This window comes from Spinacia oleracea, chromosome 6 (assembly GCF_020520425.1).
Source record: "Spinacia oleracea cultivar Varoflay chromosome 6, BTI_SOV_V1, whole genome shotgun sequence".
NCBI classification, from domain to species: Eukaryota; Viridiplantae; Streptophyta; class Magnoliopsida; order Caryophyllales; family Amaranthaceae; genus Spinacia; species Spinacia oleracea.
In genome coordinates, this window is record NC_079492.1 from 146,957,941 (window position 1) to 147,098,381 (window position 140,441).

At 35.9% G+C, this 140,441-nt stretch overlaps 18 protein-coding genes, 2 long non-coding RNA genes and 1 other non-coding gene across 28 annotated transcripts in view; 10 read left to right on the plus strand and 11 right to left on the minus strand.

Moving 5' to 3' along the window:
- The window catches only part of LOC110781778 (ATP-dependent Clp protease proteolytic subunit-related protein 4, chloroplastic), a 9,439-nt gene extending 4,785 nt beyond the window's left edge, over positions 1-4,654 (minus strand). Inside the window, exons 1-5 of the mRNA XM_021985831.2 lie at positions 4,261-4,654; positions 2,033-2,236; positions 1,108-1,163; positions 784-910; positions 562-639 (exon numbers count right to left, since the gene is read on the minus strand). Coding sequence (XP_021841523.2) covers positions 562-639; positions 784-910; positions 1,108-1,163; positions 2,033-2,236; positions 4,261-4,545 — 750 coding nt within the window. The 5' untranslated portion in view covers positions 4,546-4,654. The remainder of the gene's footprint in view (positions 1-561; positions 640-783; positions 911-1,107; positions 1,164-2,032; positions 2,237-4,260) is intronic.
- A 2,104-nt stretch (positions 4,655-6,758) lies between these two features.
- LOC110781331 (ankyrin repeat-containing protein BDA1-like) lies at positions 6,759-8,232 on the minus strand. The gene is made up of 2 exons (XM_021985540.2): positions 7,567-8,232; positions 6,759-7,131 (listed from the first exon to the last, which is right to left on the minus strand). Exons 1-2 carry the CDS (start codon positions 8,155-8,157, stop codon positions 7,042-7,044), a joined length of 681 nt encoding a protein of 226 aa, XP_021841232.1. The 5' UTR covers positions 8,158-8,232; the 3' UTR covers positions 6,759-7,041.
- A 1,693-nt stretch (positions 8,233-9,925) lies between these two features.
- LOC130464236 (uncharacterized) lies at positions 9,926-16,627 on the plus strand. 5 transcript variants are annotated; one of them, XR_008924607.1, is made up of 4 exons: positions 9,936-11,772; positions 11,865-12,099; positions 12,716-12,779; positions 13,764-14,311. XR_008924607.1 is itself a non-coding variant. In XM_056833703.1 (4 exons), exon 4 carries the CDS (start codon positions 14,874-14,876, stop codon positions 15,516-15,518), a length of 645 nt encoding a protein of 214 aa, XP_056689681.1. In that variant the 5' UTR covers positions 9,958-11,772; positions 11,842-12,099; positions 12,716-12,779; positions 14,867-14,873; the 3' UTR covers positions 15,519-16,627. The 5 variants fall into 5 exon arrangements, 3 of the variants coding, with proteins under 3 accessions (XP_056689681.1, XP_056689680.1, XP_056689682.1); XM_056833703.1 differs by lacking the exon at positions 13,764-14,311 and adding an exon at positions 14,867-16,627 and having other exon boundaries at positions 9,958-11,772; positions 11,842-12,099; XM_056833702.1 differs by lacking the exon at positions 13,764-14,311 and adding an exon at positions 14,867-16,627 and having other exon boundaries at positions 9,958-11,772.
- Positions 16,628-19,295: 2,668 nt separating this feature from the next.
- LOC130464433 (uncharacterized) lies at positions 19,296-21,989 on the plus strand. The gene is made up of 4 exons (XR_008924849.1): positions 19,296-19,803; positions 19,896-20,130; positions 20,747-20,810; positions 21,795-21,989. It is a non-coding gene; the product is annotated as an uncharacterized lncRNA (long non-coding RNA).
- Positions 21,990-22,686: 697 nt separating this feature from the next.
- LOC130463831 (uncharacterized) lies at positions 22,687-23,499 on the minus strand. The gene has a single exon (XM_056833092.1). The coding sequence runs from the start codon at positions 23,379-23,381 to the stop codon at positions 22,890-22,892; it is 492 nt and encodes a 163-aa protein (XP_056689070.1). The 5' UTR covers positions 23,382-23,499; the 3' UTR covers positions 22,687-22,889.
- A 718-nt stretch (positions 23,500-24,217) lies between these two features.
- On the minus strand, positions 24,218-25,135 carry LOC130463688 (uncharacterized). The gene has a single exon (XM_056832897.1). The coding sequence runs from the start codon at positions 25,133-25,135 to the stop codon at positions 24,218-24,220; it is 918 nt and encodes a 305-aa protein (XP_056688875.1).
- A 4,235-nt stretch (positions 25,136-29,370) lies between these two features.
- Positions 29,371-31,177, minus strand: LOC110781482 (uncharacterized). The gene is made up of 3 exons (XR_002531721.2): positions 31,056-31,177; positions 30,382-30,423; positions 29,371-29,729 (listed from the first exon to the last, which is right to left on the minus strand). It is a non-coding gene; the product is annotated as an uncharacterized lncRNA (long non-coding RNA).
- Positions 31,178-33,319: 2,142 nt separating this feature from the next.
- On the plus strand, positions 33,320-35,787 carry LOC110781777 (light-harvesting complex-like protein 3 isotype 2, chloroplastic). The gene is made up of 3 exons (XM_021985830.2): positions 33,320-33,934; positions 34,914-35,051; positions 35,348-35,787. The coding sequence occupies exons 1-3, from the start codon at positions 33,505-33,507 to the stop codon at positions 35,587-35,589; spliced, it is 810 nt and encodes a 269-aa protein (XP_021841522.1). The 5' UTR covers positions 33,320-33,504; the 3' UTR covers positions 35,590-35,787.
- Positions 35,788-36,631: 844 nt separating this feature from the next.
- On the plus strand, positions 36,632-38,606 carry LOC130462751 (CASP-like protein 1F2). Its single transcript, XM_056831637.1, has 3 exons — positions 36,632-36,936; positions 37,462-37,588; positions 38,143-38,606. The coding sequence occupies exons 1-3, from the start codon at positions 36,731-36,733 to the stop codon at positions 38,356-38,358; spliced, it is 549 nt and encodes a 182-aa protein (XP_056687615.1). The 5' UTR covers positions 36,632-36,730; the 3' UTR covers positions 38,359-38,606.
- Positions 38,607-38,697: 91 nt separating this feature from the next.
- On the minus strand, positions 38,698-45,041 carry LOC110781776 (subtilisin-like protease SBT2.5). Of its 2 annotated transcripts, none has more exons than XM_021985828.2 (9): positions 43,702-45,041; positions 43,430-43,580; positions 42,830-43,242; positions 42,545-42,640; positions 42,305-42,374; positions 41,856-42,138; positions 41,420-41,748; positions 40,473-40,740; positions 38,698-39,555 (listed from the first exon to the last, which is right to left on the minus strand). In XM_021985828.2, exons 1-9 carry the CDS (start codon positions 43,875-43,877, stop codon positions 38,867-38,869), a joined length of 2,475 nt encoding a protein of 824 aa, XP_021841520.2. In that variant the 5' UTR covers positions 43,878-45,041; the 3' UTR covers positions 38,698-38,866. The 2 variants fall into 2 exon arrangements, with proteins under 2 accessions (XP_021841520.2, XP_056687614.1); XM_056831636.1 differs by having other exon boundaries at positions 41,871-42,138; positions 43,702-44,410.
- Positions 44,555-76,502, minus strand: LOC110781775 (uncharacterized). The gene is made up of 35 exons (XM_021985827.2): positions 76,170-76,502; positions 75,952-76,045; positions 74,694-74,788; positions 74,106-74,599; positions 73,808-74,015; positions 73,323-73,634; positions 71,652-71,796; positions 71,392-71,529; positions 68,471-68,552; positions 66,660-66,958; positions 66,445-66,558; positions 64,582-64,844; positions 64,255-64,491; positions 64,002-64,154; positions 62,568-62,705; positions 60,752-60,976; positions 59,841-59,968; positions 59,562-59,679; positions 59,148-59,309; positions 58,891-59,038; positions 58,686-58,786; positions 58,005-58,166; positions 57,233-57,280; positions 56,907-57,014; positions 51,927-52,001; positions 51,179-51,229; positions 49,646-49,789; positions 49,413-49,540; positions 48,298-48,385; positions 48,097-48,156; positions 47,819-48,023; positions 46,959-47,110; positions 46,703-46,773; positions 45,293-45,449; positions 44,555-45,052 (listed from the first exon to the last, which is right to left on the minus strand). Exons 1-35 carry the CDS (start codon positions 76,323-76,325, stop codon positions 44,888-44,890), a joined length of 5,424 nt encoding a protein of 1,807 aa, XP_021841519.2. The 5' UTR covers positions 76,326-76,502; the 3' UTR covers positions 44,555-44,887.
- Positions 76,503-79,693: 3,191 nt separating this feature from the next.
- Positions 79,694-81,569, plus strand: LOC130463689 (shikimate O-hydroxycinnamoyltransferase-like). The gene has a single exon (XM_056832898.1). It carries the CDS (start codon positions 79,694-79,696, stop codon positions 80,399-80,401), a length of 708 nt encoding a protein of 235 aa, XP_056688876.1. The 3' UTR covers positions 80,402-81,569.
- A 2,371-nt stretch (positions 81,570-83,940) lies between these two features.
- Positions 83,941-90,344, minus strand: LOC110781773 (phosphoribosylglycinamide formyltransferase, chloroplastic). 2 transcript variants are annotated; one of them, XM_021985825.2, is made up of 6 exons: positions 89,965-90,344; positions 86,194-86,632; positions 85,815-85,923; positions 85,486-85,662; positions 84,477-84,603; positions 83,941-84,391 (listed from the first exon to the last, which is right to left on the minus strand). In XM_021985825.2, the coding sequence occupies exons 2-6, from the start codon at positions 86,570-86,572 to the stop codon at positions 84,278-84,280; spliced, it is 906 nt and encodes a 301-aa protein (XP_021841517.2). In that variant the 5' UTR covers positions 86,573-86,632; positions 89,965-90,344; the 3' UTR covers positions 83,941-84,277. The 2 variants fall into 2 exon arrangements, with proteins under 2 accessions (XP_021841517.2, XP_021841518.2); XM_021985826.2 differs by having other exon boundaries at positions 86,194-86,635.
- A 170-nt stretch (positions 90,345-90,514) lies between these two features.
- LOC110781772 ((S)-ureidoglycine aminohydrolase) lies at positions 90,515-98,357 on the plus strand. Its single transcript, XM_021985824.2, has 13 exons — positions 90,515-90,719; positions 90,819-90,947; positions 91,515-91,602; positions 91,686-91,762; positions 91,976-92,015; positions 92,150-92,216; positions 93,037-93,122; positions 94,196-94,277; positions 94,933-94,989; positions 95,806-95,844; positions 96,461-96,531; positions 97,964-98,017; positions 98,103-98,357. The coding sequence occupies exons 1-13, from the start codon at positions 90,662-90,664 to the stop codon at positions 98,170-98,172; spliced, it is 918 nt and encodes a 305-aa protein (XP_021841516.1). The 5' UTR covers positions 90,515-90,661; the 3' UTR covers positions 98,173-98,357.
- Positions 98,358-107,705: 9,348 nt separating this feature from the next.
- Positions 107,706-111,834, plus strand: LOC110781474 (cationic amino acid transporter 6, chloroplastic). The gene is made up of 5 exons (XM_021985640.2): positions 107,706-108,289; positions 108,466-108,688; positions 108,852-109,185; positions 109,999-110,227; positions 111,123-111,834. Exons 1-5 carry the CDS (start codon positions 107,902-107,904, stop codon positions 111,695-111,697), a joined length of 1,749 nt encoding a protein of 582 aa, XP_021841332.1. The 5' UTR covers positions 107,706-107,901; the 3' UTR covers positions 111,698-111,834.
- Positions 111,835-115,978: 4,144 nt separating this feature from the next.
- LOC110781320 (trihelix transcription factor ASIL2) lies at positions 115,979-117,109 on the plus strand. Its single transcript, XM_021985533.2, has one exon. The coding sequence runs from the start codon at positions 115,979-115,981 to the stop codon at positions 117,107-117,109; it is 1,131 nt and encodes a 376-aa protein (XP_021841225.2).
- A 2,932-nt stretch (positions 117,110-120,041) lies between these two features.
- Positions 120,042-121,445, plus strand: LOC110781465 (uncharacterized). Its single transcript, XM_021985635.2, has 2 exons — positions 120,042-120,218; positions 120,669-121,445. The coding sequence occupies exons 1-2, from the start codon at positions 120,164-120,166 to the stop codon at positions 120,950-120,952; spliced, it is 339 nt and encodes a 112-aa protein (XP_021841327.1). The 5' UTR covers positions 120,042-120,163; the 3' UTR covers positions 120,953-121,445.
- Positions 121,446-124,847: 3,402 nt separating this feature from the next.
- On the plus strand, positions 124,848-126,112 carry LOC110781458 (uncharacterized). Its single transcript, XM_056831396.1, has 2 exons — positions 124,848-125,015; positions 125,554-126,112. Exons 1-2 carry the CDS (start codon positions 124,961-124,963, stop codon positions 125,832-125,834), a joined length of 336 nt encoding a protein of 111 aa, XP_056687374.1. The 5' UTR covers positions 124,848-124,960; the 3' UTR covers positions 125,835-126,112.
- Positions 126,113-127,404: 1,292 nt separating this feature from the next.
- On the minus strand, positions 127,405-127,476 carry TRNAW-CCA (transfer RNA tryptophan (anticodon CCA)). The gene has a single exon. It is a non-coding gene; the product is annotated as a tRNA-Trp (tRNA).
- A 1,397-nt stretch (positions 127,477-128,873) lies between these two features.
- Positions 128,874-135,067, minus strand: LOC110781771 (F-box protein CPR1). Of its 2 annotated transcripts, none has more exons than XM_021985823.2 (3): positions 132,021-135,067; positions 129,746-130,917; positions 128,874-129,320 (listed from the first exon to the last, which is right to left on the minus strand). In XM_021985823.2, exons 2-3 carry the CDS (start codon positions 130,884-130,886, stop codon positions 129,304-129,306), a joined length of 1,158 nt encoding a protein of 385 aa, XP_021841515.2. In that variant the 5' UTR covers positions 130,887-130,917; positions 132,021-135,067; the 3' UTR covers positions 128,874-129,303. The 2 variants fall into 2 exon arrangements, with proteins under 2 accessions (XP_021841515.2, XP_056688992.1); XM_056833014.1 differs by having other exon boundaries at positions 129,746-130,931.
- Positions 135,068-137,078: 2,011 nt separating this feature from the next.
- LOC110781770 (DNA repair endonuclease UVH1) overlaps positions 137,079-140,441 on the minus strand; it is a 7,009-nt gene continuing 3,646 nt past the window's right edge. Inside the window, exons 5-9 of the mRNA XM_021985822.2 lie at positions 140,309-140,441; positions 138,774-138,884; positions 138,409-138,669; positions 137,955-138,178; positions 137,079-137,622 (exon numbers count right to left, since the gene is read on the minus strand). The exon at positions 140,309-140,441 is cut by the window's right edge and continues 692 nt beyond it. Of these exons, the coding sequence (XP_021841514.2) occupies positions 137,412-137,622; positions 137,955-138,178; positions 138,409-138,669; positions 138,774-138,884; positions 140,309-140,441 (940 nt within the window). The 3' untranslated portion in view covers positions 137,079-137,411. The remainder of the gene's footprint in view (positions 137,623-137,954; positions 138,179-138,408; positions 138,670-138,773; positions 138,885-140,308) is intronic.

The window sequence follows — 140,441 nt, forward strand, 5'->3', positions numbered from 1 at the left end:
GAAATGAGAATTGGGTAAAAAAGGGCTACAGCATGGAAAACATGAATTCACAAAAGCAATCATAAAAGGATCTGGATGTGTTTGAAGGTCTTTTCTTGCCGTGTAATACCCTTTTTCTGCGTTAAACATTTAGCTAATATGCAGGCAAGTGAATGGTACTTTAGTTTGCTTTATGAAGGTAAGAAAATAGCTTATACCTATATCAAAAAACTACTCCTGGGAAAAAAAAATTGTGCAGCAAGCTTTATGTTGGAAAAGAATCCAATCACCATGGAGACTTTAGCACTTTTGAAGATGTGAATGAACTAAGCAATTAACCATATCAAGTTATGTAAAAATGAGAAGACCTTTACACAACTTAATTGCTCCTTTCATGAAATACCATCTCCATGAAGTGTAATTCACTGTCCAGAAAATAATGAACAATGACAAGATATTTTCATGACATCTATTTCGGTTATCCAAAAAATTCATATCTTGTCAATCGTCACTAAGATTACATCAATTTCAGTAATGCAAACAATAAACAGAGATTAAATGGCATAATTTCCAGCACATTACCAATTCTGTCTTCACGTTTGTTACTTCTTTCCTAGCTAGCTCAACATCAGTTGCTTGACCTTGGAACCTTGCAATTGGCTGCAGAAATTGAACAAAAGGGTTTTTGAAACTGTCAGAAGAAACCATGCATGCACCCAAAGTTTATAACCATCTTGAGAGCCTAAGACAACATTGCAGAAGGTATTGAGAAGCAAAACCACCAATGACAAGTTAAATAATGACCTGTTTCATCATAATGGTAGAGGATGGCAGGGCAGCACGATTTCCCTTTGCACCAGCAGCTAAAAGCAAGGCTGCCTCTCCCCAGGCATTGCCAACACAGAGAGTAAAAATAGGTGGCTTGACATACCTGAGAGAGTACAAAGAGCTTAAAGTTCAGAAAGATAATTCTGAAACACTATTGCTCATTTTGAGAACGACCCGGGGAATAAATTGCAAGGGATCAACAGATTAACGAGCAAAAAACAGATAGCGCTTAATAAATATTGGAATGGAATTTCATATAACCAGCAGCAACAGATGAATAAGAAACACATAACGCATAACCTCATAACATCGTATATAGCAAATGCCTCTGTTTCATAACCCAGCTTCTCACCACCCTAAATAAGAAAAGGTGAGATAAATGTCAATATCAGCACAGAAGACCAAATACCAGGTAACAACTCGGAAAAGGATGGCACTAACAGAATTCAACAGACAACATTAACAAGTGCTATAGGAAATCCGCAACAGATTCACAAGTTTTTGTACATTTATTTAGCTTCCAGAAGTATCACAATAGGGACTAATTTTCTATATTCACAACCAAGATATTAAAAACTGTTGAGTATCAGCATCACCATCAGCAAAGGGATTTGTCAATTGAGCACAATCACACAATAGGACCACCCCAGTAATGATCTCGCCGCTGTCAGAGCAGATTATAACTGGAGTTTTTCCCTTTTATCTCAAGTGACAGGTTTCACAAAAACAACAGACTACAAAATAACATATTTATGCCCCTCGTCTCAAAGGTGTACTTTGTCAGTCCAAGAATCATAGTGATCATTACCATTTTAAATCACAGGGATCAATTATCACCAGTAAATGTATAAAACTCTTATTGCATTCAATTTCACAAGTAAATGCATAAGACATATGGTTAAAAGCCTATCTTCTCAATAAGGCCAATGGCTGATAAACACCAATGACATTTTTGGGGTAACCCTGCCAAAGATTGGTGAACAGGTGGTAAAACAAGGATCCCTTCCTCAGTTTCAGCACAGGTGTAAAGGAAGAGAGGACTTAATTTCGATCTGTGGTAATAAAATTCTACTTGACTTAGTCCACATGTACATAACTACATAAAACAATCTTAATAAATTTGACAAACAACTTATAGAAGAAACTTTTTGAATCAACATGGACAATATAGGGAATCAATCAAATAATCAAATTAACATACAAACAGGCAGCAGCTAAGACTCACCTTTGTTGTTCCTGTAGAATTGATGTAAAGATATATTGGCTTCTCCTCATCCTCATATTGAAGATAAAGGAACTCTGCAAGTATTAGCTCAGTCACAGAAGGCACAAGAGACATGCCTAAGTAAACTATTCGGTTCTTATACAAGTAGGAAGCCAAATCTGGCGGCGGCTGTTCCCAAGCACTTCCTCTAGAGAAAGGTATGACCTGTGATTTTGCAATATAAATACATCAATCAACTACAGAAAACCCTCCAAACAATTCATTATCGTACAGAGAATATAAATTAATAACATGAGTCAAATGAACAATATTATGTCAAGGATATAAATTAATAAGCCCTTTAGGGATAATTACTATAAGCGCATCCTTTAAAAGTTTAATTTCCTAATATCTCCGGGGTGGCTTCATTAGTTCATTTATGGAAGCAATATAAAAAATACTTTTGAAGTTAAAGAGATTGTTTTATTAGACTACTGATTTTAATGGTTTATAGCATATTTATATTTGATAGTTACGCTGCAACTTCTTACAGAAATGGTAGTTGATACTCTGATTTCTCAACTCAAGTATTTGAGTATATCAGTCCCACCTCTCAACACTCCTTCTTAAGCTTATTTCTTTAATTTGGTGGCTGATGACAGGAAGAAACCTATATCGATGGCTAAGGCGAAGAAATTTTTCCTGCATGCTTAAGATCTCTCCCAATTCTTTAACCTTAAGAGTTCTATCCTTGAAAAGTTTGTTTCATGTTTGTTGGTTTATGGCCTGAAGAAGTGCAAAAAGGCTGAAACCATGATATATAGATGTTGAAACCATCGCCATTTTGATGGTGCATACTGCCTAAAAAGGAAAGGGATGGTGGGTTACAGAGATTTTCTTTACTTGCATTAGGAATTCAAATTCTCTTTCTTAAGCTACTGTGTAATTGAAGCTAGGCACTTCATTATAAACATCGTCCATCTTTTCTTTGTTTTGAGGATGATATCATCCATAATTCACGAGCTTGTCAGGCTTCAGCCTCAATGGCAAGATGGCATTTGTAACTTCCCCTCCTATTGTTTTCACTTTAAAATTGGAATTTCCACAAGACTCCACCTCCACTGCACCTATTAATAGGGGCGAAACCCCTTTCTAGTTCTTCAAATACTATTGTCTCTTGGATTGAAAGAAGTTAATAATGTCAGCCTTGCCATTAACAACTCGTGTTTACTTTATCCTTTTCTTGATTATTCAAATTTTATTAGTGGTCAAGGCCTCCAAATCTCTATTTAGATCAAGAAACTGCTTCTTGAATGACAAATCACAAATCCCTCACATCCTTTTCACATGATACACCAGTAATGTCCATGCTATGAATTGAAAACTCAATCAGCTAGAGAGACCATCAATACAAATAAGTATCCCTCATCAAGTAAATAACTCTCCAAAGCATCCACCTCACCCTTCTTCTCTTGTCAAGTATTTCACAGAAAATTAGAAACTAACTAAGTTTCCAGCCCTTCCAATGACCCAACCCATAGAAAAAGCTGCATCAGATGCAACAAGGTAATCATAATGATAATTACTAGGTTAATAATCTCCTATTACCTAAATAACTAAAACAACAAGAAAGTAGAAGACAACACAGCCACATCCTTGGCTACCCACAGGAAGAATAACATCACTTAAATACATCTAGCGTCAAATTACTAAAGTTTTTACTGAACACTCATCATATATGGGATGAAGTGAAAGGGAAAACCATCCCACTGTCCATCCACACTTCACTTTGCCACTCACATTTTGAAAACTATAAGTAGAACCAACAACTTAGGGCCTGTTGTTACCACTGCCAAAGTCATAAATGTTCCAAAAACAAGGAACCAGCCACCACAATTACATTAAAACCCTGTAAGCTGAAGGCTCCTCAATTCAACTAGTCCCCTTGTTGCACTAAATCAATTTCTCCAAATATACATCATCTCCTATGATCCAATCACATATAAATTTGACCTTAATTACGCTCACACCCTAAAATGTAGCCTTCCTAATCAAAACATGATTAGTATAATTCTAAGTTAATAAATAACAACCTGGGAAACAATCAAATTGCAATTACACAAGCGCCCATTACAACCCAAATAAACCATTCAAAACGCAATGTCGAATTAAATTATAGGAAAACCCTAAAAAATTCCAGACATGGAGAAAATGAAGCGACAAATGAGATAGATATGTTAAAATCATACCATGGTGACGACGCCGCGCTTAGGGCGAGAATTCGATGAGGTTAGAGAGTGATTCCTTCGGAGTTTATGGCCGGAGAAGTCAGCAGAGACGCTGCCGCCGACGAAAGGAGAGAGAAAATTCATGGAAAGAGAAGCTTTGAGAGTGGGGGCAGATGAGGCGCGAAATGAGGTGGCGGCGGAGGAACAGGCGGTGGTACTGGTGGTCGGTTTGGATTGAGTTGGAGGAGATGATGAATATAATCGGGTGGTGAGGAAAGAGTGCGATGACGCCATTGCTGCTGCCATCGTTGCGAGAAAGAGGAAGAAGATAGAGATTAGAGAGAGACAGAAAAATGAGAGAGAAAGCTTTTGTTAAAAGATCCGACCCACCATTTTCGGAGCTAAAGGCTAACCCAAGTTACCGCTTTTTATTGTTTTACACTTTTATTTATAAGTTTGTTCTGGGTTTGCAATTTGGGCTTAGCTTGACAAACAAAGGGTTAATGGATTGTCAAAAACTAACTTCAACAGTTGAACTGATAACGTCATAACGATATCTAAGGCAGTCAAATTAGGTCATCGGATCGGTTAAAACGGCTCGGGTCACTTCGAAATCGGTTACTATCGGATTGATATTTCTATTTGGGTCGATTCGGATCGGTTCAGTTAACTTCGGTTGATAAATTGTTTCTGATTGAACTCGGTTTCGGATCGGTTAACTTCGGCTAGGGTCAATCTCGGATTCGATTGGAACTGGTTTGGGTTTATAACGGTTTCTTATCGGTTTGATTTGGTTCGTATTGAGTTCGTTTCGGGTGTATTTCAGATTCGAGTAAAATTTGACCGGTTTACTTCAGGTACGGGTCATGTCCGGATCGCCTAAATCTCGGATTTGGGTCAAGTATGGGTTGGTGAGGCTCAGGTTCCGGTCAAGTTCGGATAAGATATATCTCGGATTCGGGTCAATTACAGTTTGAGTTTGAGGTTCTAGTTTAGATAAAGTTAAGTTTGTAATCTTGTGTTCTATTAATCGAGTGACACTCGAATTTGCGATAAAGTCAGATCACTTTATTATTCTATTACCTCATGCCAAATAAGGATTTTTTGTACTTTTATTACTTTGTCTCCAAATTATTTAATATAAATAGATCATAGAATAAATCTTCATGTGTCGAGTTGGATTTACATATATAGTCATAGTTCAATTCGGTTTACTTGTATTAGATTAACGATGAGTAATTGAATAGGAGGTTAAATCATGTAATTTTTTTAACTAGGCCGAACTTTCGTTTATCGGGTTAACTCAAGTCGGTTTATTTCGGATATCAGTTGAATTCGGATTCGAGTAGACCCGGTTCGTGTTTTATCAGGTCGGGTTGAAAGCGATTGTTCGATTTTCGGATTGTTATCGGATCGAGTGTGGGTTCGGTTCGGTTAAAAGTTAGCGGATGCAAATCGGGTTACGATCTCCTCGGGTTGCTAGCGGTTTGGGTACAGATCTTCAATTCATGGGTTAAATCGGATTTCGGGTCAACATCGGATCGATATACGATACGGGTCAGTTTTGGCATGACTATTTCTCGGATATATTCGGTTCCGATGTTAGTTGGTTCAGGTAGGTTTTTCGGGTCGGATCACTTTTTGACAGCCCTAAGCATATGACAAAATTTATGATCCAAATAGATTCAAAGCAGCTATGTATTACGAAGTACTTCCTCCATCCCTAAAAGATCGCCTCATTTGACTTTTTACGGTCTCTAACACACGACTTAAAATGTAAATATCTCTGATTCTACACGCGTAAAATTATATAAATTTTTTTTGATATTCTAAAAATATATATTGAAACGAATCTAACATGACCTCACATGACCGGGGGCGGAATTAGGGGGGTTGGGGGCCCTATAATATGTTTAAATATTAAATATGTACGGGAATAACACATGTCTCATATAGCTCAAGTGGTTATTTTACCTTAAAAAATACAAGGTTACCTTGTTGGAAGTACAAGGTTCGAATTTTATTTCCCTCACTTTTATACTTGTTTTTTACTTTATTTTTGTTTTTCATTGTTAAAAGAATTATAAGTTAAGTTTCGGCCCCCCTATATATAAAGTTTCTGGTTCCACCCCTGCACATGACTATATTATTTCTTATAAACTAATTAGAATGGTTAAAGTTTTCAAAATTTGACCCAAAATATTACAAGGGTTAATCTTTTAGGGACGGAGGGAGTAATTCGTACAAGACTCGAAGCCTTAGAGCATCAATACTCACAGCCCATGCATCATCTGCAATATGTTTAAGAGTGGCTCAAGAATTGACATACGTAAACAAAACATAGTAAAATACTTTAACATCTCACAACATAAATTGGCGGGGAACTCACGGGCTCACTAGCCCATCAGTTGCAATATACTTGAGACTTAAGAGTGACTCAAACGTTAACATACATAGCTTAACTGACTAATAAGTACTAGTTTATTAGAATTTTTTTCCTACCTAGTAAAAAAATAATATAGTATGAAAGTGAATAAGTGATACAATATCAATTGGCTTTGCTTGAACAAATACAACTTATATGATTATGCACGTTTATGACAAGTCATCGACCTCCTTAATACAATACTTATTACTTTCCTAGACATGCAATCTGACCAAATTGATAACTAGGGAATATTTGCTAACGGTCAAAAGTCAATCATTTCATACTGTTAGATAGTTGACTATCAATATTCATGATCACTAAAGATGAATAGGTTGTTACATTATTGTTTGATTTATTTCTTGGAGTTGAGTAATTTAATTTGCACGATTATAAGCAGAGGGTAGGGCAAGTACTCCAAGGATTCCAGCTGAATTGGTGCAACTGCTCAGCAATGCTTCAACCATCTACAAGTTCAAATAGTAGTTAGTACTTCACTTAGTAGAATTGAGTACTATTCAGAATTTCCAAAGAAATTTTATGATCAAGCAATTCTTAGAATTATTTTTCAGGAAAATGATATATGCATTAATCCATCGTAATAACACCAATCGACATGTGATTTTATTATAAATTTCTTAACTAATTCGAAGCTAAGTATCATTATTTTAGGAAATATATTTAATGCTTATAGTTAGCCTGCACGTATCAGAATTAATATTTTATTTGTCTAAAGAGAGCATAGCATGACATTTCATCATCATTCCTTATCTAATCCAAAGTATACCATCTTAATTAGGAAATATATTTGATTATCATAGTTAACCCTTAAGATTTCGCATATAAAAACGACCCGTTCTCTTACATGATGAAAGATAACAAAACATAAATTAACACTTTACCTGTTGCTGTTTCATAATGGTTGCTAAGTCGAATACAGTGTTGCCTTCTTCATCCTTACAATTCAACAAATCATTAAAAACAACATCACTAACCACCAATTTGAGGTGTTTAAGCAACACCAAGAAAACACCCAACTGTTTGTTCTTCACAGCAAGGTGAAGAACAGTTTCGTGTCGTGTTGTCGTGTCCATGATACAATCTGGGTAACACTTTACAAGAAATTTAACAACATCAATCTTACCAGAAATAACTGCAAAATGCAGGGGTGTTCTGTTTTCTTTACCCTTACTGATCTCTTTTCCTGGGCCTAATTTTTCCAGTAAACTTCTTACCATCTCTAATTCACCATTTTCTGCAGCTAAGTGAACAGGATTATACCCAAACCGATCTATTTTGGTGATAAAAGACGGTCTTAATACCGCGATTTCCTTAGCAAATACAGGTTTTTGAGCTAATACGGCTAAGTGTAAAGGAGTTCTAGTAAATGGGATATCATCTATGAAGTTAAGGATGTTTGGCTCATCATCAAGTAATGCATAAAGTGCTTCAATATTTCCTGCTTGACATACATCTACTAATCTTCTATCCATTTTTAAATTATTTTTTTTGAATTTTTGAAATTTTGCTTGAATTTGGTAGAGATTAAGAGGTAACTAAATATATAGAGCTAGGTATATATAATTAAGGTTGAATTTGATTATGGAGGTATAAATTAATGAGTAATTATTCATGTAGAATAAATGGTTGCTTGTTTGTAGTATGTCCTGCATTTAAGTTCACATGAAATCAATGAGTAAAAATGTAACAAGAAAAGTGGGCGATATTGCAGCCTAATTATATTGATGGACAACATGTAACACATGTAATTAGTTTATGATTAACTCTTTGTTGCGTGATTGTGTCATTTAACTGATATTACTAGATCAAATATTTTGTACAGATTTGATCAATAGGTCAAGTTAACGAGTTTCTTGTGATTCAAGTAATTGCATGCGATATTAATCGCATATTCCGTGGTACGTTCTCTTTACGTTAAAACAAAATAAAAAGTTGTAAGTGTAATGAGTTTAGATAAGTTTGTATAAGGCCCCTATTAGGTCAATCATATCCATTCCACTTAGGTCAAGTTGACTCTCTTAATCAGTTCCAATACTTTTAGATAAGTTTATTTCAAATACGTTCATGTTTTATCCGGCAGAGAGAACACCCATATTAGTTGTCATAAATGACTCTAAATGGGAAAATGGGCGTTTAACTAATTAGTTCTAGTACTTATCTAATTAGTTCAATTTCTTAATTAATTAGTTTTAATGCTTAACTAATTAATTTCATTGTTTAACTTATATGCCACCAATGTGGTCTTTTGTGTAAGTCCGCATTATATAAAAGTTTTTATTTAAAAATTTACCAACTAAGTTCCCTAAATTTGATGGAACACTTTATTTAAGAAAAGTTTTTGGGTGGAGCCATAGATTTATTGTACCAATTCTTAAATAGACTTGGTGTTAGAATCCAACCTTCCTTTACTTGTATTTCTCCTTTCTATTGCTTTCTAGGATCTTTCTAATAGTTTTCTAGGCTTTAGGAAGAATTATTATGTTACTGTAATTCCAGTGTTCACTGGGACAATTTAGCTAATTCAAAATAAACCTCTATGAGGGGTATGAACCAATACCTCTCATCAGAAGTTGCCTTTGCTTAATTCATGTGTTGTTGCTAGCCTTTATAGATATTGTGCTGTCGCATGCTTTTAAGCTTTCCAAGACCCATCAAAATCCCTTGCAAAACAGATACACTCTCGTCGTCGGTCCCGCTTGTGCCTGCTGTGCGCACACAAGCGCCCCGATCGACCCTCGACCCTCGCTCTTTTCGCCAATAGGCAAGAGTGCCCATTCTAAAGCAGACATCCGCTCGTGCCCCAAGCCTTGAGATTCACTTTCCGCACAAGGCTTGCGCCCTTGCCGTCCCATAGGCAAGAGCGCGCCGCACGGATCCGGTGTCAAAACACTCGGACCGTGACACTTGGTCCACACTAAATTTATTGTGAACCATGCCTAAAAGAAGGTAAATAAGGTTAATACCTTGTTCCTAATTTATTTTGGCATATTTATTATGATTATTATGAAAAAAATTATATCAAATTGGTGTCGTTGATACATGTTGTGCTTGAATATACTAATTTTTAAATGGATTTGGTCCACACTAAATTTATTGTGAACCATGCCTAAAAGAAGGTAAAGAAGGTTAAAGAAGGTAACTTGGGCTTCAAGCATACACAATTCAACCGCTTATGGGAGCTAGTACTCTTATTTGAGGAATACTACGTATAAATTAATAAGGCTTCGTTCAATTCATTACATATAATCATCAATTCTTTCGACCTTTTCTCCACCCACCCAAACCCCTGACCAGGCTCTGAGACTTGCGAAGAAGTTTGATATTAATTGGTTCATGTTTGTCGATAGTTTTCTAAATGCAACAAATAAAACCAAAATTGAATCATGATTAAAAGTGAAAAATTACGTACGCAAATGTAAATCTGAAGTTTTTTTTAAAAACAACATATGCGAGCAGTACGTTTTACATTCAAGTTGTTGCAATTTTGGTTGGGCATGGAAGTGGGGCATAGGGGAACAATTGAATTCCACTATTCCAGATCCAGATGATAAATCAGGGTCCTCGAAATCGAAAAGTAATTCAACCTTGTTAGTTCTCAAGTTGACGGCGAATAGACGATTAAGAGTTAAACCATACGTAGTATATGACATCTCCATCACAACGATTGAATCCTTTGATAATCATCTCGTAATAACGATAGATGATGGCCAGACATGAGAGCAGCCATAACAATTCAGGTTAAAGAAGGTAACTTGGGCTTCAAGCATACACAATTCAACGGCTTATGGGACCTAGTACGTACTCTTATTTGAGGAATACAAATTAATAAGGCTTCCTTCATTACATAATCATCAATTCTTTCGACCTTTTCCCCCTCACCAAAATCGCACCCCTTCCAAAACAATGGCCACACATAAGAGCAGCCATAACAAAGGAGAAAGAAAGAGAACGATTTCTGAAGAAGATTTAAAGAATTACGCCGTGAAAAAGGCTCTGAAATTGGCAAAGAAGTTGAAGACTCGTATTGTTTCAGGCGATTCGAGGTTCGTATGGGTGAAAAAGATCGAAAGAGATGTGACAGAACAAGGAGTTGCCAAGATGTTGGATCAACTCAGTGTTAAATCTGAATTGAAGAGCCGCCAGAAATTGATGACTGAGTTTGAAAAGGGGAAGAAGAACAGAGAAAAGAGAGCGCTAAGAATTACTTTTACTGCAAAGAGAACGAACTAGTGATGAAACCGATGTCTTAGAGAAGAAAGAGACAGAGTTCCGATGTAGAGAAGAAGAATTACTTTTATTGCAAAGAGAACGCTCTATGACCCAAGCCGATGTCTTAGAGAAGAAAGAGACAGAGTTTGGCTTTGAACAGTATACGGTTAGGGAAGAAGAATTGCTTTTTTTGCAAAGAGAACGCGCTATGGATGAAGCCGATGACTTAGAGAAGAAAGAGGTAGAGTTTCGCTTAGAACAGGTTAAGTCTAGGATTCGGTTTCTATCCATGGAAGAAGGTGACGTGGTATTAGGTTCTGGTTCTGAAGTTAATCTGGATTCACAGGTATATTGTAATCCCCCGTAATTCTATACATTTCATTTATATATTTTAACGTATATTTAATATATTTAAATAAGAATTTATGAATTTTGGAAATAAATATATAATTAACGTGCATTTATTTATTACATTTTAATATTTTCAACGATTTACGAAATCGAAAATGATTTTAGAATTTTAAGTTGAAAAGAATTTGAATTACGAAAATTGATTGAATTTAGAAAACGATCCTATTCAGTTTTGGACTCGAATCATAAAAGCTAAATCCTACTCCTAGCCCAATTGGGGAAAGCCCAAACCAATAAAACCCAAACCAATACTCCCTTCCCTTTTCTAATTCACGTGAGACCAAAGGAAACAACAAAAAAAAAAAAAAGAAAAAAAAAAACCCTCTCCCTCCTTCAACCTCACGTACAACACCAAACACTCATCCCTCTCAGCCGTTCTCTCTCCTCCCTTCACGTCCGCCGCTTCTGCCAAGCCGTCGGACCGCCGTTGCTTCACCACCGTCGACGTGCTCCTCTCCCCTTTGCCGGTACTCTCTCCTCCTTCCTCTTCTATTTTGTTTTCTCTTTCTTTAGTTTTATCCTCCCCTTAATCGCAGGTTCTGTTTTCTTGAACCACCAGCCAGCCGCCGCGTGCGCAGCCGCGACCCCCAGGCCAACCACCACCTGCATCTTCGTCGCAGCCCTGCCCAGCCGACACCCTCTTCGATCTCTCTCCTCCTTCGCGTAGAAACCATCTCCTCCCCTGCTTGTTTCTTGCGCAAGCCAGCCGGCCGCCGCCATAACATTGTCGTTGCCGTGCCGCCGCGCCACAGCACCACCTCCGGCCAACCACTCTCCCTTCCCTCTCTCTTTTGGTTAATTCCTTACCCTTTTATTTCATTAATGTAATATTTATGTTCTAATGATTTAATTAAGGTTTTCATAATTTAAATTATTAGTTTTGATAATTTAATTTAGAATTCAGATTATATGTTGATATTACAAACTAATTAATTTTCAGATTTTTGTTAATTATGTTTAAGTTAGAGTTTTAATTATGTTTATTAATTTAATTCATGTTTTCTTGGATTAGATTTATATTTTTATGGTTTAATTATAATTTTCAGATTTTATATGTTTTATATAATTAAGTTGGTAATTTTCAGATTATATAATTTGATTAAAATAGGAGTTTCAATTATTAAAGCATGGTAGGATGATTATAAATTATTAAAGTTATTGTTTTTATGATTTCAAAGTTTTGGGAGTAGTTTGAAATTAGTTATATTGCTGAAAATTTAAAATATGGTGTTTGCAAAGAGTTTTCAACGAATTTCAATCACTAATTCAATAATTGTTATGCTAGGAAATCAAATATTCAAGTTTTGTTATTGGAGAAAAGTTCTAAATATGTTTAGGATGTAGTTAGAATGTGTTATTATAGCTGTGAGCGATTAGAAGTTGATTGGGAATCCTTGTTGGTTGTTTTAGGCGGAGAATTCTCTGTAGGCGACTTTTGAATTATTAAAGTGGTCTTGCAGTTTGTTTACACAAGGTACGTACATACCTGCGTGCTTGGAATGTGTGCTAATTGTTGAAACCATGTGTATTATTGATGAACTTGGTTATGTTAATGTTGTTGATGAACTTAGTCAGGTTGAAATTGCATGTTTGATACTGTTGGATGAACATATTAAACCTTTATTGCATTTTGAGGATTATAACATGTTAGTATGGAAGATTGATGCAAACATGTTTGATTGGGAACACTAGAGTATTTAGTATATAATTCAGATCAGTTAATTGTTGTTCCCTTTTTAGCTTTTCACTACTTTATGAGGGCGGAGGACCTCATTTAGTAAGTTGAAACCTTATACCCATATTCAGGGGTTGATCAGTATTAAAGAAAAGATTGGAGTTAATTGGAATGAATCCTGTTTGATGCCTTGTGATCACTTACTCAATTCCAAGATAAAAACAGTTATAAATAAATGTGAGTTGCATGCCTTATGTGATTGTCGAGTCATAACAGGGTGTTAATTTGTAAATCATGTAAAGTGAAACTGAGTAGCAATAGCTTTAGACTGTGCACGTCTAAAGTGACGGACAAACAGGAGTTGGGGTTCATGGTGGTAGCCCATGGCCTTTCATTCGGACCGGATTGATCACCGCGTCCTATTTTCAGTCAAACGTTCCTCGATATCGCAGGTCACTGAGGTTACGGAGTCGCGCCCGTACCTCGTCTAGCTAGAAAACTCGGTCCATTGCCTATTTCAATTAAAATAATATTATTGTTATAAAAGTCTAGTCCAGTCTAGCCTAGTCTAGTTAAGTATGGTCTTCAGATTATCATGATTTGTCTGCCCTTATTTATGTTCATTAGTGTCATGTTAGGATTGATCGTTTAATAGTATCATGTTAGGATTATTATTGATTTAGTATGTAGTACTCAGCTTTGCTGATTACGTGCTTTTGCTTGTGCATGTTGATCATGGCTATGCCTTATTGATCCTGTGATGACCCAATCTTTGGTGAGCAGTCTCTAAGGATCAATAAGCATTGTCCATCTGCAGGTTTGAAGATGTTGCATCATTGGGATCGGGAATAGAGAGCTTGTATTTAGTTTTGATTTGCTAAGTTAACTTGGGTTTGTTAATTGGGACTTTAAACTTGTCGTACTATTTATATTTCCTTATTTTCGTTGGTTGATTTTTGGGGACTAAATCTGTAATCGATTATTTATAAACCTAAAGCTAGTTTTATGTTTTCCGCTGCAAAATTCTGAATAAGCCGTTACGTTTTCACACGGGCGATAATGCCTTGATAATTCTCTACGTTTTATATTAAAAGATTATTTTAGAAAAGAGAGAATTGTCGGGGTGTTACAAAGTGGTATCTAGAAGCTAAGGTTTTACTTTAATAAATTTTTAGGCGCCTAACTATCTAGTTATTTAAAATAAATTTCTTAAAAATCGAGATTCTACGTATTATAGACTTATAGTGTTCAAAAATTGGTACTTTTTTTTGGGGGGCCGATTTCCTTTTATCTTGTTTGAAAGTATATAATATTTCTTATTTAAGTTCGAAATCAAATTATTTATTCAAATTAAAGTGACTTTCGAAATTTTTATTCTTTTCTTATTATTTATTATTCAAAAATGAGTACAATTTTTTTTAAAAAAGTTCAAAACTTTTTTTTTAAAAGTTGTTTCAAGAGTTAGAATTCGTTATTTAGGAAATATAAATCTTTTTCGAATTAATAATTTTATTTTCGAATTTATTCGCTACGCATTTCCTTAATTTATTTTACTTTATTTATTTATATTTTATTTATGTTATTATTCTATGTTATAATTTTATTATAACTTCGTTCTTTTATTTCGTTATATAAATGATTCTAATGCTTTAGTTTATGAGAGATGGGTAGTATAAGAAGGGCATATAAGATAGAATTATATGTGCATTAGTAGCTAGTCAATGATAAGAAATTGATTGTTATGTATGTGCATGTGCTAATTGTTTAAGTGTTACATTTACATGTGCATAAAGAATTGTTTGATTCCACCAAACTTATTGATTATTGAACCTTGTTTATGTTTTGGCTGGAAAATCGTTAGTGAGACTTTGAATTGTTTATTTCAGGAATAAAATGTTTCTTTCCAAGTATACTAACATAGGATCCTTCGAGAAACTTGATATAGAAACCCCTGATATTTACGTGAAGAAAATTGTGTTTGGATGTGAATATTATGCTAAAGTTCAAGGGCAACCTATCTTAATGAGAAAGGATATCATAGCAGCCACAATCATTAATTGCTTACCTAACAAATTTCCATACCTAGAACTCAAGGAAAAGTTTAAAGACATGCATTCTGATAATGGGACTCCAAACTTGACTAAGTATGGAACTTGGGATGGTAGATGGAAATATGATTCAGAAATTCTGACCACCATTATTGAAGCGGCAGAAAGTGGGTTTAGAGACGGTAAAATCGTAGGGAGTCATGTTGGGGATTCAGTTACAGAAGAACCTATGGGAATTAGTGTAAATAATGACCTAGAGGAAAATGATGTAGCTGTGGAGAATGAGAATGTAGGTGTTGAGGCAGAGTATCCTAACCCAGCGGCTCATGAGCCAACCATTGAGATCTCTAGTGATTCGGATGCAGAGCTCGAAAGTGAACAGGAGATGGCAAGTGAGCCTAATCAAGATGAAGACATGGGTGAAGATGCAAACCCTGAGGAAGACCCCGATGAAGACCCTGAAGAAGAGTTCGATAATCTTGAGATCTAAATTTCACTTCGCAAGTTTCAGGAGCAATGGATAGGCAAGAGGCCACAAATATTTTGAAGTCATAAATAGTTAATTTAACTCTTTTATGTTTTAGAGAATAAGTAGCGAAGCTACAATAGTTTAAAGTTAAAGTTTATTGAAGTTTGAAATGTTCTTTATTATTTTGAAGGATGTAATAAATATTTATGGAGTTAGCAATAAAAGTTAAAGTTTTCAAGGAATTGTTCTTTATTCTATTTTGAGGATTCCATAATACCCCAACCTTTAGGTAACACGTCATGGATTAATTTTCCATTGGTTGCATACTCAGTGTGAATTGTGGATCAATTTAATTGCCACAATAATATTAAATGATTTGAGTACATAAAGAAAGTGAGGGCCAATCTAGACCCTCATGACCAATATGATTCAAAAGGTTATGCCCTATGTGCAGTGTGTGAATGTCTTTCGTGAATTATCGAGGATGATTATTTTTCAATGATTATTGCATCTTGTAGACGATCGTTGCACCTTCATAAACGATTGTCGTGCCTTCATAAATGATGTGTATTAATGTGAACATTGTTGGTTGAGGCGAACTTTATGGTCAATTCAAGTATTAAATTGTATGGGATAACGTATAGGTGATGTTTCAAACCTAAAGTAGAGTATACTAATTGCAGGCCGCGTTCTAGAATGGCCAACAATAATGACTTAGTTGTTGCTATTCGCCTCTTGGCGGAAAAGATGACCCCACCTTTTTAGAAAACCAGATTGGAGAGTTTGAGAAATTGTTTGGGGATTTGAATTGTCTTGAGAATATGAGAGTGGGTCAAGTTGTCATGTATTTGAAAGATGAAGCCGATTTACAGTGGAGAGAAATAGAGTTAGGCTTAGCGCTGCTGAAAGATTCAATTAGGATTCAATTGTTACTGCCTTAAGGGAAAGGTTTACCCTACCTTTTATGAGAAAGCAGAAAGTTTAGGAATTCATAAACATTAGTATGGGGAGCATGACCATCGATGAATACTATTGCAGATTTATAGCATGACCACCTTAGGATTAGGTGGGGAAACCTCTACATCTTTGGATTTTGTGTATGGGGGAGATGCTCATATTTATGGGTTGCAGTCTAGAATGGACAAGAAAAATATTATCGTTGGGGAGAAAAGAAAAGAGTTTAATGCTGGGGAAAACCAAGGAAATTTCAAGAGAAATATGAATGAAAATGGTAATGGGAGTGGTAACCAGGTAAAGTAGGGATTTAACCAGTCAGGAAATTAGGGTCGAAGCCTTTAGGGGCGTAGAACAACTAAGAGAACTTCCATAAGTCTGCTAATGAGAATAACAACCAGGATAAGGCTCCGGATAAACTATTCGTTATGAGTAGAAGTGAAGCTGAACGTTTTGCAGATGTAGTTTATGGTACTTTTCTATTAACTCCGTGCCAGTTAAAACATTGTTTGATTCAGGGGCAACTTGCTCTTTTATTTCGTGCTCTATTGTTAAAAGTTGAAGTTAGTAGATTTTGAGGCGATTGATTTACCTGTTAGTCTACCTACTGGTGTAACCATAAAGTGTACCAAGTTGTTTAAGAACTTGCCTTTGAAGACAAAAGATTGTGTTTTTCCTTCTGATTTGATAAAGTTTAGTCTGAGGGACCTAGATGTAATTTCGGGGATGGACTAGCTAAGTGTGTACAAGGCTAAGGTAGATTGTGAAGTTCAGAAAGTAAGTTTAAGGAACCTTATTGGAAAATTGACCTCATATAGATGTTTTGAAAAGTCCAAGAACCTTTACTTATTTCCGTAATGCAAGTGAGGAAATTGATGAATAGGGAGTACGAACTATTTTCTGTAGTGTGTCAGAGGTGATTAAAGAAGTTAGTGACAATCGAGGATGTTGCCATTGTGAGTGGATTCATTGATGTGTTTCCGAGTGAAATTACAAGTATGTTACCTGTTAGAGCTTTTGAGTTCACTATAGACTTAGATCCTGAAACGACACCTATATCCAAAGCACCTTATAGCATGACACCTCCTGAAATGAGCGAATTAAGACACAATTGCAAGAGTTGTTTGTTAAGGAGAAAGATAAGAGTATGGAACCATGCATCGATTTTAGGGAGCTAAACACCATCAAGAACGAGTATCCTTTGCCTAGGATAGATGACATATTTGATCAATTGAATTGGGCGAGTGTGTTCTCAAAGTCTGATTTGTGTTGAAGTACCACCAATTGAGGATAGATGATAAGGGCCTAGACCTCATTAGGACTCGTTATTGTCATTATGGGTTTAGAGTAATGTCTTTTGGGTTAACCAATGCACCTGCCATAAATATGGAATTGATGAATGAGATTTCCCACGAATTCCGAATTAAGTTTGTTATTATATTACTGATGGTATCCTGATTTATTCAAAGAATGCAAAAAGAGCATAATGAAATCTTGAGGATTACTTTGGAAACGCTTAGAAAGAATCTAGTTTTTTTTTCTTAAATGAAGTATACAAATCTTGAAGTCATGTGTGTATAAGTGACACCAGTGGAAAAGTGAAGGACTAACTTGATTGAGAACTATGTTACGTAAGGGAATAAATCTAAGAGACGATTTGAGTGGTCCAGGATCGTTAGAAATCATTGTTGTCTGGAAAAGATGTAAAGAAATACATGAATTGGCGCAAGAGCTAAGAGAAAAGCCCAAAAGTTATACACCCATGAAAAGCGTAATGAGGTTCGGTAACAAGGAAAAGTTGAACAGAAGGAATTTCTGTAGATCCTGCTAAGATTCAAGCTGTGAGTGAGCGACCTACTCCAAAGAACGTGTCCGATACTTGAAGTTTTCTAAGCCTAGATGACCATTATAGGAGTTGTGAAACACTTTCCGAAGAGAGCAAAACCATTGACCAACTTGTTGAAAGAGGAATCAAAATTCGAGTGGAGTGAGAAATGGGAGAAAGCTTTCTAAATTTTGAAAGAGCGTTTGACTTCCGCACCTGTTGTCGCGTCAATTGAAACTTTATGAAGCCAATTACCCAACCCATGACCTAAAGCTAGCTGCTAGTGCGTTGCTTTGAATGATTTGGAGACATTATCTTTATGGGACAACATTTGAGATCCTTACCGACTATAAAGTCTGAAATTTTGGCAAAAAGGCCTAGTGAATCTTGTGAACAACATTGAAATGAGTATTTCTTTCCACCCTGCAACCGATAGACAGACTGAGATTACTATGAAATATATGTTGAGATTCTGTGTTAATTGACTTTAAGGGTAATTGGGAAGACCAACTAGAGTGATTGAATTTCTTGCACCAATAGTTACCATGCGAGCATTACGATGTCACATGTTGAGGCATTGTGAGGGAAAAGTGTAGAAGTCCATTGCTAGAATGATTTGAGTGAAAATATTGTATTGAGGACATAATTCGTTGAGGAAGAAATACCCAAAGTTATTCCGTGAGATGAGTTACGAGGGCGTAACTCGTTTTCTTTAAGAGGGGTAGAATGCGATATAAATTCGCGCTTTTTACCTAATTTTATGGTGTTTTCATGCATTTCTATGCTTATTTTAGCAAATTATACATGTCGATGCAAGTAAATAGATTCTTCGCGTAAGAAATAGGTGTTCATGAGTAATTCAAGAAACTTTAAGTTGGCAAAAGAGTGTACATAAATGCCACAAGTACTTCTACAATAAGAATAAGTTCAAAAGTTTGGAAAGATATGTGAATTTTCGTGTCAAGTTTCGGGACGAAACTTCTTTTAAGAGGGGTAGATTGTAATCCCCCGTAATTCTATACATTTCATTTATATATTTTAACGTATATTTAATATATTTAAATAAGAATTTATGAATTTTGGAAATAAATATATAATTAACGTGCATTTATTTATTACATTTTAATATTTTCAACGATTTACGAAATCGAAAATGATTTTAGAATTTTAAGTTGAAAAGAATTTGAATTACGAAAATTGATTGAATTTAGAAAACGATCCTATTCAATTTTGGACTCGAATCATAAAAGCTAAATCCTACTCCTAGCCCAATTGGGGAAAGCCCAAACCAATAAAACCCAAACCAATACTCCCTTCCCTTTTCTAATTCACGTGAGACCAAAGGAAACAACAAAAAAAAAAAAAAGAAAAAAAAAAAAACCCTCTCCCTCCTTCAACCTCACGTACAACACCAAACACTCATCCCTCTCAGCCGTTCTCTCTCCTCCCTTCACGTCCGCCGCTTCTGCCAAGCCGTCGGACCGCCGTTGCTTCACCACCGTCGACGTGCTCCTCTCCCCTTTGCCGGTACTCTCTCCTCCTTCCTATTCTATTTTGTTTTCTCTTTCTTTAGTTTTATCCTCCCCTTAATCGCAGGTTCTGTTTTCTTGAACCACCAGCCAGCCGCCGCGTGCGCAGCCGCGACCCCCAGGCCAACCACCACCTGCATCTTCGTCGCAGCCCTGCCCAGCCGACACCCTCTTCGATCTCTCTCCTCCTTCGCGTAGAAACCATCTCCTCCCCTGCTTGTTTCTTGCGCAAGCCAGCCGGCCGCCGCCATAACATTGTCGTTGCCGTGCCGCCGCGCCACAGCACCACCTCCGGCCAACCACTCTCCCTTCCCTCTCTCTTTTGGTTAATTCCTTACCCTTTTATTTCATTAATGTAATATTTATGTTCTAATGATTTAATTAAGGTTTTCATAATTTAAATTATTAGTTTTGATAATTTAATTTAGAATTCAGATTATATGTTGATATTACAAACTAATTAATTTTCAGATTTTTGTTAATTATGTTTAAGTTAGAGTTTTAATTATGTTTATTAATTTAATTCATGTTTTCTTGGATTAGATTTATATTTTTATGGTTTAATTATAATTTTCAGATTTTATATGTTTTATATAATTAAGTTGGTAATTTTCAGATTATATAATTTGATTAAAATAGGAGTTTTAATTATTAAAGCATGGTAGGATGATTATAAATTATTAAAGTTATTGTTTTTATGATTTCAAAGTTTTGGGAGTAGTTTGAAATTAGTTATATTGCTGAAAATTTAAAGTATGGAGTTTGCAAAGAGTTTTCAACGAATTTCAATCACTAATTCAATAATTGTTATGCTAGGAAATCAAATATTCAAGTTTTGTTATTGGAGAAAAGTTCTAAATATGTTTAGGATGTAGTTAGAATGTGTTATTATAGCTGTGAGCGATTAGAAGTTGATTGGGAATCCTTGTTGGTTGTTTTAGGCGGAGAATTCTCTGTAGGCGACTTTTGAATTATTAAAGTGGTCTTGCAGTTTGTTTACACAAGGTACGTACATACCTGCGTGCTTGGAATGTGTGCTAATTGTTGAAACCATGTGTATTATTGATGAACTTGGTTATGTTAATGTTGTTGATGAACTTAGTCAGGTTGAAATTGCATGTTTGATACTGTTGGATGAACATATTAAACCTTTATTGCATTTTGAGGATTATAACATGTTAGTATGGAAGATTGATGCAAACATGTTTGATTGGGAACACTAGAGTATTTAGTATATAATTCAGATCAGTTAATTGTTGTTCCCTTTTTAACTTTTCACTACTTTATGAGGGCGGAGGACCTCATTTAGTAAGTTGAAACCTTATACCCATATTCAGGGGTTGATCAGTATTAAAGAAAAGATTGGAGTTAATTGGAATGAATCCTGTTTGATGCCTTGTGATCACTTACTCAATTCCAAGATAAAAACAGTTATAAATAAATGTGAGTTGCATGCCTTATGTGATTGTCGAGTCATAACAGGGTGTTAATTTGTAAATCATGTAAAGGGAAACTGAGTAGCAATAGCTTTAGACTGTGCACGTCTAAAGTGACGGACAAACAGGAGTTGGGGTTCATGGTGGTAGCCCATGGCCTTTCATTCGGACCGGATTGATCACCGCGTCCTATTTTCAGTCAAACGTTCCTCGATATCGCAGGTCACTGAGGTTACGGAGTCGCGCCCGTACCTCGTCTAGCTAGAAAACTCGGTCCATTGCCTATTTCAATTAAAATAATATTATTGTTATAAAAGTCTAGTCCAGTCTAGCCTAGTCTAGTTAAGTATGGTCTTCAGATTATCATGATTTGTCTGCCCTTATTTATGTTCATTAGTGTCATGTTAGGATTGATCGTTTAATAGTATCATGTTAGGATTATTATTGATTTAGTATGTAGTACTCAGCTTTGCTGATTACGTGCTTTTGCTTGTGCATGTTGATCATGGCTATGCCTTATTGATCCTGTGATGACCCAATCTTTGGTGAGCAGTCTCTAAGGATCAATAAGCATTGTCCATCTGCAGGTTTGAAGATGTTGCATCATTGGGATCGGGAATAGAGAGCTTGTATTTAGTTTTGATTTGCTAAGTTAACTTGGGTTTGTTAATTGGGACTTTAAACTTGTCGTACTATTTATATTTCCTTATTTTCGTTGGTTGATTTTTGGGGACTAAATCTGTAATCGATTATTTTATAAACCTAAAGTTAGTTTTATGTTTTCCGCTGCAAAATTCTGAATAAGCCGTTACGTTTTCACACGGGCGATAATGCCTTGATAATTCTCTACGTTTTATATTAAAAGATTATTTTAGAAAAGAGAGAATTGTCGGGGTGTTACATATATGGCCTAAGAAAACCGAAGTTCTTGAACCGTTTTCATACAGGTTATGAATGGAACAAGTATAACAGAACACATTATGATTATGATAACCCACCTCCCAAATATGTATTAGGGTACAAATTCATCATCTTTTACCCTGATCTTATTGATAAATCCAAGATTCCAAGGCATGTTTTTGAGAAAGATGGGGATTCTACCGATACTTGTATTATTAGGTTTGAAGCTGGCCCTCCTTATCAAGACATTGGTTTTCGGATTGTGCTTAAAGATTTGGAGGTTTCACATAAGAAAGGTTTCAGATGCACCTTTGAAGGTGGCATATTACGTTTGTATTTTAACTTTAAGAGGTATGGTTATCGCCGATGAACATTCAGACTAACTTCACCAAGATGATCCTTGGAGTTACATAGAGAGATTGTTTAACAAAATTTGTAATTTGTTTACCTGTTAAGAACAAGTTACTGTTTTATCTTTTTTTTTACTGAAATTGTGCAATATATAAGCTAGGTTGCACCGATACGGGTACGGGGACGGAAAACGGCAAAATAAAAAATGCAAAAAACGGGTACGGCATGGATTCGGCAAAAAAAAAAAAAAAAAACAAGAATTTAGCTAAATTAAACATCCATACATAAAAATAGTTCAAAATAACAAAAACACAATAAATAGTTCAAAGTTCAAAATAACAAAAACACAATAACTAAATTTAATGTCTTATAATAGATAAAACTTAGACAAAGCACATCAATCTTCAACGAGCAACACATTTTCTAAATCCGGCTCATCTAGTGAGAGTTCCGCAAACTCTAGAAACCCAACATCCTCCAAGGAATCAAATGCATCTCCACCAACATCCCACATCTTTGTATAAAGCTCCGCATATTCTTCGGAATTCCTTGATAAAAGGCGAAGATTGTTGTGAATGAAAACCAAATCTTGGGCACGACTTGGATTTAGCTTATTCCTCCTAAGTGAGTGAATGAAGGCATATGTACTCCAATTTCGTTCACTACAAGATGATGAAGTAGGTTGCCCAAGCACTTTAAATGCCAAAGATTGGAGGAGAGGAGTTTGAGCTCCAATGTTTACCCACCAACTCTTAGGATCCATAGAATGCATCCTTGCGATACAAGTTAAATCCTCAAAAGGTCCACTCTTCATAGAGAATTGAGCATATTCTTCCATCACTTTACCAACATCATCGTTAAGTGCAAATAATCTACGAAAGCACTTCATTCTCTCTCGAGATACTTCACCATCTCTATGAGGAGCAATTCTAGATTGATCACCAAGTAGCCATTCATCACTATAGAACCTTCAATATTTTTTTTTAAAAAAGAGTTATAGATTTGTGTATAAGTATGTATAATAAGATAAAGAAAATGTCAAATAATAATAGAATATATACCTCGGGTTCAAGGAGTGAGCTAGACAATGGAGAGGAGTGTTGCTTTTTGCCCAACGAGCTACCAAGATTTCATAAACCACATGATAAAAGGGACTAAACTCCGAATTGGGACGACCTTCTTTCTTGTAAATCTCAAGCTTCACTTGTTCAATCATAGAATCCCACATCTCATACACTAAGTGAAGGCATGGTTTATCGGTGTCACAAAGCCTAATCATGTCATAGATAGGCTTTGTGAAATCAACAATGTAAGCTAGTTTGTCCCACCAATCATCATTCACAATTTTGTCTTTCACAAAGTTTGCCTTCCCCATGTCTTCTTCTCTATAAGAAGTCCACTCATCACTTATAACCATGGCTTGAAGACCTCGTTTAATAAGCTTAAATCTCTTAAGCATCACAATAATGGAGGAAAAGCGAATATCGGCCACGGAAAGCAACTTAAGAGGAGAAAACTTTTGGAAGATAGCCAATCTCATGTTGTGGTTCATGATGAAATTTTTAATTACCATTGCATCCCCATGGATATCAGTGATCCAACTACATTCTTCATAAGTTTCAGAATTGTTACTCACATTCCTTGCCGCACAAATATTCTTCAAAGCAAGATTAAGGGTATGAACAACACATGGTGTCCAATAAATGTGAGGAAACTCACTCTCAATTAGCTCCCAGCCCCTTTGCAATTTGCTGCATTATCAGTTATGACTTGCACTACATTTTGGTGACCCACTTCTTGAATAACTTCTTTCATGAGATTAGCAATGAAATATTTATCTTTTATTTCACCAAAACAATTCACAACTTTAAGAAATATTGGACCATTACCAGAAGTAGCCATGAAATTAATGAGAGGTTTTCTTGTTGGATCACTCCATCCATCAATCACAATTGTCACCCCTTTTTCTCTCCAAGTTGACTTTAGTGGAATCATTAGGTTCTCTACATTAGCTTTTTCTTGCACAAGTAATGTAGTTCTAAGCTTATTGTAACCAGGAGGTTTGTAACCTGCTATATTATGAGTGGCAGCAAAAGTATAGGACCTCATATAGTGTGGATTCCTAGCAAGATTAAATGGCAACCCTCCTGTGTAAAACATCATTGCAATCTCTTGATCCAATTGATCCCTAGTTTCAATACCAAAACATCTAGTAATTGGTGATTTTTCAGACTTCCTTTTCTTGAACATAGCATCGGAGTCCAAATGAGAAAGAGATTCACTAGGCAAAGGAACTTCTCTAGGGCCCGAATCAAGTTTCTTATTCTCAAATTCATCATCAAGTTTTTGCATTTCAAGTTTATCAGCACGAGACACTTTCTTACAACATGCAATGCCTTGACCCTTAATTTGAAGCAAATGGGCCCTAACTCTTGAATAACTAGATGTTCGGTTTTCATTACAAAAATTACATCGATATTTCCATGTTCCACCAACCGCCCCTTGTTTTTCAATTCTTGTTACAAACCTCCACAATGGAGGAGAACCCTCACTAGACAATGATTCCGCACCAATTGACCCACTACCCGTGCTACTACCAATATTAGTACTTTGTTGTTGAGGTTGAGATTGAGATGAATCCATATTGATCCTAATCAAATGAAAAATAAACAAATTCATTCAACACAACCATTCAACAATTCAACACTCAACTAATTAATTAAGATTTTAAACATTAAGTTTCCTAATTAATTATTTAATTCATTCAACTAATTAATTAAGATTTTAAACATTAAGTTACCTAAATCACAATATCACATTATCATTTATCACAAAACATAACAACATTTAATTATATAAAAACGAAAATAAAATTTTAAAAAAAAAAACGTCCAAAAAAATTAAAAAAATAACAGAAGAATATAAGATAATTAAACACTTCATATTCCAAATTTCCAACACTAAAAAATAAATCATTCAAACACAAAAGTACAAAACAAATAGAGAAACAAAAAAAGGAAAAAAGAAAAGAAAAAGAGAAGTGAAGTGACTCACCGAGTCACCGGCGGCGAGGAGAGAAGGAGAGACGGCGGCGGTGGACGAGCATCCGGTACCCGACGATTTGCGAATGCGAGCCTGCGACGCTGCGATTTGCGAATTGAATTGCGAAGCTGCGACTGCGATTTGCGAATGCGAGCCTGCGACGCTGCCTCGCTGGTGGCCGGCGGCAAGGAGCCAAGGAAGAACACCGGCGAAGAAGAGTCGAAGAGACGAAGAGCCAAAGAGACCAAGAGTCGAACCAGGTGAGAGAGAATTTAGGGATTTCAGATTTGGAAAAAACCCTAAAAATTCGAATTTGGGTCTTAATGGGTGTTGGGTACTTGGTTTTTGTCCAAATACGTACCCACCCGCGTACCCACCCCGTGCCCAGCCGTACCCATTTTCGGCCCACGTACCCAGATTTCAGATTCGTTTTGGGGACGAATCCGGGAAGTACCCGTCCCGTACCCGACCCGTACCCGTCCCCGGTACGGGAAACGGATGTCCAGTGCCGTCCCCGTGCTTCATAGTATATAAGTATCTACTTTGTCGTATTATACCAACTTACCAAGTGCTTATCGAGTTTAGGTAGTGTTAATGCCGGGGTGAAGAAGCTAACACAAGATTATAAACAATAAAACAGGGTTTTGATCCAATTTGACTAATTAAATTTGTAGAGAAAAAACATTCGCTTGTGGACGGTGTTCTTGATTTAATTAGAGTTTTGTGGTTATTTATCCTTCAATCTGATCGATGTTCTAAAAGTCACCAACAAAACTTGTGTCGGAGTTTGGGGTCAAAGAGTTGCGGACACTTATTTGGTAATTAATCAACAATGTTAGGCGGCAAAGACAACTTGCGTCAAATAATTAGTACAAACTTTTATATAAGGCGGTCTTACACATAAAAGATCACCTACCTTGATGTCATATAAGCTAAAGAATGAAATCAATTAGTTAAGCACTAAATATAATTAGTTAAACTCTGAAACCAATTAGTTAAATAATGAAACTAACTAGTTAAGAAATTGAACCAATTAGTTAAGCAAATAAAGTGATTTTTCCGGTAAGGCGGTCTGACACAAAAATTACCGAATAATTAGAGCTTCGTCAATAACAAGTTCAGCTTTAGGATTGTTAGAATGCTATTTAGTTTCCTAGTTTAATTAGAATTGTATTAGGTAGACGTGGGTTTTTAGTTTAGCCTATAAAAGGGTTTAGGCATAGCTAGAAAATAAGAGGGAAAATACATTGGAACTTAGTAATACGATCACAAACACTTGTATATTTTAGTATTGTTTTTGCTATTTGGTCTATATTGTATTGTAAGGTTCGTTCCTAATCGTTTGTGGCACGCATTTGGTTATAACAGTTTTAGTATGTGAAATTGTCTTTTTGTTTGTTTTTATTGAAACTAGCTTTTGAGCCCGTTCAATGAACAGACACTTATATAGTGGTTTTGCTAATTTTATTAAGGGTTTAATTTGCGATTTAGTGCGAATATATGATTTATATAGAGGTGAAATTTGAAAAAATAAACTCCGTATAAATTAGATGGTGAATTATGAGTGTTAAAACGGAAAATGGAATGGAAGAGGTTGAATGATCGAATGTATAAATTAAATGGTGAATTGATGTTGAATGAGCAAGATAGAGTGAAAGATGTGTTGAAGCTGTAAAATAAGTACTTTCTATAACACACCAGAAAAGGAAAAATTGAAAAAAAATATATGGATGAAAGATGGAGGTGACATTTGTCAAATAATAATCAATAAGATAGATGTGACATTTGTCATATAATAATCAATGGTTATCTTTTTAAATACTAGATATAGATTATGTTTTTGTTGTTGTTGTCGTCGTTGTCATGAAGAAATGTGACCTTAAGGGAAGGTTGACACTCACACAAGGGCCAGGGCCTTGGATGCTTGATACTTCCTCCGTTTTTTAATACTCGCAACGTTTGGACTTTTTACACTATTCATATAATTTACTTTGACTATTCTTGGTGTTTTTTATATAAGATAAAACATAGTCATGTGAGATCTTGTTAGATTCGCCTCAATGTGTATTTTCAAAATATCAACTTTTTATAATTTTTACATAAAGAGAATTTAAGATATAAATGACAAAAGTTGTGCATTGGCATGCGTGAATGTAACAAACGTTGCGAGTATTAAAAAACGGAGGAAGTATGATGATACTACCTCCCCATAAGGAAGTGAATGCTAATATGAGTGTGGAGATCGAAGTGAAGTAGTAAGACAACAAGAAGAGCTAGCTAATTATGGCTCTTGGATGATGGTCAAGAAGCCACCGGCCACCACGGAATAGACCTCCTGGACTGGAAAAATAACCGGCCACCAGTAAGACGGCGGCGAAAAATCCTAACCAGATACAAACCGGAGGTGGTCAGAGTCAAAGGAGGAAATTAAGTTGGCTCAAGATTTGCAATATTAGGGGAGGGAAATCAATCTCGACTACCCTTGAAACGACTGACTTTGGAAAATCTTTGAAACAACCCTTTCATTTCACCAAAAATAATCCTACTACGTAATTTGACACCCTACTCGTTCTTACTCGACTTTCATTGCCACTAATTCCTCTCACATAATATAAAGTTACTACGTGATTTTTAACTCGTGGGGATACATGTTTTAATTTGTTTCAATCAAGTTTAATGGTTTCGGTAGGAAATGCATGTTTAATGGACTAACAAAATGATCAAATTAATAGGTATCAAGTATGGAGTATATTATTAGACTCGATCATCTTGAGCTCAACTTATTGGAAAAGATGATTGTGGGCTGGGTCGGCTAATGATCCGAAAAATACATGGCCCAACATCGACACAAGAAAAGCACGCCCGACACGGGCACGAATCGTGGGCAGGATCTGAGCCAACTTTTTTTTGGAAAAAACAAGACAAGGCACGACATGACAATATACACTAAATTTAGTAAAATTAGGCTTAAGCACGACAAACCGTTGGCCTGGGCCTTTTTTTTTGAAATTTTGGGCACGACCCCATCGGATACAAATGGGCTTGCGTGGCCCTGGCCGGTTCAGGCCCACGACCAGTAGCTCGCCCCCGAAGCTCGACCCGACCCACATCCTCCTTTACCCGTGTCCTAGCTCGAAAATGATGGCCAAGCAATTTTTTGGCCTGGTCCAGTCTAACTTAATTTGTTTGGCACGGATTTTGGACAACTCAAAACTAAAATTTTATTTTAATAAAATTGAACGGCCCCAAAAGCCCGCTATTTTAACCCAAAGCAGTGACTTTGAGCACAAAAAACTGACCCAAATTTTAGCCGGCTAGATAGACTGGGCTGAAATTTTTAGTTGTGAGCAAAGTCAGCCCGACTTTTGATCTGGTCTAATCTAAATAGATTTTAAGCGGGTATAAACATCACCCGAGCAAAACAAAAATGAGACACAAGGTAGAAAAATTGAGCAAGTAATAAAAACAAACAACTTAAACAAAAGATTGAAGGTGAGCCTCCCCTTATAACCCAAAACTGTGTTGTCTTTCTCTCTCTTACCCATCAGTTCATCACCATGCTTCCATGCTCCAACCATGAAACCATCAAATTAACATTGAAAAGAATAGGAAAAAAAATACATTTCCTTTTCTTTTAGCTAATCAAATGTGGTTTTTTCCTTCAAAATGTATTTGTAATTCAATACAACTCAATACACAATTGTAACTTAAGAAAATTCTTACAAGTCATAAGTAAAGTAGGTACAGAAATAAATAAAGTACACAAACAATGCCAAATTACTCAAAAGTTAGTTTACCAGTTGTTACTTGTTAGTTAACCAATTTTACTCTTAAACTGCATAAGTAATGTAATTCATATTATTGTCAAACTGCGTATACAAAGAAATTTACAAGTGAATTTGAAACAACTAAAAAAAACTCGAACTATATACAACACATCCGGGGCCACTAATTAACTAGTTACGCGTAATCTATAAAACCCTACTTATAAAAACTGACCTTTTTGAGCCAAGTTCTTGTATGTTCAAATACTAAGGTATGTAAGCAAGAAGCATCGCCATAGGTCTTTCCATCTGTGAGAAAGAATACTAGTTCTTGCAGCTTCTTTCATTGTAAAGGAAGATAAAATTAACAACAAGATATCATCAGACAACTGACTCAGACGATCATTCACTTCATGGTCGCTGTTACAGACCTGAAATTATTGACATGTTACCATAAGGTGTACATGATCAAGATGAGCCCGGCCAGCCCCGGCCCAAAATTTTACGGATCTGGGCAGAATTTTCCGTCCCGGCCCGAAAATTTAAATTTTTTGGGCGGGTTTGAGAAACATAAAACTACACCTTTTGATTATAAATTTTGCCCGCCCCGACCATTACCCAAAAGCCCGGTATTTTAGGCCCGAATAGCAGGTTTGGGCACAATTTTTTGGCCTGAATTTTGGCCCGGCCTGACATAACGGGCTGATTTTTATAACCGAACTCGGCCAAGCCCGTCATTTGACCAGGTCTACCATAAGGTAAACCTCACTTTAGAACGTACTAGTTTGTAGCAAATTCCAAGACCTGATCAAAAGGCGGGCCGGGCCAAAATCCAAGCCAGTTTTTGTGCCCGACACTGTTATTTTGGGCATAAAATGTCGGATTTTTTGGACCGAGCCAAAGTTATCACTAAAAGTATAGTTTTTACGTTGCCCAAGAGCCCGTAAATTTTTTTCCCGGGTCGGGCCCGAAAATTGGGCTAAAACATTCTGTCCAAACCCGCCAAATTTCGGGTCAGGTTCATATTGATCGGGTCTACAAATTCCACTAGAGAAAGCTGAGAAATCAAAATAACACCGCTACCTTGCAGGCTTTTAATGCAGGCCACATCGATCTGTTTGCTTGCTATCATAAATAAGATCAAGAAAACAAAAAAGGAAATATGTCAGCTAATTGCGCAATTTTATTTAATCGATTTTCTACAAATATCAGTGATCACTTAGTGCCAGTTAATAGTTTGTTAATACCATAATGGAAGCAAGAGATCGATGGCGAATTTTTTCCTAAAAAAAAAAAGAGGGGAAAGGGCAAATTCTGGTGCAAAATCAACCATATTCAGCAAATATGAAGTAATAGCGAACCCAGATTGGGGAAAAAGAAAAGTTAGCAACTTTCAGGAGCAATTCAACAAGCAAAGTTCCAGAAATTAACAGACTATAATTTATTTATTTATTAAAGCTAGCAATTTTAGGAGCAATTCAATAAGCAAAATTCCAGAAATTAACATATAATTATAAATAAAAAAAAGCTAGCAATTTTCAGGAGCACTTCAACAAGGAAAAGTCCAGAACTTACATAGAAGTATAAAATAATAGAAAAAAATACCAACTTTCAGGAGAAATTCAACAAGGAAAAAATCCATAACTTAACATATTCAAAGTACAAAAACAATAATAATAAAAAAATATAGCAACTATCAGGAGCAATTCAACAAGTGAATTCCAGAAATTAACATATAAAATTGGGAGAGGGCTTACATGACAGAAGGTAGAGATCGAGCAAGATGAGAAACGAGAAAGTGAAATTCAAGTCTGTTGAGTCTGATGCATTGCAGAAGGGAGTTCGGGTTCGGGTGGTGTAACTGTTTGATTGGGCTGGGAAAGTCCAAAGCCCAATTCAATTGGACTGGATCCAACTTGAAGAAGTTTAGATCAAACTCATACTCCGATATAACCTTTTTTTTTTTTTTTTTTTAATACTAAAATTGGACCTAACTTCTTGAAGTATACTCCTTATAATTTTTATCCAGAGGCCCATTACAAGACTTACCACCTCCCAACCCCCTCCCCCCTTAAGTCCCAAACAAATGCTTGGGGTAGGAATTGAACCCTAGACTATGCTAGGGAAAAAGGAAAAGCTCACCATTTGAGTTAATTGTACTTCGTATGTGATAATTTGGTTCTGGCTTTTCGAGCCGAAATAGGTTTTTTTGGGCCTTTTCGGACCGGGTTCGGATTTTGGTTTAAAATGCATATTTGAGGTTGCCCAAACCTGTATTTTTCGGACCAGGCTATAGATGATCATGTCTAATACTTCCTCTGTTCCGGAAATATCGCATCATGGTTGACTTTTACTCCTCTAACCATTACTTTGACTCTTAATATATCAAATCGTGTGCAAGTAAAAAAAATTACGGAGTAATATTTAGAAAATATACATCGATATGAATTTAACATGACCCCACGTGACTAAAATTTCCTTACGTACAAATCACAAAAGGTGGCCAAAGTCATAGTGTGAATAGTGTAAAAAACAAATGGTGCACTATTTCCGGAACGGAGAAAGTATATCTATTTTATATAGAGTTTTTTACTTCATCATTATTAAGCGCATTTGGGCTTTTAAGAGTCAATCTTGCTACTAATGTGCTCCTTTGAGTACTTCAATCTCGTGCTTGTTTTGACAGGAAATGGATTTTTGATACACTTATTTTTCGGCTATTTGGGCTACTACAAAAGAAATCTGTAAGTTTAGAGCACAGTTATGCCAACTCAAGAGGTTTATGAAGTCAAATTGGCCCCAAAGAGTTAGGCATAGGGCCTAATTCGACCAAAGAATCACAAATCTTATAACTGAGATGATCATCACCAAATCTCCATCTTCTAATGCTAACCTCAAACATTAAAAATAACTCAATGGAGATATCAACTTTGATTCCGGTCTAACTTAATTTGTCTGGCACGGTATTTGGAGTTTTGGACAACTCAAAACTGAACTTTTATTTATAAAATTGATTGGGTTCAAGAGACCCGCTATTTTAACCCAAAACATCGGGTTTAGGTACAAAAAACTGACCCAAATTTTAGCCCGTCCAGAGAGAGTGGGCTAAAACTTTTAGTTGCAAGTTAAGCCGGCCCGACTTTTGATCAGGTTTAATCTGTAGATTATAAGCAAAAATGAGCCACAAGTAGACTTGATCAACTATAACCCGACTCGGTGGCACGATCCAACCCGACCTGAAAAAGTGCGGGTTTAGGCACCATAAAATATGCATTTTTAGACCAAAACTCGAGCTGAATCCGAAAAATCTCGTTTTGGCCCACAAAACACGCATCACATTTAAGTATTTGGACTTAATTTTTGTATTAAAACCCGACCCTGACCCGAATTTTGATCACATCCAGCTAGGGATGGAAATGGGTGGGATTTGGATCGGGTGAAGCATCACCCGCATCCATCACCCGCTTCCATCCGCTCCACCCGGTCCATCCGTCACCCGCTCTACTCATCACCCTTATTCCGTCCATCCATCACCCGCGGATGAACCGGGTGGATCGGGTGATATTCGGGTGGAAATTATTAACTATTAAAAATTCACCATCTAAAAATATGCATAATAATTAACCAAAAGTAAAAGGTTATATACCTACATTTATTTTCGAAACATATAATTATTTCTTATCACGCATAACTTATAACCAAAAATAAAATAAAATAAGCACTAACTTTAATAAATAATGGATTTATCAACACATTTTATGTTTAAATATTAGTATAAATAATATAATTAAAATAAATGGGTGATAAACGGGTGATGGATCGGGTGATGGATAAAAAAACATCACCCGCATCCGACCCGCATCCATCACCCGCTTCACCCATCACCCGCTTTTCATCCATTTAATTCGAATTTTCACCCATTTAATTATAGCGGGTGATCGGATTAATGGATCATCCACTGGATATTTCCATCCCTACATCAAGCCACAAGCTACAAAAATTGAGCAAAAAACAAACAACTTAAACAAAAGATTGAAGGTGAGCCCCCCTAAAACCCAAAACTGTGTGTCTTTCTCTCTCTTACCCATCAGTTCATCACCACCATGCTCAGCCATGAATGAACCCATACTACTTTGAGAGCATCTTCACACTACAACACTCCAACTCTCATCATCTTCTTCTTCCCCCTCAAAATCATCACAAATAATGAAAATGGCTTTACTCTCTTTATCCTCATCTTCAACCCCTACTCTCTCTCCTCTTCCTTCTTCCAAACCCCACCACAACCTTACCCACAAGCCTTATCTTCTCCCTCTTCCCAGAAATACCCACCTCTCAATTTCCCCACTTAGAGTTTCAGCTTCTGACAATGGAGCTGGGGTTACTGCTGTTGTTACTGAGGAGAAGGTTCTAGAAACCCCATCTCAGGAAAAAGGAACTGGGTCTGATTCTGCAGATTCAGCTTCAACCCCTAAATCGGTGAAAAATGAGGAGGATGTTACACCCGTTAAAGCTGCTAATGAAGAGGTTGTGAAGAAATTTTCGGACCCCAGATGGGTTAAAGGGACTTGGGATTTGAAGCAGTTTCTGGGTAAAGATGGAATTACTACTGATTGGGATGCTGTTATTGATGCTGGTAATTTTTCTTTATTTTTGTTAATCCCTAATTTCAGTTTTTGTTAGTTTGCTCTAGTTTTGAGCTGTTTTTTTGGGTAATTTTATCCTTGACTTTGTATCTGGCATTGAATTCTGTTTGCTGATTTTGAAGGCATTATTAGTACAGTAGCTTAATGTATTTGTTAATCTCTTGATTGGAATTTTAAGGGGGGTTTTAGGTGGAATTTGATACTGTTTGTAGACTTGTAGTATGCACATTTGAATGAAATGTAATCTTTCATCAATGGAGTTGAGAAATGGAACCAAATTACTGCATCTTGTGATATGCTATTGTGCTCGGTTTGCATGTGTAGATGGATGTCTTTATTGTTATGTCTTATTACTGCAATAGCAATACAATGGTTGCTTATCAGCTGGTGAACTTGCTTTTAGGGATGAGAAGATTTGGTTACTTGATATTTAGATATAGGTGATGTTTGAATTGATGATGGAAATTTAGCTACAAGTGTTAATCTGAGAATGAACTCATGAAGATAAATGTATCTGTTACCTTTGCTATTCATGCATTGTTTTCGTGATCATTCGTTGTTACAGAAGAGAAATGCTTAGGAGATAACGAGTTTATCGAAAGTGTTGTCTTCTTCTATTTGGCTTTCCAAATCCGCGCTTGGTGATAGAAGGTTTTGTGTGTTGTGATTACATCCTTGGTAACAAATGCTTGGTTGAAGATGGCCTTTTTGCTGATTGTGAGCTAGTATTTGATTTTTGCAGTGTGCATTTTGTGATTTCTATTGTGGATTCAATGGTGTTCTGTCATCTTTCTGTAAGATGTTTCTTTTGTGCTATACTGGCAAGTGTTGATATCCTCTCAAATAGAAAGATTGTGCCGTGTGATTTGTGAAACTCGGTTTTCCTGTCGCATCAAATAAAAAATCAATTATCTTCTCAATCTTGACATTATTTGCAAATCAACTGTGTTGTTGGTTAATGTTTTGCAGAGGCGAGGAGGAGGAAGCGGCTCCAAACCACCCCGGAATCATCAACTAATGATGAACTTGTTGTTTTTGATACCTCGATAATTCCATGGTGGGCATGGGTTAAAAGATTCCACCTTCCTGAAGCTGAGCTTCTTAATGGTTTGTCTCCACTCTTGATCCACACAAATCATGCCTGATATATACTTTCTCTGTTCTGTTCTTATGTACATGACACAATTTCATTTTAGGGAATTTCCTTTTTACTTGACACAATTCTATCATGAGAAAGTTCTGTATTGTGAATTGTCATATTTACCCTCACTCTTCTGGTGATGGTTGGTTGTTGTTAAGGGGCACTTTTGTGTGCCAAAATCAATAATGTAGGAAGTATTGTTCAATTACATTTGATTTATTTCTTTCCCTTTTTGGTGACATTTTTTCGTTTGGGTTTGCAGGGCGTGCTGCTATGATCGGTTTCTTCATGGCTTATTTCGTCGATAGCTTGACCGGTGTAGGACTTGTGGATCAAATGGGTAACTTCTTCTGTAAAACATTGTTATTTGTTGCTGTTGTTGGTGTGTTGTTCATTCGTAAGAACGAAGATCTAGATAACTTAAAGAAGCTTCTAGAAGAGACGACCTTGTATGACAAGCAATGGCAAGCAACATGGCAAGATGAGAGCACCAAGAAAGATTAGTTTATCAGGATTTTGAATCTGAATATGGTTTTGTTTGTATGTTAAGGGTAGGCTTCATCAAATATTGTAGCCACAAAAGACTTGGCACTTTATTACTGAGTAATATCGTTTCGTGCTATCGTTTCGTGTTGTATTTAGGAGCATTCACTTAATTGTAAGTTTGTAACTGCAAGAGGAAATGACAGTATGGTTTACCAATTGCCAGTACAATATTTCAATCTGGTTTTGAACATTGAACCACCCAAACAAAATAGAAAAAGATAATGTAAACATATTGGATCAAACCAACATCGGATCGGATTTTTTCGAGTGATCGGATTTTTTTATCCGGTTAGATCAAGTTTTTTTCAATTTCGATTAGTTATTTTCGGCTTTTAGGTTTTGATCAGATTATTTCGCTTTAGATTTAGTCGTCATTTATAAATTAAAATATTCAATTATTAGTATCATGTAACAATATTTCTTACAAATTAATTAAGGGTTAAGCGCATACGGTAATGAGTTTAGTGCTTTACGGTATGAGGTCTCATATTAACATGTTTTATAGGTAATACTAATATTAAAAGTTAAAAAATTTATTTATTTTTTATTAATAAATTTTAGTTGTTCTTCGGTTCAGATTGGTTTCGGGTCTTCGGTTCGGATGATTCGGGTAGATTCAAAATATAACAATTATTTTCGATTCGGGTTAGTTCGATGTCGGTTGAATATGGTTCAGGTTACTTCGGCCCGGGTCAATTCGAATATTGGGTCATTTCGGGCCAAATCTATTCCGATTCGGTTTCAATTTTTGGTCACATCAATCTGAGTTACATGTTGATTTCAAGTTGTTGTTTTGGATCAAAATCTGGTTACAAAATGGGATCAGTTTGCCAGGTAAGATATGTTTTATGGCAATTGGCAGAGTTTGTGTAGGATTAGGATATGTTTTTTTTGGTAAATCGTACGTTAATTAGAATCGGAGTTTGTTATTATGTTCCTAATTCTAAGCGGTCTTGTGTCACACTCTTTGTATAAATACACACATAAGTTTGACAGTCATGATATCTGTATTTTCGTTTACCAGATAAATTTTGTTTAAACATCCATACGTTTTTAAACAACGAGAAGAAAAAAAACACAAAAAACCAGCAACAAAAACATGGACAAAGTTGAGCAACAACCCAACTCGGAAGTAGCAGTGCAGAAATCTGTTTCACGTGGGTTCGTAATCGCCCAATTTGTGTTGCGGATTTTGATTATTGTTTTTACAGTAGTAGCGGTTGCTGTGATGGCTACTAGTGGTGTTACACTTTCGTTTTTTGGGGTCAAGTTTGGAGCGCATTATTATGACTCTTCTGCTTTCAAGTAAGTACTCAAATTCTTATAACATATTGTCTAGGTCAAATTAGAAGAAATAGCCATGGAAATATATTAAATTACAATTCTTTGCTAAAATATTGTGCATGTGTTATTTTTTTCCTAGGGTTTATCGTCGTTATTATTGTTAAAACACTAAAATTTAATAATTTTGTTTTGCACGTGACGTTGAGAGATAACATGAATAAAACTAGTATGGTGATAATTAAAACGGACAAAGAGAGTATATTATGTAAAAGTATTTAGTCACACCTTGCATTATTATGATTATGGTTATGGTTATGGTTATGGTTATGAGATTGCAAGCGTAACAACTAGACATCTATTGAAAGTTATTCACGTTACTGACCTGAATAGAACTAGTATGGTGACAATTAAATCTGACGGAGACAGTATATTATATAAAAGTATTTAATTAGATACACGACTTACACCTTGCATTATTATTATTATGGTTATGGTTATGATTATTATATGGTTGTGCTAATTAATGGTTATTTTCTTTGAAAATAGGTTCCTCATGGCCGCGGACATTATTGTTGGTGTTCTAGCTTTGTTCTCAATGCTCGTGTCTATTTATTTTGTGTATCGGAAACCATCCAATTCGACTCACCTGTATTGTTTGTTCTTGCACGATTTGGTAATATCATCGTTTTCTTTAAATTATTTACCTTTCTACCAAGAGCATGATAACATATTTAGATTTTAATCAATAATTAGTTGAAAAAGTATTAAAATTAATATTTGAGTAGATATTGAAAAATTTGATTTCGGGTAGAGTTTAGGTTTCGAATCAATATTTCAATTCTACTAATCAGGTACATGTCAAGCTATCGGGTTAACTTTTCCTATTTAGGTCAACTTTTTCTAGTCTTTAGTTAATCCGGTGTACGCAACATCTTTGATCCCGTAAAAATGGACACATGAGGTTGTATCAAAGTAACATTAGGCCAATAAGTTTAGATAATATAACTTCAGTAAAAATAAGTTCTTTTATAAGTTTAGAAAATAAGTCTAATAGAACGGAGACTTAGTGTACCTTAGTGTATCTTTATTAGGGTTGTAGTTCAAAGAAAAAGATATTGTCGATATCTTACTAATTACCGTTTTTATTTTATTAAGTTCTACTCACTAATTACTTTTTATAAAATTTTACTCACAATTTGTTTTTTTTTGTTTTTTTTGGGAGGACAGATTTTGACGATGTTGATGATATCTGCCTGTGGAGCAGCAACATCAATTGGGTATGTTGGGATGTACGGACAACCACAAAGTGCATGGTTCAAGATTTGCGATCGAGTGGGGAAGTTCTGCTTCAGAATGGGTGTTTCTGTTGGATTTTCATATGCTACTTTCCTTTGCCTCTTGGCTTTGACCGTCATGACTTCTTACAAGCTACGCAAGGCATAGTACCCAAGTGCGTACAAAGTGCGGATTCAGTTGTCACGTTGTTAATTAAGTTCGACATAGGTTGTCAACTTGTTAATTAAGTTCGGATTCAGTTGTCGCATTATTAATTAAGTTCGGATTCAATTGTCACGTTGTTAGTTAAGTTCGGTTTTAGTTGTCACATTGTTAATTAAGTTCGGTTTCAGTTGTAACATTGTTAATTCAAATTATATTTTTAATTTTAATGGAAAGAGAAATTTTTTTTGAAACATTGATTAATTAGTTGATTATTATACCCATATACCAGAGTCCATGAGTATATAATCGGAAATGTGTATACAAGAAATTTAAGATACAGAATTGAGCACCAAAACTACAATCATCTCTAGTAGTTTAATCAATGATCAGCTAAAAATTTAAACACTTTTCGACCAATCGAACTCTAGTTTTCTTATTCTAATTCTCTACGATTTAATAAAAACACGTATGCTTAACGCATTGATCACCATCGACGAAGAATTTAAAAACCCTAGTTACCTAGTACACTACTTACAAGGACTGTTATAGGAACCCTAGCAAGATGTCCCTTATTTCCTCGTAGTAAAAGCTCACCAAAGCTGTAATTATTGGTTGAATCTGTTGCTTCAAGCACAAGTTTCAGCTGCTTAGTAGCATTATGACTAACAGTAAAACTTTTTGGTGAAACCTTCACTCTCACACCCATTGGTGGCCTTACAGTAACACTGTAAGTCTCAGGTTCTTCACCTACATTAGTTACAACCCTAACTACTTTCCTCGAACCAACTAAATTCGAGATTGTTATAGTTGGGGAATTCAGATCCGAACACCAACCGCCTTTTTTAGTCGGGCACCCAACCCCGACGGCCCGCCTTACGGACTCATCATCAACCCCTGGTACAGCACAGAGAAACTGTACATAATGCTTGAATTTGGAAATGAAAACGAGTCCCGGGTCAACGGCCCGGGTCGGGTTGATGGATCCAGCTCCATAATCGAACGGGCTTGCTGGTGATATCTGGTTGGTTCTTTGTGCCATAATGGGATTGCCAGCTCTGTCTGATATATCTGTTGTTGTCATCATTGCTGAGACTATAGCAGAAGGTTTCCAGTTAGGGTGTCTGTGCTTGATTAATGCAGCAACACCGGCTACGTGAGGAGTTGCCATGCTTGTACCCGATACAAGTGCAAAGTTTTGACCTAGTTATATGAAACAGCCACACATTAGACAGTTTTTAGGGATTTTTTATGGATTGCAGAAAGTACTAAGTTCTTTTGATGAGGCAAGATCATGTCATGCATCAATGATGATATTAAAATACCCACAGACCTATTTGTCAAAAAAATAAAAAAATTATCCACAAACTCTCCAGGTATCATCTTTCAAATACTACAAGGTAACTCTAATAGTTTGGACATGCAAATAAATAAACTCAACATCAAAGTCTGTATCTAAGATTTTCGATACTAATGAAGTATTTTGTTTATTTATTGTCAACAAACATACAACATCCTTGCTTTGTTTGGTAGAAAGGAATTGGAAGGAAAAGAAGAGAAAGGAAAGAAAAATATGGGTTCCCATGTTTGGTTCCAAAAATTAAATTGGATTTGATGGGAAATGGAAGGAAAACATCATTAATAAATCTTTCCTTTCCTTTCCTTTCCTCCCAAAAGTGGGGGAATTCGAAAGGAAAGAGAAAATTAAAAACTGTAAAATGATTTTCCTTTCTGTTTCCCTCACTTCCTTCCATCAAACCAACGGAAAATAAATTAAGTTTTCTTTCTCTTCTTTTCTTTTTCTTCCCTTATTTTCCCTTCCCTTCCTTTACTAATGTTGTACCAAACAAAGCTTAAAGAGTATCTTAATAAATCCCGATTATTGCCGACCTACCCTCATTTCCATCTTGTAGCATTTAAATCAATCCCTCATAACCTCATCTTTTAATCATATAGACCGATCTAACTCCAGCGGGACATATATTATGTCGAGTAAATCACATAAAACCTTTACACCAAAGTTCCATTATGAACAGCAAACAAACAGGGGTGGTATTTTCATACATAACAATATAAAGTTGATAGACTAGGCTACAAAGTCCTTGGTAAGTACGGCGTACCTTTAACATAATGATCTCCCTCACTGTCTGGACTCCAGGCAGCCCAGATAGAAGAACCTGGAGCCATGACAGTTGGCTTAAGGACATCTGCTGTTTGTAGAAGTGCATTGTTCACATCAGGCCCTCTTGAAGAGTAGGATGCAACAACTGGTGGTTGGCCAGAGTATATTGCCTGCCTACCATCCAAAATCCTGGCTGTTGCACCGAAAGCAAGCACTCTTCCTGTTCTACCTCTAAACGTCCTTGAGTTATAGTACTGCCAAACAGCCTGCAGAAAAAAATTGAAAACAGAAAGATTCACATACATGAAGACTAGGTTGCACAGTTTACCAAGTCATAGAATCTCTCTATCGGGAAATGCACAAATTAGAAGGTGCACCCGGTTGTATGTAGTTCTACATGCAACCGAGTTAAAAAAACACATTTTTTTTACGGTTTAAAAGCACATTTTACCTATTTAAAAGCATATTTTCACGATTTAAAAGCACATTAATTATTTAAAAGCACATACTTATATATCTTCCACTTCTTTCACTTGAATTTTTTTTCTTTTCATCTGTAACAATGTACTTTAAAACTGTAAAAATGCTTTTAATTTGTAATTATGTGCTTTTCGAGGTTTTAAAAGTATAAAACGAACTGGTTACATGTAGTTCTACATGCAACCGGGTGTACCTTCTACCAATTGCGGGAAATGTGTAAAAAATAGATCAATTTGTCCTGAGGTCAAATGCAAAACAAAAGATCGAAGTGAAGAATTCATGACAACAACAATAATGTAACAAACAGCTGAATAAAGGGTGAATCATAACACATGTAAAGTAGCTCCAAGCCTGCAATAAACATTTCACTAAGCAGGTTCATTTCACAAATCAGTGAAGTGAAAAGGATATAAGAAAAAAATCTGATGCCTACTGCAAATTTTCACCCGTAACAGTAAACCATACCGTGGAAGCTTGCAAGTTGTTTAGGACAATTCCAGGCACTCCTAGGGTAACAGTGGTTCCTTTGATTTCCTCAGAACCCACATCAGGGTCCATTGTCATTATAAATCCAGCAGCCCCGGCACTGCGGATTGTTTCAGCAACCCTAATTATGCTTGCGGAGTCAAATTCAAAATCAAAGGTATATGTGCAGATGATAAGTTTCCCTCGAACCAGAGATGGGATAAAGGCATCGGGAGTTTGACAGCTTTCAAGGAGACCAATGCTAGCATTGTGCCGACTGACATCAGCTGCTGAAGCTATGGGATAAAGAGCTTCTCCTGGCGTTGGAGCTGTAAAGTATAAGAGGTTCTCAAAAATTTATAATCACAAAATGTATTCTAGCTAAAACCACAAGAAAATAAATAGTAGATGACATGAATTCGCGAGTCTTATTTACGTGCAAGGCCCATGCCAGATAAGCTGTGTCCATTGCCCAACACGATGGTGTTGTTGTACTTGCGATCAATGATGGAGGCAGCAACAGTCGTGATCCATGGGCTAAAAGAAAGGATTGAACTAGAAGAAGGACCACCATTACCAGCAGCTTGAATTACCACAACACCAGCTTTTGTAGCAAATAATAGCTCCATTTCTAAAACATTAAGGAATGCAGAAGGCCCAGGTGGAACACTAGATGGCCCAACAGAGAGGCTTAGTATATCAACTCCGTCTTCCACGGCCTGGAGAGGAAGCAAAGATCAGCTAAATATAACTGGCATCAAAGTTTAGATTAAAATATTCCAGAATTCACTTATATCTCTTTTCATCCCATCTTATGTTTAGACAAAGGAGGGGTGGGGGGGGGGGGGGGGGGGGGGGGGGGACTGAATCCATTTCGTGACAAACCTGATCAACAGCAGCCACAACATCAGACATATAGCCTCCAAATGTATAAAGAGCCTTGTAGACAGCAATGCTAATCAAAATAGGATAATAATGCATTAGCAAATACCAACAACTAAAGCAGTAAATCCTAAAATACAGTCTCCCCCACAAGAAAATTCCTCAATTTTAATAAAATTTATTCTTTTGGTAACTAGTACACGGATGAGTGAGTAAGTTCTTAATCATGTTTGAATGACTCACCTAGCTCCAGGAGCCATGCCACTTGCATTCCCATAATTGAAGCCATTGACAATAACTGGTGTTTCGAAGTTACCGGCAGCTGTTGATGCCGTATGGCTATCAGACATAGTCCCCAAAATAACAGAAATAGATTTAGATGGATTACAGAGTAAATTATAAGTATGTCACCAATTGTCATTAAGGCACTTGTTATAATACAATTTTATGATGATTTAAGGCCCAAATTAATGATAAATTACCACTCAAGCTCAAAAGATACTGGCATGTTCATGTAATGTGACTTGCCTTCCATGACCATCAGCATCATATGGGGAAGCATAATCACGGGTAGCATTAAAATCACCAGCGGCAATGGCAGCACGAGCAAAATACTGCGCCCCGACTATCTTGCCGTTGCATGCAGCAGGAGGGAATCTATCACCAGATGCACATTTCCCTTTAAATCTGGTACTATAATCATCCATGGAACCCTGAGTTCTCAAGGATAGTAGGTTGGAAAAACTCGGGTGGTTAGGATTAATTCCAGTGTCAATCATGCCTATCACCATGCCTTCACCAGAACTCCTTGCACCACCTAAAGATGGCCAAACACCAGTAGGAATTCCCAGATAATCAGGTGTATGAGTAGTCAGCTTTTCCATCTTCATATCTTCATGAATAGCCCTAATTCCGGTTGCATTGCGAAGAGACTCAACAGCCTACAAGTATAATACCAGTTGTTAGTTCAGCAAATAATTGATAACTTACAGAACAATAGACGGATAAAGGCGCAAAAAGGAATAATTAAGGCAATATTACTTGAGCATAGTGTCTGTAATTATAATCCCCATTCGGATTAAGACTATTAACCAAAGAAATCAAAACATTTTCCCTAAATGAAGTTACCTTTTTGGATGTGACATGGATGGCAAATCCATTGAGCAAATGACTGTAACTGTAGAGCTTGGTGTATGAGCCTGAATCCAACAGGGTCTCCAATAAAACATCATGCTGTCTATCTATCATTTCTTTGTGTACTTTAATGTCGTTGTAATTCCTGCGAAGAGTTTCATACGAAAAAACACAAACCAGAAAAACTAAGAGAATGAAGAAAGGTCTTTACAGCATGTCGTGAGGGGAAATGACACAAAATTTAAAAATCTTAAGTTTATTGTTACCTGGAGCTTCCCCGGTAACTATTCTTTGAGACAAAGGACTCACCCTCCACGAGAACCATGAAGACTTCGGCATGCACATTGAAGTGATTCAACATGTGACTGAAACTAATTAGAAAGAATACAGCTAGACTACATTGCATTTTAAGATCAACAAGTAATTGCAGATAATAGAGCATAATGGATGCTAAAAAGATGGAACTTTTTGTCAAAGTTCAAAGAGAAAGCACATTCACCGAAAGTAAGAATTGAGTGAAATCCACTATAGAGAAATCACAGCACCAGTATTTTATAGTTGGGTCAGGTGGATATAATGCCTTGATCAATTAGGTAAGCAGGGATTCACATGCTTGCCTGCAACTAAGTCATTTATTCCTGATGCAAGTAGTTACATGTATAAGCAAACATCCATGCATTCCTCATTCCTCACCCACCTTCTCTCTTCCCCCTTCCGCAACTCTAACCATATGTGTGAATGTATGTTCCGGGTAGCTGCCTGCACTCTTCTAGACATCCATGAGCGAGATTTTTCATGAAGAGAGGCAAATGGAAGCTAATGCAGCCTATCTCAAAGGACTGTAAAACAGCTACTGTAATATACTTGAAAAATCCCATCAACACCTTCCTCATTTCTTAACTGCTACCCTCCTGCCTGAAATTGTGACAAATTGTGGACTTGTGGTACACAAAAGTGAACCCCGTAAATAATGAGGAGCTAATCTTTGCCAAACAGCTGAACTCAGGTGCCCTTCTTTACAAATTAAGAAAAGCATGCATTAAAGCATCTTCAAACACATTCCATACAAGAAGCAACAATCTGAGTGCTAATGACCAATTACAATGGGACATTGGGACGTCAAAGAAAACCATTCAGTATGAATGAAAAGATAACATGAGAATTCATAAAAAGAAATAGGGGCATATGACTTATATCATCTGACCTGAATACTAAGAATGTCACATGACATTAGAGCGGATTTTAATACTTTTTGCCCTCTCTATAGTTAGAACAAACAGAAAGAAAACCAACCAAGGGGTGGCCTGGAGGGATATAACCTTGCTAAGACATTCTCACAAAGACATCATCTATATTTGAAGCATTAATGAGGACACAAGACATAAAAACAAACAACATGGAGATGAATATCCAATCTTGAAATTGATTTTGGTTAGATGCGAAGTGAGAGATTTATTTTGATCTCTGTTGACGAGTATATTCCCAGATGGCAATTGCGCCACTAACATGAACATTGAGAGATCGAACAACCCCTAATTGTGGGATCTCAATGCAAGCATCCAATAAGTGAATAATATCTGCAGGTATACCCTCTTTTTCACGGCCAAGAACAAGAACCTGAAAGGATAATAACCCTTATATCTTCAGCAAAAATATACATCATTTCAAACAACTAATTTGATGGTTCAATAAATCCAAAAAAAAAAAAGAACTGAAAAAAAACTTGACATTTTTCATCAAGGCACGTTTCTTGTTTATTTGATAAAAAAGTAAAAGCTGAAATCAGTAACTCTGGATAAAAATTAGGAAATTCCTGACATAATAAGTATAACAGTAGCTAGTCTACTTGATACTTACCGTTCGTTGAGGGAAGCTGTACTTGTCCAGGGGTATGCTATTAGCAGTTTGCTCCAATCCCAAAATTGCAAACCCTTCTCGCTTCTTTTTCTCCAAAAAGTGTTTGACGCTATTCACTGGAACCTCTACGACTGGTATCCACTTCTCCGCCGTGACACTGGCAACGTAACATAAAGTCATCAAAACAGTAACTAGACACAGGCCGGAACGCTAAATAATTTCAATACTAGCATAACTTCCCCCCAAATCATAAAAAATTGTCAAGGATTCCAAACTTTAAGAGGTCTTATTGAAAGATATTTGAAATAAGTTTGCCCAAGAAAAAAAAAACTAAAATATTGAATATACTTCCACCAGTTACTCTAAGAATTTGGGGAGCACATGCTTTAAGCTAATCCTACTCCTTCCTCAGGGAAGGGGTCTAATGCTCATCTTCCCATGACATTAGCTAGTAACTTCTTTGCTAAACAGATGTTGATGGGATTCTCACTACAATGCAAAAAGTTGGTTTCAGAAAAAGACCACTACAATGCAAAAACATGGAGCAGGCAGTTTCTCACCGTTTGAAAACACGGAGTATAAAAAGCATACACATTAGCCTACAGTCGTAAACTGGGTGTCTGAACTTGCAGTACATCATTAGCACTTAGTTTCTCAAGGACTAATGGAAAAACAAATACTATGCACTTCAACATTTTAGCAATCCAATTAAACATATGAAGGAAAAGCAGTATGTGGTTGTTGCCTCTCATAGATGTTTACAGAAAGATTTGCTGTAAAATACACCGCTGGCATCAACTAACCATCTCATACCAGAAGCTGTAAGAGTACCCTATTTAAGACTTCAGAATAATCAAAGGATTAGAAAGTCATCCAACTCTCCATCTAAGAAAATACTTCCAACTTCGCAAGCATCTGGATTTTTATCGATTTACATTGATTGTAATTGGAAATACAAAAAACCCAGCCTTTACCACATTGTAGGGATGCCTGGAGTGATGGGTTAATATTCTAAAATAGAAATTAGCCAAAGCAACCACATCGTCTAGATTTGCATTAGTTTCCTCCTCGAGTGTCTGTTTCCTCAATCAGGTTAGAATGGGACACGTTAGTGAATGCCCCATGAGCGTAAGCACATAGAGAAGCTAACTACAACACTCAATCCCATTAAGTACCCAAAGAAGACTCCCGAACAGGGGAAATCCCAAAAATCCTCCTCAACCAAGCACCTACATGATGGCGAGAATTTCCGCCATTTGTTTTATGTTCATAGACAACCCTCAGTACCATGCACATGGATGCTGCTGTTTTATACATCATCACATTGAGGATTCTAAATCTGATTTAAAGATAATAAGTTGAATCGCAAACCGGAATGCCAAATTGAAGGAAGAGAATTCTTAATAAAACCTTATCAACTGGAACTGTTTGTCTTGCAGCACATTAGCATCTGCTATTACCAAACTACTTGCTTTGAATACCTGCAAAAGAAAAACCAAACCCATTGATTGACAAACGAACAAGAACTTTTAGCATATGTGAAAATCAAGAGGGAATACAAGAAAGAATAAGGAACAGAAAATGAAGAAAATAGAAAATCAGACACAATTGTGCGAAAAGTATCTCTAGAAATCCATCAGAAAAAAAAGTATCTCTAGAAACACACCTCACAAGTTCTTGCCAACCCAGCGAGGTTTGGTATCCGATCAACTAGAGATGCAACAAGAATGAGTTGCTGTCGGTTCGCCTTGACCTTTTCCATAGATATAGTTCTTGACTGCAATATTTTCTCAAGAAGTTGGTCCTCCTTTTCCATTTCTGCAAAATAAAAGGAAGAGCTGAAAGAAAAAAAAAAGTTACAATGTTACATTTACTACAACTGGAGAGCTAGTAGTTGTCTCCGTGTTTGCCTCCATTTCCTCCCAGTCCCACCATTCCTCATGTGAAAGTTGGTTACAAATTTACAATTGTGAGAAAAGGTATAACAAATAAATAAGGAGTTGGTGGATTCTGATTCTACTGTAACATTGTTTGGTGGGAAAACAAAGTTAAGGCATGAAAAGGGAACTGCAGCACCACTGCATCAAAGAGACCAACATAAAGGAATTTCCCCCCCCCCCCTACACTGCTATGATTAAGGTCTGAATCATGCTGAACACTTCCTCCCACCTGGCTTAATTGTTTGTAAGAAGGTGAGGGTCCTCCACTTTGTGCTCATTTCTCCCTAAAGCCCCCCAGACACTAATGCCTTGAAGATTTTAAAATAGAGAACAAGCAGAGGTCCACTTTCCTAGAAGAAGGGGGTTACAAACTTCACACAAGCTCCCATCTAGAACAAGCCTGCTTAATGAGGCTATCTTCCTTTACTATAAGGTCGATAATACTCCGGCTCCTACGTAGAACCTAATTTAGCAGAAACCACGGCACTGAGTAATACTTTTTTCACATTCATATTAACCTCAGATCATCATGGATATTGGATAATATGCCAAAGTTAGAAACTACTAATCCTCTTTGTATTCTTACCATCATTAAGCAAATCGTGTTTAGACAATGTAAATTTCTTCTGAAAATCCAATGATATATTACTTGACGGCGCATCAAGCAATATTTCTTGCCCTTTTCTTGCTGAATGGAGCATACAATCTTGATCTTCTGCGATCATTAAACTCTCATTTTTGAGAGTAGAGTCATCCTTGGCCATTGAGCTTCTAAGTTCTTCTCTTACGCCCTAAGCATTGCCGCATGATTAGACAAGGCCAGAAAGCAGAAAGCGGCTGCAGGAAACAACAGGAACAACTTACATTTAAAAAATTCATCACTCGCTCTGTTAGGCACGTCGGAACACATTCAAACTCCAGATCCTACACAATATAAGAAATGGGATATCAACAGACAAGCTGGTCCAATAATAACAAAGACACATGTGAATAAAGTTTGGCTGCAGCTGAATAAAGTGAAAAGGTCTAATTAATGCTGTCCATCTTAATAGCGCCACATCTAACCTCAACACGGCTGGAAAAGATTCCCACAGGAGTTATAGATTCAATAGGACTAAAAGCGTCAAGGTATCCTTCCAATGAGACTCGCAATCTGTAAGCAGCGATGCTGACCATCAGAATGTCTCAAAGTACAACAGAAGATAATCGACAGAACTCATAATTAAAGATGAAAATAAATGAGAAAAAAAGACCAACATCCCATACTCTATACCTAAAATCCCCATGTCGAACAAATGATGGATAGTCAAATAATGGATAGTCAAATATCTTAGTAGACCCTGACAAAATGACAGCAAATGAGCAGTTAAAGAAAAGTGCTGAACATTACTAAAATAGGAGAGGTGCACAAGACCATATTGTTCTTGTTCAGTTCAATAAGGTCGTTGATTAAAAGTTAGTAAGGGGTACCATGTGGTTTTGCAATCTTATCATTTTAAGAGAAGATAGAATTCTGAGACCATGTCTCAGAAATGCAGAATGTCAGTAAATTTAAACAGGGAGTCCACGCTGAATAGAAAATCACTGAATTCTTATACTGAAAAGAATCTGCCGGACTGATGTTAAACTCCAGTGAAATTTTGACAAAGTAAAATAAAAAACAAGTGTAAAGAACACCAATTTAGTGACAGTGAAAAACAAGTATGTAGAAATTAAATCTCTTCTCTTCTCACTTGTACTTGAAAAAAAAAAGATGACGCAAAATCATAAAGTTTCTTCAACATACATCCTCAAGTAACTATGAAACAACATAAATTTCACCGGGCTCGTAGAAAGCACGGGGGATGATAAGCCATTCATCCAGATAAACAAGTAACAAATCAGCGAAACAGAGACCATGGAGGGAAGAATTTATAGACTACAAATAAAACATTATTCTAATAAAGACGGGTTTCATAAGTACAAAGAGGAAGTAACCTGCGTTAAATTGTAGTTTATACCAACAAATACTTAACCGAAAATACAAGGATGACGAACAATATTGGAAATCTGTTCAACCTAAGTTATCTATGATGAAAAATGCTCATAGATAAAGCCGAACATAACCTTTTTCTCTCTATTCCCTTCCGGGGACACAAAGCCACGCATTTTAAAAACAAAAAGAAACTAGATATTAGTACCTTGCACAGTCAGGATTTGATTCCAAGTATGACTTCAAATTGCTGAGACACCTTTTCTCCAAAATGATTGACCCAGAACAAGAATCCACTGTCGGCAGCAGCTTACAGAAAACTTGGTATGCTAGCAACTGAAAGTTTTTAAAAAATATGACGTAAATATACAGGAACTTTACTGTGCACGGGAATAAATCTACCAGGAAAAAAAAATCAGTCAAGTGCAGCACAAAAAAAACCTGAGTGAAACCACGTAATGTATGGTGGTGAGAAGTCAACAATGGAATTAGAGGTGGAAGCAAATCATCCAAATGCTTATGTTGAACTTCTGCTTTTGCATGGATCATTACATTGGCTGCTATATATACATATGAGGACAGTGCCTGCATTCAGTTCTGAAATTTAGTTGCCTTTATCATGAGTCAACTGATATCCACTATCACCAAGTCACAAGGTACAAAAAAAGGAGAATAGAGGAGGGGGGGGGGGGGGGGGGGGGGGGGGTGGTGGATAGGATAGACAATGAGAAACCACAACATGGCAAGATGCTAAAGAGAAGAGAGAGTACAAAACTAAAAACACAGCCGTATTTATAACACGCATCACCATCATAAATTAGCAATACAAAATATAACAAACATGAAGAGTAGCATATTAATTGAAAACTAAGTAATAAAAATATAGTCATACACTAATGGAGTTGTAAGGTCAAACATATCAAGCTATCATATTAAAAAGACGACATACATATCCCAGTAATGAAGTTAAAGGTATACCATATTATCACCCCTTGCAAATTGTATGGTGTCGAGTATAGGGGAAGGGCACATTAGGAAATGTCATTATAATTTAGTTAGAGGTAGCTTGAGCATCAAGTAGAAGGATGTTAGTTAGGCATGATTAATATTGATGTGATTTTATTTTGTTAGCTTTTTCTTAGCGAAAGAGTCCAGCTACTTAACTTGGTGTTGTATGCTCTATTTGGTACTTTAAACGCATCGAAATTGAATACAATCTACTATTAACTTTCCCGAATTCTCTTCTTCTCCCTCATTTCTAATTTTATGACTATCCATTCTATTACACAAATCACCAACCATAAGCAGTCAACATATACAGCAGAGCAAGGATGTACATTGCACATTTACGTCTGGTACAAAACACAACTGTACTGATCTATCTAAGGCAACTGATCCTCAACTAGGCCCACTGACTTTAATCCAGTCCAATTGAGTGTGAAGCAGAGACATACAAATGAAGTCCTGTCCATTCATTGATTTCATTCACAATATGTGTACGTTCACATTCCCACAATTATTAATTAAGTGGGTTTGAAAACTGAGACTCTGTTGACACTGTAACTTTCTTACGTAATACAAAACAACAATTAATTAAAATAAAGTACTTCTGTATTTCTAAATATAGAACAGTATATTTATGCAGTATGGTTGAATGCCGGGCCCTACGCGAGGGCATCCCCCGCATATGCAAGAGCACAGATGAATAAGAGGTCATTCATGTGACTGTTTGCGATCTTAGACTTGCAATTTTTCAAAAAAAATCTTCATAAGAATAACATTGAACCATAAAAAAAAAAGTTCACAAATGCCTTCAAACGTTATTCAAAAGATTATTTATCAGCAATATTTACCAGTATAATGCCCATCCCCAAAAAACCTATCACTCATAAATACACTCATAATTCATATTGTAAACATCAAGAAGAATATTTTCGCACTGGAAATAGAATAAAAGAAAAGTCAAATACAGACCTGAGTCCTCATATTGTAATCACAAAGTATAGGAACTAAATGCTCCCCAACCTGCGATGAAAGTAACAAAATTATTCAACCATCAATAATCTTTTTTTTATTTTTAGTGAAAAGGATACTACAACCAAAGATAAAAGCAGTAAAGGATCAGAAGTCCTACTTCAGAAGAGCTTTAGATCCAAATTTATGCACAACACAATTTTTTGGAACAATAAATTGTAGTCACACTGTAAAATTGTCAAATCCAAAAAATCCTTGAGTTATTGAAAAAGATAACAAAATATGAAACACAATCGTGTCGCTTGTCTCAAACTCTCAACAAATGTTATCATTTTTTTCATAAAGAATGCACTCCTCAAAGTAGATTTTGCTCCGACTCCCTACGAAGTCTAGACAACTAATTAGACTTTCCATTGAAACCAATGTTTTCTGTTTACATTTATTATAAAATGTTTATATTTCAAATTAATTTTCCCATAATCGATTTGTAATTCAACGTACAAAAGTCACATATGTTCAGGTTTAAGAAAAAACATTAGTGTTTAACCAGAAAATACTATTTCTCCATTTCAAAAGTTCACCATATATGTTTCCATTCTTCCCTTTGTCATGTGTTTTCCTACAACTTATACGTTACAAACTAAATCAACAAAAAATCATCAAACTTTACAACTAACTGAGGATTCAAGCATTGCACGAGGATAAAATCAAGTTTTGAACTTGTATAATCAAATAGATATCGACATACCAAGAATGGAAAATTAAGGTAAACATGTATCGCAAACGTTTCCATGTATTGCCGAACTGAAGGCATGTTGTTTCTCTGCAACAAATGTAACTACCATTAGCACTTCCAAAGAGTTCGAACAGCCAATTTCACACCCCACGAATAAAGGGAGAAAAAAAGTAAGCATTAAAATAAATCAAGAGATTTTCTACATTATGCAGAAAGCCAGAAAGACCTACAAATGCATAACATGTTCCTACAGTGAAGGAGCAAACAAATCAATCTTGGACATAAATAATATATATAATTCTTCTTTCTGAATGGATTCTTGAATCAACAATACAAAAATAAATTCTTGATGGGCTCTGACCCCCCACCCCCCCTCCACTCGTCTTCTTTCTTTCCTCTCTCTCTCTCTCTTTCTCTCTCTCTACTGATGAGCGGATGAGCCCCTTGAGACTCTTCTCTATTTTACTGATGAGCCCCATGGCCCAGTGGATCGGATAGGTGTTTTCTTCCTTCACAACTTCCGCCACATACTTCGAGATGAGATCTGCAACGACTGCAAGAGTTACTGGGTGGATTAAGATAAAGTTGATTTCTGGTGGAAAAATGTTGGGAGTTAAAGTTTCTGTATAGAGGTAAGATTGCCTAGCCATTATCAAACATACAGAAATAAATACATTTATTTTCCACTAGGTCTATATGGTGGATGAAATGGAAGCACATTCTATTGGTTTGCTGGATATATTGATGTTGGTGGACTCAAGAAGAGTTCTAAGGAGGCAGCAGTCGAGGAGCGAAGTAGTCAAAATAGGTGCCTCACTTGGTGGGTGAGAGTGGATTTCACTGAGCTTGCAAAGTGGGCAGACAGAGGATGGGATCAGACAAGAACTAAGCTGTGGAGACAAGTGATGACATTCAAAAATTGGTGCATACAATAAAGAGCTGCACGAGGCAGTGACTTGAGAATTTTCACGGCCAGGACTCAGAAGTTTAAATTAGCATAAGGTTGACCTAGATAAGTTGTTGTAGTCCAATATCCGGAATATCTACCCTTAGAATGTTCAGCCCCTTTGTGCTAATGATGTAAAAATCAGGCTCCTGCTATTTTAAGTGATAGTCCTTAAGTCAATGTTGCGCTTGGAGTGAGAATTGGTGATATTAACAGTGAAGATGGTAATAAGAGTCGGTTAGGTTACTAAGAACAGATTTTCCACTGACTCTGGACCTTCTGTCCAAAGAAAGAATGCAGATGGTCCTTTTCAGGGGTGGAAACTAGAATATGAAATCAAGACAGGTATATCGGTATTTGTATAACATGGAATGAGGAAAGTTTTTTTATGTATATACAAACGGCCGTCTTCCTTGTGAGAAGCATCAGCTTTCCACTGTTTAGGACGACAATAAAGTGGCTTTGAGAGGCACCCAATTGCTAAAGAATTAGTACCTGTTCATGAGTCAGATGACTCAGATGTGGGTTTGGGCACTGACCAAGATCAGGAGTTCATCATGCACAAATGCACAATTATGTTCTTACTGAGTATGGCACAACGGCACAACCACAAAGCCATGTATATCTTGCCATAGATAGACACTGCAGTGCAACACTCAGCAGCAAGAAGAATGAAGATACAGAGCAGAATCTTCTAAAACAAAAGGGCATGAACCTTACTATCTCAATCATCCTCTGAGGGAATGTTCAAAACTCATGTCGCATATTTATTCAAGTTAAAAGGAAAAAGAAAACTGAGATAGATTGTTATTTGGGGAGCAAGAGGTCTTAAAACAGGATGTCAGGATTTACTTTCATGTTTTCCATTGAAATGGTGTGTGTCTTCTATGTTCTCTGCTTACTTCTTCCTTTGTTACAATTTAAAAAATCAGTTTTTTGGCCCAAAAGAAAAAAGAAATATACTAGCGTGACCAGAATTAGGTCCAAGATATTGAAAGGAAGTTCAAGGAGACCAAAGATGACTAGTACAAAAGAGCACATGAAACAATTGGGTCTTTGGGATTATATTGCACTAAAGAGAGGATGAGTGGATGAGAAAGATCCACGTGAGAGACTCATGGGGATGACGTACTGGTACATGTGGCCAACCCTATCCATTTGGGATTAAGGCTTTATTAGTGTTGTTGTGATGCTAAATACAACAGTTATAAAGAACGCTAAGTTCTCCCCAACTTAGTTTAGACAGAATAAGCTTATATAATTCCAGATAAGTTCTGATTAGTTCAAATCATATATGTTCATATTAGTTCAGACAAACCAAGTTCTAATAAGTCCCAACATACTCATAAGTACAAATAAGTCAAATCAAGTTCAAGAGAACATGCATAAGTCCTTCCCATGGTCCTTATCACCAACAAAAAATACCTCATAACTGAGATGAACTGACTATTTTTGAGCAGAAAATTAATGGCATAAATTATATTAATTTGCTTGATGGATGAAGAACACAAAAGGGGATAAAAGTAGTGACTTGAGGCCACCAATCTCTAGGTTTAGTGACTTGAGGTCACCACTCTCCAAAGCCTAAGCTTTACCAAATTCTCAACATACTTCTCATAACCTAATGTGCCACTATTTATAACACTTCTACTAGACCTACCTAATTTGTCTTCTACCTAATATCACTTACTACCTATTATGCCTTTCTCTTGCACTTAATTCATTACAATACCGACCCCCTAAATTTCCACCTTGTCCTCAAGGTGGATAGTAATCAATACTTGATTCCCGGCGATGGCGATTCTGAGTGCCATTATGAAACTTGATGTCAGGCCTCCACTTGCGTTCCAGCTCCTCACTAAGTCCTTGTACTTCTTCAGGTTGCTTAGCTAAGAACAGATGATCCTTGACATTCTGTTTGAAACTGATGGCCGGTTTCTCCTCACTGGTGAGTTCTAAGAGATGATCTGTGAGGTTGTTGTGAGGTTGAAATATGGTTTGGGTATTTGACTTGGAGTTGGAAGGCTGTGAGTTGGGGAAATAGAAAAGGAAATTTGGGTCTAATTGTGGGTGGAAGGGTCTGCAACGTGGGTTTGCAATTTGGTAGGATTGAACTTGTGGTTCAAGGGTGGAAAAGTAATATTTAAAATATTGGGTGGAGAATTGGAGTTTTAAAACTAAGGCTGGAGCAATGGCCTTACATTTAATAAGCCCAATTATAAGGCTTTCCTCACAAAATGGAGAACAGGTGGGCTGCTGTAAAAGTTGGGGCCCAAACCCTTGTTGTAACTCTCTTTTTCTAATTGCATGTGACTTCAGCCATTTGTCTTTATATGTGATGTTACTTTTCATGCTTTTTACCTCAATGCCCTTACTAACATCTTTCATATCTGGCTTCCCCTCCAAGCCAACGAAAAATTCTTTGAAGCTCCTCTCATCTTCCATTAATGGATACTGGTACATCAAGACCTGTCGTACTCCGCCACCACCGCCACCAGGCCGTACCCCGCCACCACCGCCACCACCGACACCGGGCCAACCACCTGAGAAACCATCAGATCTTTTAACAGCGAGAAATCCTAGGCCATTTCCGGTATTTCCAGATCTAAAATCACTCGTTATTATTCTCTCTCCTCCATTAGACCCTTGATTTGGGCTCCCCTTCAACCGGCGGATGCCATCCAGTCCACGGTTTTCCCCACCACAAAAAGTACCGGCGTCGTCTCCTTGACCACCATCGTTATGCCCACCTCCAAAAAAATCAAGAGAGCTACTTCTTATAACATCTTCTGGTATGAGCCAACAAAATCCACCGAGGAACTTACCAACAGCGAAGAAGCCTGGACCTCCGCCGGATCCACTTCCTCCCGAACCACCCTTTTCAAATGATCCTCCCTTTGGGTTAAGAACACTGCTCGATCTCAATCTACCACCAGCGACGCCTCCATGAAATTGGCCGGCAAAACTACCTTGTCCCTCGTCATATCCACCAGCTACGTCATCTCCGATGGACAAATATCCGGGTCCACCACCCGACCCGCTTGCCCCAGATCCACCTTTTGTGAACCCTTTTTCTTCTCTTCCTGAACCACAACCTGATCCGCAACCACCAGCACTGCCTTCAAATCCTTCTCTTGGTGGTTCACCTTCAACATCTCTGTACATAAAAACGTGGAGAACACCATCATCTCGATTTTCACCCGAATGCGTACCTGAAAACTTCTGTCTGCTGTCCTGCCTACCTTCCACCAAGTTTGATGTCAGACCCTCAAAAACCTCTCTAATTCTTCAAATTCTTCAAATTCTTTGATTCTCCTCTTTAATTTCAGTAAACTTCTCTTTGATTTCCTTCAATTCTTGCCGAAACGAAGAGAAAATCGGAGATAGACCTTCCATAATGTTTTTCACGAAGTCTTCCTTGCATTTTTGGAATACCTCATCCCACTCCTCCTTGAATTTCTGATCAGATTTGCTTAACTCCATTTTCTCTCTTTTTTTTTTTTTTTTTTTTTGAAACTCGGATAATCAGATCAGTAACCCTCCCAGAACTGTACCGCTCTGATACCAAGTGAGATGAACTGACTATTTTTGAGAAGAAAATTAATGGCATAAATTATATTAATTTGCTTGATGGATGAAGAACACAAAAGGGGATAAAAGTAGTGACTTGAGGCCACCAATCTCTAGGTTTAGTGACTTGAGGTCACCACTCTCCAAAGCCTAAGCTTTACCAAATTCTCAACATACTTCTCATAACCTAATGTGCCACTATTTATAACACTTCTACTAGACCTACCTAATTTGTCTTCTACCTAATATCACTTACTACCTATTATGCCTTTCTCTTGCACTTAATTCATTAAAATAACCTAGTTCATATGGATACCATAGAGTAGCCCTACAGTGTATCAGCTAAGGAGTAGGGTTTCCAGGTTCAGCTCTCATCATATGAGTACAAAATGTCAGCCGCTTCTTTCTTGTTTACGGATAACTGATTTCCAGAGTGCACATATCAAATATTTGATCTGACAAAGATAATTACTTACATACAAGGATGTCGACAAGCTCTGTATCACTTGCTGAACTATATCCTGATGAACAAATTTTGATAGTAAACATAACATTTGCCAAGCACGGACTTTTCGACGATGAGTCTGTTCAACACAAAAAGAGCCCATGTCAACAAATGGGGGAAACCCCCACAGAAGTTATCTTAGTTAAATAGCATAGACCAGTTACCTTGGCACATCTAACAACGTAAAAGTGAGGTACCAAAACATTTCATGTCCAAACCCTACCCCTTGCATATTACTCCGTAATGAATTTGTTCACACAAGTATTCCAATTTAACTTGAAGAGGTGTACTACTCACCGCACTATGCTTCTTATACAGTTCTTTAGCGAGATCTTTGTCATTAACCTGCAAAAATGAATGGTGACTAACTAAAAATCACTACATATAAAAGATTATGTGATGATTACAAAAAACATACTTATTCATTTCTGAAATAGTACAAATAACATGAAGAGAGATTAAGAGAGTATCCAAGGAAAGATCATTAACATCAAATAATGGAAGAAACCATCACAGGATGGCCTATGAAGCGCACACCACAAATAGACATCAGTGAAATTCCCATAAAAGTGTCCTATATATATATATATATATATATATATATATATATATATATATATATATATATTACCCCATATAATTGTTTAGAAAAGATCAACTAATTTAAGGTATATTGATCTGCCAATGGTCCTTATTTCTCTTGGCAAAGACATTGATGTGCCAATGGTCCTTATTTCTCTTTGAGCCTTCAACCTAGTAAAGCCTCATTGAAACCTCACATTTAAGGCATCCAAAGAAAAGTTTAAGCAAGCTGGTATCTACATTACAATGAAAACGAGGGAGTGTGTAAATATGAAGTTCGTCCACATATATGCTTGTGAAAAAATGGATGATAGCTAACAGAGTTTCCATATCCTTAGTTATAGTCCAGCATAACTTCCTAAACATTATAACATATGTCGAAAAAATATATGTCCATACTAATTACCAATTCAGGGAAATAAAAAAATTATAAAATTATAAAACATAAAAAATAAAACAGTACCAACTACCAATAAAAGAACATTACCGCAGAGTCAAGAAGCTCCAACAGAAACATCTTTCCAGATTCAATAGCAGAACGGCTCTCATTAGTTTCTCTTCCAGACGCAGCCATCTTAGCTACCTCTGCCAGCTTGTAACAGAGCACAGCAACAGAAACTCGGGCATATAATTCTGTATTAATATAAGCCTGGCACAAAGCCAAGTAGCAATATCACATTATCAGGTGACAAACATGAGACAATATTAATTCATTTAAAATAAATAATTAGGAAAAAGGAACTAAATAAGCTGAGAAGACACTCCAAAGTACAAACTAATGAAAAATATTGATTGCCGATCACATTGAACTCCAATCAAACCTAAATTGAGAAATGCATCCATAAAAAGATAAAGAAGCAAGAAACAAAAATCTATCATACACAGATTCCTAACAAGGAAGCCTGCTTCGAAAAATTCGGTCAATTCTTTCCGTCTACAACACTCAGGTAACACCTAAACTGGCAGCCATAAGAATGAACTACTGTCATTGTCTAAAAAAGTTAACGTCCAATCCTTCTCATTTTAAGAAACCTCTCATTGACAAGTAGCCAACAATAAGCTCAGACTATATTAGATAAGTTGAGATCATGTGAGATCAAATCACATCAGTTCACAAAAGTGAACCAAACATAGCCTGAGATGCTGGGAATAGAAAAGGTAAACATACTTTTGCAATCTCACTATCTGGAATTTTCGCCAACAATGATACTTCAGTTCTTGCATCACCATTGTCTGTTAGTTCGCCTTCAAAATCTTCATCAAAGGCAACTAGAACAAAAAGAAAACACCCATTAGAAACCTGTACAACATTTGTATAACCATCATGAGGAAACCAACCATACAAAAGGTAAATACAATAGCACCCAACTCACCAGATCCATAAAGAGTTAGAATCTTTAGCTCTGTCATGTAATACTTTATGACCCCAGGATTCAAGAGCCATAACCCCGTCAAGTGAAGAGCTGCAAGGCGAATGGTACGAGGACTTTTCATGCCTTCTTCAAAAACCTTTTCGCAAAACTACAAGAAAGGTGCAAATACATCATGCATAGATGTTCTCCGCTTCAGTGCACACAACAGAAGTGAAAACTTAATTTTTTTAGTGGCCAAGTGAGAAAATAAATCATACCCACTTCATAGGGCCAGGTCCTTTATCAGCCACATGCATGTCCTCTTCTCTGAAAACAGATGCATGCAAGACAGCAGAAAAAAGCGCTGCAATTGGTGCAATCCTCCGCTTATTACAGCTAGTGTGAAGTATCCATGAAGACCTAACCAATTTCCATATCATCTGGACACAAGACGACCGGGATAACATGTCAGTAACTCCGGGAAATATGATGAGATCAAATCCCATAACCCGATATACTCCTATGACACAACACCCAACCAGAACCAGTTTATATAATGATATTTGAAAGGTCAAACACCTATTTACATCCACAACAGTCTCGTTTCCCAACTCCAACAACAGAGAAACATAAGGAACTGAAAGACTTAAACCATCGGCACAGGGAATAAAATAAAACAAATGACACCATACCTGTGCATCAACCCCATTACAGGCAGTGACAAATGAACTACTTGAAGTTAATAGATCCAAAACCATTCTGACTGATCTCAGCATGGACAAAACAGAATCTTCTCCAGCAGTCTCTAAGCTGCATGTTCATTTGAATTGATATTGATAAGCCAAATCCCCAATGAACACACCATAGATAAAAAGGGACCATGAAGTGATCATGTTGGAAGCAAGAAAGCCATTATGGATTACGTATCACTAATAATCTCATTGTAAACAGTCTGGAGATTCACTTCTTACCTCTCAACAAGGTCACCAAAGATAAATCTGACAGCGTCATCTGAGAAGAAAGTTTTACCATGGCCAAGCGTGACCCCATTTTGAAAAGTGTGGTATGGAATAGATAATATAGCTTCCAGGCATACCCACTAAATCATTTGAGGAAAAAAATAGATTAGTTCAACAAGATGTTCTCTATTAGTCATCAAGAAGTACATCACATAATTATGCAAACAAGGCAAGTTGGTAACAAAATACCTGAAAGAAAAACATTAAGAAAGCAGCATTACAGTGAAACATGGCCTTCGATTTACCGTAAGACTGTAATATTAAATGCAGAAAGTAGCCTCAACCATACCCTAGCCACAGCATCTATTACAAGGTAGATAATAAAAAAGAAAAAATGGATAGAACTAGAACCCTTACTTATCTAAACACAAATAATTCAAGATGCAATCTCCTTGACAACAACTTCAAAGAAGCAGCAAGGAGAAAAATAGCTACTGTCTTTACTTCCAGACCTACGAAGTTCATGCCCACGACCCTACCTAGAAAAAAAAAATCTACTCCAGAATATTTCAGTTAAGCTATCTTAGGAAAAACTATATAGTTGAACCTTCCTTGAACCATTAATGATCATATATAGTATAAATCAACAAGTTTTTTTCCTGGGTTCAATCCAACAAATAGCTGGCAGTTATCATTAATTGGACTAACTTGAATATTTGACTTTGGAATGGAATATGGTCTTTTTACTTTGACCATGGTCACTAGACTTCTTGACCGCAAATACAGCAAGTAAGGCTATAAGCCTATAACTACAAGGTTTTCAAACATTATTGTAATGACTATAAAGCAGTCACAGATGCATAGACATAAAAAAGGACTAAGAAATAGCAACGTTAAAAAATACAATGTAAAAAGGGGAATACCTTCCAGTTCATTAATATAGCCCTCCTTGTTCGGGCCAATTGCTTAACAGCAAGTAAACCATTTATGTGATTGAGAAATGTCAAGACCAGCAAATCAAGAAGAGGCCTATTCTTCGACACTGGGTCTTGAATAAAACTGACAGTTGAAGAAGAAATCATTGCAGCAGAAGCTTTAAGAGAATAACTCAGAGCCTCATACGCAGCCAAATTAATCTCCGCACTACTCTGCTTGAACATATTAAAGCTAGTTAGTAAAATCGAAAGGAGAAAACATATCTGATAGGGTGCACTGTAGAATATGCAAGATACAATGTTAATTAATTAATGATTTCCACTGAGCCCTTCATACCTAATCACAAAGATTTACCCCGATGTTTCTATGATATAGAAGAGGTGTACTCAACTGTAAGTTTTGCTTTAAATGACCAAGATTCATAGTTTAAGCTAAACCACAATAGCACTTTGCCAAGTCAAAATACCCCACCCCCCAACACACACACAAATAAAAAGTAAGCACACGAAAGAGAGCCACCATAAAAGCAAAGGCTTCGTTAAATATGAGGTTTCAAGAATTCGCAGCCGCGCAGCTGTTACCATCTTTTTAGCTCCCTTTTCTCCACCTCAATAGCCCTCTGTCTGGCTGTAGTATTGGTTTTCAGAGAAACGGGGAACCTTGGCAGTAGTGATTTTTTCTCCACATTGTCATCCACTGAAGCTTCCTACATGTACTGGTTGCCGAAGACGTTCAGATGATCTTCGGTCTAGCTATTTCTCCCTATTGCTCTCTTTCTCCTCTATTCCTCAAATCCATTTCAGACAACCAAAATAATCTGAGTCGATCAATATCTTGAATTTGTTATCTCTATGTTGCTTAAAGCTTTATTTCTCTTTCTATTTATAAATAACCAATTATAAGATCCTGTTGGTTATCAATCAGATTTATATCCTACAAGTCAGTGGCTTTTTTCTTCTTATTGGTCAAACGATATTTGATACTCCCTCTTGTCTACACACTTTGTCTTACTATTCGCATACTCCACTTTGACCAACGTTAGTGATAATTACACAAGGATAAACATAATTATGTGGGTCTTGATGGAATCATATCATCATATAGTTTCCAAATATCAACTTTTTATACCTATTACATATTGATAACGAAAGATATTAATGGTAGAAATTCCGCGTTGGCAAGCGTGAAAGTCAATCTGTGTAGATTAAAAGAAAACAGAGGTAGCATAAGTCAGTGGCTTGTGAGGAAATTATCTATCCAGCAGGGACACAATCAGTTTTACCACCCGTCAGAGAGGCTGACGACCCCATGCAATGGAACTTAATATGGGACAAGGTGATAGCGTGAAGGATAAAGGGGTAGGTTGAGAGTGGAACCATGGAACAAAAAGATGGAAAAAAGAAGAAAGGGATGAAGATAAAGTGTAAATTATCCGTTAAATAGGACTCTGATAATCCATCCCGTTAAAAAGGACAAAAAATTTTGTGATTACGAGTCATAGATTTCAAGGTGGAAATTAGTGACTCCGCAAGTACCAAGTTAAAGGGGGTTCTACTTCAGATTTCTCAACAAAAGGAAAAAGAACATACATCATTGAGAAAACTGTAAATGGTTATATAAAACACCCTAGATTTTATAGAAACCTTGGTATGGAAACAGGAGAAACTTTTCTTCGTTCAATTATTCCATCACCTCACTAAATCTATGAAGGAGCCGAAATTTTGAAGTAAAGGTCAACACTCCTAACATTACACTTAAATAACTTACTTTCTTAATGAAACACATTCAAAAGTTTTATCGTACCTCACAGTCACCGATAGCTGAGGAAACCACGACGTTCAAGAATTTCCACAAGAAAGTGAAAGCAGGACTTAGTTCGGCACCTTCTTTGAAATGTGCACACCATAATGAAACAGTTGCAACAGTTCTCACTGACACAATCTGTCAACACATCAAGAAGCAGAATTACATGCTAAACTTTTACCAACATGTAAACTTATAGCTTGAAATGAGGTAAGCAACGGCAACGGCAACGGCAACTAAAACTACATTTAGTACATAACCACCAGACACACTGTTTTAACAGATGATAAACAGCCATAAGTTGCAGCATCCTTGACCAAAAGTACAAACAGGATTTGCAATAACAACCAAAAGGAACATCACAGCTGAGCTGCCTGAGCCTAAGCATACTACAAACAAACAGACAACAAAGTGATATATCTAAAAAAATGAAAATTTTAGTTCTAATCAAAGGTTCAATTACTTCAATTATAAACCCTGTGAGAAACATAATCTTGATGGCATGACCTCTTACAAAAACAAAAACAAAAACAAAAACAAAAACAAAAACAAAAACAAAAACAAAAACAAAAACAAAAACAAAAACAAAAACAAAAACAAAAACAAAACAAAACAAAACTCAGTTTCTGTTTACAATAACAACAACAAAAAAGAAACAACAAAAAACAGTAATTATGATGCTTAGTCTAATCAGTATTTTCTTCGTATATCATTATCGAAATTCACTTTCTTTGACTTAATTAAGTTAAAATGGTACCTTCGAAATTTGGACAGAGGGTGTAATCAGTAATGAGTCTGCAGAAAAAAAAATGGCTCTAAATGATGGAAATCACACTAACAACCTAGTTTAGTTTAGGATACAAAGTCACTCAACTCTCCCAAAAGACTCCCTTCCTAGTTCCTCTTTTCAGAACACTACAACACAGCTTTCTTACATTTTTCTTCTAAAACAAAACAACAAAGAATTGTCACTTTTTTCTGGGAATATTCATCTAGACCTACCCTCTACAACAGACTGCTCATTCATAATGGTACTTCTTACTTCAACAGATAACCAAAAAAACTGTCTAATTCATTTTCAGCACTCCAACCTTAACTTTATTACTCCCTTGCAGAAAGAACTATCAAATGTTTTTATGAAACTTCAAAATTTCACAAAAATCACATTTTCCTTTTTTTTATATTTCCTTGACCAGGGAAAAACTTGCCGTTGCATGAAAAGTGCTAAATCATGAACAATCATAACACAATGTGAGAAAGTTAAACAATAAAGCAGGCAGCCATACAAAATAAAAGATACTTGCCAAATAAGAATCTAATTGCCGAAACCCAGGCAACAAAAGGTTGACAAGTTAACCATATGATGGGCAGCACGGACGGCAATAGCATACATGTTAATACACCAAAAGAGTACAAAAAAGAAAGAAAGAGTACAGCTTGCAAGACAGAAGTTGTCATAGGAGAAGATAGTCGCCTTCGACTAGGGCCCCCTAGCTTTCCAGTCACGGAACCAGGTAGTTTTGAGTCCACCACAACATGAGACCAGAATATTGAACAAGATGATTCAGCCAATGAGATCAATTCCTCCTGTAAGCCAGACAGAGTTGTCCAATATTAGTAATCTTGTAAAGTAAAACTTCAAAGCTCCCAACTCATATAGTCAATGAAATCATAAATTATCTATTACCAGTATGCACAGGAAAACATTAGCAAACTTTTCAGCAATAAGACGATTTTTATCTACTGTGGCATTGAACTCAATTTTTGAGTCAGCTTTAACTTCTGTTTTGGTGTACTCATCAAAGCTTAACTTCATAAATTCAAGCTCGTTAACCAGGCTCAAGAGAAATATCAAATACTTCACAGGTATCCTCTCCCCCAAACTGCTTTGTTCGCAAGTACTGACGCCCTTTTCTTCAATAAACTGCCACATTAAATTCACACATTTTTTATCTGTTAGAGAGTTTGTAGGAGACCAAATTAGATCAAAAGAAAGCAGAACCACCGTTAGTACCCTAAAAAGAGGTTCTAGCTGGTGTTCATCCTCCACATGAAGAAACAGAACTCTTGCCCATCTTTCCGCCTCAGTGCACCATGCCACCAATTCTTCGTCATCATAATGAAACCCGGCATCAGAAATTTTCTGATGAAAGGTAAATCTTCTCGGAAAATCAAACAGACTCCTTACAATTTGCATTTTGTTACTAGAGAAGTTTGCAGCATAACTCTGCTTGTGATTCCCAGTAAACCATTTCTGCAATTTGATCCTTAAAGAACCTTCAAGAAGCAACAGTCGAGGAAAAAATATTGTAAAACCAAAATTATTTAACCATACAATGAATGTTCAGGAGTGCATTACACCCTTGCCAACGATATTTTGTAAGGGATTACACACAATAATAGACAAAGCTGCTTATGCAGATTCCAAATGGAGGGATATATGCATATACAAACGCCATGCCACCATGTACAAGGAATATCTAAGAAACTAGCCAACGCATAACCTTGAAAGCTAATTCCACAAAAAGGTATATATTTCAAAGCTGTGAAGACACCAGTCACAATCTAAATAGCTAAACAACTCCCAGCTGATAAGCTGAATCCCCATAAATAACTTAATATTGCTCGGGGATGGATACCAATCTAATGCTGATGTGCAGAAACAAAAACGTGCAACTTCATCCTCAAGGAGGGTAGCCTCAAAAACAACCAATCCAAGTTGACCATTTGGTAAATCAGACAATTCTGAGCCCAAAAACCAACAAATTAGCACCCAGCATACACCTAAAAGATCTAGAAGTTCAGGTAACATACTTTAAGAAGAGAAATGTACGTGACATGACAAGTTTTACCATAATAGATGATATACCATTGCCTCGTCATACAAATATTTAATGTATGACATAATACAGCACATTCCCTCAAATTAATTTGTAACTACATTTCTGCATGTGCTACGCATAAACTTTTTGTGGATAGAATGGAAAAAAAGAACATGATATTTTGGAGCTATGACAGACTGGCAGTTCTAATTTGATAATTAATCATCAGTCCAATGGTCATACGAAAATTGTTCAACAGCGTATCAAGTTATTAATAAACGACATCGTAAACAATTTAGCAAAGGTATGCGATTTTCTTTTAAAGGAAAAGGTATAGCACCGTGACCACACAAAAAAAAAAGGAAACATTCACCATATATTCAACTAATGGACTAGTCTTTTTAATGTACAAATATATAGTTCCTTCATTCTCAAATAAGTGCAACATAGGGGATTGGCATGCATATAAAGTGCGATGAGGAAAGAGAAGTAGAAAGATGGAAGAAATTGACCATTTAACGAGGAGAAAAATCATAAACCAAATAAGATATGTTGCATTTATTTCAAAACATCCAAACTTGGGGAGTGTTGTACCAAAACATTATCTATACCCCACAGAAATATTTAATTTTATCAAAATGCACGTAACTGTTGTTGATGCACAATTCTCATAAACTACAGCTACAGAACTTGAACTTGACCACACCCAAGGGTCAACTATCAACATGCAAGAAGTACCCAGCAAGCACGTTACCTAGTTTGAGGGACCTCCTGCAGTATGATATCTAATGCTAACGATATTCAGTTAACAAAGCTAAATTTAATGTCTTTGCAGAGTCTCTAGAGCTTACTGCACCTTGACCACACCCAAGGGTCAACATGCAGGATGTACCCAGAGTCTCTTGAGCTAAATTGTGTATCTTTACAGAGTCTCTTTAGCTAAGAAAAAGATACAATGTCAGAACAGTAAATTATCAACCCAAAGCCAGAAGAGAAAGGAGGGAAAAAGCTGAAACGACAACTCATGGAAAAGCATATCAGAAGTAGTTCCGTACCACCACTATCAGTAAATTCACGTGGTAAGGCTGCTATGAAGTGCAAAATTGTCTCAAGAGAAAGCTCGTCAGGGGAAACAACTGAAACAGCAGCTTCTAGCACTTTCTCGCAAACTGCCACATAACAAACTTCTAGGTCAAAGACAATAACAGTAGAAAAGATTGAAGTGTCATGGTAAAATAATATAAAAGGTCAACAACGAGAAATTACATGCCTCTGAGACGGTAATTAGGATTAAAGTGTTGTTTGCTATTTTCAACAAGAAACCTCAGACTGTCAATTAACTCAGCTTTATCAGCAAAATGTTGAGTTCTTGAAGACCCCATGCCAATCATATCAGGTAATGCATTTATGCATTGTCCACCAGTACCTTCACCATGCCCCTGAGCTGGGAAACATTTTGAAGATTTGCTTGCAGAAAAGATGCATTCTGAGAGGCTCATTAAACCAGCTCGGCCAAGAGACTGATGTCTTGCTACAGATGCTAACTTGCGTAAAAATATAATCCGTTCCCTACAAAATGTTCAGGAAGAGTTGTATATTATCATTAGAGAGTCAAAATTCACATCAAATTGTCAGACTATCACTACATGAATTGATCATTCTACCTTAGATTTAAGAAGCATCAAATTCTCAAATCATGTCGAATTCTGAAACTCCATAAATAAGAAAATATATACTTCCTCTTTCCCTAAAAGATTGCCCTATATTTCTTTTTGGGATGTACCTATTTGTTTGCCCCATACCTTATTTAATAACTTTTCCCACTTGATCTCTCTCTCTCTCCTCAAGGGCCCACTAGTTTGCTCTATGGGGCAATCTTTTAGGGACGGAGGGAGTACCCTATATCACTATATGCACTGGAACATGGACGTGACAAACTCCTCAAGACAGCACAACGCAAAACAAAGGGACAAGCTGTCTCTACACTAGCATATCACAAAATGCATATGCGAGATAATGTGTAGTATCTGCCTATCTGGTGGTAGCCTCAGTTACTCCTTAGTATTGAGATTTTCCAAAGATGTCGACTAAAAGCATAGCCAGTCATAAGACTATTCCTGAAGTAGAAGTTCCATGAAAGAATCTCTCCCAAAAACGCTCAAAACTGCAGAAAACGGTGCATGGGAAATGGCTCTCCACTCTACTTGGCAATTGGCAATTTGGCATTCCTCCCTAAAGCAACAGGAAATCATGACGAAAGAAAAAAATAAAAAATAAAGTGTGAGTACACCGGTGCTACAAATTTCCACGGTTAGTTTAAGAACACTAAGAACCATCAGTTCCTTTAAGTGTGTCTCGTCCATTTCTCTATCCCCACTGGAGACTTCTCCATTTGAACCTGGAAAAAAAAGGAGCTTTGAAACCCTTTTCTCCGTCTCCATATAGAAAAAATCCCTCTTAATCTTGTCAAGATCATAAAGGTTCTCCTAAAAACCTATTTACACTAGAAACAATAACCCATGTTTGAATCAGAACAATGAACAGCCTATTCACAAAGGCCACTAATTCAGAATCAAAGTCTATTTTTCTCCTATGCTAAACTCTATACGTTACCCTACTAGAAATCTATTTATTATGATTTAAACTTTCATACTAAGACACAACCACTCCTAGAAGGGCCAGAAGGCTCCGCTCTATAATCTCAAAAAGTTCATCCTCTATATAATACAGTAATTAGCACAACATATATGTTCTTTTTCTTCGGTTCTCTAACATAAGACTTACCTTGTCTTCTTCTCTGTAAACCTCATGTCTCTATTGATGATATTTACTTCCTTTTCTAAAGAAGAATAAGGTATCAGAAACATTTTAGCATGGAAAATCGGAAAGCTGGAATTGAAGTGTTATATGTGCTTTCCAGACGTAATTCATGTATGAACCCTGTGTTAATTACTCCCACTTACAACTATACCTAACTTAAACCTCACTAAATCTTTCAGCAGTAACCTATTAAGAAAACACAGTTGCAGAGGTGCAAAGCTTATTGCTAAACAAACATTATAACAGATATTAAACACGTACCTTTCACATAGGAAACTACAATATTGGTACAAGAACTTAGAGGCCCCTTCAATCGTTTTTGAAGAGTGGACACCTTTCAGACCTATGCAAAGTATATAAACCATTTATAAGGGAGACAAAGTTAGCATTTCTGACATAATTCATGATTTTACAACAATTGAACCACAATTCTGACATGTTAATATTTCTTACATATGAACCTGGTCCACACTAAACTTATTGTGGACCATGCCTAAAAAAAGAGTTAACAATTTTATTCTAATTTATTTTGACGTGTTTATTAGAATTATTATCAAAAACATATCAAATTGGTGTCGTTAGTGCATGTTGACATGTTGTGCTTGAATAATGTGATTTTAAGTCATGATTCTTCTTTAAAAACATAGGGTTACTTTGATTCAAAAAATGGTTACTATGTACGTAAAAAGGATGCTAAAGCAGTAAAAGCACATTGTTGGCTTTAGGTCCACAATAATATTATTATCCCTGACATGTATCCAGCTTAAAATTACAAGAGAATAAAGGCTTGCAATATTAAATGCGCCATCGTTTGTCGTGAGACATTGGAATATTAAATGCATCGTCGTTTTTCGGGAAAACAAAACAAAAAAAAGCATCACACAATATCAATAATTCCAAAATTTGCTCTTTTAGTCTGTGACCTAACATTTCAATTTTATACAATCTACTACCTCCGTTTCACAATGATCTTTACAGTTTCAATTTGCAGAAATATTAAGACAAAAATGGGAAAGTGTGTAAAAAGGTGGGTGAATATAATAAAATATTAACAAAGTAAGAGAAATATGTAAAAAAGTAGATGTGTGTAAGAAAAAAATAAATAAAGTAAGAGAAAGTGGGTGGAAATTTGTAAATGTTTTGGGGTAAGAAGGATAAGGTAGTAATTTGCATGTCCAAAATAGAATAAAGCACAATAGAACATAACGAAATGGACTAAAACAAAAAGTGTAAAGATCATTTTGAAACGGATATAGTATAAAGTAGTACTCCTTCCGTCCCTTTTTATTTTTACGTATTCCATTTTAGGTGTCCCGTTTAATCTTTACGTTTGGAATTTTCGTTTTCTATTTTAACATAAATGCCAATAATATTCTGTCAAAATTGTGCCAGTTGATTATTTAAATCAATTAAATTAATCGCGGCATTTAATCTCTCATACTTTCCCATTTGGACATTAAATCTCTCTCACTTTCCCAATGTCAAATTTTGGATACAAGTGAAAACATTATAAGTAAACGTAATTTGCATTGTTTAAATAAAAATAAATAAATAAAGGAATCTCAATTCACATTAATTAGTCGTTAAATCGCATGCATTATACCTAACGTCTAGGATGCTCGGACTCGCCACCGGCACCTGCCGTACCGGTGTCGACACGACACAACCCGGGTGCCGGTGCGGAATCCGAACCGGACGCGTGTAGCAGAAAACGGACTCGCCGTTTTTGACATCACAGACTCAGATATCCAACCCTTAACTACTCCCACACTACGACTCCTTCAGCATGACACCTCCGGTATCACTTTCTCCGGTGACGTCGTCGTCCTTTGCTGCAGATTGGAAGAGAATCCATTGATGGATCTTAGAAGAGCTCGAGAAGGGAAGAAGATAGTCGTAGTTTCGTAGATCTATTTGCTGGGCCTTTTTTCAACTTTTTGGGTCTTTCCATAATTTTATTCTTCATTAAAAGGATGTGGGCCAGTATTTAGACAGCTGTCCTCATTCAACCTATAAACAGTTGTCTTTTAATTTTTTTTACAAGCCCCTATGATTCTATGAAGCATAAAAGGGGCCTACATTAAATGTATTTAATTATTTGTTGACTATTTGACTGATTTTACTTTTACTTTGCTATTTATATTTTCTATAGCTACATGCCTATGTTAAATGCATTTACATTAAATGTATTTACTTTTACTTTGCTGATAATCCACTATTTTAATTAATATGATTGGATTATTTTGTGACTTTACAATTTAAACTATACTTCGTATATTTCAGTCCGATGTACATAAATTAAAATAATGACCCGTGTCCCCGAGTCCATATCCATATTTTGGACCCTTCAAAAACGAGTCCACGAGTAGAAATTTAAGGATCCGACCCTTGGACCCGTACCCGAGTCGGACACCCGTACCCGAGTCCGAGCATCCTAGCCTAACGTAAAGATTAAAAAGGGATGGAGGGGGTACATTTCATGATAACACATACAGTTTCATGTACATTATTCCAAAGGTTATACCTTCTAATAACAGGAAAAAGAGAGTTTATGTCAGGTAGAACCTGAAAAAGGCCTACTTTTTTAGGGTTAAGGATAACCAACAAAATAATATACTTCCTAAATACGAACTACAGCTCTAACGCTGGTTACCAATATTTGGAATCGGTGAAAGAAATCAATATACAAGCACTAAACTTTTTAAGATGTTGACTCGGAAGAGGGAAATTGGAAGAAGTAGGTAATTCGACACTCAAGTGCTATGTAAGTCATGTAAGACCAACTTTTAGCCATTAAATAAGAAGGGAGAAAACAGATCTACCAAATATATGGCAGCTTCAATATACAGTACAATTGGGTAAAGCAAAACAATCTATACTAATATTTTAAAACATCATGTTTTGCATACCATGATGCCATGTGTCCTCTCTTTATTTTTTGTTTTTTTCCAAAACCATCATTTATACTCATCGTTTCCACTTTCCTCCAAACTTAGATGTTATTTGCCCTTAAAATTAGTTCTATTTGTTTCACATTCTAATTTCAATTTTATGATGCTCCAAATGCATCCTATTTTATAATTCAAAATTTTCGTAACTTCCCTATATTACTCCGTACATAGACAATATAAATGAGTTTTTTTAAATTAAGAAACTCGTGCAAACTAGTGAGATGTACAAACCAAAATCTTTGTGGTGAACTGGATCATTGAGCCCTTGAATAAATGCGCCTAACACAAAATTCTCTAGAAACAATGCTCTGCAGTTGTCCTGGTTCTTCCATTCAATATCCAAAAACGACTTCATAATCATGCATCTAACTGAAGCACACAAAAAAAAAAGGTAACTAATCATGAAGGAAAGATGAACTATATCAGGAACAAAGATACACTTCAAAGTGCAGTAATGAACTGTAGAAGAAAGTCAAGCAATACATCTTTACCATGTGGATTATCATGAAAAAGTCCCCGTTCCCACAAAATAGCTAGCCAGTCAAAGTTACCCCCAAGCACATCAATTTGCTGATTGGATGTTTCAGGATCCATAAAACTTTCAGGGAAAACACAAGATTGAAGTAGCAGCATAATCTGCAAAAGTGTAAAACAAATGATTTCAAAACACTTTCTCCGTCTTTATATGTAATTAAAATGTTTATCATATGAACACCAAGGGGTATCTCTCATACAGAAATGGACAGTAGAAACCAGAAGCACCACAAAGAACAAAACTCAATAATTAGCCAAACATAAAGACAGGAAAGAAGCATAGAATAAGATAAGCAATGAAGCATAGAATAAGATAAGCAATGCGGAAATCCGAAATCCTGCAGGTCTTAGTAAGGAATAAGTAAGCAATGCAAAAAGGAGAGTCAAAATTGCATAAAGGAATTTCAAATTAAGGTTAAGAAATCAAAGTTTGGGAGTTGCGCGAAGTATTAAGCACCAAAAACAAACTCAGTTGTTGTCATCTTCTGTTAGTCTGTTACGAATGACATTGTTGAACGACTTATCTGCCTACAAATGACTGGGGCTAATAGTTCCAGGTATTGGTTGATACAAGACATACCAGCAAATACTAATCAGATTTTCAAGTTTCCAATCCAATATTTCCATACAGTAAAGGACTGTTCCCTATTGCCTATTGGCTGAGCCACTGAGTAAAGAACTCGAATTAGTTGCAGAAATGCAAAACTGAACCAACTTCCTACATTTCCTTAGAGAATTGACATAAAAAAATCCCAAAAAACATGAGGCATGTAAGCATGTTGGAAACCAATTTACCAAAAATTCAAATTATCCTAAACACGAGACTTTTGAAATGATTTTTTTGGCATTCCCACTCTATCTGATACACCTAAAATCCTATAATAACTCTTGTCATGAATATGAGAAAAGCATCCATCATTTCTCACTTTAATGTACCAACAGAGTTGGAAAAAAGTTAGTGCTATAACCATGGGGCCGGGAGTTTTGTTCCTCCCCAGCACAAAAAAAAAAGGTTATTTGATTCCATTGCATCCTCCAACAAAATAGAGTAAAAAGTGGGTATATAAGTCATACCACACTATTTAATTTCAGAGTGAAGTTTATGTTTTGGGACTAAGTTGATCTTACATGACTTACATAGCACTTGAGTGTCGAATTACCTATTTCTTCCAAGTTCCCCCTTCCGAGTCAGCATCTTAAAAAGTTTAGTGCTTGTATATTGATTTCTTTTACCGATTCCAAATATTGGTAACCAGCGTTAGAGCTGTAGTTAGTATTTAAGAAGTTGTTCAAACATAGACTTCACTCTGATTTTCCTAGGTTAAAAACATATAAGGGGAAAAGTTGATTTTCTACTATGCATTAGTGGTTAACACCACAAAATGAGGTGAAAGGTCCACCTTTCTTCTGTCTTGAACATGTTCACATTTGCAATCCCAGCAAAAATCCTACCGCACATATACGACCATCCAAAGCTCAAAAGAGGAAACTGTTTACACTAGTCAACATGGATATGTGTTTACCTCGGATATTGAAAGGTACTAGTCAACATGGATATGTGTTTACACTATATAGCATGCTCCATCCAATTATTGAGGGGGAGGGGGGGAGAAACTTTGTATATGAACCTGATGATTCCATGCAGCTTCAACCAAGTGAGTGCCATACTCATCAAGCATCTCATAGAGAAGTATGAATGCCTCCCACTTTTTCTTTTCACTCAAATATTTATCATCTGAGAGGCATATTTGCCCAACACCAAGTGATATGGCTTCCTCTTCAGCCCAGCGATCCCTTTTTGTCATGCCAGGTGGAACTGGACCTCTCTGGCGTGATTTTTTCTCTGTAGTGACAGGGTTAAGCTGCCCTTCATCATTTTTGAGCATTACTCTCTTTAGTATGTATAATGATTGCTTCCTTATCAAGCCTTCCTTCTCAACCTGGAAGTTCCACATCAGAAAACAAATTATAAAATATCAATAAAGAAACAAGATAATGAAGACTGAAACTAGTCCTCTTTTAATTAAGATGGACACAGAAAACCACTTTTCTTGTGGGCATTGTATATTTAAGTATTCACTAAAGGAATCAATCAGAAATGAGGACACGGTACCAAGCCTCTTTTTATTTCATCCCAAAATTCTTTTTCGGCTCTTATGTCAATTTCTTCAGCTCTATCATCCATTTCCACTTCAGACTGGTCGACGGAAGAAAAATAAGACAGATACAGAGAGATTATACCATATGCATCTCTCCTCTCTGCAAGTCCCAGAGAAAAAAGAACTTGGGTACACTTCCACAGTTTCACGAAGAAATGTTGCCTGGAAAACCAAAGACCATTTCATACATCAAACTAAGTAACTGATTTGATTTGATTTTTATTTTATCAAATTCCTGCTATAATACTGCACCTGGAAATATAGCAGCTTTCTCCTTGAATACAAACTTCAAATGAGCACTTCGAAGAAAATACTTTAAAAATGGATGGGAGAAGAAGACTAGTAGTGCAAGATCTATGATCGAGACTCTGCGAAAGCATTTGGATAGTTAAATTGCATAGATCCCACAATAAATGACCACAAAACGTTTCTGATTGGATGTCCCCTGAGATGGAGGAGCGCTTCACAGCCTGACAATTCTCTGCTGCGGCATCTAGTAAGCAGCTCAAAACGTAGCATGACAGAGTCAGTGGAAGAAGTGGAGCATTATCACATATGTTAATCGGTTTCTGCGTGTCTCTTGAACTTTGAAAGGAACACCTACTCCATTTACTAACAGACTTGTCTTCGTTTTGATAAATGTCCATGGAAAAGCCAACTGATCCCAGAAGAATTGGAACCAGAGTGGCCTCCATTAGTTCCCAGCTATTGGTATCAATTACAACTTCAAGTACAGATTCTACGATCTAAAACCAAAGAGAAAAATGCCACACATTAATTCGATTGACGACAAATGATAGGCCGAAAAGGAAAATTGCTATGTTCCTTTCACAAGTTTACCTCATGCAGTACTTCCTTCTCATACAGCAGAACCATCTTCATCAGAGGTATGTAACCATCCCACATAAAACATTCCAGAGCAACAGAATTCTCTCCTGCAACAACCAATGAGTTAGCAGTAGTTGTGATCAGCCGTCATTCCTTATACAAGGGGAAAATAAACACCAAATCCAACATAACTTATTGATACTTGATAGTAAATCAATTTGCTAGGCGGTTTTGATTAAAATTCATAGATTTAAGTTATTTAATTCCATTGATTGTTTCTATATAACAATATAAAGATTGTACTAACAACAACAACAACCAAAGCCTTAATCCAATTAATGGGGTAGGATACATAAATAAGATTTTATCTCCGGTGGTTATCAACTAAATCATCTTCCTCCATTCCCTTCTATCATCAAATGATATATCTCCTGTTAAACACAATTTACTAATATCATCTTTACTCTCACCATCTAAGTCATATTCTGTTTCTTCTAAAATCCCACGATGAAAATTGATGAAACTGGCTCTCCAAAGTGTATGATGAAAATTGATTTTCAAAATGCCTGTGATTGATTGTTAAAAAAAAATTAAAATCATGTGTCCTTTTGGGATGTTACTGGCTTTGAATTTTCCTGCTGAGGTCATGACTATAGTAATACAGTTAGCTAATGTGAACGAATGTTCTTTTGTATGCTTCTAATGTGAATATTGATGTGCTTGAGTGTGGTTGAGCCCTCTTAATTTAAGCTTGGAAAGCATCTTTGCTAGAGTCAGAACCGGCTCAGAGATTAGGTTCTCTCCTATGCTGGAAGAATTCAATTAGTTAAGTCTGTTCCGCTGTCCATGTAATCTTATTGGGCTAATATCTTAACAATTCCAAAATCTGTGTTGAAAAAACTCCTTGAATAAATACAAGATAGACCCCTAATGAGTACCGTACAAGTTATTATCAGGCCATCTCCATCTGCTGCTAAAAGGGACAAATTACTCCTACTGGCATATGATTCAACCTTCGAAAGTTGAATACTTGAATTAGTATAATGACACATTCACTATTAGAAACCTTTTCGAAACAAACATCCTCATCTGTTTCTAATGAACTTACGTAAGTGTTACTATACTACTCAAATGCAGTAAGCTGCAATCGCAAACATCCCACAATCAAATCGAAACGATTGAAATGTGACCTTAATTAAGCGAAACCTCAATCAAAAGCAAAACTAACAATCAATTGGGAATTTCACAGTCAAAAAAGTTCAAAACTTACCCATTTTCTTCAGAAGATGACAGAGCCCCCGCAAGTAGGAAACAAGAAATGCACATTCCTCAGAACCCAACTTCTTATTATCATCCAAAATCACCTATTCGCAACCAAAAACCAATGAAAAAAAAGGTTAAACCCAATTAATTACAGCTGAAACGAGCTGGAAATTGGAACCATAATTTCAAATTTCGGGATTGCAGAATTGAACTGGAAAATCAAACCTTAGTTAGACTGGAGAAATCTGGAAGAAGTGAATCGAAGAGGGATGACGGTGATACGCCAGTGGAAGTTGAAATGCAGTCCAACAATGCTGGAACTGCTGCCGGCGGAACGGTGCGGAAACTCTGTGACAGTGAAGAAGTGAGCAAGGTCGCCATTGTTTGAGGAGAGAGAAAATTCGCCCCCCAATTCGGAGTTCAACAACAGCAGTGTCGTAGTGTACGGATTAACGGCAATCTAGGGTTCTGCATAAACCCCTGATAAACCCCAAGTCAAAGGCGCGCCTATGCCCTTTCGCTTCACTTTCCCTCTTTTTCTTTTTTGTCTTTCTTCTTCTTTGGTATTTTTTTTTAGTCAATTTTCTTTTCAACTAGATTTTAGCCCGTGCGATGCACGGATTTTATTAAATTGTCATGTTTAAATAAAAATCCTATGTATGTACCACTTTTATATATTATATTAGATTAGTTTTTGATTTTGCATTGAATTCCAGTTTAGATTTTTTTTTTAATTATGAGAGTGTTTGTTTTTGGATGAAATTGTATATGCGTAATATTGATAATTAATTAATAAAAAATATCTGCGTGACACTTAATCATTTCTTTACCTGACACTCGACTTTTTTAATTCAAAATTAATTTTGAAATCTTATTTTTCATTGGCCGAAACCATTAGATTTTTCTACGTGGCGCTCTAATATTGGATTAATGTTTGATTTTAAATTGAATTTTATTTAGTTTATTTTAGATTATTATTGATTTTGGATGCACTTTATTTTAGATTTATTTTTTAATTATTAGAGTGTTTGTTTTAGATGGAATTGTATATATATATATAATTAATTAATTAATTAAAATATCTACGTGGCACCTAATTAATTATCTACGTGGAAATATATTATTTTTTATTATTAGAGTGTTTGATTTTCGATGGAGTTGTATATATTAGTAATTAATTAATTAAAATATCTACGTGACACCTAATTAATTATCTACGTGTCCCTTGATTTTTTTAATTCAAAAAGAAATTAGAAGTCTTATTTTTCATTGGCCGAAACTATTAGTAATCCTAGGTGGCGCTCTAATATTTCAGCAAATATTCCTCCATTGGCCTAATCCATTAGATTTTCTACGTGCCGCTCTAATATTGGATTAATGTTTGATTTTAAATTGAATTTTATTTATTTTATTTTAGATTATTGTTTGATTTTGGATGAATTTTATTTTAGATTTATTTTTTAATTATTAGAGTGTTTGATTTTAGATGGAGTTGTATATATTAGTAATTAATTAATTAAAATATCTATGTGGCACCTAATTAATTATCTACGTGGCATTTGATTTTTTTAATTCAAAAAGAAATTAGAAATCTAATTTTTCATTGGCTGAAACCATTAGTAATCCTAGGTGGCGCTCTAATATTTCAGCAAATATGCCTCCTTTATATATGTATATTAGATTCGGTTAAATGTTCTTTAATAAGATTATGCCGTCCAAAAAGTTTAGCAGTGAGTTATGTGACCAAAGTAGAACTCTAGTTTGTCAAAAAATAAAATAAAATTGGAACTCTAAATTTGTTGTTATGAAGTGCATTAATTAGGTTAACAAATTACGGAGTAATGTTTTTTATTCGTTCAATTAGATTTCTTTAAAACTATAAAATATGCATTAAATAGTGAGTTTTGCTAATTTTTATGCGCAGCCCTAAGGGTTGCATATATCAAAACCCATAAATAAATAGCAAAAAACAATGATTATATGAAAGAATACTTAATCACTTCACCATGAACATGCCAAAGAAATAAAACTGACATGATTCTATGCGATGTATAATTCTAAAGAAAAGCGAGATAAAAATACAATTAAAAAGCATCGTTTATGTTTTACCGTGACGTTCTACAATTGATACTTCTGAATACATATGATACTTCTGAATACATATGATACTTCGTATATTATCTCAATATCATCTTAGTTAGGATCTATATCAAATGCCACTAGTGTATGCAATTAGATGTTGAATTGATCAAAGACATTTTAAAGTTTGTTAGATTTCAAATTATGCGTAAAATCTGGTACCCTTTTTTTTAATTATTTTTAATGAAAAAAAAAATCTACTTTTTGTGTAATTTCAATTTTTTTTTAATGCAAAAACAAACAAAACGACGTAGTTTTAGGGAGAGTGCACGTAGAGGAGTGTGCACCCTTGTCCACCATCTAAATTGTGTCTTTCCCTCCTTTGGGCCTTAGGATATCGCAACTCCCATCTAGGTTTAGGATGGAGTGCTAAACGTAGCCTGATTTTATTTGACGCAACCGCTTTTATTTACTTTTATTTTTCAATTTTAAAAAATATTATCCCTCACTTTTATTATTTCTCTCAACCTTTTTTGATATAATTTTGGTCAAATAAATTTGATTTTTTTTAGTGTTACGTGTATAATCAAATTAGAATAAATATTTTGATTGCAACTGACGATTTTTCTTAATTTGGAAGACCTTAGAATTGAGGTAATTTTCATTTTTTTCCTATTTTACGAGCATTCTCATTCAATTTGTGCAAATTGAACATAATATTATTAAATATTTCGTACGGATTAAACAAAATATATTTAACCATTTTGTACATATTGAACATAATATAGATAACAGAAAAAGACTTTAACTACTCCCTTCGTCCCTTAATACTCGCACCGCTTTCCTTTTTGGGACGTCCCTTAATACTTGCAACGTTTCTATAAATTGAATTTTTTTTACCAATAATATATAATTTCTCACACTCACCTACTAACACACCTACACCCCTAATCCCTACAAAAAAAATATTTACAAATTCACACTTCCACTCACCACTCCACACCCCTTAAATATTTTCCACTAACTATATTAAAAAAAATACCCAACTATCAACTAACACCCCGCACCGGTCAAATCGATGTAAGTATATGTTAAGTGACGGAGGGAGTATATTTTTGTGTTGAAACCACTACCACACTTACTACTTTCTCATTTTAAAACTCAAATATCTTTTTTGTGTCTTGATCGTTTTAAGCGATTTAAATGTCATTTTCCTGCTTTTTCTATGTGGACTCCATAGACATTGTGCTTTTAAAATGTTGTGAAAGATTAAACGAATTGTGACTTTTAACAATATTTATGATTTAAGGATCAAACAAATTTTTTGAATTACCGGATTGTTTTAATATCCTGACCGAAAATATATGGAGAATGCCCTTACGATTCATTTACACCAAAAAAATTAGGAACTTTGAGTCACATAAAATGATAAAATAGAAATTTTAGTTTGTTTTAAAATAAAACTATCATATGGTAGCGTTTCCAACACAAAAGTGTTTTTCAAGATAGTTATTAACAAAAGACAATATAAAAGGTAATTGTTTGCCAAAGCAGTAAACTAAAAAGTAATTGTTGGAAAAATTTCCTCTGTTTTAAACTTTAAATTTTAAAACGGAGGAAGTAGCTTGTAAATATTGTGATGTAATTTATTGATGCGGGTGAATCTATATATGAAAACAGGTGAGACTTCAACCACGAAGGAATGTCTGTTTAAACTTTCAAAACCTCAAATTAATGCATTAAACCTCCAAGCAAACTCTCCAAGTGAAGAAAAAGAAAAACACCATAGCTACAAACTTAGCAATTACGAGGTACTAGCTGCGCACGTGTGGCGAACAGCATGCAAAGCACGTGACTTAGCAAATGATCAATTAGTGAAGCTTTACATTCCAACTGGTGGACGGTCAAGATTGAAGGATCCAACACCACTACCACAAGGGTATGTAGGGAATGTAATTTTCTACACTGCATGTATTGCGAAAACATGTGATATCACGTGCAAGCCACTATGGTACGCCGCAGGTAAAGTACACGAAGCTCTAAAGAACGTGGAGAATGTGGAGTACTTAAGATCAGCCGTGGATTACTTGGAATCACAGCCAGATCTAACGCCTATAGTTCGTGGGGCCCACACAGTTACATGTCCGAACCTAACAATAAACTCTTTTGGTAGGCTCCCATTTTACGAAGCGGATTTTGGTTGGGGCAAGCCGGAGTTTGCAGGTCATAGTAAGCTGAGATATGAGGGTCAAACTATCATTGTTCCAAGCCCAATTAGGGATGGTAGCTACTCGGTTAACATTAATCTTTTTGCCGTGCACATGCCTCTCTTCCGGAAATACTTCTACGACGTTGGAAACCTACCCAACAAACTATAGTCATCTCCTCCATACGTCATACCGATAACATCTGATTATAAGGGTGAGTTTATCCCTAGTCTTGAAAGGAGTTTCGAGGTGAGTCTCAAGTCTAAATCTTGGGATAATGTGGTAAAAGACTACACTAATTCTTGAAGTGAGTTTGAGAATCCAAGACTCATTCCAGACTCTACTTTTTTATTCCTCCAATCAAATCATTCCACATCATCAAACTTTATTTATCTTATTTCACCCAACTAAATTATTGATGGTTTATTTATTATTTTGTTTCATTTGCCTTCTAGATCTTTTGAATTTAATATGTTGTATAATTATTTCTAACTTGTACGGAATATATGTCAATTTCGAAATTAATATTTTATGTTTTTTTACATTTTTTTCTCGAATTATAAATTACTTTGTCTTAGATCTGATTAACATGGGCCTGGCCCGCTGGCCCGACCTGACCCGGTTCGAAAATTGCCTGGTGTTGGGCAGAAGGCCCGACCCAGCCCGATTTTTTTTAAAAAAATTACGGCATTTGGACAACGCAAAACAACAATTTTATTTATAAATTTGGCCTGACCCGAAATTGGCCCGAAAAGCCCGCTATTTTTAGCCCGAAATAGCGGGTTATGGGCATACAAAATTGGCCCGAAGCTTGGCCCGGTCTGCCCCGCCCCGACATAATGGACAAATTTTTATGTCCTCGACCCGGCCCGCCTTTTGATCGGGTCTAATTTGTTTATATATAAGAAAACATAGTTTCAATATTATTTAGAAAATGTACCAAAAAATAAATATCTATACATAAAATATTATTTTAAGAAGTGAGTTGAGTCTGGGGATAATGTGTAAAATAGGGTAAGTTTTGTGTGAGTCTGGATAATGAAAAAGTTAGTGAAAAGCTGATGTGACAGAGTCTGAAGATTGAAAATGCGTCTGGGGATAAACTCACCCTAAGTTGGGTCTAATTGTTACAAGTTGTATTGGATAATGGTTTCTTCAGAGTGTGTATCGATCATATTTAAAATAAAACTTCGACTCTCTTTTATTTTTTTGTCTAATTACAAATCAAACTGGGTTAGTTTTTTAAAGTTTTTAGACCGTTAATTCGTAGATATCAAGACCTCGATCTTCTTATGTATATTCCACTTTTATATATTAGATTAGATTAGTTTTTGATTTTGCATTGAATTTCATTTTAGATTTTTTTTATATTATTATGAGAGTGTTTGTTGTTGGATGAAATTGTATATGCGTAATATTAATAATTAATTAATAAAAATATCTACGTGACACTTAATCATTTATCTACGTGACACTCGAATTTTTTAATTCAAAATTAATTTTGAAATCTTCTTTTTAATTGGTCGAAACCATTATATTTTTTTACGTGGCGCTCTAATATTGGATTAATGTTTGATTTTAAATTGAATTTTATTTATTTTATTTTAGATTAGTGTTTGGTTTTGGATGAATTTTATTTTAGATTTATTTTTTAATTATTAGAGTGTTTGATTTTAGATGAAGTTGTATATATTAGTAATTAATTAATTAAAATATCTACGTGGCACCTAATTAATTATCTACGTTGCAATCGATTAATTTTTAATTATTAGAGTGTTTGATTTTAGATGGAGTTGTATATATTAGTTATTAATTAATTAATTAAAATATCTATGTGGCACCTAATTAATTATCTACTTGGCACTTGATTTTTAATAAATTAGAAATCTTATTTTTCATTGGCCGAAACCATTAGTAATCCTAGGTGGCACTCTGATATTTCAGCAAATATGCCTCATTTATATATATATATATATTAGATTCTACAAGCTGACCAAAAAAAATAGATAAATCATGTAAATGTGCTCATATATAAAACTTAAAATATTTAAAATATTAACAGTTTTTGAACTTTAATTTATATCATTTTTTTTTACAATATCAGACATATTACCAACTCATAACTTTGTCTATAGTTACTAAGATTAATTTTGCAGTTATGTTTTTTTAACATGTGTTTCATGTCATCTGCATATGTATTTTGTATACATCATATTGGTAACTCACATTTATGTCTTATTGCTAGCTAACTCATAGGCTTGTCTATTGTTATTGAGATTAATTTCGTAGTTATGTTCTTGAAACTTGTGTTCCACCTTATTCAAAACATATGTCATATTCCTTGTATATGTGTTTTGCGTACATCATATTGGTAACTCTCATATGTGTCATATTCCTTATAGTTATGTTTTTGAAACATGCGTTCCACCTTATGCACAACATTTGTCATGTCACGTATATATGTGTTTTGTATACACCATTTTGGTCACTCACATATATGTCATATTGGTAAGTTATAGTTTTGTGTATTGTTACTAGTATTAACTTCGCATATATGTTTTTGAAACTTGTGTTCCACCTTTTTCACAACTTATGTCATGTCACTACATCATATTGGTAACTCACATGTATGTCTTATTGTTAACTCATAGTTTTGTCTATCATTACTAAGATTTTATAGTTATGTTCTCGAAACTTGTGTTCCACCTTATTCACAACTTACGTCATATCACTTGTTAAGTGTTTTGTACTATACGTCATATTGGTAACTCACATGTATGTCTTATTACTAACTCACAATGTTGCCTATTTTTGTTGGGAGATTGCACTTATGTGTTTGAAAATTGTGTTTCATCTTATTAACATCTAATGCATACCATTTGTGTACGTCTCATGTATATATCATAATTGTAATTCATATTGCTAATTCATGTCTATGTCTTATTCGTAACTCATAGTTTTGTCCAGTATTGCTAACATTTCGTAGTTATATTTGTGAAAATCGTGTCCCGTCTTATTTATTCATATATAACTCGTGAATGTCTTATAGAACTAAATTTTTGTGAGTGTTTGGACTCACATGTACCATTGCTAACATGTTGCCAAAATGCTGACACTTCACATAGAGAAATCTTAACTCGTTCAAGCCTAAAACTATGTAATTTCATTTATTTAAGACAAAATAACTTGATTATTTCTCACATTCTTACAAAAATATCCCATGATGATAATTTTCCACTTAGTTTTATAAGATGGAACTCGGAAATTTAGAGATAATATAAGCAAAACAAAAATTCAAACCATAAACATAAAAAAAATTAATTATATTTACTAAAAAAAAATTAAAAATTTGTAGACCCATTAGCCCGCAGACAAGCCCGACCCATTTAATAAGCGAATACGGTCAAAAAGTCAAGCCCGTCAAAAGGGCTTGGTTTTTCTATTATAGGCATGTTGAACAAAAAAAAGTAAGCTTAACCCCAGCCCGCTATCCATCCAACCCCGCAATTGATCACCTACGGTATGGGGCATTCTTCTACGGACAGAGGAGTAGCTTTTTAAAGAAATATTTCAACATTTTTGCAGAAAATTGGAAGGGTCAGACATCATCATATTTCTGGCAAAGCGGTTTTAATTCGAGTATTGAGTTATCGGAGGAGGATATAACATGAAGTCATGAACAAACAGTACTGGAAATTGCCAGAGTATAGTGCAAATAAAAAAGTTACACCTGCTAATTTATCATTAACTTATCATTACAGGAACTTAAAAAAGTGTTCAATCTCCAACATGGTCAATGAATCAACATTTCCCTGTTTCCAATCCATCCCAAAAAAATTGGAATAATACAACTTCATAATACTTCAGTGTTTATAGGTGATCCAAGTATGTATATATAATTGATTGTACAATTCTTAAATGGTCAGTAGTTTTAATTCTCAAATATTTGTCAGATTCTGAATTAGCCCAAAAACTAAAGACTGGCTAATTTTTATAGAACAAAAGGTAATGCAGACTGAACTTGATCTCCTAAAAGCCAAAGCTAAACTAACTGTATTGTTGTGGATCTTCTTTACTTTGGATGAGCGGAACACCATCATCCCTCCAAATTATCCGGTCTTCACATAATGCTGCAACTACGTCCACATATAAATGATGCTCCTATAAAATGAATTTGTATAAGATATTATTCAGCAAACATATTATCAACAGGCTTATTGCAAATTGACTATGCTGTTAACTTTACCTCATGTAGCACGCGAGCTGCCAACTCCTCTGGAGTGTCAAAAGCACACACAGGCACAACTCGCTGGGCAAGGATCCGACCCGTGTCAAATTCCTCGTCAACAAAATGGATCGTAGGACCGGAGTATCTAGGCAATAAAGAAAAACCAAGAAGGGTTAAGACATCAAGTATCAAGTCAAATTTCCTCGGTATACTCATATATACTTTGTACTCCCTCCGTTTCGAAATAAGGGGAACCGTTTATCTTTTCACGCTTGCCAATGTAATGTTTTGACATTGATATCTCTAATTATGTATTCGTAAAAATTAAAAAAATTGATATTCCGAAAGTACATATCGAGACGAACCAAACAAGAACTCACACGACTATTTTTCCTTACCCATAAATTACAAATGATAGTCAAATTGAAATTTGTAAATAGTGTCATAACTCATAAGTCAAATTATCCCTATTATTTCGAAATGGAGGGAGTATAAATTAAGTAGTTGCACTTCATTTAGTGCTATGGTTAAAAACAACTGGCTCGAACCAAACCACGGTGATTCCATAGTCTCAGAAATCTGGGTTAGGTATTGACATGTTGTGAACATAACCAGTCAACTAGTCAAGGGCAAAGTAAATGTAGAAATCAAAAGACAAAAGCTATTGTCCAGATACAAACATTTCACATCAAACATTACATATTCGTGAAAGGACCATCTCCTCAGCACCTTTTGCTATATTTGAGCACCCAGAAAATGACAGTATGATATTTTAATAGTAGTACATGGAAACTGAGAATCGGGAAGATGTTCCAGCTACTTGGTAGGCATTGCATTAAAATTAGAGTACATGCAACGGTCTAGAAAATAATTGATTACCTCCTCTTTCTCTCACAATAATCTAATGTGTGACATAAATGTGCAAAAAACTATAGTGGTCTAAAATCTACATTGCTTCTCTTTTCTGCACAACAAATGAAAATAACATTACGAGTAACTAAAAGGTAATCCCTGGTGAAAATATTACCTTGCTCCAGAAGAAATAACTGCTTTATGAACCTTCAGCCCATAATAGCCTTTGCCACCAAAAGCTGGTAGAAGTGAAGGATGTATATTTAATATCCGCTTTTGATAATGTTGAACCAACTCAACTGGTATAAGTTTTAAATATCCAGCAAGAAGTATGAAGTCCACTTTGAATTCCCTGCATAGAATTCAATTGCAATTCACAAAGCATACCCACGATAATCAGAAGCTATAGGAATACTTACTGTGAGCATGTTTTTTTTGATGAACTTGGAAAGATAAAAATGAACCCAGAAAGTAAAATAGACAAAGTATCATCAAGAAACTAACCTAAGAGTAGTTACAAGATCACTCGGTGAAAATGGTTGTGGTTCTTTTCTTCTTGGAAACAAGACGACTGGAATACCATATTCTTTTGCATAGGCTGCACCTCCGCAGTCTGTCATTCACACACGGTGCATACCAAAGTCGGTTATTCATTTGCATATCAGATGATTTTAATTTAAATGCTTCCTGAATGAAAACTAGCAAGCAAGTTTGTGAAAAAAAAGCTACATCGAGAAAATATGAAACACAATAAAATATAAATGTAACAAATACATACAAAAAACATAGATATAGAAAAAGAAGGGGGTAAACTGTGAGGGAAAAGTGATCTTCTATAAGAGTTCTTCTTGTGAATGCAAAAGTAAGAGTTACGATATTTTACCTCCTTTGTTGGTAACCAACACAACTACATCTCCGAGTACTGATCCCTTGAGTGTTGCTTCATGAATTGCCTTGAAATTGGAACCTCCACCGGACACAAAAACTGCTAACCTCTTCCGATTAGGCTTCAAATCGTGACATCCTGAATCGGCAGGAAACTCTTGTACTTCCTGAGAGCTGACTGCACATAAGAATGGTCTTTTACTGCTCCTAATTCTACAAGGAGCTAAACCATACGTATGATCGGCTGGCATAGAGCTCCATTTAGTGGGTTGAAGAAAACGAGGGATTGAGGTATTGAACGGTGTGCCTTTAAAATCCTTGAAAGAAGGCACATAGGCATTTGCGGAAAGTCTTGTAAGCAAACTTTGAGCTCCCATGAACTATTAAAATGATAAAAATGTTTCTTGTGACTGAAGAGAAGACCACACAGAAGAGAACTGCTGGACAAAAGAAGTTGAATTTATCAAGGACTACATAATTAGGTATCAAATAAACAGCAAATGATCAGATTAGATACTGAATGAAAATGTATGTATATATACAACAATATCAAGCAAATTCATGCATCATTGACACCCCAGTTGCTTTATGAACAACAGCAACATGAATGAGTTGATCCCGAACGTGAAAGTTGTTTTCCATCAGACGGCTGTTCCCGGTAAAAAGGAGGAGAAGTCGCTAAAGCGGTCCTCTGCTTACTAAGGGTCTAACATTTTGAAGCAGCATGTCTAGTATTATCAATGATACTGAATCTGCCCCAGAAATCGGAGGTGCCCCTCCGGCATCGCAGATCCAAAAGCATAGCTATTACATCCCTCGTCTTGAACACCCATTTACATCCAATGGGCATTCGAACCCGATAAGTAAGGGTAAGCACCCCGGAGTAAGAGATCCGCATTCAGCATCAGGCACCTTTGGTGATTGGGTCCGGGAAGATGATCCAGAATTGGGTCAATCACGTTTATTAGAAGTGGACAATCTAGCGGAGGTAACACAGTTCCCATTTTTCCTCTAACTAACATACGATACAATTGAACTTCACGGCAAAGAGTTTGCCAGGCATGGGAGGCGATGAACCCCCATCCGTGTCGCAACTGATTCGGTAAGCTACCATTTTTACAAGTAAAGGTTATGAAATAGCTTAGCCGAATGTCTAACCTTTCGCTCCCTTACTGAAAAGGCGTGTAACGCTACAACTAGCATAGCAGCCCGCGGAAAAGGCAATAGAGCCCCGCTCTTAGTTCAGTTCGGTAGAATGTGGGTCTCCACATTTTCTCCTTTTTGAAAGTTATAGCCCATAAGAGCTTGGCCACTGCTGCTTTGGAACCCCAGCGTCGGTAGGGACCCAGAGAGCTGCCTTCGAACATTCAACCGGGGTAGAAGTTACTGGTTACTATATAAGTAAGGTCCTGGTGGACAATGCTAAGTAGACATCATTATCTAGAGTTTTAACAGTTAAAATAAATAAATAAAAAAGAAAAAAGAAAAAAAAAGAACCCTAACTTGATTTTCTCTCTACTGAAGTCCTTTATTTTCCCATCCCAACCAGTTTCCTCTTGAAAAACCTCTCTCTCTCTCCACTACCTACAATTGTTCAAGCTCTTTTCAAAAAAATAATCTCCAATTTCTTATTCAATCAAACTCTTTAAGTTCTGTATGTACGTAAAGAATAACTCAATCAAACTCATAAATTATACTCCCTCCGTCCCAGATTAGTTGTTACACTTACCTTTGCACATAGTTTTAGGTGATAAGTGGTTGTTTGGTTATCAATTGTTATTTTATTGAAAAAGTAGATGTGATAGGAGTTAGTGGGGTATTTTTTAAATTGAATGAGAGAGGGTGTGGGGACAAAAAAGAATTTAGTGGGAAGAGAGAGACAATATAATAATTGTGGGGTCATTCCTAATTTAGGAGTGTAACAACTAATCTGGGACGGACGAAAAAGGAAAGTGTAACAACTAATCTGGGACAGAGGGAGTATGTAAAAATTAATTCAATCAAACTACAATTTATCACGCCCTTAAATTATTGCTCTTTTCTGCTCAAAAAGTACTCTGTTCTTTAATAAATAAATAAAACAAAGTGAAAAAGGTCAATATGATTTTCAACTACATTTATGAACTGGGTATAGAAACCAAAACAAAGCTACAGAAAAACCCAACAAAAGGTATTTAAACAAGACTCCAACAGTTGAAACATCATATAAGGCATATTCCCTCATCCCCACATGAGACTAAACACTTTCTATGTCTATAAATACAAATAAAATCAACAGACAAAAATCTAACATGTGCATATAATAATACTAAAGAGTAAAGATTCAGAGGAATAATAGAGGCTTGTAAAGGCATGAAATTCAATCAGGACCGAGGACCGAGTACAGTTCAGACAATATCATAAATTTGAAGAAAATTTCCATAGGCATCAATGCTCCCATAAAACAAACTTACAATGTTAGCGTAAAAGAACTACAAGTAATTTTCTTGAATTTCTGAATTTTACATAATAAAGGAAGCAAAAAAAAATTTGAAAGGATCAAGTCGACGGAGTAAAATAGCATATAAATAACAAAAATATTAGTAATATATTTAACGGCGAAAAATAAATTCAAGTCAAAGTCATAGGCCAAATACTTAAACAAAAGAACTTGTAAGTGTCTATCAAACCCACAAAAAGACATAATCAAAGATGTAGAGTCATAAAAGCAAGGGAAATCTTGTTGATTTTTCTTTTTTTAGGAAAAGACCGTGCGGCCAAGGAATTATATTAGATCAAGATCCACCAAAGTTTGAATGCTTTGGGGAAAAGAGTTCACACATACTCGCTCAATACTCACGTTGGTGTCGCATCTAGCAATAAAGTATGCTACCGTATTCCCCGCACGTCTAACATACACAAAATAAAATAAAACATTCACTCATTCTAGTAATATCATCATAAATCAAGAAGATTGGGGCCTTGTGCTTGTATTGGATTAGCCGTACTCAGTGGCGTATCCAGGAATGTTAGGGTGCTGGGTCACCATCGTTAACGCACCGCAATATCAATATAAAAACACACAATATATAAGTACCTAAAAATAAAATTCGTCCCGAAAGTACATATTACAATCAAATACCTACAATACCCAATTATCACATTAGTGATTCACAATTACAACAAGATTCACATAATCACATTAGTGATTCACAATACCCAATGATCAATCCAACTAATGCATTACTCAAACTAAAACAACAATTCACCCATAAATCAATAACAAATTAACAACCAGTCAACATTCCATTAAATTAAAACAACAACAAACAAATTGAACAATTAAAACAAATTGAACAATTAAAACAAATTGAACAATTAAAACAAACAACAACAACAAATTGATGACTCCTTGTTAAAACAACAAAATATTAAAACAAACTCAAAAACCAAGTCAGTGGACTAAATAATGATAACTCCCTGTTATTCAAATTTTTTACTTCATTTTCATTTGCAATTCCAACTTCAATCAATCATAATTCAATCAGAAGTGAATTAAAATCCTGCAATAACCAATCTCATAAATCATAACAATACTAATCTGACTAATATCTCAATTCCAAATTTCCAATCACCATTCACCAATAATGCAATAACTGAAATTTTGACAAATTAACATGAGAAATCAATCACAATTCATAAATTATGATAAAAACATGAAGCAATAATTGATTTAGAGACTAATTAGACTGACATTTAGACAATTAGAGATTTAGAGTATTAGACTAACCTCAAGATTGGTGAATGGTGAATGGTGACTCGTGAGTCGTGAGGTGGGCGGCCAGGCGGTTGTCGGAGTCCGGCTGGGCAAGCGTGACGCGTATAGGTGGGCGGCCGCCGGCCGGGGAGGCTGCTCTGGCTGAGTGGCTGGGCTCGCTTACTTGAGGAGTTGAGGAGTTAAGCAATTGAGGTGAGCCGCGGATCGAAACGGAGTACTGCTGTACTGGACGGCTGCCGCCGGTGAGGTGAGCCGCGGACAGTGGTGCGGCTGGTCCCGGTAACTCGGTAACGGTGAGGACGTGAGGTGACTCTCAGAGGCTGGGCGGCGCTAAGGGGAATAGTTTTGGGCGAAATTTATTGTACACCTCGCAAAACTTTCCAGTAAACAATCTCCGGGTCAAGTTGCATCAATATAAAATGGTTTGGGCCTAGAATGAACGAGTCAAGACAAGGTAGTTTGGTAAATGGATCATATCGGGCCCCTTTTCCCATAACCCACGCACGAAAACGCTATAGTGCAAAATAAAATACTCCGTACTCCACTACTCCATAGTTGGTGTCAGTGTGTCACTAACAGACGAAATCCTCCTACTAAGAACTTCACTATATCAGACACTAACAGCAATCAGTCTCTCACTCCCCACCGCATCAATCATATTGCAGAAAAGCACCCAAAACTCAAACCGCCATTATCAGCTTTCTCCAATATGCAGCGTTTTCCGCCATTAACATACCTCTTCGTCTTCTTCCTGTCAATATCTTCAAGTTGGTGACATTTTATCATCAATCACTCTTATCATACTACGTAATATGTGTAGTTTTATTCAATTGATTTTGCTTGAAGTTAAAATTATTCGTTGGCAGGTATTTTCGAAGTAGCGGTTTCGGAAGAAGGTTTTTGCTCAGCTCCAAGTTCTGTTATTAATGGCGGAAATTCGAGAGGTTTGTACTGGAAAGTTAGTAACCCCACTCTCGCACCTGTTCATCTCGAAGGTTAGCTACTTGGTACTTGATTTTTGTTGTATTATTTGATGGATTTAGGTTTTAATTGTCAATTGTTACTTTGGTTGCGAATTTATTGAATCAATTTATACTAGACCTTTTGTTTGGTTTGTTGTGATGGAATATTGAAATGAAACAGCAAAGAGGGTAGCAATTAATAAATTAACAGCAATCGGTATTAGCGAGAAACTGAGAACTGAGTAGTGATTTGGGATATTATTTCATCGTTTATTGGTGAAAGTCGAGAGCTATTGTAATTACTTTGTTGTGATGTAGTTGTAAACTTGTAATTAGATGAATTGCTGGTGTTTTACAAGGTGTTGGGTGATGATGTTTATGGTTTACACACTAAAGAGAGTTTGAATAATCGTTTTTCGTTAAAGTAGTTTCAAGTCAAAACCTAGTTAGCCAATGACTTAACTTGGGCTCGTCAAGTTTGTAGTCCGTGCTCTCATTTCCAGATTCCATGATTCATTTGATATGTTTGAATAATACAATTAAATATGTCTCTAGTTTTATCCCTATATGATTCATGTGCATCATATGTTTGGCCTGCAGATTTACCTGGGTTTACTAGAAGTGTTTACAGAAGAGATCATGCTTTGATTACCCCTGAAAGCCATGTGTTGAGCCCTCTTCCTGAGTGGTTGGTTTGTTATCCCAACTTGATTACTTCCAACGAGTAATGTTAGAATTATGTTGATTTCATTTGTTTTATTGCTGCAAAAGGAAGAATACTTTGGGAGCACATTTGATAACACCAGCAATGGGTTCACACTTCGTCATGTACATTGCCAAGATGCAAGGTAAGGGAAAGGGTCCTTAACTTTGCTTATATGTATAAAATAATGAACTTATATAATGATTAAATTATTTGATGCCGATAATGTGAGATATGCTTCTGGATCTTGCTGTTTCATTATTTACAGCTTCATGTTTAGGGCATTGACTTTGGTATTCTGAGGTAGAGATATTTGATTTTGTTTTGTACGATTGGCCTGATATCTCATCATGTGCAGATAGTTCAAGATCAGCACTACCTCCTGTTGATGTTGAAAGGTAACGATGACACAATGCCTTGTCTGAAGTATTGGAAAGAATGCAACCTCTGCATTAGGCTTATTCCATATATATTTGTTACCATAATGGGACGCTCTTTGTTTAAATCCAACTTTGTTTATCTGTGGTGATAGGTTTATTTTTGTGGTTGATGGAGCTGTCACTTTGTCTAATGGGTCTGAGAATAGTCACAACTTAATGGTAAGAGGTTTATCTTTTTACTTAAATTGTTTTTCCTAGGAAGCTGGGTAATAATTTCTCCTGTATTTTTTCTTATTCGAATTGCTAGCTCCTTTGATATATTTCTAAATAGGGTAGTATGTAAAACCATGGAAGTAAAAGGCATAATTTCTTATTCTATATGGTGTGATTGTCATGTTTATGGGAAGTTCTATAGTAATTGTGACCAAGCTGTTAGTAATGTTTGGCTGTTTGCCAATCCAATGCCTGCTCACTTTCTCACTTGTTGGTCTAGGGCATGGCCGCCTATTACAGTCCCTAGATATTGACAATCTTGATTTTATGCAGGTTGGTGACTTGAATTGTGCAGTGTTACTTCCATCATGAAACTGTCTTTTTTTTTTTTTTTTGTTATTGAGAACCTTGTTTTTTTCCTTCCAACTTTCCTTTTTGATCAAAGGAATTTTGTTATACGAACTAAGTTAGACTAATGAAAAGTCATGTTAAACTAGTCTTCTTGTTGTTCTATAGTAGTGACTAGTGAGCCAATAAATGGGTTTGCAATTAAAGGATAAATCCTACCTGAACCATCATTCTTATCCATTCAACATCTTTGGTAAAGCTTGGTTGAATCCAACTCATCTCAAACAAAGCAAGGATAATTGCTAAAGAGAGAGAATCCAAGGACAAAGTAGTTTTCTGTGTAAAGCCTCCATTGACTTTTTGTATAGGATTTGTTGTCCTCTATTCTTGCTTTTGTAGCTTCAAATTCATTTTTTTTTCCTCACAAAAGAATGATTTAGTGTTCTTTTTGCTTTTTTGTTTTTTTGTTTTTATGTAGGTGGATTCATATGCTTATCTGCCTCCTAATTTTCAGCATTCAATTGACAGTGGTGCATCTGCTACTCTTGTCGTTTTTGAACGAAGGTTTATCATACATTCTTTCTTTTATTTCTACATTTGTAGAGTTCTTCAAATGGGTTGTTTGTGTTTATACAAATTTTCCAGCATTCAATTGACAGTGGTGCATCTGCTACTCTTGTTGTTTCTGAACTGTTGCATTAAGAATATTTCTTTTAATTTTTTTTTGAAGTGAACTTGTCTTTGCTAAGTTGAATAAAGTTTTGCTTAGGTTTATAAATTTCCACTTCGATAGTTTTTCATTATTGTTATGTTGTTGCTTAATTATTGTTACAAATTTTTATTTTAGTTTTTATTGATTTTAATATTAATTATACAATCATCTAGTCGTATATCATCATTAACCTTGTTATTATTACTATTATGGTTGTTTTCAATTAATTACTCCGCACTTCTTAACTAATACCATCAGTTCATCACCATTACTACTCTTCCATCAACAAGAATACTCTATATTAACACAATAGCAGTAGTAGTGATTGTCAAATTACCCGTCTTTTTTTTTTTGTTCGTATTATTTCAATGTCATACAAATCAACAATTCTCATGATAGATTAACAATTGATATTGTAGCTAAACTACTCCGTATTATTGTTATAATCATAATAATAATGAAGTGTGAAGGATTTGCGATTGGATTTTGTTCAATTAAACAGTTTGAGCTTGGATGTGATTAAATTAATTTTTTTCTGAACTTATGTTTCTAAGATGAAATATGGACTTAATACTCCATTTGTTTCCTGTTTTTGAAATAAATTGCATGAAGTACCCATACAATAAACAAAAACCAGAATAAGCTTAATGTTCATGGAGTATGGCCAAATAGCGAACAGTACGAATTTTTTTTTCCCTCCTACACCACACACTTACATTTAAGAGTAGTACTAAGCTGATTGAGGGCAAAGCAATGTATTTCTGTTATCAAATTAACGACACAACATATCCCGGAGAACAAGCCTTTTGTTATATTATTTTTATTTTGCGGTGAACCATGTTGAAACGGTTTTATATAGTAGGATTCATCCTCCTAAACGTTCCCATTGGAAGTATTGAAAGAGGTTAATTTGTTTTATTTGTAGGTATTCTTATCTAGGTGATTATCTTCCTGAGCTGACAATTGGCTCAACAGATAAGCATCAACTTCTTGAAATTCCTGGCGAGGTACTGTTGTTGTCTATAGTCTTTGTTTTGTTGCCGTTTTAATTTCTTCATCTTCCTGTTTTCTTGTGGAACCTTGGTTTGAATGTGTTATTATTTGAGTGGTGATGGACATCTAAAATTATTGGAGCAATGTCTAATAGTGTTAGCACGGACTACAAAACTCTTACTCTAAATTCGTTTATATATATTTCTCAAATTTTTATATTGGATAACTCAAAACAATTTCAAACATAGATTACTGTGTGAAACTAAAGCTTCCCTGCCTGTATTCCCAGAATTTATTTGTAATAGAACTGATTATTGATGACCAGTTAGCCTCTGGTTTCACTGTTATTTGTAATAGAACTGATTATTGATGACCAGTTAGCCTCTGGTTTCACTGTGCTAAATGACTTAGTTCAAACCATTTTTGCGGGAGTGGAGGAAATGAACCTTGTGAAACCAAATGCTTACCTACTCTTTCCTCTGTTATAGGATTATTTATTATTGCTTGAGGCCTCAATCCATTGCCTAATCATGAAATGAATTTGGTTTACCACAGTGATTATTTTCTTTTTGATATGTAATGTACTGAAAAGTGGAACACGTAAGATGCTGTGGTGATTCCTTCTTTTTCTCTTTTCTGTTAAATACATGTTTTTTTGTCCGTGGCCAGATTTTTGAGCTCAGGAAGCTTCTTCCAACATCAACGGCATATGATTTCAACATCCACGTAAGTTAATGCATTCCAGAAATTTATGTTTGTGTTATTGCAGTTACACTTGTTTTTAAATCTGTAAGGTTTCTAGATTGTTTTATCTGTATCCTTTTATGCCTATCCCATATTTGTTTTGTTAACCAATTCATTGATATTTTATTTGTGTAAAGAATAATTTAGTTGCTAAAATGAATGAATGGGACTAAATAGCATATTATGACTGCTCTCTGGGATCTAGATAATGTGATGTGACGAGTTGGTGATTAGTTTATAGTTATTACTTTATACTATTTTTTAATACGCTTTTTCGAAGTCTTTATATTTACAAAACCAACAAAGTCGCACATTAAGCATAGTAATTCTATATTTCTATGTAAACGTCAATACTCATTATCAAACCTTAAGGGGATTAGAAAGTGGATGTAAAATATAATGAAAAGGTTGTTCTTTTTTGTTCCTGTGTTAAATCGAACCATATATACAAGTAAACGCCTTTTATTCCCCATCTACAAACATTTTTATTTTCATGTCTAATACTCACTGTGACCCAACCAGGGCACTTTTTTTAGGTGGAGTTTTGAGATGCAATTATCAAATATTATTTTATTGAAAAAGAAGATATAATGAAAGAGATGTGAGATCCTAAAGTAGTGGCAAGCGAGAAGTACTAGAAAAAAATGGGCCCTTTCCACAAAATTAGGACAAACAAAAATAGAAAGTGGGCACACTAAATTGAGGCGGAGAGAATTCTTTACACATAGCTTATAGACATCCTTTTTTGACATATTTAATTCTTTACTATGTGTGTTCTCATCACTCTCATGTCTGCAGATCATGGATTTTCAGCCTGGTGAATTTCTCAACGTGAAGGTAACCTGTTGTTCCTTTCTCCCACTTATCTTCTTTAGGGGACTCTTTATCTTATACTTATTCATTCTTTCTTCTATTTTAATAAAGTTTTCTTCATAAAAGAAAGAAAAGTGAATTCTAATGAAAGCCTCTCTTAAAAAGGGAGTTGTGAACTAGTGATGGTCCGTGTTACTCAGACTATTCATTTCACCTCAAATACCAGTGTTGGGTCCTCGACACTCGGACGCTGGTAGGACACTTGGACAGTTCAATTTGGCCAAAATCGTGATTTTTTTCATAAAATAGCCGTTTTCGTACACTTGGACGCGTTCCCTTGTCGCGGTGTCGGCCACGAGTACCTGAGTCTGAGTAACATTGGTGATGGTGACATGGCTTTGAATCACGATTCTGAAGTCTGAACCAGTATAAGCAGCATTAGTTTCCCTTGTAAGATGAGCTGCTATAGGTTTCCTTGTTTCTGCTTCTTTTGTGGGTTTTTTCCCTGGTCTTTTCTTGTTCACGACTGTGTTATCATCAATTTTTTTCTGTTCCGGTTGTACTTGTCACAGCGACTTTTTTCCGTGGTAATATGGTGTTTGATATATGTTTCAACTTTGGATTTTTACCCCTTTTGCAGGAGGTACATTACAACCAGCATGGTTTATTACTTCTTGAGGGTCAGGGAATTTACAGATTGGGGGACAGCTGGTAAGTATTATGTTCTTCCATAAAGGCATTTATGCAGCAAAAAAAAAAAGCATTTGAGCACAGTTTTTCCCTCACTCTTCATTTTACTTTCCATATTCGCCTTTTTTTATGAATGCTGAAGAAATCAACATATACTCGCGAGGAGAAAAGTTTTAGGTAGTCCAGCATTTGAATTATAATAGACGCACAATCATAATTGAGATTGTTTTTTTTTTTATGACAATAACGACCGAGGACCTGGAGTCTTCTGGCGTCTATACAAACTTGGTTTCCTACCAGCTTCAAAATCTAACATAATAACTGCTGGGAAAATTTCCCTGCATGATGAAATATGACCCAAAGCCAAGCTAGAATTGTAACTCGGTCCCTTTAATAAGTAGTATCTGTAGCACGGTTGCAAAATAATTATTTCCAACGAAATCTACAAAATCGCCGTAGAAGCACTCTGTCTAATAAGCAAGAACCTAACTCTTCATAATCTCCACTGGAAATGAGAACCAACATTACATACGAAGTTAATGTTCTCAGAAATCAAATCAGAGGCATTCTACTTATCTATCAAGAAAACTAGCTTTTCAACATCACGTATGTTGCTTGGTTGACAGAATTCTTCGTCATGACTATCATGTTCAGAAAGCTGGTCAATCTCTCTAGATTTTTAAGGGAAACCAAACCATTTATCCTAGCAGCCGCAGTCTTCTATTGAAAACGTAATAATAATTTCTATTACTCCCAAAGATGAAAGAAACCACTATAAATTACCTTGGGACTAGTATCACTTGGCAAGGTGATATATTCAAATTTGGACTACTTAGGGCTACTGTTTTCTTTGAATATCAAGGCATTAAATCTGTTTCTCTACATAGTTTTAATTGTTCCTTCCTATACAGTCATTTTCGAAATATATATTCCCTGGAAATTAACATGTTCCTACTTAGCTAAATGTATTTACTGAGCACAATAAAGCTTCAGCTGTCTTGAAAATTAGTGATTTCTATGTAGCCTTAGCTAACCATCTGACCCATTCTACGATAACTGCTCAACCTGGAGCCTTTTCGTAGCCCCGGTAAGACCTTAGAGGAGCAATCAGGAAAAAAGGAAGATGATGGATGATAACAATTAACACCAGAGTTAGCGCACATATCATTTAGGTGACTAGAAGCCTCCAATCTTGCATGCCAGTTGTTCTTTGCATGAACATCAAATATATGCCGATACTACGAGCATACCTCATGTCAGTACATCACCATGGGTTTTTGTCTATATTAATCTCTGAAATTCAAACGTTCCTTTTAAAACAACTCATGGTACACTTATTTATCATGTGGAGCTTTGAGCATTGACCCCACATAGCCCTTGATGAATTTATTATTTTCTCAACCTGTTTATAACCTTGAAAGTGTGAGATATAATATTGTTTATCATGTAATAGGTATCCTGTTCAAGCAGGCGATGCTATATGGATGGCTCCATTTGTGCCGCAATGGTGAGCTGGAAATCTTCTTTTAACACATTTTCTGATATTGATCAATGATAAGTGTAAAAAACTGATCTTTCTCAATCCTTTGCAGGTATGCCGCCCTTGGGAAATCCAGGACACGTTATCTGCTGTACAAAGATGTAAACAGGAATCCTCTGTAATGATGTTTGGGTGACGTGAGGAGAACACATAGTGATGGATTTTCCGCATTCATGTGAAAGTCCATTTTTATGAGGGCATGGTCAAGTGTGTACATGAACCAATGAGCTAATGCATAATAAAGATTTGTATATGTGATCACCTTCTTGTTATTGCTTTGAAATAAATGAAAGTTATGTTTCCAAAATGATTTAAGATCAGATAGCTATTACTGGTGATAATCTGAGAGATATCTGAAGCTTCATCACTGTCTGAGACTCTTAGGGATGGTAAAATTTCCATGCCCCTCCTATGGTATGAAGCTGACACACTGATGCCCCTTTGGTTTCTTATTATTACGTTTCTTATTACTATTAAAGAAAAGGGCTCTGAAGCTTCATGGGGATGATTATTGGAGATGACGCTGCACAACTTTATTCATTTCCAGCTTATTCAGGTGGATTGAATTGGTATTCTGAGGATGTGTGACACAAGGACAGAAGTTTTCTTGCAACTATCTAACCTGTGATGAAAAAGAAGGCTGATTGTTGTATTTCACTTATTAGTGATCCAGTAAATCATATCATCTGCAGGATGAATATGCTGTCTGTATCTGTTTCTCAAGTCCAGTGTGGACACAGAAGTTGGCCAGAGTTTTGCTTAATCCTGTTATTTCTTCTGGTCAACTGTTTGATCAAATTCATTTTTGTGGTGATAAAGGTTAATGTTATGTTTGCCTATAATTTTGAGACGGTTTTTGTTTCTGATGGGGCTCATTCACTTGTACTATTTCTTTTCAGTTTGTTGGGCATACAGTTCCCTCTTTCCCCCCAACCCTCTCTGTGTTGCTCCTTTTTCTTTTCCTGTCTTTGGAGAACTCCACTACTAAAAGATAGCCCTGGGTTTTCTCTAACCCCTGTATTAAGCTGACTGTCCTATGAAAGTTGTAGGTACAACATAGATGTAAAAAGAGCTGATCCTTATCAACCATTCTCACAGCATATTCTGTTTCAGGCTAATGTATTTCATGTTCCGAATCTCACTGCTTGAAAGGTAATTTGGAGGAAGGGAAAGATGGATAAGTATCTCTGATTGTACGGCTTAACCCAATCTGCTCAGAAAGGCTACTTTGACCAACCAGAGGTATGATGATTTACGCACTGATTCTTTTTTATCCAGGAGGGAATACGATTGTCATAATAAAGAAACTGTTTTCCTTGGTAGTTGAGAATTTTTTCTTATTCCTTATCGATTCTGCTTGTTAGGCAAGTTCGGTGAAGCTCTTCTAGTCCAATGGTTACTAGGAACTAGAATTTGTGTGGGACCTTACCTTTTGTGACTTTTTTTTCCTCTGATAGCTGTTAAATCATTACCATCAAGAAAATGTTCGTATTAGCTTCCATGTTCTATTTGTATATATGAAATCTTTTGAAGATATGGTCTATGGAGCTTCCACTAAACTGATAATGCGTCCCTGGGCAATGGAGTGAATTGGAGATGGATTAAATTGACCCGATGAATAAGAAGCTAAGTGCAAAGACCAGATACCATCACACACTGACCCTGCCTTTTCCCTTGCCTTTCATGAGATGCCTTCCTCAGTCTTTCCAATTTAGGAAGTTTTTGATTAAACTTGCCTTATACTGCACAGAATAGCCCACCTTTGTTCCTCCACTTTGCACTTCCTTTTATTTTTCTCATTTCATTATTCAGTTTTTTATGATTCTTTTAATATAGGCATCTATTCCCTTTTTTTATTTTATATCATAGGATCTACTTTTGGTAAAGTAATAATTAGTGCCATTGATCAGGTGTAAAACTTGCTTCTCTCACTCACAACTTGTGGTAACTGCAATTAATTCTTTTGACTCTTGATTTAATCCTATTGCCGCCCTATTATGTGACTTACATAGTTACATAGATATGGGGGATTTATAGTGTATTTTCTCACCTTTTGTAAAGTTATGCTCATTTCTCCTTGATTTTACCATTTTCTGAGGTAGTTAACAGTATTTGTTATGCCATCATCATAGCTTCCTAAGACCTTACTTTCAATACTGACCCTCTTTTATTCAAGTGGGCGACGGGGGCATAGTATATCCACCGGACAAGTTGTTATAGATGAATATTGTGGAATGTCTGTTTTCAGTTTTGTTGCCGCAATATAATACTCCGTATTCTTTATCTTTTGTTGATTAAGTGTATAAGAGCTTTTTTTTTTTTTTTTTGGGGGGGGGGGGGGGGGGGTGTCGGAGAGCAATAGCGGACTAGCGGTACGGGTAGACTGTGGTAGCTAACAGGGTTGCTTTGAACAGTGTTATCGACTTTTGAAAAGAACCATCAGTTGTCAAATGTCACAATTGGTAAAACACTTGCTCAATTGACAGATAGGATTAGATATAACCAATGCATGTTTGCAATTTGAGTTGAAATTGTGGATATAGGTTGGTGGGCAAGAATATGATAATAACTTTGTAGGAACGCTCATGACTCTTATTTCTTCACCATTTTTAGTTTTACCAAAAGAAGATGAACCTGGTCCAAAAAATTCTGACTAACATTTCCTTTGCAATTACGATTTTAACCTTTCCACATTAGATTGTCATTGGAAATCTTAATTTACCCACCTTAATTTCCCTCCAACTCCAAAAGCATTTGTATTACTTTTGAGCATGATCTGGATTATACTCTAGCTTTTTCATGGCATGTGCTTTTCTTACTAGATAGATTTTGATGCTTAGTCTTTCGGCGAATATCTCAGTTCAGTATTATAATCATCTTGATAGGCATTCAAATTTATGAAAAGGTAATCATTGCCTATTACTCTATCTCTAATAGTATGGTCACATGCTTACATAATATGTAATTTAGGATTGCTTTCTGCTCATTTTTTCCCCTAATCTTATTAACTCCTTAGGTTGAAAATTATCTTATCTTGCAAAGACATACGCAATCCGATATCAAAATTGTTTTGCATCTGTAGTTTCTGTTGGAAGTGTTATGAAAGCTCTTATTGCTCTTCTGATTCTGGTTAAAGTTACCAAAACAATAGGTTGGAGACTAAATATGGAGCCAAGGATAGGGTGCTGCAGACTAGACCAACAACAACGACCATGCCTTTTAAGATAATAAACTATTCCCGGTCCTGCTCTATGTATCAATCGATTCAATCATAAAACAAACAAGTAATTAAAACTTCTAATTCTTTTCCTGCTAGACAAGGCGGTGCTTCGACAACCTATTTGTTCTTTAGCCTTCTTTCTTAGCTACCTATATGTCCTTGACATTGCCTGGTTCAACAAACTTAAAATAGAGATAAACTTATAGCCTTATAGGTGACTAAAGAGAAAATAGGGACAAAGAAGTGTGAGGTTCTCTAGTTAATTTTCCGTTCACTAAGACTGCACCTGCTAGAAAATTGATGTTCTTTTTCTTCAGAACATTTTCCGTAGATCATGTACTTTTAGCTGCTGTAGCTTGTGTAAAAAGACTAGGATTCTTTCTGGGATTTCACTTCCATATACAGAAGACAGACTGTGTAGAGCAATTAAAAGTAATGCATGTGCTATATGGTGAGGAGACCCTTTTCATCCCACGCTGAGGTTGCTGTCTGCTACTTCTTCATGACACAAATGTTTGAGGTTTGCAAGGAAGTGTAGTTGTTGCTGTGGGAGTGTTTTTTTACCCTAGGGAAGGGCAGTAGAGGATCTGAGCTACTGCAAATTTTTGGTGTGGTCATGGATAATAGATCTTTACTGAAGTTAACCAAAGAGTGAGGGTTTCTGAATGATGTATGCATTTTCTTTAACTTTGGGTCATGAAGCTGCAGTATGAACTGGTCAATGCTAACTAATAGGGTCATGCCTGAAAATAAATTAGTAAATAGGCCTAAATCTATTAAGGTTTATTTTGTATTTTTAGTTGTTTGGAGAATTATAAGCCCTATTATATATTCCTTTTCTTCTCTATTCAACTTGCAAACCGGTGATGGCTTGATGGGTCTAATATAATACTAGGTCATGTCAACGTGGTTATTGAGTGCGCTGCTGAAGTTTTTTGGTTGTGAATCTTGTGATTGCAAAAAAATGTTGTCTTGGTGTTACATGGAAACACCTTGCTGTTTCCGGAAACATGCTGCTGTTTCCTGGAAACATACTGCTGTTTCCTGGAAACATACTGCTGTTTCCTGGAAACACACTTTCCTATAATGTTTCTCTCATTGTCGGACTAATCCATTCCTCATTATGAGATGCGAATGGAGCCCTACGGAGAATGTATTTATACATCCATGGCCATGCATAGTTGAAATTAGTAGGGCAATATTATGAGCTCTATATACAAATGGCTACAATGACTGTCTCCCTTGTTAGCACGGGGCACTTACCTTTGTCATTGTTAAATTGCATTTTCTGTGATGAATTGTTCGAGATTGCAAATTTGGAATTGTGTGTGATTATGTGGTGATTTATCATCGGCTGGGGTGACAATTTTGACAAATAATGTAGTGATCTTGAACCAAGTAATAATTTATTTTTATTTAAGAAAAACAGACCTAAAATCTAAAAAGTCTAATTTTGGATTTTGAGATAATTCTAAGCAGAGTTTATTACAGTGTGGTACACAGTATCATGTTCGTGAATGCCTTAGTTAAACTGATATATTATTATGATGTCATGAACCTTAAATTTCTAGCCAAATTATCTTAAGTTCTGTATCTTCTTGTGAATGTTCCTTAATTAGCACTGAAAATGAAAAGTAGGTAGACGATCTTAGCTTCCAAAAGCTTTTGGCGCATTGTCTTTTATCCTTCCGCAGTGTATGTCGAAATTAGTTACAAGGATATATTTAGCATTGGAGATGGAAAATTCTCCTGAAGCATTTTATTATGCTGTTTTGTTGTACTCCACACTCCATAGTAGACTCTCGTTGTAATACTTTTAGCTTCTTAATCTCATGATAAGTACTCCTCCTGTAAAGAGATCTATAAGTGGGATTTGATTCACCCCCCACCCCTCCTTTTCCCCTTATCAAGATGAAGTTCTCAATTGCTTTTAGCTGCTTAATAATCTGCTGGTCAGTATTACTTTTGACCAAATTATTTTGCAGAAAATCTGTAGTAGCTATTGTGTTAGATTATGCTTACCTAATACTGTATTGGGAAACACTATGACTCAACCAAAAGTAGTAAGTGAGGTATTAGTTTGCGAAAGGAGAGTATTTTTGTTTACACAGTTCTATACCTTGAGCTAAGTATTGATGAGTACTACGTATACGGTATACCTCTCATTGGAATAATTATGCTAGCTTTACAAAGAAGAGAAAATGAGAAGATTGTACTGCTGAAAATGTGTCTTTTCTTTATGATGAATGAAAGGTCAATGAAGTTGTAATCATTTCATGGTTGCAACTGCATCCGTTTATTTGTTTATTTATTTTATCTCGGAGTGTTTAACATAGGAGGCATGTGATTAGAGGTGTCTGACGTAACGAGCATATCTTTACTGCCTGTCCATAGTGTATGGCCGTATACTATATTGTTTAGAAATGCTGTTTAGCATGATTATTTATTAAGTTTAAGAAATTACTCCACATATTGAAGATGATATATGCTAGACACTATGAATATGACCTATACATTAGTTTATTTGTTCCATATTAGGTTCTAAACTTATATGCTTGAATTAACCTTTTGGTGGTGTTGACTCCTGAAGTGGTGGAAATGTGGAATTGCTATAATGCAATCACGTCATGTTCTTACAAAGTGGGATATTTTGTATAGACATACTATTTTTTTTTAAATGTACTCGATCTGATGGTAGTGTTTCTAAGTGCTGGTTTTTGTGCAAAATGTGAAGTCATACTATCTTATGCAGACAGTGAACAGATTTATGGGATTATTTGAGGTTCTAAATTTTTTTCCTTTTATTGTTGACTTGATATTGATTGCGTGATACGAAGTATTCTTTAATCAGTTAAGAGCGCAGACATCCTTGGTTTTCTTTCTTTGGCTGAAACACTGAAACTTTGGATTTGAACTCAGTGGGATATGACAGGTACCTAATTGTAATCGGCTGATTCTACTGACTTTGAAGAAAAGACTGGAAAGATAACAACTTAAGTTGAATGATCCTTGATACCTTGGCTATTGACAGGTGCCTACGATGTTCTTTTACTTGTCCTTTCCCTTAGTATATCGTCTCTTTTGATAAAGATGAATGTACTTTCTTTCATTTTGTTATTTTAATTCGAGAGGTCTATATTTGGAAAAAGTTAGTGTTTACTGTTAGTTGAATCAAATATAATCAAATCATCACTTATAAGGAGATGGGAATCAGGCAAATCTAAACTCGAGTGGCCCAGTGTTTGTTGTTTTCTTGAGTGCAGCTTGCAAGCCAATTGGAGTACAATTTGAATATAGACCTCAAGAAGTCCTACTTTTTTTTTTTTATTCTTTTTTCTTGTAGCGTACTTATATAGTAACATCAATGCTCTTGGTCCCCTGTTAAGTACAGTATTACAATATATTAGGGGCATCAAACGATCATGAAGTCGTCTGGTTTTTTGTGGCCTTGGGATATCTTGGCCCAAATTTCTAACTAGAAGAGCTTATCACAAGCTCATTAAATTCCCCGTGTTTCGAGGACATTTTATCTTCTTTGGGTTGAAACTTGGATAGGATAATAGAAGGATGAAGTTAATGGAATTGGGACTGAGGATACTGTTGGCAACGGTTTTTTCGCTTCTAATGTTACATGCCTTCACCACACCGTCGGGATCTTTTTAGAAAATGGTAGTGCTATTTGGTAGGATGGCCCAAGCTACCTAATTTTATTGAGCAAGTAATATTTTTAGTGGCAAGTTGAGTTTCTGAAATAACCTAATGGCTCTCATTGGTTGTTGATCAGTTTGTCGGAAACTATTGGGCAGAATAAAGTAAACAAATCCCTTGTTTTTAGTTTTTCGATATCTTTGTTTGACGCCTGACTATGATTTGTCACATCATAGATGCAAAGTGCATGTATTAGTATTACTGAAGACAAACTGGTATCTGAGAGCAAGTTGATAATGTTGTATTGCAGTTGTTTAAGTGTGACATTATCGCTACTTTCGATGAGATATAAAAGCTTGATAGAGTTGCTATTGATAGCTGATAAGCTGTTGGTACAGAAATTTGGATGAGGAAAAAGGAAGATAAAAAGTTAGCATTTGATTTCGATGAGTCCAGGACAGTTCTCTCTTTTTATATTGTCTGCCCAAATGAAATGTGTTTGGTGAGAGTGGGGCATAGGGATCGTATGTGTTGGATATTAGTTTAGGGGTGCATGTCATTTGACACATAACTTTTTGATTTTGCTGGCTCATAGTTTTGCCTTGCACCTCCATCTATGCCTTAAGGCCGGGAAGACCAGACCACATAGGGTGAGATACTGAGATTAGTAGGCTACTCGAATCAGGTGACTACATAGGGTATCTTTCCCTTTCTCTCGTTTGGGGCACCTTCATCCGCTTTGCATATGCTCATATGCTCATCCGCTTCACCCCCAGGAATGACATTTGAACCATGGACCACTTAAGTCTGTCATGCCTTGAGTTGAGAAGCTAAAGGTCTTATGTTCTCGCCCAACTAAACTGACCTAACGGTCTTCTGTTCTCGTCCAAGTACATGATTATATCCGCAAACCTTATAACTTAGAAGTACCTCAATCCTTTCATCTTTTGGGGCTAGTTTGGTTGACATTCTAATGCATGAGAAGTTTCATTTCCTAGGAAGTGAAGAGCAAGAGGTTGTTTGGTTAACATGAGCATAGGAAGTGAACCTAGGAAATTCAACTTCCCCCCAAAAGCTTATCTAGTCCCCCCCTAGGTCAGTAGAACTTTCCATGTGAATTCTAACTTCCTATGCTCAACCAAACAAGAATACTCAATTCCTAGGAAGTTAAAACACATGGGAATTGCAAATACCAGAGAAATATAACTTCCTAAGTGCAACCAAATATCACATAATGTTTGATGGGGGAATTGAGGATATCACATACTCCCGTGCTAACATACTTTATGTTCACTGTGCCTCCCACACTTTCCAGCCGGTTCAGCTTTCATGCTATCTTTCACGTTCTAGTCTGTCTCAACAATTAGTGTCTTTCGGGTGCTTTGACCCCGCTCAAGGTCAAGTGCCTGTTCTTGGCTAGTAAATTCTTGAACCTTACTGAGAAGAGGATACTCTTTTTTTCTGTTCGCATGGGTGGGTGTATTACATACCATCTTGTAAACTTACATGAAGTTTTTTTCCACTCTATTCTTTTCGTGTTTTTTATATGGGTGGGTGGGGTGTTGCCAAGGAAAGTAGTGGAGCCATTGATAATGATAAAGCAAAAAAACCTAAAATGGCGGGATATTGCTGATTGGTATTCTGCAAACAACTCCTTGAGGCCCCGCTCTAATAAGGTTCTGCCTATTTTTAATGGCTGCTAAAATTATTCGGATATGATTCTCCTAAAGAAAGCCTCTATTATCAGAAATTAGGTTCTCTTAGTGGTGATTATGCATCATTAGTTTACTCCAACTTGTATATTTTAGGTGTGGACTTTCCCCTGCCCCCTTGGTACGAGGAAACAGTTTTTAATACTATGGTTGCTGTTTAGAAGCCATGTTTAAGCTGTTCAGAAACTGAAAAACACTACAGTTAATTGATTCTGTATTAATGACTTAATGTACCCTTACAAATAAGAATATCAACTTATCTTATAAATATACAAGGGAATATCCCTTAAGAGCTAGAGGCACCGGTAAAAAATAAGGACATCTGATGGCATTGCTATAAACAATTATAATATGAATGTTAATCATATTCTAATTGTTCTTCCATAAACTAAACAGTTAAGTGACCTTTCGTAATCAATGATCAAGGGTGACATCGATGACTTTTGAAATTTAATTTATGTGAGATAGGAGGTTCTTCGTCTGTTTCCCATAAATTTATACTTGATTCACTCCATTTCATGTGTTCTTTAGTTTATCTCTTTGAAATTTTCCATCTTTTCAGTTGTCATTACTGCTATTGATATTCTAATGGTCAGATCTTGAATACGGATATGCTGAGAGATTAGATGTAGTAATTATCTTGAGACAGATTCATATTCATTCAGACAGATAACTACAACTTACAAGGCATGCACTACATTGTAAGCATGAATTTTATCTGTGATGAAAACTACACTATTAAATACTGGAGTACGAATAGACTTGCTCTTTTAATTAAGTCTAATTGTTTAGGAAATCTTTATTTTGCTTTAGCAAAAGCCTTTGATGCTTTTGTGATGAAATAATTCCTTAAGATTGGGTCAAAGTCGCAGTTCTTTGATTGTGATTCCCTTGGCAAGCTCTTGTTCAAAATGTTTGGACTTTATTTTCACATTAGCTGCATGCATCTTTCATAAAAAAACCTCTTTCAATTCGTTGGGGGTCAGAAAAAGCTTTTTTGGTAAGGTTTTTGAGTTTTATTTTAGGAATTCAGGACCAGTTGAAAGTGGACCACTATGGATTTCCAATACACCAACAGTCTTTTTACCTTTGCTGTTTCCTTAACCTTTGAAAAAAAGAACCTCTCTGTCTTTTCTCCCCAACCATGAATACATATATATATATACTACATATATATATAGAGAGAGAGGGATTTATATTTGTGTATAACATAACTTGTTTCTATCTTACTAAAACCATAGAACTAGGATTTCTTAATCTGTTCTAATACAATGGAAAACACGATTAATCCTTCGAACAACATTTGCTTGTGTAACTACCTACACTCCCTCTCTCAAACACCTTATAAACTGAAGAAAAGGTTATTAGCTACATGGACCCCAGATCAAGAACTGAACCAAGTGAGGCAGAGATCAGGTGCAGACATGAAAAGGAAGCTCTCTTTATTCGATTTAGTTGCTCTTGGTTTAGGAGGAATGCTCGGGGTTGGAGTCTTTGTTACAACTGGTCCTGTTGCTCGCACTAAATCTGGTCCTGCAGTCTTTATCTCATACATTATTGCTGGCATATCGGCTCTCCTTTCTTCTATGTGTTACTCAGAATTTTCCATCGCAATTCCTGTTGCTGGAGGTGCTTTCAGTTATCTGAGAGTGACCTTTGGTATGAATTATTTATTTATTTTTATTACTCCACTTAGTTATCCTTGTGCTTTTTTATGCCCTGTCATGATTTCTTTCTTTGTGGTGATAATAACTTCACCTCCTTATTATGGCCCTCAATAAAAAGACCTTTTTTCTCACTTTTTCCTTACCTTTTTTGTCCCCATTGATGTATAGGAGAGTTTGTGGGTTACTTAGCTGGTGCAAATATACTGATGGAATACGTGCTTTCAAATGCCGCGGTTGCAAGAAGTTTTACTGAATATTTAAGTGGCACATTCGGAGTTGAAGATCCCAACTCATGGAGGATTGAAATTCATGGGTTTGTTAATGGTTATAACATGTTGGATTTCTCTGCTGTTGCTCTTATTCTTCTTTTGACTCTCTGCTTGTGCCATAGGTACGTTCTTCAACTACCTTCCTAGAGTTAATGCTTCAAATTACCTTACATCGTAGTATAAACTATCATATCATCTCAAATACAGTAGAGAATAACTGATTAACATTGGTTTATCTCTGAACTTTCTTTCGTAATTGTGATAAGTTTGATGACAATGTTGCAGTACTAAGGAGAGCTCAGTATTGAACCTTGGTATGACAATATTCCATGTTATCTTCTTCGGGTTTATAATAGTTGCTGGTTTTCTGATTGGGGATCCAAAGAACTTGGTAAGTTCTCCTGGAGGATTAACTCCGTTTGGTGCTAAAGGTGTTGTTGATGGAGCAGCCATAGTTTATTTCAGCTATATCGGCTATGATTCCGTTTCAACCCTTGCTGAAGAAATCAGAAATCCTTCAAGGGACCTGCCTGTGGGAATCGTGGGGTCTGTTGTTCTTGTTTCATTCCTCTACTGTCTTATGGGCTTGGCCTTGTGTGTTATGGTTCCATATAATGAGGTACTAACATGAAACTTTGAAACTTATTTACTCTCCGTTTCAAAATTATCTTCACACTTTCCATTTTAATCCGTTTCATAATATTCTTTACATTGTGCTTTATTTTGTTTATGGATTATATTTATGGATATAAAAGTTTAATATCTTACCTTTCTTACTCCACAACATTTACAACTTTCCACTCAATTTCTCTTACTTTGAGAGTACATACTTTCTTACAACCACCTACGTTTTTACACATTTCTCTTACTTTATCCATATTTTTATTATATTCACCAACTTTTTTTCCGACTCTTACTTGTTTGTCTTAATATTTGTGCAAATAGTAACTGTAAAGATCATTTTGAAAACAGAGGTAGTAGATGAGAATAATAATCAACAAGTACTTGTCCCGTCCCAACCTAGGGTTAACGTTTACCCAAAAGTACGTCCCAGCTCAGTTAATAATTGTACTTTCACCCATTTCCCCCCTCTACTTTTACTCCCTCTTTCAGACTCACATCCACCCATCCATTCTTTTTCTCCCTGAACCTCCATAAAGAGTCATAAAGTTCAATATAATGAATGGTAGGCAGAAAAAGACATTTGAACTTGGGTTCTCAAAACTATTCCTAGAAGGAATAACCAATAAGTCAAGGTCCTAAAAGATAAATGGTCAAAGTTAAGGAATCCCTGTTATCACATTTAATAAAGTTAAATAAAGGTTTTGTTACTTGGATATGGTCTCATTATCCTGCTTATGCAACCTTGTAGGGTTGGGGAAAGAAGGTATTCTACTATTCTTACGTGATTTTCGTAATGATTTTTATGCAGATATCGGAAAAGGCTTCATTTGCAATGGCTTTTCATAAGATGGGATGGAAATGGGCAAGCCATCTTGTTGGAGTTGGTGCAAGTTTGGGAATTACGGCATCCCTTTTGGTGGCCATGCTTGGTCAGGCAAGATACCTCTGTGTGATTGCAAGAGCTAGGCTCGCGCCTGCGTGGTTAGCTAAGGTTCATCCTTCAACGGGCACACCTTTGAATGCTACTCTATTCTTGGGTGAGTAAATCTTTAAACGTTCACTTTGATTTCATTCCCATTCAATCAAAAACTTCATCAATAACTGTAACATAGTAATCCATAATTGACAAAAGCATAATGCTGTTACGTACTTTTTTCAGTAATTGGGAGAATATTTTTATTGATCTCTCTAGCAGGTTTTTCTGTACTTTTGATCCTAATTTGATAGAATCAGGTGAACTAGTATTGTTTTCCAACTCATTCAACATCAAAAGAAATTGCACTTTAAATTGTTACTTAATTGCAGAATATGTGCAGTAGCGCAGCTGCACAGGTACCATTTTAAGGAATACAATCTTAGTGATTGCTTGAGTTTAACACTTAAACTTGCTTTAAGCCAATAATCTCTACACCCTTCTACTAATTTCTCATGATCGAAAAGGATATTGAAGCTCCTGTTTTTGCCAGTTATCTGAAACAGATTCTGGATTTATATTTATTAAACTGATCGAAACTTAACTCCGGAACTTTGCATTGTCAGACAACTCTTTAATTAAAAGGTTAAAAGAAAATCGATTCTTTGCGTTTGTAAGAAACAAATAAGGCTCTGTTCTTTTTGGTTGAATTACAGGAAAATTCAGTTCAGTAGCATTCAATTCAGTTCAGTTCAGTTCAAAGAAACAGGGTCTAAGTACTCTCATTCTACCTATTTTAGGGCATATGCACATTGTGCAAAAGTATTATTCAATAATGGATCAGCTGATCAACAATTAAACAATACGAATTACTAGTACTTCTTATATACGTAGTATGTTACAGTTGATTGATCCTTGTTATGTTGTTCACTTCTAGTACTTCATATTAACTTTGATCATTACAAATCAAATGTTAATAATACAAATTTAATTAACTCCACTTCCTTTTTCCATTACAGGTCTATGCACAGCAGCAATAGCCCTCTTCACAGACCTCGACATAGTACTCGAAATAATATCAATTGGTACACTCCTAGTATTCTACCTGGTAGCAAATGCACTCATATACAGACGTTATGTTATCATAAGCAACAACCCACCACTCCATATTCTACTCTTCCTCTTCTTCCTCACATCACTTTCGATTGGTTTCTCTTTATCATGGAAGTTCGATGAACAATTCTGGGGTCTACCATTGTTTGCCGGGTCCTTAATCACCATTACCGCGATCTTCCACTACATGGTTCCGTTGAGTAGGCAAGAGCTGAAGTGGTCGGTGCCTCTAATGCCTTGGCCTGCTGTTATATCGATTTTTCTCAATGTGTTTCTTATGACTACGTTGAAGATGTTGTCGTTTCAAAGGTTTGGTATTTGGACGTGTTTGATCGTTTTGTTTTACGTCTTATATGGTGTTCATTCAACTTACCGGGCTGAGGAGATGGAGGCGGAGATGGTGGCGCCGCAGAATGGAGTGATCACAAATTTTGGGACTACTCAGGAAAGTAAAATAGATATTCAAATTCAACAACATTGATTAGTAGTTAGTGTTTATAGATCTTGCATAATTCTAAGCAGAAACCCACTCTATTTTTTCATAAGGTTAACAACCGAAAGAAGTTTGACAGTGTTGGTTGCTAAGTTGCTTCATACGAATTATTATTTTGATCTTGACTTCATAACTGTAAATGTAAATTAGACGGATCACATTATATTATTTGAACTTAAACAAATTTGAAATATTTTATATCGCGAAAGAACTAATTTAACTTTTTTTTAAGTCCAATTGTTATTAGTAGTAGTATTTCACTATTTGGAGTACTGGAGTAGTATAAAATTCAAAGCGAAAATGATAAAGGTATTTCACTATTTGGAGTACTGGAGTAGTATAAAATTCAAAGCGAAAATGATAAAGGTCGCAACATGCGACCTTTAAGCCGTGTCACAATGATGACATGGCATGCTTATGTGTCATGATTTAATTTGGAAACTAAAATATTTAACTTATATAATCTATCATATATGTTTCAAAAAAAAGGTAGAAAATCTTAATATTCTAATTTGTTTCCTTCTTTACATTGATTACACTGTTTATGTATTTTTATAGTAAAAATATTGAATTGATAGTAAAAATATTCTGATGACGCATAGCATACGTGGCGCCTATATGTACCAATTAAACAGCGACACGTAAGATTGCGACAACTAAATATTGTCGCAACTTGCGACCTTTATCATCACCCCAATTCAAAGTAGCGTAACATGATCGTTTAATATTAACCAATTTTGCATAATATGCCGTATAGTTCTTTTTTCCAAAAACAATACACACACAAAGTCAGAGACTCAGAGGGTATAGATTTGCGTAAACCAGAAAAAACTATTCCACCACGAATGATCTGTTATGCGTGTCGTTTATAAGACCATAGACTTGAGTTAAAGGTGAACTGTTATCGAAATTGGCTTGAAACAAAAGTGACCCTAGCTGAACTCCTTTGAAATCAAATGTAGTTTGAACTGATTAGTTTACTCCAAAATTTTCAAGACTCAAATGAACTTTCTTTTAAAATACTAACTTGGACCAAAAACTAGTCTTCTCATTGGAATTGTCTACCTTAACCGAAGATTGCCTTACCCAAATATGGCCCGAAATTACGTGGATGTAAACTAGTTTAATTGGTAAAATTTTGAAGAATGGTACCCAAGATCTGTGATCGAATCTTGTTTACATCATTTGTCGTCTTGCCCTTTATAACTCTCTTTACACCGAAAAATATATATCCCGGCCAAGATGGACCAATTTGTACTCATAATCACACGGCTCGATTTGTATAAATTAAGATATGTCATTGATAGTATAAATTAAGATAAATTAGATACTCTAAGCTACAACATGCAATTACGAAGTACATCAATACATTATCGTGTATAACTTTTTAGATTCGTCTCGGGATAGATTATTATAACATTTTATAGGTTCTTCACATATGAAATTGGATCCTCTATTTGAATTCTTTAAAAATAATGAAAATTTTAAAAAACTGTTAATTTTTTTTTTGTAAAAATCTGTTATAATATTTAGATGTTTTACGAAATAAAATTAACTGCTAATTTTTTTATTTTTTTAAAAATGCAAATAGTAATAAAAAATTCAAAAAAAAATTTGCCGCCCAAGAATGGCGGAACATACCGTGGTTGTGCCGCCCTTGAAAAGTGGTGGCGGCCATGGTTTATCCGCCCAAGATCTACGGTTGAACCATGGTCGCCACCACTTTTCAAGGGCGGCACAACCATGGCCCTTCTCGCCATTTCTGGGCGGCACAGGGAATTTAAAAAAATAAAAAATTAAATACTTACCAATTGCAGCCGCGACGCAGGCGGGGGTTGGACGGCATCGCCACAGCGACGTTTGGTTGGTTGAGCAGCGACAGCGGCGTCCGGTGGGTGGAGCATCAGCGGCAGCGGCTCGTTGTTTGAGTGGGTGGAGCAGCGGCGCTATGGCGGGCCACTGGAGAAGGGGCGGAGCCTCTGACAGCGGCGCGGGCCTAGGAGGCTCAGCAGTGGTGGTGATTGAGGTGTGGTGCGGTGTTGCAAAGGTGGTGCAATGGTGGTGGTGATTGACGCAGGTAAGCGTGAAAGAGTTTTGAGGTGAGATGGGAAGGGGAGGGAGGGGTAGTATTGTATTTTTATCATTAAAATGAGGGCGTTTTTAGCGGATTAGGACGTCGTTTAAAACCCCCCTAAGAAAAACCTCCACTCACATCTTCAAAAAGTAATGATCCACTTTTCAGTACCTATTACTTATAATAATAATTAAAAAAAATAACCCACTAATGCCACTATCAACAACCCATAATGAAATATAAAGTCAATTCATTTGCTTAAAATCTTGTGCCGCTAGCTCAAAATGATAAGTAAATTGGATCGGAAGAAGTATAAACAAGATCAATTTCAATTTTTGTAAAATATGTATACTTTGATATTGGCATTGTAATACCATCACCATGGAAGGTGCTAAGCAAATAGTATGAAATGACGTTTATAGGACCACGAATATGCATTGATGCATGTTAGTCTCTAGTGCTCACTATCACACACATTCTCTCCATCTCTTTTGGCCTACTTTTACTTTCCGTGCAATTGTCACACTTTTTTTATTGGCTTTTCAATATTACAAGGATATAAGAAATTTTTGTGAAGCTAATTTAAGCACCCAATTGCCTCCCAACTTTTAGTTATTTTTCTTATTAATTGGTTCGATTTATAAGTATTTTCATGGATATACAAAGTGCGTTGTGAGAATTTGTAACCACTAATTTGAAAACGATAATTTAGTACAACTGGGTTGTTCGATTATATTCGTGGATTCTTCACTAAAGCTTGTACACCACTCTCATACAAAGACGGTTTTAGGTAAGAAATTGAAGCGCGCAACTAGAAGAAAGATTATTATAAAAGATACTAAGGTACACATGAGAGTTTACAACCGAAACCATAAAAAAAACAAAGGCAATACTCAAATAATTGACTTTCTTGCTAGAAACTGGATTTTACGTGTTATTTTTCATACTTTTGTTAAATCAAGGTACTAGTTGACAAAAATTTACGTAGCTAGGGATTGTTTTGGACGTGTAGACAAAGGATATACAAGCTCACCCAATCTAAGACCGATTCAATCAAACTGGAAATGGCTCAAAAGTCAATATCCAATTTGATTTGCATAACCAAACTGACATAAAATAACCCAAATCTATCAAGATCAAACTCAAACCTAACCAGGACATTCGATTTGATAGCAACTAAACAAGACCCGATCACGGGCCAGGTTGTGTCAGACGTGTTAGGGCCATTTTTTCGACCATGCCAAAATTAGAACCAAAATTCCAGGGCACGTTCGATATCAGTATATCTCTATCAATTGTCATTTTTGTTTTATAATTTTGAAAGTCATGTGATTTAGATTAAAATCATAATTTAAAAATATTCATATGTATAGTAATCATGTTGATTTTGAAAATTAGAAACCTATAATCTCTAATCCATATATTTTGTTTTAGTTTTCTAAAAAATAGAAATTGGAAACAAAAAGTCGTTACCGAACGGGCCATGAGTTTTGAGATACCCCAAACCCAAAAAACAAAAACCGGGCCAAAAACATTCGGACCGAGTCAATGGGCTTAGGCTACTCTTGATCAACTCTATATTGAACTCACTTATGTAGAGCTCCCCAATAGAAGTCAAATTTGCCATAAGATGGGTTTATTAACATACTTAACCTAATTTAATCAAGGCCCAACCCAAACTTAATAAGATAAGAGGAAAGTGAGAAACAAAAAGTGGTTGAGTTCAATGAGTTATAGTGAATAGTGATGGAGGAGAGAGAAAGACATTAGAGAGAGAAAGAGGTGGTAGTAGTAAACTAGTGGTAGGCCTAAATTAAACCAAACCCATTACCCAACCCAAAGTGACGGTGGCAGGTCATAAATTACGTTTATTAATTAGGTGGACAACATCCCAACACCCTTAACTCTCCTCACCTTTTACCGGTAACCTCCGGTTTACCTCTTTGTCCTACACTTATTTACGTGTTATGTTATGAATATGATGTTATCCTCCTCCCTCACCCACTGCGCACGTTAGCATCAACCCCCCCTCACCCACCACCCACTCACCCGGTGGCCTTCTTCTCTCTCTTTCTCTCTCCTCAATATTATCAGATGCATCCTCCCAACCACCACCAAACATCATCAACACTACTCCCTTCTCTTTCTCTCTCTTCACCTTTACCCTTCTTTCTCTCTCCTCAAAATCCCCCAATATGCCCTCCCCACCTCCCGGCGACGGCGACGTTCCCCAGCCGCCGGGAAACCCTCCTCTGCCGGTTGTCAGGAAATTCCCGGCTCCGTGTTGGACGCAAGACGAAACCCTAGCTCTGATCCATGCTTATCAAGATAAATGGTATTCCCTCCGCCGCCGGAACCTCCGCACTGCTGATTGGGAAGCTGTTGCTGATGAGGTTAATCGGCGTTGCCCTGATCAATCGCCGCCGAAAACCTCCGCTCAGTGCCGTCATAAGATGGAGAAGCTTCGGAAACGGTACCGTGCTGAAAAACAGCGGATCGGTGCTCTCCCTTGTCATAATAATTTCGTTGGTAATCGATTCTTCCCTTCTTCTTCCTGGGTGTTTTTTGATCTTATGGATGCCATGGAAATTGGACCCGGGCCTGGATCCGGATCCACTACTATTATTAATAATGGTATCAATAGCAATAATAATAATGTCAATTTGCAAAACCTGTCAAAGGATAATCTGCAGAATCATCTGCAAAACGGCGTGTTTGTGAAAGAGGAGAAAAACAGGGGAAAAGATGATTTAGGGAAGTATTTTGATGAGATTTTGATGGGTATGGGTAAAGGTGGAAGTGGTAGTGGAGGTGGAGCTCCGATTAAATTTAAGGTTAAGAATCATCAAAATAATATTAATAATCATGATAGGTATTTTGATGATCCTAATCAAAATAAGTATGAAGGGTATGATTATGATGGTGGGAATAATGGGAGAAGTAACTATGCATCTGGGTTTACTAATAAGAGAAGGTTTGGGGAGGATTTGTCATCTTCAAAAATGGCATTTCTTAATAATGGGGGTTCATCCTCATCAAAGAAGGGATTGGGTTCGGGTTCGGGTATGGGACCCGGACCGGGCTCAAGGGTAAGAGGGAGGGATCCCGGGGCGGGGGAGATGGTGGCGTCGATAAAGATGTTAGGCGAGGCGCTTGTGAGGACGGAGAAGGAGAAGCTTGAGATGATGCAAGAGATGGAGATGAAGTGGATGGAAATGGAGATGAAGAGAACTCAAATGATTCTTGAAGCTCAACACAATATTGTGAATGCTTTTGTTCAAGGGTTTAAGAAACAAAAGAAGGTCAAAGTTATGGAAGTTGAGTGATCATCGATCTATCTATCTGTCTGTCTATCTAACTTGGTTGCTCATGATCAACTCAATTCAGCATTAGCTCAAAATCAACATCAATCAACCGATGAATTCGAATTCGGAAATTTATGTTTGTGTTATAAGGAACATACTCTAGCCTGTAGTTGTAGTAGTAGTGGTGGTAGTAGTAAATGAGTAGATTTGTAGTTGAATTGAGTGAAAAAAGTTGTGACCTTTTGAGCAAACCAAGTATATGTTGTGGTTTGATCTTCTAAGTTGTTGGTTTGTAATCTTTAATAAGTTTGTGAGATTATGATTTAGTAAATGTAGATAAGTATAGTATAAACTATAAAGGAGGAACTATTGGGTGGCTAAGCCTTTGTTTCGGCCACCATTCTGAATTATGTGATGTTCATGAACTACTTTTATGAATTTTTTCGAGTATCTGCTTCTGATTTTGATCTTAATACTTGTTCTCTGAAATAATTTCCTGGAATTTGCATATCTTATCCCCAATGAAGGCGAAAAAGCCGCCAGGGTAACTCTCCTATGTATGGCTCTTGCGAAAAATCCGACAAACCGGTAAATGCGGTTTGTAAACCGGTAAACCGGCAAATGCGTTTGATCGTATCACGGTTGTAACCCGGTAAACCGACGAATGCGTTTTGATCGTATCACAGTTGTAAACCTGTAAACCGGCAAATGCGTTGTAAACCGGTAAAACGACGAATGCGTTTTGATTGTATCACGGTTGTATGCCGGTAAACCAGCAAATGCGTTTTGATCATGTCACGGTTGTAAAACCGGCAAAGCTTAACCGTTGGAAGAAGTATCGACGCCAATGAGCTATAGCTATCTGCTTCGTTTTCTACCTCTAAAACTTTAGTTTTAATTAGGTCAATCAGGTTTAATTGAGTCCAATAAATTTCAATAAGTTAAGATAAGTTCAGGTCTTATATGGTGAACGCACCCACGAGAGTCTGATTTTATGGATAGAATGTTGATTGTTTAATTTAATCCCTGCCTTATTTGTTGACTTTACAAGTTTGTTATTTTATGATCATTATTTAAGTTTAAGGAGTACAAGTTATGGAACAGAGTAAAGGAGATACTGATGCCACTGAAGGGTAGCCGATGAAATTCTTTAAAATCATCCAACTGCGCATTAAAATAGTACTAAACGTTTCATTTGGCTCTTGATTACTTGTAGAGTAGGATTAATCTAAATTTGACTTTCTAGAACAGCTACATAACCATGTGCCAAAAAATATCGAATTTTGAACCATGGAAGTCGAAAGCTTGTTAAAGGTTCGCGCTTTTCGCATGAAAATCTCTAATATGAACTTATCGGAGCTAAAGCGCATGAAAATCTCTGATATGAACTTATCTGAGTTTATTTCCGATTGCAAAATGAACCAAAAGAAAACATTTGAAACTTTCTTAACTTATTTTAACAAAATATGGAGCTTAGGTATGGTTCCCTCTAAGAGCTAAAAAAATTCGGATTTAAATGGACAAAACAAATCAATCGCTTGTGTTAGTTTGGTTGATATCTAAAAATAAGAGTGCTTTGTGCTTTTTGCAAGGAATCTCTAATATGAACTTATCTGAGCTTATTTTCGATTGCAAAATGAACCAAAATAAGATATTTGAAACTTTTTTAGCTTATTTTAACAAAACAGGGAGTTTAGGTACGGTTCTCTCTAAATAACTAATAAATTCGGATTAAGATGGACGAAAGAAAGTAGTCGCTTTATGTTAGTTTGGTTGACATCTGAAAACATGAGAAATAAGAGAATTGTTAAAGTTACAAATGCACCTCATTTCTTCCGATTCACAAACAAGTGAACCTATTGAATTTTTTGTCCTCAAGTCAATTGTTAATTTGAGTTGATTGCGGGGGAAGGAAAGAGACTCCCACCTCTAAAAATATCGTTGATCTTATAAGTCAAGGTTATGCCTTATGCGGGATATGATCTAAGCATATAACCACTTCACTAACATAAGTTTGGTTCCACTTCACATTTACTAGTCCCAGCTGGACCACAAGGCCAACGACCAATCTTTAGATAATTAGGGTACAATCTTGAGAGAAGACTATCATAAATTGAGAGTAATTTTATATCTGTTTTTTTTTTAAAAATGCCCAATTTATGTTTGTTTGTTGTACCCTATTGAAGGGGCTTTCTTCCAAACACCTCGAGACTAGTTAATTCTACTTATGTGCAGTTATTCTCGAGTCAAATCTAACACACATAAAGTTTTCTATATGTAAAAAAGTTCATCCTCATTCGAGGTGATTGGGTTTTATTCCAAATAATCCTAAGGTTAGTTAATTCTGCTTGTGTACAGGTATTCTCCAGCCAAATATAACACACAGAAAGTTTTCTATAGGTAAAGAAATCAACCTCATCTGAGGTGATCGATTGTGCTTTCTTCCATACACCCTCGAGACTAGTTAATCCAGCTGTGTAGGTATTCTGGAGACAAATCTAACACATGAAAAGTTTTCTATACGTAAAGAAATCAACCTCATCCAAGGTGATTGGGCCTTTTTTTTTTCTCCAAACACCCTCAAAACTAGTTAATCCTAGCATTTCTTAAGCCACATCTAACACACAGAGAGTTTTCTATATACAAACAAATCAACCTCATTTGAAGGGATTGTTTCATCTTTTCATACGAGAGATAATTTGTAAGTCGACCGAAAGAAATAAACATTACGTGATCACGGGGTAAGAACGTTGGTTACTACTAGAAGACTAATTTGTCCATTTCAATAAAACAAATAATAATCATTCAATTTTTTCAATTTTAAATATACAAATATTCAAACTTTACTTTGATTGTTGACCTTTTGGATAAATCAGCCATATTTTCAGCGTAGAATTTTTTAAGTTTTGAAAATTCTTACGTGGGAAATTGCATATAATAGTACAAATTCATTTGAATTTGAATATCTAAAACATTGGTTTCACTTTCATATTGCGAAAAAAAACTACGTAGTATAAGTAAGAGCGAGTGTTAATAATCTCATCAATTCATTACATATATAGATTCAAATCAACCATGTTGGGCCCACTCAAACTTGCTATCTTAGCGTTTCTTATGCTCACTGCTTCAGGTTTGCTTCTTGAATTCAATTTTCATTATGGCATTTCATGGTTTTTTTCGAGTATTTTCTCATTTTTCATTTCTATAGAAAATGAAGTAGAATATATTAGATCGGGTTTATAGCGAGAACTTTGTACTCCCTTTGTCACAAATTAATTACATCACGTTTATGTTTTTGGAAAAAGCACGGCACAACTTGACCCGGCACGAAAAAGCACGTTAAATTTAATAAAATTAGCCCTAGTCACGACGGTCGGTCCGACACGAAAGCCCATGGGCTCGGGCCTTGTTTTGAACTTTCGGCCCGGCCCAGATAGAATGTGGGCATGTCGTGGGCTCAGGCACGTGGGCTCGGCCAAAAGCCCGGCCCATGGCCCGAATCATTCGCACTAGTAATGGGTAAATGATGTTTCTTTTTAATTTATGCCATAGTTTTTGTTTTTGTGACATGTAATTGCAGTAGATGCAAAGTTACTACCAAGAAGCACGACAAAGATAACGAAAGAAGAACTGTCAGCAGAAATAGAAGCAATGATGGAATTCAAGGAAGTTGAAAATAATTCAGTTAATTCAATATTTGGAAATGAGAAAAACAATGTTAAATTGTACAGGAAACTGATGCAGTCACAAGACTCAGAGTGTAGTCCATCAGGCCGGGTGTGTTCAGGGGGTGGACCTCCTCAACAGTGTTGCTCCGGTGCTTGTGTCCCTCATCCTAGGCTTAAAGTTTTCGTATGCGCATAACTGTATAAGAATTACTCCCTCCGTCCCAAATTAACCGTCATTGCCAGTTTAAATGTGTAAATTGAACTAGTAACGTGATAACTAAATATGGTCGGAGTTTGTAATAAATTAGGGTGTAGGGAGAAATGTGGCACATTAATTGTAAGAGTTTGCTACTTGTGTAGTGGTGTAATGTCGTATATCAGAGTACTATAACCAAAACAAGTTGGTGGAATTGTTGGAGAACTCACCTTATGGCTTGGAAGTCACAGGGTTGACTCCATCAGTTGTGAAATGCTTAGGAGTTATCAAATGTAGACTTGCGTAGCTGGACTGGTTAACTTTTGATAAGAGTTAGTTCTATATGATCCCTTTCTTTCATATATATATATATATATATATAGGGGAGGGATCCGGTGAGAACACCTCCTTATGTAAGAACACTTCTTATGGTGAGAACACTTTTACACTCTCTATGTTCTATATTTGTTCAACAATGTTCTAAATTTTCAAACTCATGTTCTAAATTTATTCAACCATGTTCTAAACTTATTTAACCATATTCTAAATTGGTTCAGCCATGTTCTAAATTTATTCAAGCATGTTTTAATTTTATTCAACAATGTTCTAAATTTTTAACCTCATGTTCTAGATTAATTCAAGCATGTTCTAAATTTATTCAACCATGTTCTAAATTTTTAACCTCATGTTCTAAATTTATTCAAGCATGTTCTAAATTTATTCAGGCATGTTCTAAATTTATTAAACGATGTTCTAAATTTTCAAACTAATGTTCTAAATTTATTCAACCATGTTCTAAACTTATTTAACCATATTCTAAATTGGTTCAGCCATGTTCTAAATTTATTCAAGCATATTTTAATTTTATTCAACCATGTTATAAATTTTTAACCTCGTGTTCTAGATTAATTCAAGCATGTTCTAAAATTATTCAACCATGTTCTAAATTTTTAACCCCGTGTTCTAGATTAATTCAAGCATGTTCTAAAATTATTCAACCATGTTCTAAATTTATTCAAGCATGTTCTAAATTTATTCAAGCATGTTCTAAATTTATTCAAGCATGTTCTAAATTTATTCAAGCATGTTCTAAATTTATTCAATGATGTTCTAAATTTGTTCAACCATGTTCTAAATTTATTCAAAGATGTTCTAAATTTATTCAAACATGTTCTAACTCCATCCAACAGTTTTCTAAATATATTCAATCATGTTTTAAAATTATTCAACCATGTTCTAAAACTTATTCAAACATGTTCTAAATTTATTGCAAAATATTCAACAAAAAAGGCGAGTGAATAAATTTCGATAATTATGTCTAATTTTTAATCTGGAAATCGTAAAAACAAAAAAAAAAAATTGGTCAAAATTCAGTGAGAGAACAAGCAGCATGTTTCTATCACTTTCTCTTTCTACTCATTTTCAATCCTTTAATCAGAGAAGCCATCCAATTGAAAATCCGATTTCTTATCTCTGATTGAAATTGATTTTGAATTGAAAGTGCTGATTGAGAAATGGAGGAGGAAGTAGGAGGATACGAGGTCGCCAGATTTCTGCGAGTGGTGAACTGAGAGCGGCGACCTATGAGCGGCACCGACAAGCTACGAGCGGCGCCGACTTGCTGCAAGTGGTGACCGGCGAGATTGAAATCGATTTTGGCGAGATTGAATTGAGAAATCAATGAAATTGAATTTCAGCGAGATCGATTTCGATTCGATTTCAAAGAATTTGAGCGAGATTGAATTAAAAAATCGATTGAATTCTTTTTACCTGATTTGCGAACCACAACTCTCTCCACCACCATTTTGGTTCGATTTCGAGTCGGCGACCGGCGATGTAATTGCTGAGGGCGGCGGCGACGAGCGATAACGAGCGACGACGGCGAGTGGCGGCCTGAGCAGCGACAGAAGTGATCGAAAAGAGAGAGAGGGGGATTGAAGAGAGAGAAAGTGCACCGGAGAAATGAAAAAAATACCGTGAATGAATAATTAATTTGGGATATTTATTCATAATAATTACGAAAATGCCATTATTAAAAAGTGTTCTCACCGTAAGGAAGTGTTCTCACCGTAAGGAAGTGTTCTCACGAGAGCCTTCCTCTATATATATATATATATATATGTACGGAGTATAATGATATGACCGTTCCCTCCCTCCAAATGAAGATGTTTTGATATACTTCATATATACCGCTTGAGTACGTTGTTTAAGGTTGATACTTCCTCCGTTTAACAAAATGTTGTCGTATAATTTTAATCACACCGTATGTTTTTATTCTTTTCCCTGATGAAAGCGTACATGGTTAATGTAAAGTTGTAAACACAAGTAAGCAGGCAATACTAAAGATGGCCGTGGGCCAAGCCCATGGATTGTGGCCTTGTGGGCCTGAACGGGCAAGGCCCATGCCAAAACCACTTATGTTATGTTGGGCCGGATCGGGTTGAAAGTTTCAAAACATGGCCCGGGTCAGGCCCACGGGCCGTCGTGCCTAGGCCATATTTTACTAAATTTAACGTGTGTCGTGCCGGGTTAAGTCGTGTCGTATCTCGTGTTTTTTCCAAAAAAATAAGCCCACAGCCCAAGATTTCGTGGTCGTATTTTACCGTGCTTATTTCGTGCCAATCTTTATCTGCAATACCAAACGAGACATAGTGGTTAGTGGTGACAAGAATTTGGTGACCTTGCGGTCCTAACCCCAAGTTTTCATCGCGAATTCGCGCCGGCCTTCTTAAAAAGTGACGTCAATCAAACAACATTTCTATTGACTTGAATCTTCATGTTAGTATTGAAATACTACTCCCTTCGTCCCGAAAAATTTGAAACCGTTTGACCGGCACGGAGTTTAATTCATTATAATTGACTTCTTATTTAATTGAAAGGTAGTTAGTAGTGGGGTATTTTTTTAATATAGATAGTGGGATGTGGTGTGGGGTCATGAATTTTCTAATGTTTATTTGGAGTAGTAGAGTTGTTGGTGGGCCCTTAGGTAAGGTGAGAAAATAATAAAGTATTATGTAAAGTTTCCATTTTTAGAAGCGTTTCAAGTAATCCGGGACGGCCCGATAAGAAAAACGTTTCAAGTATTCCGGGACAGAGGGAATATATATTACTTTCCTCCGTTTTTATTCAGTTGACATAATTTGACTTTAGCATTATAAGAACGAATGAATTATATTATCAACTAAAGAACTATGGAGTACTAAGATTAGCTAGTAATTTGACATATAGGGGTCTAGCTTATTGCCACTTTCGATGAAGACCATAAAACGAATTTTGGGCTAACATAAACCAAAGGCCAAACCGGATTAGGCCCGAAAAACACTAATCAAGATCGACCTTGAGCCCTTGTTAATGACAAAAAAACATATGTCACGGTCTTTTGTGTAAGATCAACGTTCTTACCAAATAGTTATACATTATGATCAAATAGTTATGTTCTATTAGTTATAATAAATAAATAATTATACATTCTAGCTAATCAAATAATTTCACTTATCATAGGTGAAAATTTAATGTTAGACATCAATGTGTCTTATGTGTAAAATCCATCTTGCCAAAGTATTTTGACACATCTCTATTAAATTACATATTATATTGTTTAATTCTTCTACTAACCCCTCGTAAAATCGTAAAATGTATATTTCAAGATCCGCCACTGACACTAATGATATAATTTGAGATTAAATATACCTATCGGATAAGCCATCAGGCAGCAGCCATATATCCTACACGTAGGAGTTTCAATAATACAAATTAACCGGTACAATGTATCAATAATCAACAATATTTTCTTAGAGGATAAACAAGTACATTATTATTAATAATTGAACATCGTGAATTATGCCAACATGCGTCTTTTGATCTACGTACAAGAGTAGTATAAATAAGAGTGTCAACAATTCCAACAAACGCATTGAGCAAATCATCAAAGTTGATTAACTTCTTAATTAATTAACAAGTTCATCAATCAACAACTTCCTCACATTAATTATAATCAAAATTCGTAACATGTCTGCTCAAATTAAACTTGCTATCGTAGCCTTCGTTATGTTCACTGCTTCAGGTTTGCTTCATTTCATTTCTGAGATTTATAATTTGATTATTTGATATACTACGTATTACATAATACATATATGATTTTTATTTTTGCCAGTAAAGAGTTACTCCTATTATTGCCAATTATTGTAGTTGTAGTGTGAAACCTCTTTACTTTGGCTTATTAATTAAGTGGACCGAACTCTCCTATTTTTTATTGGATTGCCAGACCTATTTTATATTCTCTGAAATTTAGCAGTACGTAATGAATTTATAACTTATGGATTAACAAGATTCACTATTGTAAAGTGCACGTGAGGGGTTAAACAAAATATGATCAATTTTATGACCAAAATGTCGTTAGTTGTTGTTTAAATTACCAAATAATCGTTCGTAGCAAAGTCTTTTACCAAACTGTCTTTCATTGTTACTCCGTAGTTTTTATTACCAATTTGGTTAACTGGCCGACTAGGAGTCATGATATCCAAGTACAAATCTTGTCTATATTATAACCGTTTTTGTAAGATCGTTTCCTAAAACTAATTTGTGGCGCTATTTATCTCCAGCAATCGCGGTAAATGCAAAGCTAGATCCAACAAACATTATGCAGATAACGAAAGAAGAGTTGATGCGAGCTGAAATAAAAGCAATGATGGAAATGAAGGGAGTTGAAAAGAAAGTTAATTTAAATGAGAAAAGCTTAGAGTTTCTCCAAAAATTGATGATGCCAAAAGATTATGATTGTACTCCTTCCGGCGGAATTTGTTCAGGTGGCGGACCTCCGGAAGAGTGTTGTTCTGGTTCATGTGTTCCTCATCCAATACTAAGGATTTTTGTATGTGCATGAGCGCATTTTTAAATAATTAAGGGTGTGTTCTCTTTAATATTCCCTAGATTTAATTTGCTCATGTGTGCTTGTAATATATACGTAGAATTAATTAATGTTAATAAAATGGGGCAAAGGGGGATATGCAAGAAAAGGGTATACAAGGATATGATAATTTATTTTGATATATATCTTGAATTATGTATGTTACCAAACTTCTCTTAGGCTTGAGCCAAGAAGAATTTGTATTTTAATTCAAAATCGTTTAATTCTTCTAATGTTTTTTTTTCTTTTCTCAATACACTTGTACGGTTACATAGTACTCCGTACATCGTAAAGGTTAATTCACCATATGTACAAATGTACAATAATCACAAAAAAAAAACATAATGTAAAACATGACAAGTCGATGAAGTGTCCAGTTCATGGCCAGAATTCTTATTTGCTTGTAGGTTCAAATTATTCAAACACACATGAAAGTTGATGCCCGTATACGAATAAATTTAAATTACAATTAATACAATTATGTCATAATATAACAAAGTACGGATTATCTATAGGTCAATATAAAAAATTATACTCCGTACGGAGTAAAGTACTCGGGGAAGAAACTAATTTTAAATACAAAAGAAAATCAGTTTGATTAAAAAAAAAAACTTACAACTTTTATTTATTATTTTAGCAAATATTTTTCTTAATAAAAGGAGATTAATTGGCAAATTTCCAAAGATAATTAGGTGGAAGACCTTGACATCCTTTTTGGCTGTACTTGTTCAGTCATGACTCATGAATCATGCATTATAACTAGAGATGGCAACGGGTCCAGGACCCTACCCTGACCCTGTCAGACCCTACCCTAAAATTAGGGTGTGGGTCTTAATTTTCTAGACCCTATTGGGTAAGGGTAGGGTATGGGCATATGATGTATCGAATAGGGTAGGGTAAGGGTCCAACTTTTTCAGACCCTTACCCTACCCATAGACCCTTAAGATCCATACCCTATCCAGACCCTACACTAAACTCGCTCAAATTTCATTAAAGAAATATAAAAATAACACAAAACGTTAAGGCAATCCACAAAATCACATTTACTCCTCTAACAACCATCCAACACTACCACTCACTAGTCAAAAAAACCTCTAACATTGACATTGTGTACTTGAGAACCTGAGATTTTTTTTAATTCGTGACCTTAGTACATTAAATTGTAATATGTTTAAGGAAATACAAGGATGATTTGGGGCACTAGGATTTATTTGTTTCAAAATGTCAAATTAATCGTTTGTCTTGTATTTTTTTTGTGCATTACATATGGTTGGATATAAAAAAATTGAAAAAAAGTTATAGAAAAAATAGGCAATACGGACCCACACCAAACCCTAGACCCTACCCATACCCTACTGGACCCATAGGGTCCGGATAAAGGTCTTGTAATTCTAAACCCTATAGGGTAAGGGTAGGGTATGGGTATAGGTCAAAAAATTAGGGTCAGGGTATTGCTAGACCCTACCCATTGCCATTCCTAATTATTACTCAATATAAAACGTTAAAAAAACAAAAAAAGAATCATCCGTGATTTGGATCGGGGAATTGAACCCGACGTGAATCGAATACGCAACCTTCTGATCTGGAGTCAGACGCGCTACCATTGCGCCACGGATCCATTTGTTGACTATATACTATGTAAATTGTATATATTCAAATATATAATTAAATAAAGATGCATAATTAATAGTAGTTGTAGAAGTTAAATTTTTCAAAGGGTAAGAGACTAAGAGCTTAATTCCACGTTTCAATCATTAATTAATAATTAAACGCACCATCTTACTTTTATATCCTTCTCACATCAATCTTATGCTTGGAGAAATAATCAAACACTACTTGAGTAGTTCGGGAACTTTAAGTTGGATTTGATTAATTATTGAAAAAAAAAAAGGAGGAAATATAGGACTGCTAAAAGTGTGGATGGAAACTCCTAATGCCATGCATCGCTACTTCACTAACTACTTGATTTAGAGTGCGTTCTATTCGACGAAATCTAATTTATAGTATAAACTAGCTCTTGAGTTTACGTATATGATTAGATAGAGGTGAAATTTGACGGTTGAAATAATATAGAAAAATAAAATTAAACGGTGAATTAATATTGAGGGTTAAAGAAGTAGATGAAGTGTAAAAAATTGAATGAATATTATTAAATGATAAATTGATATTGAACGAAGAAGATGAAGTGAAAGATGCATTAAAATTGTAAAATATAGCAAACAACAAAATAAACAATTGAAAGAAAAAAGAAAAAATAATGAGTGAAAGAAGAGGATGCCACATGTCATCTAAACATCTATGGTGTTGCTTTTTAAATACTAGGTATAAATTTATTAAACGTGATTGAAATTTATTGGACATAATCAAATCAGATCTGATTATAAGAGAGTAAGTTCGAGAGAGTATTTATAAGTTATAAGACCTGATTATAACTTACTAATCTTATAAGATCTCATTGCAACTTATCTGAATTTATCGAGTCTTAACTTATTTTTAAAAGGAAGAGAAGTAGGGAATGCATCCTTAACCACAATCCTATGTTTTGCTCTACTCCGTACTTGATATTTGAGTTATATAGATTATAGAGTGGAGAAAGAGAGTGGAGTTTTATTCCGAAAGTAAGGACATAATTTAAACTATGGTTTTACCATTCAATATTACCACATCGTATGGAATATGAACTAGTTTTGGGGCCTGACCGCTAAAGATGACTGTGAGCCAGGCCGGGCTTGGGTCTTGTTTTGAACTTCTCGAACCGGCCCGGCCCGATACAACGCGAGTCTAGATTGGGCTTGACCCATGGTTAGGCCACGGCCCGTGGGCTCGGCACGAAGCCCGGCCCGACCCACGGCCATCTTTACCGACCGCCCACCTCTCTGTTACGGAATATTCCACTTCATTTGATAGCCCAGTGCTCATTTTTCATTTAACCATTTCAATCATTGCAAGTCGAGGCAGACTACTCTGGTTAACAATGTTCTTTAGTGTACGAACACCACGTAGTAGTACTAAATAAAACAAGGTCAAATTGTTTCTGTACTGGTTTTCATCAACATAGGTACTAAAACAAGGTCAAATCGTTTCTGTACTGGTTTTCTTTCATCAACATATTTTCTTCATTTAAGTAGAACAATAACAACAGCAACAACAAGTACAACAACAGCAACAACAACAACAGCAGCAGCAGCACACCCAAAAAAACCTGAAACATGCAGCACACCGAAAAAATGGCCAGTGCCCGAGACTGCTGTACAAATCTTGAACACAGATTTATTTTCCGTTGTTGCAGAAATGTGAAAAATTTGTACCGAATACAAGAATGGCTGATTGATTATCCTTAAACGACTGATTAGCAGTTCATCCACAAATTAAGCAGCATCATCATTCATCAGTAACTTGACTTCTGTTAATCATCAACTCAATGAGCTGCTCAATTGCTCATTGCTCATGTTGCTGAGATGGCTGTTGTAAAAAGGAGAATAAGAAGTCAACAATTGCATTATGATTTGAACATTAAGTTGCTCTTAAACATATTCACAATTTATCATTGGAATCACCTTAATACATTAAGTTACTCGTTTTAAAGATGATGTAGAAGTTGCTCAAGCTATATAACTCCATATTCAATCACAATATAGCTAAGGGGATCAAATTAAGTTACAGTCTGTTGGCTTTTGACTTTTGGTTTTTTGACGTGGTCAAACAACCAATATGCATGCTCGGTAGGTGGCTTTTTTCTTGGCTGAAAGATTGTTTTTTTCGCCTAAACCCAAAAGTTAGTAAGAATATCTTTTTTTACATTGGCTATTGGCTTTTCCTTTTACTAATTACATTACATATTAGATCTGAAATCCAAGAATGTTAAATCAAAATTCTAAACTACATACCTTCTTTCTCTTCGTCCTGTTTCGTTGTTCCGATTTGAGAACCACGAGGAACATAAATAAGGCTGCCTTTACATACATCAACCCAAACACAATCCACAACCCCATTGATTTCACCACTTTCTGCTATTTCCTCACCCTTAATATCATACCACAAAATCTTATGTTCAGTTTTGTTAACTGTCATCCTAAGCAAAACCCGATGGCTGAGACTACGGTAGGCAACAGGTGAAACTCGCAACGATTGAAACACACTTGAATCCGATATTTTAAACAGCTTAACCCAAGATTGTTTCACGCCGTACTCATTCATAACCCATATATCAACAACGGATTGCTCCAGATTCTTATCTGACAAGTACAAACATCCATCCAAAACCCCAAAATCCAGCAATCTAGAATGAGAGTTTGAACTCATTATCATACAGTCTGGTAAAGGAACATCATTAGTCCACTGTTTTTCACAAAGATCGAAACAACGGATCCTATATTTACCTTCTTGTAAACTCCAAAACTTCCAATGAAGAAGATGATTGTTGATAAGTGCACCATTCTGACAACCTCCCATTGAATCTTGTGGGGGTATCCACTCAATTACTTCCCATGAATTTGAGTTCAAGCTATAAACATGAACTATCCTATCAACTCGATGACTAAGGAACCCCATTGAAGGAGAACGGTCAACGATTCTAACAACTTTGTAATCATCGTTTCTGAAATCATACCCAAACCCGAAATTCAGAGCAGAGTATCTTCTTGGCGGAAGTAAAGTGGGGATTTCCTTATAACTTCCAGTTGATGGATTAAGAACAACAAGACAGTAAGGCCTGTAACTCTGAATACAGAGCAACCCGTTACACGACCCAACAACTAACGGGTCAATCCCAAAACTGGGTAGCTTGAAAGCAGGAGTTTCAGGCATATCTATGTTGAACAAATAGAGATTATGATCACTTTTAGTGAGGATGAGGAGGTGGTTTGAGGTAGAGTTTGCAGCATAGGTGAGATGTTGGTGAATGAATTCTGGGCTTGAAATTAAGGCTAACCATTTTTTGGAAACACATTTAAACCGCGAAAGTGATTTTGCAGGTAATCTTGGGAGTATGCCATTGTCTATTATCTCAGATGGTGTAGTTGCCATCATAAGAATTCTCACTCTCTCTATCTGTATCTACCTGGGATCAAATGGCTACGTAAGATACGAGGTGTTATGAATTTGATAAAAAAAAATCTGCATATGCATATGCACATGAAACTCTCAGTATTACACAATTGTTACTATTTTTATGGAGAAATTTATAGGTGATTCCAACTCAGACAGTATAGTTAACAAATGTGGTAAGCATGAACATTGATACAGTCAAAAGTTCATTAATTTATGCTTTAGACTATATTTTAAGACTTAAAACTGCAAGTCTTCACCTACAACGTACGGAAATTAATATCTTAAGTATGTGTAATTGTGCATAGAACATGGTTGTACTGTATAATACATTATCTATATCTAGATTTATAGATAATAACAAACTAACAACCACTTCATTTCCATAAATAGTATTAAGAGAATAATAATATGCTTAAGCATCTTATGGGATGGTTGATGTATTAACTAAATAACTAATGCCCCCTTGCTAATTATGCAGAAGTAGCAGAACTATATGTATGTTACTCGGACTCTTCGTTTCACATCAAGTATCTGTGTCGAATCCTAGACACTCCGACATGGGTAGGACACTTGAACACTTCATGTTGTGCAAAAATCATGGAATAATTTCAAAAAAAAGCCACATCAAGTACATGTGTCGGATCCTAACACTCCGACATGTATAGGAAAGTTGAACACTTCATGTTGAGCAAAAATCATGGAATAATTTCAAAAAAAGCCACATCAAGTACCTGTGTCGGATCCTAAACACTCCGACATGTATAGGAAAGTTGAACACTTCATGTTGAGCAAAAATCATGGAATAATTTCAAAAAAAAGCCACATCAAGTACCTGTGGCTGTGTCGGGGACACTCCGACATGGGGCACTTGAACACTTCATGTTGTGCAAAAATCATGGAATAATTTCAAAAAAATGCCACATCAAGTACTTGTGTCGGATTCTAAACACTCCGAATTTCAAAAAAAAGCCGAGTCGGACACATAGACACATATCCAAGTTTGAGTAACATAGATGCAGAACTCGGAAAAAATAAAGATACCAAGTGGCTTAAGTTTGTCAAACTAAAAAAGAACAAACACTAAAAAGGCTAGCTTGGAACTTTTTAACATACCTTTCGAGGTTTGACTCAATGAAACAGCTTCAAATTCTGATAAGATGTCTATACTCCAACAGTAGTTGCCCTCTTACACAACCAATTCACCAACATTGTCGTTGTATAGACCATAATACTCTTATTTAAACACACATGAGGCGCTCGGAATCAAAGGAAAAAGAACATACTACATGAGTAGTTGAAAGTTTTCCATAAACCTTTGAAATAATACCAAATAAGAAGAAAATATCTAGGACAATAATAGACTACAAAACAGTCACAATTAATAATGGGCTGTCAGTTGATCCACAATCTAATTGTGGAGATTTCACTGGCCAATAATTGTTAGAAGACAAAACTGTCAACATAATTAGTAGAAATATAGGAAATTATGCACATTAAGTAAATGTACAGAGTCATGTACTCCCTTCGTCCCAGATTAGTTGTTACACTTTTATTTTTCGTCCGTCCCAGATTAGTTGTTACACTTCTAAATTAGGAATGACCCTACAATTATTATATTGTATGTCTCTTCCCACTAATTTTTTTTTTGTCCCTTCACCCTCTCTCATTCAATTAAAAAAATACCCTACTAACTCTTATCACATCTACTTTTTTTAATAAAATAACAATTGATAACCAAACAACCACTTACGACCTAAAATTTTGTGCAAAGGTAAGTGTAACAACTAATCTGGAACGGAGGGAGTATTACTGATAAAAAAACAACCATGAAAATTAAATAGGGCAAGAAGTCAAGAACAATGACAGGAGAAGTCTCCAGAAAGAAGGTTACCATATGTTGACAAATTGATAATGATGTTACAATTTAGATATGGGGATGGACCGATAGAGATGGAATGAGTAGAGACGATAACAATTCTAGCTCACGTGCTAGAATTATACTTGTGTGACTGTTATTTTGGGATTGTGGAAGTGCTAGAAATTTGATTAGTAGTGGAAAAAGACACTCGTAATAATCTCTTCGTTACTATATAGTTGTCGCTTTAGCATTTGCATAGGAAGTAGTAGTTTAAGAGAGGACAATGAGATGTTTTATTTATCCTGTTACTAAGATCATTAATTTATAGTAAATACGAAGTAACAATTATTATACTCACTTCGTCTCTTAATGATCTTCATGTTTGGAATCTTACAACTATTTAAAATTTAAAAGAATCTATTACTTTATCCTTAATATATAAGAAAAAACATGATCATGTGGGGTCTTGTTTGATTCGTTGCTTTAAAAATATCAAATTTTAAATTATTTTTTACTAATTAATACGAAACTAAAGATATTGAAAGTCCACGTCGTGCATGGACAAATATGCACAGTAAAACATGAAGATCAATAAGAAACGGGTGGGAGTACTTCATAATTGTTGAAATTATGTTGGGCATACTCTTCCTCCTAAATTTCTCTTGAAATACACATAACTCCACTTTTCCTAGGCGTGTATTTATATTTTCCACTCAATTCCATAATAAGGATTAAGGATTATTGTATGATTTATTTAATGGAAGTTTTTTTTATTTCTTAAAAGTGACAACAATGAAATTAGTTATGTTGGGGTTTGTATGCATGTGGAGATGGGTTCAAGGGAAACAAACAAGAGAACATAAGGGAGGTCACAAGTGATTAAGGAACTTGGGGGAAGCATTTTTAGGAGCCGCATCAAAGCCCACGGGTGCGGGGTCCCTGCCCGCGCCCTGGCAATCTTGCCTTGAAACTCCTCGGCAAAAACGCCCGCCAAGTCCCCGGCCCCCTCGGAAAAAACCCGCACCCCGGGTCCCCGGCCCGCGGGTGCGTGTTTCTCCGCAGCTGATTTTCGGTTTGTTTTGTTCCTAAGTCGTTTATGAGCCACGTGGCTTATTTATGACCGCCCTAACAATGTATACACTCATTGTAAGCATTTTAGTTAGAGGATGCTAAAGAGAAAGAGAGCAAAGATGTAGCCTCGTATAAGCTCATAGTCTCATACACTTAGGGTTAAGCGAGGGAGAGTTTAAGGAGGAACTTTCATCGGTTTATGGTCGATGAAAGGTTCCATATCTTTGTTGTTGTTCTTCATCATCATGTTTTTCATAGAATATTGGTGGGTTTTCTCCCGGCAATCGGGTTACCAAGGTACTTGTTTGATTGATCTTCGTTTTCATATTTGGTTTGCTTACTTGTTTGATTGATCTTCTTTATTGTTAATCACACACGAGTTAGTACCACACGGTGTTCCGTTATCCCTAACAAGTTAAAGCCGCAATTATTTAGGAATAAGAGTACACTTTAAGGCTGATTTTACACCATTATCCCCCAACAAGTTAAAGCCGCAATTCTTTAGGAATAAGAGTACACTTTTAAGGCTGATTTCAACTGTATATTTCCAAAAGAACAAAAGACCAAATCACATCCCAGCAACATTCATATTCATATTAACATAATTGGGGTTTTATAATACTCCGTATATGATTACTTGCAAATTGCAACTCACGGATTACGATGGACTATTATGAAACAGAGTAAGTACTCCCTCCGTCCCGGAATACTCGATCCGGTTTGACCGGCACAGAGTTTAAGGTACTTGAATTGACTTATTTAATTTAATAGGTAGTAGTTGATAGTGGGGTATATTTTAATGTAGTTAGTGGGAAATGTGTAAAGAGGTGGGGTTGGGGGAGAGTAGGGGTTGAATTTTTAATTATTTTTTGTATGGAGTAATGGGTAGGTGGGATAAAAGGGGTGGAGTAAAAAATAATATAATATTGTTAAAATATTTTCATTTTTAGAAACAGGTCAAGTATTAAGGGACGGCCCAATAATGAAAACAGGTCAAGTATTCCGGAACGGAGTGAGTACTTGTTTATTTATGATCTTGAGTTCAACCCAGCTGTACTATGAAGCTACAAACATGAATTATGCCTAAAATTCACACCAGAAAATCTCACACACACACAAAAAATCCCCAGAAAAATAATCCCAAATTCTCAATAGACAAATTAAAAATGCAAGCAATGAAAATTATGCTGTTAATTACTGTAAAAAGAGTGAAGATTACCTGAAGAGTGAAATAATGATGGGTTAATCAGGTTGCAACTTGCAAGATTAGTAGTCTCTGTTTGAACTTTGAAGGTGAGTCTTGTATTCTGCTAATCTGGTATACGCAACACCAAACGGATGATGCCCATAACCGGCACGTGGATGAACCACATTATCCTCGTGGATGACATCACTAATTTCGTTCAAATAGTAAGAAGGTTTGATTTTTGGAAATTTGACATCAGCAGTGATAACTAATTAACTATGAGCGTTATGCTTAAAAATGTCTCAACTTTTAATTAACCTAAAACGTTTCTAATTATTAGGGGTACCATCACAAAATTTGTTCTTATGCATAGTTGTTTTTTTTTTTTTTTTTTTGTGTGGTAAATGAAGTATTTGATATTATTAAGTTATTAACCAAAATGAACACAAGCTAAAAGCCAAATAAGCTAAAATTCTAAACCCCTGTAGGGGTTCCCTGGTATAGCTTCCCAGTTAAGTAAAACTAAACTCCACATTCCGGAGTTTTTTACACATAAAACATCGTACGAACACAACAAACAAAATCTGCCTATATATATGTTGTTTATATATCTTGAGAACAATTATGAAACTTCCTCATATTCCTTTCCCTCCATAACTTATAAACAGAAGTCATCATAGTCATACGATACACTTGATGCTTTGAAGAATTGCTCTTGATATAATGATTGGCAAATTGTAACATATAAACAAAAGAATTGCTCTTATGCATAGTTAAACAGCTTAATCGGTTATTATAAAAAAAAAAAAAAAAAAAAAAAAAAAAAAAAAAAAAAAAAAAGCTTAATCGGTTAATATAGCCACCAAAACTCAACCCTTCCACCTTTATTTATTTCTCCATTCACCTCTCCACCCACTTCCATATTAACTGGTTGAGCATATTAATTAAGGGTGAAATTATTTTGAGATAATACCCCTAAAAGTTAAGGATCGATGTGAGGAAATTAAAAGTTAAGACTTTTTAAAGAAAACCACCTTGATATTGAAAATGTCAATTTCCTTGATTTTATTCAAAAATATTTTAGTATTCCAAACATCTAATGGAAACAATTGGTATAGAGCGGATTAAAGGAGAGGTTTGAACTCAAAAGGCTAGTTTTAAAGCTAATTGTATGAGGCTTTTGGAGGATAGGTTTGTCATTGGGTGTGAAATTAATATTCTATCTTAAAGTTTGTCATATTTATAACCTTTTACTATAGATTTTAAAACTTGCTCCACCAATAAATTAGTCTAGTATCCTTAATAATCAAGTTACCTGATGAAGTAATGGGTATTAAACAAACTTGAGACATTTTCTTTTAGTCAAAGTTGGATGGATCTGGTTATTAAACCGGTCGGGTCGAAGCCGATGCAGTCAAAATTGAGTGAAACTATAAAAAAGAAATTTTAAAGCGAGTTAATATTGAGAGGGTGAAAGCAAGTCACGAGTCTATAGCGGACCGATTGTGGCAGACCAACAATCGAGCAAGTAAAATTGAAAAAATAGAGATACAAAAGTGATTACATAAGTAAGTCAGAACTTATACAAATAACATTTTATGTCAAAATTATCCGCCTATAATTATATAAACTAGAATCTATATTAATCATGTTCAATAAAGACACGGTCCATTAGAGCTCTTTAGCATGACTCTAGCCCCTTACCCATTGGAGTATTGAATTACTCTGGTCAATAAACATGTCTAGTCTCGACGAGTCGATGACTGTGACTTAATTAATGGGAAAATCTAAACCCATAAGATTGCAAAGGCTACACATACCTATTCATACAGCTCCATATTAAATACCCATATACTTTTCTAAATAAAATAAATTCCCTCCGATTTTTTTATATGCAATAGACTTTTTGTTTTTTTTTAATAATTATACGGAGTAATTTATACAACTATTTGTGGAGCAGTTAAGCAACCCAATCGAACCATATAAAAATAGCTCACGAGTTTCACGACTTAGTACACTTAGTAGGTATGACCATATGAGGCCATGGCCCATGAGGAATGCAAATAGTATTTGTTAAAATCAGATTAACAACAAGGATAAAGTTGGTTGTTTTTTATAATTACAGGGGCACAACATAAACGATTTTAAATGCATGGGTACAACGTAGAATTCAAATAAACACAGAGGTATAAGGTTAAAATAAAAAATTGAAATTCCTTACCCTATCTTCCAGTACAATCAGATGGACTTGTAAAAAAATTCTAGGTTTTTAATGTAGCAAACGCCTACACAATATTGGACTCAGCGACTCACCACTGCAATCTCAACTCGTTTATTAATGGGCTGACCTGATTCCGACCCAACCCAACCCAACCCATTGTCAGCTCACTCATAACATAGTTGGGTACTTGGCATCAAGAAATTCCCTGAGGGTGCGAGCAGCTTTCTGGCCGCCCATCAAATCAGCCAGCTTCTCAATTGGAACAAGAGCCAGATCAGCTAAGCTGTTGCATCCATCCATTATGGTCCTGTAGTTTGAATCCGTGACACCTGGCAGTCGTCTCAAGAACTCCACAGCAGATGTGTTGTAGTTTTCAGCTCTGCCATGGATAACCATAACTATTTCAGAACTCATAACCAATTATTCCTTGATATTTGAGTATTTTAACTTCTAAGGAATTGAATGTTCTTGTTTGGTTGAGCAAAGGAAGTTAGAATTCCCCATTTTGGGGGAACTAGAACTTCCTACTATGCTCATGTCAACCAAACAATCTCTTTGCTCTCTACTTCCTAGGAAATGAGATTTCCCATGCATTATAATGTCAACCAAACTAGCCCTAGATATGTTTTTTCACAAATTCACTGAGGATATCTTTGTCGAAGCATCAAAACAGCATAGTCCGATGAAATAAAGGATAAACAATAATCTCACCTCACATCATCCTCAACAATTCCTTCTTCTGAGGGTACACCAACTCTTGTTGCTTTGACCTCATCGGGTTCATCTTGGTTTGCTTTAAGGGAGGCAAATATTTCAGCTGTTGCATGCAAACTGCGAGACCAGACAATACGCAAGCGGGGGAAGTGCATAGCTAGCAACGTTAGCTTTGAGATGATACTATTTGGTGTAACATCATCACCAATATCACTTGCTGACTGAGAATTTCAAAATAATCAAATTAGCACCCAAGTTGATCAATGCCTCAAATGATTTGATTTGCACCTGGGATATGAAATAATTGACCAGAAAGTTTTTCTTTATGTAATCATTTTATAAAAAATATATTTTCCAGCTCCCAAGGTCCAAATAGTGTAGTATATGCGTAGTAATGCGTAGTAAATAGTAAAACAAATATTCCATCTATAGTAATAAGAGTGGTACTGACCAGAAAAGAGAAGCTCTTGTCTTGTGAAAACTCGATCAAGAGAACAGGTATTCTATAATATCGCACCATTGTCTCGATTTGATGATAGAGCCGTCCAGACGCGAAACTTCCAAACAGATCCTGGATGCTCTTCCTTTCTACACATATCAACGGGGAGAGGATGTAGTCGCCAACTTCCAAGGTCACTGGTATTATGCGCATGCCCTTCTGGTGGAGGACATTTGGAAGGCTGCTCATGAACTCTCTCATGTCCACTATAACCTAACATAATCAAATTTTTAAAGAAAAAAAAAGGTTAAAAAAATTCAGCTCTATATTAAGCTACTTTAACTTGCAGCAAAAAAAAAAACTAAATTATCTCATGCCTGCATTTCTTTCTCAGCTTCCTTTCTTCCACCAGCTTTTCTGGTTATTGAGTTTTGTGTCACTGATGATTGTGACTCAATAGGATAATCTAAACCCAGAAGATGGTCATCCTGACAAAAAGAAAATCACAAGAGACAGAAAAGTCCGCGATTAAACGTTTAGTTTTTTTGAACAAAAATTACCAGCCACTTAGGTTTTCGGATTAACATCAATTCTAAAATCAAATAGAAAAGCTTTCATATTTAACAGATCTCTTCAAACAAAAACATGTTACGTCTTTCCACACGATAAACATGGAGAATCATGTATGTTCAGAGAAACAAATAGTTGAGCTCTCATTCTAATTGATAAAAAAAATAGTAGCAGCAGTAAACTTGCAGCAACACGTCAAAAATTAAGTTAAGAGGCAAGTTAAGTCTGTTACTACGAAATATAATTATAAGCTGAATATTTTGATGCAATTGAGGGAGAAGAAAACCAGAGGATGATAAAGCAATAAAGAGCTAAAGAAGATCATGATGAATAAAGGTGTCTGCAACAAGATATGCAGCCACGGAAATATGCAATGCCCAGAAAATATTTTATTGACAAACATTCAAGTAAAAAAAGACATGAGATACAACCAGTGTTTAAAAAAGCGCGCTTAAAGCACGCTTAAGCCCTGAAGCTCGAAGCTCTAGGGCAAAGCGCTTAATTAGGTCTGAGCGAAGCTCTTGTGATTAAGCCCGCCGAAGCGCGCTTAAGCACAAGAAGCCCGCGAAGTGCAAAAAGCAAGCTTTTGGCGCTTCATTGAAATTCTTTTTTTATTATTATTATTTTACGTTGAAAGCTTTTCTATATGTTGTTATTTGTTTTGGACCACTCTCTTTTAATCCTTAACAATAGAAAGTATACCAACAGTCCAAAAAAGAAGAAAAGAGAAGACAACAGTCACAACAGCCGACCCTAGCTTCTAGCTTCTGGATAAACACTATGTTATATGCTTTATTTTTGTTAAAGCAAAGAGTAATATGTTTTTGTTAAAGCAAGGAGTAATATATTTTTGGAAGCAAATCTGATGTTTATATATTTTTGTGGTTATTATAGTAAGATATATTCATAATAGTAAAAATCTTTAATTCTTAAAAAGTGCGCTTCACTTCGATGAAGCCCGCGCCTTGCGCTTGCGCTTTGCGCTTAAGCTCTGGGACTCATATCGCTTTAGTGCGCTTTGCGCTTTTTTATACACTGGATACAACATAGTTAAATTCAGAAGACCATTCTAGTAAAGAAGAGACAAGTAAAAAGAAAAAAGTGCTGATATCAACATTTACATAGGCGTTATTGATATACACAAAGGATAGCTCACCCACTCTAGTCTTTACTGGAAGAGAGTAAGATTAGGGTCAAACATGTATTCATACATACAAAAAGGGGCTGGCAACAAGCAATTTGCAAAATAGCAAGACAAATATAATCTCACTTTCAACTGTCACTTAGGATCTGTATCTTCGAGAGTTCATATTATAATTGCCAACAGTAGAAAAGAACATACCAGGTTAACTGGAATCATCATCATCGATTTTTGCCTAATCAAAGACTCGAATGCGCCATTTTCACGGCGTATACTTGCTTCAAACTTCTGCACTTCGGTCGAATCTTCATAGAAGAGAAAGTAAACTTTCAGC

What these genes read in the sequence shown, in the direction of transcription:
- LOC110781331 (XM_021985540.2), bottom strand. Translation starts at nt 8,157, where the DNA reads ATGGATAGAAGATTAGTAGATGTATGTCAAGCAGGAAATATTGAAGCA. An exon ending in CCATTATGAAACAGCAACAG is followed by an intron (nt 7,132 to 7,566) that starts GTAAAGTGTTAA and finishes TTGAACTTGTAG; the next exon opens with ATGGTTGAAGCATTGCTGAG.
- LOC130464236 (XM_056833703.1), top strand. Translation starts at nt 14,874, where the DNA reads ATGTTTCTTTCCAAGTATACTAACATAGGATCCTTCGAGAAACTTGAT.
- LOC130463831 (XM_056833092.1), bottom strand. Translation starts at nt 23,381, where the DNA reads ATGAAGTGCTTTCGTAGATTATTTGCACTTAACGATGATGTTGGTAAA.
- LOC130463688 (XM_056832897.1), bottom strand. Translation starts at nt 25,135, where the DNA reads ATGGATTCATCTCAATCTCAACCTCAACAACAAAGTACTAATATTGGT.
- LOC110781777 (XM_021985830.2), top strand. Translation starts at nt 33,505, where the DNA reads ATGAAAATGGCTTTACTCTCTTTATCCTCATCTTCAACCCCTACTCTC. An exon ending in GGATGCTGTTATTGATGCTG is followed by an intron (nt 33,935 to 34,913) that starts GTAATTTTTCTT and finishes AATGTTTTGCAG; the next exon opens with AGGCGAGGAGGAGGAAGCGG. An exon ending in TGAAGCTGAGCTTCTTAATG is followed by an intron (nt 35,052 to 35,347) that starts GTTTGTCTCCAC and finishes TTGGGTTTGCAG; the next exon opens with GGCGTGCTGCTATGATCGGT.
- LOC130462751 (XM_056831637.1), top strand. Translation starts at nt 36,731, where the DNA reads ATGGACAAAGTTGAGCAACAACCCAACTCGGAAGTAGCAGTGCAGAAA. An exon ending in TATGACTCTTCTGCTTTCAA is followed by an intron (nt 36,937 to 37,461) that starts GTAAGTACTCAA and finishes CTTTGAAAATAG; the next exon opens with GTTCCTCATGGCCGCGGACA. An exon ending in GTTTGTTCTTGCACGATTTG is followed by an intron (nt 37,589 to 38,142) that starts GTAATATCATCG and finishes TTGGGAGGACAG; the next exon opens with ATTTTGACGATGTTGATGAT.
- LOC110781776 (XM_021985828.2), bottom strand. Translation starts at nt 43,877, where the DNA reads ATGCTCTATTATCTGCAATTACTTGTTGATCTTAAAATGCAATGTAGT. An exon ending in TCCATGTCACATCCAAAAAG is followed by an intron (nt 43,243 to 43,429) that starts GTAACTTCATTT and finishes TTATACTTGTAG; the next exon opens with GCTGTTGAGTCTCTTCGCAA. An exon ending in GGGAGATCATTATGTTAAAG is followed by an intron (nt 39,556 to 40,472) that starts GTACGCCGTACT and finishes TCATATAACTAG; the next exon opens with GTCAAAACTTTGCACTTGTA.
- LOC110781775 (XM_021985827.2), bottom strand. Translation starts at nt 76,325, where the DNA reads ATGGCGACCTTGCTCACTTCTTCACTGTCACAGAGTTTCCGCACCGTT. An exon ending in AGTTCACCACAAAGATTTTG is followed by an intron (nt 68,553 to 71,391) that starts GTTTGTACATCT and finishes TACTTTGCATAG; the next exon opens with GTCTGAAAGGTGTCCACTCT. An exon ending in GTAATGGGGTTGATGCACAG is followed by an intron (nt 59,310 to 59,561) that starts GTATGGTGTCAT and finishes TCTTGTGTCCAG; the next exon opens with ATGATATGGAAATTGGTTAG.
- LOC130463689 (XM_056832898.1), top strand. Translation starts at nt 79,694, where the DNA reads ATGAAAACAGGTGAGACTTCAACCACGAAGGAATGTCTGTTTAAACTT.
- LOC110781773 (XM_021985825.2), bottom strand. Translation starts at nt 86,572, where the DNA reads ATGGGAGCTCAAAGTTTGCTTACAAGACTTTCCGCAAATGCCTATGTG. An exon ending in GATCTTGTAACTACTCTTAG is followed by an intron (nt 85,663 to 85,814) that starts GTTAGTTTCTTG and finishes AATTCTATGCAG; the next exon opens with GGAATTCAAAGTGGACTTCA. An exon ending in GTTATTTCTTCTGGAGCAAG is followed by an intron (nt 84,604 to 85,485) that starts GTAATATTTTCA and finishes TTTATTGCCTAG; the next exon opens with ATACTCCGGTCCTACGATCC.
- LOC110781772 (XM_021985824.2), top strand. Translation starts at nt 90,662, where the DNA reads ATGCAGCGTTTTCCGCCATTAACATACCTCTTCGTCTTCTTCCTGTCA. An exon ending in CCTCCTGTTGATGTTGAAAG is followed by an intron (nt 92,016 to 92,149) that starts GTAACGATGACA and finishes CTGTGGTGATAG; the next exon opens with GTTTATTTTTGTGGTTGATG. An exon ending in GTGAATTTCTCAACGTGAAG is followed by an intron (nt 95,845 to 96,460) that starts GTAACCTGTTGT and finishes CCCCTTTTGCAG; the next exon opens with GAGGTACATTACAACCAGCA.
- LOC110781474 (XM_021985640.2), top strand. Translation starts at nt 107,902, where the DNA reads ATGGAAAACACGATTAATCCTTCGAACAACATTTGCTTGTGTAACTAC. An exon ending in TTATCTGAGAGTGACCTTTG is followed by an intron (nt 108,290 to 108,465) that starts GTATGAATTATT and finishes ATTGATGTATAG; the next exon opens with GAGAGTTTGTGGGTTACTTA. An exon ending in GAATGCTACTCTATTCTTGG is followed by an intron (nt 110,228 to 111,122) that starts GTGAGTAAATCT and finishes TTTCCATTACAG; the next exon opens with GTCTATGCACAGCAGCAATA.
- LOC110781320 (XM_021985533.2), top strand. Translation starts at nt 115,979, where the DNA reads ATGCCCTCCCCACCTCCCGGCGACGGCGACGTTCCCCAGCCGCCGGGA.
- LOC110781465 (XM_021985635.2), top strand. Translation starts at nt 120,164, where the DNA reads ATGTTGGGCCCACTCAAACTTGCTATCTTAGCGTTTCTTATGCTCACT. An exon ending in TCTTATGCTCACTGCTTCAG is followed by an intron (nt 120,219 to 120,668) that starts GTTTGCTTCTTG and finishes ATGTAATTGCAG; the next exon opens with TAGATGCAAAGTTACTACCA.
- LOC110781458 (XM_056831396.1), top strand. Translation starts at nt 124,961, where the DNA reads ATGTCTGCTCAAATTAAACTTGCTATCGTAGCCTTCGTTATGTTCACT. An exon ending in CGTTATGTTCACTGCTTCAG is followed by an intron (nt 125,016 to 125,553) that starts GTTTGCTTCATT and finishes ATTTATCTCCAG; the next exon opens with CAATCGCGGTAAATGCAAAG.
- LOC110781771 (XM_021985823.2), bottom strand. Translation starts at nt 130,886, where the DNA reads ATGATGGCAACTACACCATCTGAGATAATAGACAATGGCATACTCCCA.